Here is a 144,179-nt window from a genome sequence, read left to right on the forward strand (position 1 = left end):
GGAAGGCGATACTTTTTGTCAAAACAATTTTAATTTATCCTTTTTCCATGATATCCCATAATCATGGTATTTAAACATCTCAGAAAAGTGTTTAAGGAGATGATCTAGTGGAGTTTTTGGTTTTGAGACAGATTTTCCCATGATAAAGTGACCTTATACTATACACCACTAGAATTCCTAATCTCTTTTTAAGTTTTTTTCTCTCTTTGTTTTTTAAACCTTAAGCCACAAAAAAGGCAATAACATACAAGACATACAGAACACTGATCACACTTAAGACTTCACAATTACAACATTCAGTAGGACACTAACATTAAAACCAAGCCAGTGGTGTCTTGAAAGGACACCTCAATAGTGACAACTGTGTCTGATTAGACACTAATCAACCAAGCCAAATGGTACCCTAACAAGGACACCCCAATAGTGACAACCACGTCTGATTAGACACTAATCAAGAATCAAGCAATGGCATCTCAAGGACACCCCAACAGTGACAACCACGTCTGGTTATTCACACACAAGGCTAAGCCAATGGTGTCTTTAAAAGACACCCAGGGTTATATTCAGGAATACCCGGAGTTGCGCCAACTGGCACGCCAGATATGTCTTAGGAGACACTCAGGTAGTGCCAATTGCCTGCAGTTCAACACTACTTCTCAGAGTTTATTCTGAGAACTCAGGTGTTAGCACAAGCAAGTATATTCTGAAAATCCAGGTGCTAACATAGACAGACAAAAACAAATCAGATTGGACTTGCTCTCTCCTGGCCAAATCGAAAGTGTCCACTGTCGGGTATGGCCGCAGCTGGTGAACTGCTCTCTTCCCGGAGTCTCTGGAGGAATCCAGAGGGCTAGCCTTTTCCAAGAAAAAGAAAACCCAGATCCCCAACTGTCTTCCAGGCCCAAAGTGGAGACTTGAAATGTCTCTAACCCCTAGTTCTGTTCTCAGTTCCTGATATCTCGCTGGGGAAGCTCCAAAATGTAATGCCAAAGAAACTGAGGCAGAATAGAGGTTAGAGAGTAATTTAATTATTAATTTATTGGAGAGTAAATCAATTGGCTGGATAGGACTCTTGTCTCAAAGTATCCAGCCCTGAGTATTGTTACATGAAGACCTTTTATAGAATAACAAGATCAATGATATAATGGGAGGAGGTACCTGAATGGGGATACTCTATTGGGAGAGGTACTTAGAATAACATAATGGAGGGAGGTACTGGAGAGGTTCAAACATTAAAAAGAGTTGTTTATAGGTTAAAGATTCAAGACCTTTATCTCATCAAATATTTAAGAGAGAATGATTATAGCCTGGGGTTTGGGGACAGAACAACTGAGGTAGACCTTTATTTCATTAAACATTTAAGAGGTTTTGGGGCAGAGCAACTGAGGTAGACCTTTGTCTTGTCAAACATTAAGAAGGAATTATTATTAGCCTGGGGTTTGGGAGCAGAGCAGCTGAGGTAGGACAACCTCAAGGAGACTATGGTAGAACATTAACCCCTTCCTCTCCTACTTTCCTGCAGGGTGAGATTTTATTATTTTTTCATGGCACTTTAGGTGTTTTTTTTTTTTTTAATATTTATTTATTTAAAACTAAATATAAATTTAGAAAAGGAAAATAAATAAACTAAAACAAAACATTATCATGTGGCCCACAGAACACCAGGGAAGATTCAAAATAGATAGCAATAAATTTCCCTTTCAAGACAGCATATATAATAATAGAAGACATTATATTAATGACTGTCCATCTTTTCTTTGTTTTTTTGTAAGCTATTCATTTCTTCTCTGTTTTGTATTTTTTACTTTATTCTTTTTCCTGCCCTTTGATCCCTCCATCCCCCTCAAGCCGACTACAGTTAAGAATGGATATATATGTACATAAATAGATATATTTACACTCATCCAGACATACATATAAATATACATACATATAAACATATATATACATATCTATTTTACAGACATATGAACATGTGAACATGCATTGAAAACAATATTAATATGGCTGACATATGATGTAGATTTCTCTCTTGATTGAATCTTTAAGTTTGACTTTGAAATCGATTACTATCTGTAATTTTTTTCATTTCTAATAAATTCTATTCCTGGTTCTTCTTGAAGTGTTTGTGTATCTCTTATTTCCTATTCCTGATAACGCTTATACTTTAATTCTTCTCCTAATGCCTTGCTATTACTTAACTTCCGCCCATCCATGAATCCTTCCATTATCTTCTCCCCACCCCACCCTTTTCTTCCTCTTTATCCCGTTCCCATTAATCTACATACTTTATCAGATTACCATAATGCTACACATTCTTTTATACCGCACCTTATCCTATTGCCTTCCCCCTTATTTCTTAAATTTTGGAAGGTGCTTGCTATACCCTTCATGGGATATATATGTAGTATTCCTTACTTATTTCATTCCAGATGAGAGCAAGTGTTCAGAACTACCAGTCTCCTCCTTCCTCTAATGCTTCTATGTCGGTTCTTCCTCTGCAACCCATTCCTATAACATAATTACTCTTTTTACCTTTTCCTGGACACTTTTGCTTTTTAGAGTCAGATTATACTCAACTCTGTCCCAATCTTTTGAGCCACCCAGTTATTCCTGTCAATCTTAAACATATTATATGTATTTTCATATTAGAAAAAAAAAGTAATTTATCCATTTTGAGTTCCTTGAAATTAATTTTTGATGTTGAGTCTTATATGTTAAATTTTATATCAAGTTTAGATTTGGTTGAGACAGAGTCCTGAAAATCTGTGAGCTCATTGGATATCTACTTTTTTCAGCTATTTTCTGGATATGATATTTTTGGCTGCAGACCAATTTGATGGCCGATATATATTATTCCAAGACCTGTGATCTTTTATTGTAGCTGCTGATAAATCCTATACAATTCTAATTGTAGCTCTAGCATATTTGAATTGGTGGTTTTTTGGTTTGTTATTCTTGCAAAATTTTCTCTTTGATATGGGGGGTTTCAAAATTTGGCAACAATATTCCTATATATTTTCCATATAAGATCTCTTTGAGGGGTAATCAGTGGATTTTTTTTTTTTTCCTATTTTTACTTTTCTCTCTTGTTCTATCACTCTGGGGAAATTTTCTTTGATTATTTCTTGATTATTGTGTTGTTCTTGTTTTTGGTTATAGCTTTCAGGTAGTCCAATTATTCTTACATTTTTTCTTGTTCTTCAGATCTGTCATTTTTCTTATGTTTCACATCCTATTCTATTTTTTCATTCTTTATATTTTGTTTTGTTATTCCTTGATCTCTTATAGCTTCACTAGCTTTCCCTTGCCAAATTCTAATTCTCAAAGAATTGTTTTCTTCTTTAAGACTCTGTATTTTCTTTTCCAGTTGGTTAACTTTTTTTCATAATCTTGTTTTTTCTTATGATTTTTTTTTTTTTTTTTAGTTTTCCCTCAATCTCTCTCATTTGAGTTTTGAAGTCTTTTTTGAGTTTTTCTAAAAATTCTTTCTTGCCATTTAATTATTAGGTACTCTTTACTCTTTGTTGTGGAAGAAGATTTTTTTAACTTTACTTTCTTCCTCTGAAGATGAATAGTAAGTTTCTGTGGTTGGGTTCTTTCTTCTTTGCCTGTTCATTTTTTTTTTTAAATTATTAATGTTAGCACCTCTAATCCTGCAGTAGGGGGACAGTGCTTCCAGCTTTACTTCAGCTTTTTCCTCTGACCTGGAACCCCAAACCAAAAACTCCACCTTCCTGCAAGTGCCCACAACCAATATTATCCTTTTCCCACTGTCTGCATTCACCAAGTGTGCTAGTTCCTTCTCACTCAGGGCCAAGTTTTAGCCACACAACTGAACCTGGTATTCCTTTTCTATTAAGGTTCCCTCAGTCTTCCCAGACTCAGATTCCTGACTCCCCAAGCTGTTCAAGAAGTAAAAGTTCCTGTGATTCAGGCTGAGGGGCCAATGGAACACAGCTAGTTCCAGGGCTTCACATTTACTGTTTCTGAGGAGTTAGTCTGGAGATGTTTACATTTCACATGGATTAAACAAATCCCTGTTTTTCTTGGAGTTTTCTAGGGTTGTCCCAGGTTGTTCTACTCCATGTCTTTGTTTTTCACCAGTTTATGTTCGTTTGTTCTGTTTGTGGAGGAAATCTGGAGAGCTTGAAATTTTCTACTTCACCATCTTCCCAGAATTCTCCCATATGATAGATTTCTATACCCATATTAAATGTGTGTGTTATTTCCTCTTTGAGCCAATTCTAATAAGAGTAAGGTTTACTCACCGCCTCTTCCCTCTCCCTCTTTCCCTCCATTATAGAAGGTTTTTTTTTCTTCTTTAATGGCATATAATTTATATCATTCTACTCTTCCTTTCCCTTTCACCCAGTACATTCCTCTCTCATTCCTTAATTTTATTTTTAAGCTATCCCTTCATATTCAACTTGCCCTCTGTCAATAATAATAAGAAAGCTCTTATGAGTTACAAGTATCCTTCCTTGAAGAAATATAAACAGATAACCTTATTAATTCCTTTGTATTTTTCTTATATATGTTTCTCCTGAATCCTACATATGAAAGTCAGATTTTCTATTCAGCTCTAGTTTGTTCATCATGAATGCTTTAAAGTCCTTTATTTCATTGAATAGATCATACCTTTTCCCCTAAAGGATTATACTCAGTTTTGCTGGGTAGGTGATTCTTGGTTGTAATTAAAGAGAGTACTATCCTATTCTGAGCCCTCACAGGGGTCCTCAAACTTTTTAAATAGGGGGCCAGTTCACTATCCCTCAGACTGTTGGAAGGCAGGACTAGAGTAAAAACAAAAACTTTGTTTTGTGGGCCTTTAAATAAAGAAACTTCATAGCCCTGCATGAGGGGAATAAACATCCTCAGCTGCCACATCTGGCTCTCAGACTGTAGTTTGAGGATCCCTGCATGCTTTACTGTAGAAGCTGCTAAATTTTGTGTTATCCTGACTGTGGCGCCATTATATTTGAATTTTTTTCCTTTCTGGATGCTTCCAATATTTTCACCTTGACCTGGGAGTTTCAGAATTTGATTATAATATCCTTTCAAAAGGTGGTTGGTGGATTCTTTTTATTTCTATTGTACTCTTTGGTTCTAGAATATTAAGATAGTTTTCCTTGATAATTTTTGTAAAATAATCTCTAGGCTCATTTTTTATCATGGCTTTTAGTAGAAAATTAATTTTTAAGTTATGTCTCCTGGATCTAATTTCCAGGTCAATTGTTTTTCCAATGAGATATTTCACATTGTTTTCCATTTTTTTCATTCTTTTGGTTTCATTTTATTGTTTCCTGATTTCCTGTAGAAGTCATTAGCTTCCATTTGCTCAATTCCATTTATTTATTTATTTATTTTTGCTGAGGCAATTGGAGTTAAGACATTCCCAGGTTTTGCACAGCTAGGAAGTGTTAAGTGTCTAAGATCAGATTTGAACTCAGATTCTCCTGATTTCAAGGCTGTTGCTCTAATCACTGCACCACCTAGCTGCCCCTCAAATTTAATTTTAAGGAGTTATTTTCCTTTGTGAACTTTTGTATTTCCTTTCCCATTTGGTCAATTTTGTTTTTTAAGGCATTCTTCTTATTAGCTTTTTATATTTCCTATTGCCTCACTCTCATTTCTCTTCCCAATTTTTTCTCTATCTCTCTTGATTTTCAAAATCTCTTTTGAGCTCTTTCATGGCCAATTCTTATTTTTCTCTGAGTTCTTGGATGTAGAAACTTTGACTTTCTTCTTCTGAGTATGTATTTTGATCTTCCTTGCCACAATAACTTTCTATAATTAGAATATTTTTTCTGTTATTTTCTCATTTTCCCAGCCAATTATTCAACCTTTAACTCTTTGTTAAAGTAGGGTTCTATTTCCACTATGGAGGATACAATGTCCCAAGCTTTAGGGGTTTTTCTATGACTGTTTTCAGAGATCCTTTTAGGGGGACCTGTAAGTTTTCTGTTCATCATTGTAATATGATCCAAGGAGAAGTAGATTTTCCATTCTCCTGGTCTATGCTTTGGCCTGTGAATGATTATAAGTACTCCTTTCCAATCTGGAACTGTGAGAAGGGTTTTTGATACACTCTGGCTGCAAATTCTAGTATGCTAGTGCTCTTCCTTGCCCTGAAACTGTGAACCAGGAGTATATCCTGAATCTGAGCATGGGCAAAGCAACAGAGTTCTGGCCCAGTGCTAGTATAAAGAGACCTCTTTCTGACCAGCTGTTCAACCCCTCTGCTATCTGTGAGTGCAGACCTCTGATAGCTGCTTTAACCACAGCTGCTGTTGCTACTACTGTTGCCACTGCTCTGCAGCCACCTTACTGCTGATTCAAAGGCCTGCTCCTGATTTGTTGGGGCTGTGCTTACTAATTCTAATACTGAGCTGTACTATGCTGGAAAAATGTTTCACTCTGTCCTTTTGTGGGTTTGGACTCTAAAATTTTTAGAGTCATTATTTAAAAGCATTTGGAAGGGATTTGGGGAGAACTTGGGAGAGTTCCTACCTTTTACGCTGCCAACTTGGCTTTGCTTCTTCCATTATGAAATATTTCATTAGAAAAACAATTGGCCAGATAAATAGAACCAAACAAGACAATTTAAAAATTATCGAACTAACTGAAAGCAATGATTCAAAAAAGAACTTAGAAATCATCTTTCAAGAAATTACAAAAGAAATTCGTGCTAATATCTTGGATCCAGAAGGTAACACAGAAATTGAAAGAGTCCACTAAGGAGTTTCTAAAAGGATCCTAATTTTTGGATAAAAATTTGGATAAAAAATTTATATCCAAGGCATACTATACTCCAATTCTAGAGTTATCAGGTTAAGTAAAAAATACAGTAAGCAATCAATAAGAAACTATTCAAATATTATGGAGGCATAGTCAGGATAACACAGGAGTTAGCAATTTTCACATTGAAGGATTGAAAGGCTAGAATATAATATTCTGAAAGGCAAAGGAGCTAGGATTATACCCAAGAATAATTTATTCAGTAGAGTATATACTGAGTATAATCCTGTAGGTAAGAAAATTAATATTTAATGAAATAGACTTCCAAGAATTCCTGATGAAAATACCAAAGTTGAATAGAAAATATGACATTTAAACACAAGATTCAAGAAAAGCATAAAAAGGTAAACATAAAAGAAAAATAATAATGGACTTAATAAAGTTAAAGAATTTACCTTCCTATAAGAAAATGATACATATAACTTAAAAAACTTTTTCATTATTAGGACAGGTAGAATCTATAGAAAGAGAGGGCATAAGTATAAGCCAAGTATGTTGGGATGCTCTCAAAAATTAAATAAATAAAGGGATAAGAAAAAATGCCCTGGGAGAAGGGAGCAGGAAAAAATGGGGAATCTCATAAAAGTGATAAATGAGAACAGATTTTTACAATATAGGGGAACTGGTAGAGAACGATGGGAAAAACTTAAACCCTACAATCATCAGAATTGATTCAAGGAAAGAGAAATACATATAAACAGTCATTTGGCTGTATCTTACCTAAAAGGAAAATAGAGAAAGTGAAGAGCGATGGGGAGGGGGCGCAGATTAAAATAAACTTTTGGTCAGGAAAAAAAAAATTCAAGGAACAAATTTGATTTTTCCCCAAATTTATTTTATGCAAAGAAACAGAATAAGAAAAAAGAAAAACAGAAAAGGAATACAAAACAAAAATGAAACAAAACAAAAGAGAACATTATCATGTACCCCAGCAGAACATCAGGGAGGATTCAAAATATGTAACAACAAATACCTATTCAAGAAAGTATTTATGTTAGAATAAATTTGATGCATGAGTGTCCATCTTTTCTGTACTTCCCTGTGAATTGTTCTTTTGTTTTCTGCTGCACACCATTTTTACTTTATTCTTTTTTTCCCTCCTTTTCTCTCTCCCCCCTCCCAAGTAGGCTATAATTAAGAAAGGATATATTTATAGATACATATGTAGATGTGTACATACACACACATATCTTTCCTATCCCCGTTGACCCTTTGCTTTAATTCTGCTCCTAATTTGCCTTGCTATTACGTAACCTCCTCCCATCCATGAATCCCTCTCTTGTCTTATTTCATTCTTTCCTTCCCTGTCTGCCTATCTCTCTCCCCTGATTTCTTTATAAATTTTGGAGAGTGCTAAATCCTTCATAGTATATATGTAGTGTTGCCTATTTAACCTATTCCTAATATGAGTAGGTTTTCAGAACCATGAGATCTCCCCTCTCTAATTCCTCTGTGTCTATTCTCCCTCTGCACCTCATTTATATGAGATAATTACTATTTTTACCTTAACTATGCCCCAATCTTTCTTTTGAAATGTCATATTGTTGATGTCAATCTTAAATATTTGCTATACATTTCCCATGTGAAAAAACAATCAATTTATCCATGATAAGTTTCTTGAAACTGATCTTTGATATTGGCTTTTATATGTTAAATTTTCTATTATGTTCATGTTTGACTGATAGAAAGTCTTGAAAATCTACAAGTTCACTGAAGGTCCATTTTATCTTGGTTAATATTATAATTTTGCTGGATATGATATTTTTGGCCACAGACCTAGTCCTTTTGATTGCCAGTAGATATGATTCCAGGATTTTCAGTCTTTTATTGTGATTGCTAATAAGTCCTGTACAATTCTTTTTTTTTTTTTTTTTTTATAGCTTTTGATTTACAAGTTATATATATGGGTAATTTTACAGCATTGACAATTGCCAAACCTTTTGTTCCAATTTTTTCCCTCCTTCCCCCACCCCCTCCCCTAGATAGCAGGATGACCAGTATATGTTAAATATATTAAATTATAAATTAGATACACAATAAGTATACTTGACCAAACCATTATTTTTCTGTACAAAAAGAATCAGACTCTGAAATATTGTACAATTAGCCTGTGAAGGAAATCCAAAATGCAGGCTGGTGAAAATATAGGGATTGGGAATTCAATGTAATGGTTCTTAGTCATCTCCCAGAGTTCTTTCACTGGTTCAGTTCATTACTGCACCATTGGAACTGATTTGGTTCATCTCACTGCTGAAGATGGCCAGGTCCATCAGAATTGATCATCATATAGTATTGTGGTTGAAGTATATAATGATCTCCTGGCCCTGCTTGTTTCATTCAGCATCAGTTCATGTAAGTCTCTCCAGGCCTTTCTGAAATTGTCCTGTTTGTCATTTCTTACTGAACAATAATATTCTATAATATTCATATACCACAATTTATTCAACCATTTTCCAATTGATGGGCATCTACTCAGTTTCCAGTTTCTGGACACTACAAAAAGGGCTGCCACAAACATTCGTGCACATACAGATCCCTTTCCCTTCTTTATGATCTTTTTGGGATATATGTGCAGTGGGAACATTGCTGGATCAAAGAATATGCATAGTTTGATAACTTGTTGAGCATAGTTCCAAATTACTCTCCAGAATGGTTGGGTGTATTCACAATTCCACCAAGTCCTGTACAGTTCTAATTGTAGCTCCAGTATATTTGAATTGCTTTATTTTCTCGTTTCTTGCAAAAATATTTTCTTTGATGAGGGATTTTTGAAATTTGGCAATAATGCTCCTATATATTTTCCACAAAGGATCTTATTGAGATGGTGATTGGTGTATTTTTTTTTTTTTTCTATTTGTATTTTTCCCTCATGTTCTATCACTCCAGGACAATTTTCTTGGATCATTTCTTGAATAATTGTGTCAAGATCCTTTTTTGGTCACAACTTTCAGGCAGTCCAATTATTCTTATATTTTCTCTTCTTGATCTGTTCTCCAAATCTGTCATGTTTCTTATGTTTCACATTCTGTTCTATTTTTTTCCTTCTTTATAATTTTTTTTTTTGTTGTTATTTCTTGATCTCTCATAGCTTCACTGGCTTCCATATGTCTAATTCTAATTTTCAAAGAATTATTTTCATCTTTGAGATTCTATATCTCCTTTTCTAGTTGATTAACTTTTTTTTCATAATCTTCTTGTTTTTCTTGTTTTTTTTTTTTTTTTTTTTTAGTTTTTTCTCAGTATCTCTCATTTGATTTTTAAATTCTCTTTTGAGTTTTTCTACAAATTCTCTTTGGGCAGGGAGTCATTTCACATCACTCTTTAGGATAGAAGAAGCTCTTTTTACTTCAGTGTCCTTCTTTGAGGATGAACCTCAGTCTTCCCTGTTTGCATAGTATATTTCTATGGTATAGTTTTTGTCTTCTTTGTTGGTTCTTTTTTTTAATAAGTGCTCTATTCACTGGACCAACTAGCTGCCCACACATATGTTATGTGTGTGTATGCCCATGTGTTTTATTTTTGTTTTTGCAATCACTATTTCAGTCTGAAGTCAAAGAAATCAGTCAAATTCTTTTGCTCTGTACTTACAAAAAAAGCTCAGTTTCCCAGTATATCGCATCTTGTTTTTACTAAGAATCTCTTTTCTCTTTAATAATTGTTTAACTGGCTTCTGACAGCAAGAACTGTTTTTACATTTAAACTTTTGATTGGAGCACTTGTGAATGACAGAAATTACCAAGTTGACTACGAGCTAGCAGAGATCATGAAATAGAAGGCTATTGTGTTTATCTTTTCCATCTATTTATATAAATTATATTTATCTAACATACAAGTAAAAATGTCACTAAAGCAGTGATATTTGGTACTAAGATGGAAAGAACTAGTATTCCAATTCATAAAACAAAATGTTTGTTGTAGGTATTATAATTACTAGACTATAGCCTTCCTGATTAGTGAACTTGGGTTTTTGTACCATTGTCACCCCAACAAAAACACATCTAACTCAATATCTAACATAACAAACGTAAGCAAATATTAACTAACATAGCAAGTATTTTTGAATGAACAGAAAAATGAACTCATCTCCAAGGTGAACCAACTTACAAAAAGTATTAAACACTTTTTTTTTATTGAGAAGGGGAAATGATCTTGATATATACAAAACACTATACAAAGTAGTTATAAAAATATTGAATACAATTAATGTAGAAACCAGAGATATTATATAAAACCACAACTTTCTTCTTCTATCATTGATCTTACTCTTCTTTATTTTACATCTCCCACAGCACCTAGCAAAGCAAACATGTAATGAATGCTTAATAAGGAAGTGAATGCAGTGTTCCTAAATGTCCTGACATGTCACTACTATGTAGCCCAAGTAAAAAAACAGTTTGGATTGAGCTATAAAGCAACATATATTGCAACCCATGGCAATGCTCATTATCACATGTTCACCCTTAACTCTTGAAGAACATCACAAATATGCTTATTTTATTAATTCAAACCAACTCCTAATTTTAAAGTCTGAATCAAACAATCCAAAATTGAAAAGCCTGCCAATACATTAGAAAGATCCCAAAGTAAAATAATGATTAAAATAATAAATTATACCATAGAAAGAGAACTAAATTGGATTCATAATATCTCTGTGATCTGACAATAACTGCCTGTGTGATCTCAGACAAAATGTTTCCCCCTCTGAATACCAATTAGTAGTGATAGTTATAGACAAACTCCTCCTGGAGATATAATTCTATATTGTTGACCTCTATCAAGAACTGGCAATGTTTCACAATTAAAATGGTCAAAAGTGCTTACATTATTATTCTCTCAACAATTAAAAAAGAAAAAAATCCCCAAAAGAAATAAGTTTAAAATATACTGATTTTTAAATGGACAGATTTCACTCAAATGCCAGTCAAGTAGTGGCATCAAATTAACATCTCTGTCTATAAATCTTAACATAATTTTTATTGTGCAATAGTTTAAAAAGTTTGCTCAATGATCTAAAAGCAAGTCCTGAAATAATAAAGGCTATAAATAACTTCAAAAGATGCCCTTACATTATAATTCACTCCACTAAAATTAAATTTCTTAAAATCAAGAGACAAGCAGGTTAAGATTTTAAAGAAACTGCTGATCATTTGTGACATGGATGTAAAGATGTATCCATTTCAAAACCAGATGTAAAGAGATTATCTTCATGCTTTGCTTGCTTTTTCTTCCTCTTCCACCTTTTCCCAAAGTGGTTCTTTGATGTCTTTTGGTAACTATTCTGATCTGGTCTTTGTTACTTCCATGGCAATGACTTCAGGTAAGTTTCATTGGATATATTCCAAATAGACATCTATTGTACTTCCAGTTAAATGTTTATAATTCTAAACATTTGTAATATGTTCTCATTTCATACTGAATTCTGCTTTTTGAAAATATGTACTGATTTGAGAAGAGTAAGAAGTTCTACTTTCCTTGGAAATTAATGTACCTTTTTAATGGAGATATCAAGTTCTTTAGCCTCAAGTACAGCAAAATATTCATAATTATCCAATACAATCCTATCATGGCCTTTTACTAAAACTGACAGGCACTTATATAATATATCTGGTTTATCAGAAATGGAGATCTTAGGTTTGTCTTTACCACTCCTGACATCCCTATGCAAGCTTGAAAACTGTTCCCACTTCAAATGGGGGTTGAAAAGAAAACCACCTCTGTGGTAATGTTTTTAGAATGGCTTAGAGAAAAGATCCTCAGAGTCTATCATAGGCAAAAAAGCCCATACAGCCATCCTTCTCCACAAAAATATATTTTTGTTGTGGCAAAACATTTGAAATTGAGGAGATGCCCATTAATTGGGAAGTGGCTGAACAAGTTGTGATATATAAATTTAATAGAATACTATTGCTCAATAAGAAATGATATACAAATACATCTCAGAAAAGCCGGGAGAGACTTGTACAAACTAATATAAAATGAAGTGAACAGAACCAGAAAACCTCATACACAGTATCAGCAACATGATTGAAGTCAATTACAAAGAACTCATGAGGGAAAATGCTACTCACACCCAGGTAAAAAACTGAGAGACTCTGAATGCAAATTTAAGCATACTGCTTTCAATTACTTCATTTTGTGTGTTTTTTCCTCCCCTTTTGATTTGTTTCTTCTTTCACAACTGTGACTATATGGAAATATGTTTTACATGATTGCTTGCACACATATAACCTATATCAAATTGCTTACTATTTTAGGAAGATGGGAGAGGAGAAAGAAAAGGAGAAAAATTTGGAACTCAAAATTTTATAAAAATGAATACTAAAAATTGCCTTTATATGTAATTGGGGGAAAATAAAATACTTTTTTTTTTTTAAAGGCAGAAGTAGCAATCACAATTGCAGACCAAACAAAAGCAAAAACAGACCTAATTAAAAGAATTAATCAGGAAAATTACAAATACCATAGACAATGAAGCCCTATCAAAAACTTTGACACCAAGTTTCTCTGATAAAGGACTCATTTCATTGGTGGAAAGATTAAGAGCAATCCAAATTAGGAGAAAAAATTAGTTTTGGTGTAGTTCAGAAGGAAATAAGTAGATTTCTGGATCTTTCTATTCATAGACTAGTGGAATGTTGGTTAATTGCATCCACCTGCATTTATGAATAATGGATGGTATTATCATCTGATTTCTCATGAATAATTTACAGAAAAACAACAAGATGGAGGAGAATACATATGGTAGCACAAAGTGTTGATCAGGGTTGGTAAGATAGAATGTGATTGGTTCTTTTGATTCCTCCACCAAACTAATTTCATTTTGTACCTAGTCTTCACTTCATCTCAATTACTTCCTTTTGATTAAAGGTGAAGAATTAGTCTACTCCTTCTTAGTTACCTATCTATATGCCAAAACAATAAGGTTTATCATATCCTCAGAATCAGAATCAGAATTGCACAGCTTGAAAAGACCGCTAGATGTCAATCTCTCCCAAATCTTAATAATTAATCCATGGGCCAAAGAATAAAAATCATACATATAGCAACAAGAGGCCATTTGCTTGTGGTGACAAATTGCCTTGTGACCAAATAAACCAGGAAAAAAGGATTTCATCAAAGATCATTTGGTTCAGGCAATTCCGCTATAACAAATTGAATTTCATGAAAGTTCATTGTTATTTTCCCTGACTAGTTCATATGAGAACAAAATTGATTGTTCATAGCATAGACCCTTGTGATGTTGTAATAAGATTTGGGAGCATTCAGTTTTATAAGGCCAATTGTACTGGGGAATCTACCTCAGTTTGGAGGAAGGAAATAAATTTACGAGGGTTCTGAATAAATTTCCCAATTTCAAGTGATAGATTTCTATAAGTCTGACCAATACTGTCACTCCAATGAATGGAAACAGAGACCATGGAATCTTCATCCTCCTGCCATTTTCATTCATAGAATTACTCACTAATGTTTCTTTTTTTCACTACTATCCACCCAGATTTCTAGTAGTATTTCTTCCCACCAATTCAATGGTATGAATAAAGACTAAGACTGATAAAATTAAATATGCAATCCTACAAGTTCCAAACCAATTTAGGGGAAGAAAGGCATAAGCCTTACCCCTACAGAGGAAAAACTGACCTGGGAACACTAAAGTCTATGTAAAAGTAGTGGGAGTTACCATTTATCTGGCAAACCTCTTTTCAGGTTTAATTCAATCTATGCCATTTCTGGTGAAATTTGCTAAGGAAACATATTTGGACTCATGCGTAGTTGTTTTAAGAGACAAACTCTGGCACAGAAAAAACAAAAATCCCATTGTTATATTAGGGAAGGTAAAGCTATGGATACAATTGATAACTTTGTCAAAGTCAAGGATCCAGGAGCCATAGACTCAGATAATACATAAAGAAAAAGGTGGTAGAAGTATACCAACAGCAACAAAAATGGTTGGGTCGAGGCACAATGTCATATCCCCTGGGAGATACTGATTTTAAGTGAAATATAATTACTTCCAAATAGGGACAGAATCATTGATCTAGGCCCAATTTAATATCCTTCTGTTAGGAGGGTATTGAAGTTATATTAAGCTAAAGCTACAACTGCAAAACTTCCAGTCAAAAGTGGAACATAACAAGATCTTGGTTGTGGAACAGCATCATTCTCTATGACAAGGACTACTTCCCATGAGTTAGGGCTTCCTTGTTGTATGTGATGACATACCTAACACCCATGAAGCCCAATAACTTTCAAATGAAATAAAGTTTGTTCTACTTCACCAGTTTAGTAATAGCTTTGAATCTTTTCCAATCTTCTTGGAAGCTTAAATGGAAGAGGTGAACAAAAAAGGAGAAAATAGTAAATAATAATAGGAAAACTAGACAATTAGAAAAACTAGATTTACACATTAACATAATTATAGTATTTAAGCAAAAATAATTGGCATAGAATAAATAAAAACAATCTAATCTGCTTTTTGCACAGAAAATTCCAGGAAGCAAGGAGGTTACTTTCAAGGTCCTCTATCCTCAAGTCTTCCTGAGAGGAGTTGACTAGAGAGGAAAGAGCAACAAGAAATATCAAAATCAAAATGATACAACAAAAATTACCAATACCATTTATATTAATGTAATTTAAAATGTGAAGCATAGAACAAGTGATAAAACAAAAAGCATCCATCTTCCTGAATTTATCAACTTAATAAATGGGTACTTATCATTTCCTCACTCTCCTAGGAGGAAAGAACAAGTGACAACATTAAAATTTGAAAAATCATAAAATTCATCATGAATCTAAATAAGGAGCAGGTTTTATACTAGAACAATGTATCTAAGAGTTCTTTTCTCCAATCTTGATTATTAGCAGGAATGATAGTGCTGCTGGTTCTGTGTGGAAATTTTTTTTAATTTAGTAGTATTTACAAGCCATTCTCCAATTGATAAATGGTCAAAGGATATGAACAGACAATTTTCAGAGGATGAAATAGAAACTATTACCACCCATATGAAAGAGTGTTCCAAATCATTATTGATCAGAGAAATGCAAATTAAGACAACTCTGAGATACCACTACATACCTGTCAGATTGGCTAAGATGACAGGAAAAAATAATGATGAATGTTGGAGGGGATGCGGGAAAACTGGGACACTAATGCATTGTTGGTGGAGTTGTGAACGAATCCAACCATTCTGGAGAACAATCTGGAATTATGCCCAAAAAATTATCAAATTGTGCATACCCTTTGATCCAGCAGTGTTTCTATTGGGCTTATATCCCAAAGCAATACTAAAGAAGGGAAAGGGACCTGTATGTGCCAAAATGTTTGTGGCAGCCCTATTTGTAGTGGCTAGAAACTGGAAAATGAATGGATGCCCATCAATTGGAGAATGGCTGGGTAAATTGTGGTATATGAATGTTATGGAATATTATTGTTCTGTAAGAAATGACCAGCAGGATGAATACAGAAAGGATTGGCCAGACTTACATGAACTGATGCTAAGTGAAATGAGCAGAACCAGGAGATCATTATACACTTCGACAATGATATTGTATGAGGACATATTTTGATGGAAGTGGATTTCTTTGACAAACAGACCTAACTAAGTTTCAATTGATAAATGACGGACAAAAGCAGCTACACCCAAAGAAAGAACACTGGGAAACGAATGTGAACTATCTGCATTTTTGTTTTTCTTCCCGGGTTATTTATACCTTCTGAATCCAATTCTCCCTATGCAACAAGAGAACTGTTCGGTTCTGTAAACATATATTGTATCTAGGAAATACTGCAACATATCCAACATATAAAGGACTGCTTGCCATCTAGGGGAGGGGATGGAGGGAGGGGGAAAAAAATCGGAAAAGAAACGAGTGCAAGGGATAATGTTGTCAATATAAAGTAATCATTAAATAAAAATTAAAAAAAAATTAGTAGTATTTAAAATTTTCAATTGCATGTAAAAATAATTTTTCAACAGTCATTTCTTATAAGATTTTGAGTTCCAAATTTTTTTTCTCTCTCTCCCTTCCCTCCCCTCTCTCCAAGACAGGAAGCAATCTGATATAGGTTGGACATGTACAATCATTCTAAATATATTTCCATATTTGTCATTTTGTGAAAGAAAAATCAGAACCCACATTCTTGGGGGCAGAGCCAAGATGGCAGAGAAGGCACACATGACTTTCTAAGCTCCTTTCATTCTCCTCATAACCAACTATTAAATTCAGCCTCAAAAATAGCTCTTCACTGTTTAAATTCATGAACATTAGAAGCACACAACTTACCAACAGAAAATAATCTGGAAGATTACCAGGAAAGTTTTGTCCTGAGGGGCCAGGAACAGATCAGCTCAGGCAGCAAGAGGCTAGCATCCTGAGCAGACCAAGGGCGGGGGTGATCTCTGTAGTTAGAGAAGTTATAGAAACGACTCTGCTATAGGCTAATTGCTCTGCCTTGATTACAAAGCAGTAAATTGGCAGAGAAATTAAAGCCTACAACAAGAGGGTATGCTAACAAATGCCAGAACCCAACAAGATCTGGGTGTAACCACTCAAATCCAGAAGTGATCCAGGCAGACCCTTAACACAGCCCTGCAGCCACATCCTGCAGTTTGGGGCTTTTGCATGTGGGGGGAGAGGGGAGAGGGGAGGGGAGAAAGAGGAGGGCAGTTACAAATCTGCATAGCAGGGGGGCACAGCCTGGGCAGCCTCTAATTTGCACAGTGTGGAGCTCGGCCTGGGGCAATAAAACTTCCCCAGCAGACTGTGCTTCCCTGGCAGACATTTCTGGTCCCTGCAGGGCCATTCATTGCTCACTCACTAATACCCACATATACCCAGGGCAGGCTTTGGCTTGGGGTAGTGAAACTCTTACTGCTCAGCGTCTAGCCCCAGGGCAGTCATTATCCCACACAGGGGGGTTCTTTGCAGGGCACTTTCCCAGCTGAGCCCTGCAGGCCTGAGTTACTTCCAGATGGGGAACTCTTTCCCAGAGCACTCCAGTACCTCACTGCTTTTTGTAGCCGGCTGGCAGGAGAGCTATCTATCCATAAACCTATCACTGCTCTGCAGAGAAGCTGGTAACCTCCTGGCTCTGAAGGCAGACCCTACAGGCTTTAACAAAATGAGTAAAAAAATCAAAAGGATGATTGATAGTTTCTATACAGAAAGAGAGCAGCTTTTCAACCTGAGGGGACTAATAGCAATCTCCAGACAATGGTTGGTCCCCAACACAAAAGGCTCTCCTAGAAGAGACTATTAAAAACCTTAAAAGAGAACTAGAAGAAAATGGGGAAAGGAAAGAGAAGCTATGCAAGAGCAACAACTTCCTGAAATGCGAATTGGAAAAGGTAAAAAAAAAACTCTCAAGAAGTGCAGGGAAACAGAAGTGGAAAAAAAAAAAAACTCACCAAAAAAAAAAAAATTAGTGAAATGGAAAAAAATTCCATAGAGCAAAACAACTCATTTAAAAACTCAATTGGACATATACAAAAAGAAGTTAAAAAAAAAAAAAAAAGCTAATGAAGAAAATAACTCACTAAAAATCAGAACTGAACAAATAGAAATGGCTGATTCATTGAGACATCAAGAATCAATCAAGCAAAACCAAAAAAATGAAAGATTGGAAAACAATGTAAAATATTTACTTGGGAAAACAACAGACCTGGAAAATAGATCTAGGAGAGAGAACCTGAGGATCATTGGCCCAAAAATTATGATGAAAAAAAGAGCCTAGATATTATTTTACAGGAAAACATCAAAGAGAACTGCCCAGTAGTAATAGAACCGGAAGGTAAAATAGGCGTTGAAAGAATTCATCGAACATCTTCTGAAAAAGACCCTAAAATAAAGACTCCAAGGAATATTGTAGCCAAATTTCAGAATTTTCAGACTAAAAAAAAAATATTACAAGCAGCCAGGAAAAAACAATTCAAATACCAAGGTGCCACAATAAGGGTCGTGCAAGATCTGGCTGCCTCAACATTAAAGGATCAAAGTGCCTGTGTGATGACTGTGTATTTAAAATCAGCCAGAGTCAGGAATTCAGGTTAAGGGAAATATCTTCAATCTTTATTCTCAGTAGAGATGAAGAAGGATTGCGATAGCAATTCGAGTAGCTGTGTCAAGACACCAGCCAGCAGTCTCTCTTTCCGCTTCCTTCTCCCCTCCCCTGACTCTACCCACCAAAAACGTCATTTCCTATACAACACATGAGGACTTGCACAAAGAGTGGGCAGGGGCCATTCTTTCTCCAAGCATATATATTAATAGAGTATGGTCCAATTACTATTTAGCCTCACATGCTTGGGACCTCAGTGCATCAACTCAAGCCTTAGCCCATTATAGGCCTGGAATCTGATATCCCGAAAGGCAAAAGAACTTGGAATGCAGCCAAGAATAAATTACCCAGGTAAGCTGAGCATTTTTTTCCATGGAAGAAAATGGACATTTAATGAAACAGAGGAATTCCATTTGTTTCTAAGGAAAAAACCAGACTTAAACAAAAAATTTGATCTCCAACAACAGAACTCAAGAGAAGTAGAAAAAGATAAAAGGAACTCTTGAGAACTGTATTTTTGTTGTGGATATACATAAAAGCCATATGTATAATTTGATTTTACTGATATAACATAAAAAAGGGAAGTAGAAATGGAAAGGGGAGAGTCAGAAAAAGGGAAAAGGGGAAATAAAAAGAGGGAAACTACATGCAACAATGAGGCAAAGGAAACCTGTCATATCTGAGGGAACTTAGAGAGGGGAGGAACATTGTGTGACTCCTACTCTCATCAGAGTCAGTGCAAAGAGGAAATAATTGACATATTTGTTTTACAGAGAATCTTCTCTCACCTCATGAAAAAGTGGGAGAGGACAAGGGAAAAGGGTACAAGAAAGGGGAAGGGATTCAAAGGGAGGAGATCAAATCAAGGAGATTCAAAGGGATCCTAAAGAGGGAGAGCTGCATGATGCAAGTGGGACCATTAAGTTTAATATTAGGGAAGGAGGGAAAAGGGGGCAAGAAAAAGAAAAGCATAATCTGGGGATATTAGAAAGGCAGGAAATACAGAATTAGTAATTTTAACAGTAAATGTGAATGGGATGAACCATTAAGACCATTAAGACCATTAACCATATAGACCATTAAGTGGAAGTGGCTAGCAGACTGGATCAAAAGTCAGAACCCTACAATATGTTGTTTACAGGAAACACATTTAAAACAGGGAGATACATACAGTGTAAAGGTAAAAGGCTGGAACAGAATCTATTATGCTTCAGGTGAAGTCAAAAAAGCAGGAATAGCCATCCTTATCTCAGATCAAGCAAAAGGAAAAATTGATCTAATTAAAAGAGATAAGGAAGGAAACTATATATTTGCTAAACGGTACTATAGACAATGAAGAAATATCAATATTAAAATATATGCACCAAGTATAGCATCTAACTTCCTAAAGGAGAAGTTAAGAGAGTTGCGAGAAGAAATAGACAGCAAAACTATAATAGTGGGAGATCTCAATCTTGCACTCTCTGAATTAGGTAAATCAAACCACAAAACAAATAAGAAAGAAATTAAAGAGGTAAATAGAATATTAGAAAAACTAGGTATGATAGATCTCTGGAGAAAACTGAATAGTGACAGAAAGAAGTATACTTTTTTCTCAGCAGTTCATGGAACCTACACAAAAATTGACCATATATTAGCACACAAAGACCTCAAAATTAAATGCAGGAAGGCAGAAATAGTAAATGCTTTATTTTCAGATTACAATGCAATAAAAATTACATTCAACAAAAAGTTAGGGGTAAATAGACTAAAAAGTAATTGGAAACTAAATAATCTCATCTTAAAGAATGATTGGGTGAAACAGCAAATTATAGGCACAATTAATAATTTCACTCAAGATAATGACAATGATGAGACATCATACCAAGATTTGTGGGATGCAGCCAAAGCGGCAATAAGGGGAGATTTTATATCCTTAAAGGCTCACTTGAATAAAACAGAGAAAGAGAAAATCAATGAATTGTGCTTGCAACTTTAAAATCTAGAAAAAGACCAAATTAACCCCCCCCCAATCAATTACTAAATTTGAAATTCTAAAATTAAAAGGAGAAATTAATAATATTGAAAGTAAAAAAAGCTATTGAACTAATAAATAAAACTTAAGAGTTGGTTTTAAGAAAAAAACAATAAAATTGATAAACCTTTGGTAAATCTGATTAGAAAAAGGATATAGGAAAATCAAATTAGTAGTCTTAAAAATGAAAAGGGAGAACTTTCCACCAATGAAGAAGAAATTAAAGAAATAATAAAAGGTAATATAAAGTAATTATTAAATAAAAATTTAAAAAAAAGAAATAATAAAAGGTTACTTTGCCCAACTTTATGCCAATAAATTTGATAACCTAAGTGAAATAGATGACTACCTCCAAAAATATAGGCTTTCCAGATTAACAAAGGAGGAAGTAAATTGCTTAAATAGTCCTATTTCAAAAAAAGAAATAAAACAAGCTATTAATCAACTCCCTAAAAAAAAAAAAAAATCCCCAGGACCAAATGGATTTACATGTGAATTCTACCAAACATTTAAAGAACAATTAGCCTCAATGCTATATAAAGTATTTGAAAAAATAGGGAATGAAGGAGTCTTACCAAATTTCTTTTATGATACAGATATGGTACTAATACCTAAACCAGGTAGGTTAAAAACAGAGAAAGAAAATTATAGACTAATCTCCCTAATGAATATTGATGCTAAAATCTTAAATAAGATATTAGCAAAAAGTCTACAGAAAATCATCCCCAGGATAATATACCACAATCAAGTAGGATTTATACCAGGAATGCAGGGCTGGCTCAATATTAGGAAAACTATCAGTATAATTGGCCATATTAATAACCAAATTAAAAAAACCATATGATCATCTCAATAGATGCAGAAAAAGCATTTGATAAAATCCAAAATCCATTCCTATTAAAAACATTTGAGAGCATAGGAATAAATGGACTTTTCCTTACAACAATCAGTAGTATCTATTTAAAACCATCAGTAAGCATCATATGTAATGGGGAAAAACTGCAACCATTCCCAATAATATCAGGAGTGAAACAAGGTTGACCATTATCACTGTTACTATTCAATAGTATATTAGAAATGCTAGCTTTGGCAATAAGAGTTGAGAAAGAGATTAAAGGAATTAGAGTAGGCAATGAGGAAACCAAATTATCACTCTTTGCTGATGATATGATGGCATACTTAGAGAACCCCAGAGATTCTACTAAAAAGTTATTAGAAATAATCCACACCTTTAGCAAAGTTTCAGGATACAAAATAAACCTGCATAAGTCATCAGCATTCTTATAGATCACTAACAAAATCCAACAGTTAGAGTTACAAAGAGAAATTCCATTTAAAGTAACTACTGATTGTATAAAATATTTAGGAATCTATCTGCCAAGAGAAAATCAGAAACTTTATGAGCAAAACTACAAAACACTTTACACACAAATTAAGTCTGATCTAACCAACTGGAAAAATATTAAATGCTCTTGGATTGGGCAAGCAAATATAATAAAGATGACTATACTACCTAAACTAATCTATTTATTTAGAGCTGTACCAATCAGACTCCCAAAAAAACTATTTTAATGACCTAGAAAAAATAACAACGAAGTTCATATGGAAAAACAAAAGGTCAAGAATTTCAAGGGAATCAATAAAAAAAAAAAAATTAAATGAAGATGAAGGTGACCTAGCTGTACCAGATCTAAAATTATATAACAAATTGGCAACGGTTACCAAAACCATTTGGTATTGACTAAGAAATAGACTAGTTGATCAATGGAATAGGTCAGGTTCAAAGGACAAAACAGCCAATAACTTTAATAATCTAGTGTCTGACAAACCGAAAGACCCCAGTTTTGGGGATAAGAACTCACTATTTGACAAAAATTGCTGGGAAAATTGGAAATTAGTATGGCAGAAACTAGGCATGGACCCACACTTAACACCATACACCAAGACAAGATAAGGTCAAAATGGGTTCATGACCTAGGCATAAAGAATGAGATCACAAATAAATTGAAAGAGCTTAGGATAGTTTACCTCTCAGACCTGTGGAAGAGGAAGGAATTTATGACCAAAGAAGAATTAGACATCACTATTTACTACAAAATAGAAAATTTTGATTATATCAAATTGAAAAGTTTTTGTACAAACAAAACTAATGCAGACAAGATTAGAAGGGAAATAATAAACTGGGAAAACATTTTTACAGTCAAAGGTTCTGAGAAAGGCCTCATTTCCAAAATATATAGAGAACTGACTCTAATTTATAAGAAATCAAGCCATTCTCCAATTGATAAATGATCAAAGGATATGAACAGACAATTCTCAGATGAAGAAATTGAAACTATTTCTAGCCATATGAAAAGATTCTCCAAGTTATTATTAATCAGAGAAATGCAAATTAAGACAACTCTGAGATACCACTACATATCTGTCAGATTGGCTAGAATGACAGAGAAAGATAATGCGGAATGTTGGAGGGGATATGGGAAAACAGGGACACTAATACATTGTTGGTGGAATTGTGAATACATCCAGCCATTCTGGAGAACAATTTGGAACTTTGCTCAAAAAGTTATCAAACTGTGCATACCCTTTGATTCAACAGTGCTACCACTGGGCTTATACCCCAAAGAGACACTAAAGAAGGGAAGAGGAACTGTATGTGCTAAACTGTTTGTGGCAGTCCTGATTGTAGTGGCTAGAAACTGGAAATTGAATGGATGCTTATCAATTGGAGAATGGTTGGGTAAATTGTGGTATATGAATGTTATGGAATATTATTGTTTTGTAAGAAATGACCAGCAGGATGAATACAGAGAGGCTTGGAGAAACTTACATGAACTGATGCTAAGTGAAATGAGCAGAACCAGGAGATCATTATATACTTCAACAACGATACTGTATGAGGATGTATTCTGAAGGAAGTGGATTTCTTTGACAAAGAGATCTAACTCAGTTTCAATTGATCAGTTATGGACAGAAGCAGCTACACCCAAAGAAAGAACACTGGGAAATGAATGTAAACTGTTTGCATTTTTTGTTTTTCTTCCTGGTTTATTTTTACCTTCTGAATCCAATTCTTCCTGTGCAACAAGAGAACTGTTTGGCTCTGCACACATATATTGTGACATATTTAACATGTATAAGACTGCTTGCCATCTGGGGAGGGGGTGGAGAGAGAGAGGGGAAAAATCGGAACAGAAGTGAGTGCAAAATGTAACAAATTACCCAGGCATGGGTTCTGTCAATAAAAAATTATAATTATGAAAAAAAAAAAGATGTGTTTTTTGGTTGTTCTATGTTTTGGTCAAATAACAGATTATTAAACCTCTTCTGAGATATGGATGGGACCATCTGAAGCTTAGATTGATACCACATCCACACCCCTGCATGGATTGAGAGCCTTTGCCCATTTCTCAGCCTGAAGCAGCTAAGATTGAGGCCATCACCCATGCTCCTGATGTAATTTGAACTGATATGGGGCACTTGGGAATGGTTGATGAATGATTGTTAAATCCTGACTTGGTCATTATTATTGTGTGTTTAAGATTTGGGATGGAAATTGTTAAGATTGGTAACTGTTGCTGTTAAGGAAATTATAATATGTTTATAATATCTATGTTCACTTCAGAATATGTAATTGTTTGAGGGATTTTATTTATTTATTTTTTTTAGGAAACTCCTTCTGTACTAGTCTGTTATGTATAGGAACTTTAATTCACTCTTGGGATTTATATGTGGGATGGTTATTTGACTATTTTGTTTTTGGATGATTCCTTTCCATGAGAAAAAAAAAAAAAAAGGAGAAGAAGAGAAAGAGAACTAGGGAAATTGGTGGATTTTTCTCAAAATACCTAAAAGAGTGGGAACCCTTAGTTTTCTGTTCACTTTGCCTTAGGTACTTCTGCCTCACTCCTTATACCACCAATTCAGATTGAATTGGAAGTACTTAAGTAGTCCTTTTTGTTTTTGCTATGCTTTAGCTTTGAAACCCCTTATTCTGTGGAATTGCCCTGGCAGACTCAGTTCTGGGGACTATTCTGTTTTTAAGAAATCTCCAAGATAAGGCCACCTGTTTTGGGACTCAAAGTCTTCAGCCCTGTAACTCCAGTTTCTTAATTAGTATCTCAGCATTTTCAATAACATTACAGTTTTGAGATCAAGCCTCTAAAGTTCAGGGTTTGCCTGTCTTTATGGTCTAACTGTGTATGCTCTGATGGCTCTGCTCAGAAATCTGTATTCTAGTACCAGCCCTGTCTGTCCCTCTGGATTAGGCCAGGTGGAGCTACTCCAAGCCTCACCCTTCTCCCCTGGAGTGAGGTGCCCCTCTGAATGGGCAGCCCTGCTATTCCCTAAATAAGCAGAAATTGAATTAAGTCCACAAATGACTGAAGACCACCTAACACCACAGTGAACTGTCCATCTCAAAGTGGATTCTCTGGCTGAGATGAGAGCCTTTGTACTGCTGATAACTCTGGGGTTGTCAGGAAGAGACTTGCCCTTGCCATAAGTCCTTGAATTTTCTAGTTTCATTTTGATTTATTTGCCTCACATTGGATTGGTCAAAATTATGGTGCTGAGACCTCCCAGGTATCCAGGGGGAGGTAATTCAATAATTCAAATATTCAGAAGGAGAGTGTGTAATGTTGTGCCGCAGTTTCCCTAGATTGTCATCTTTGTTTATTTATGTTTGTATTTTTATGTTTGCCAAATGCCAATCTGTTCTGTGATAACTGTTTCTAAGATAGTTGGTGGAAGCAATTTTTATGGTATAAACTTATTGCAATCAGTGGTATTATCCTGTTGCCACTATGTCTACCCTGTATAATTACATTAGTAACCAGAATAGTTCAACTGTTCCTATCAAAACGCCTGCATACAGAAGATGCTATTAAAATGATGATTCTTAAGAGAAAAGACTGGAAAGTATTAGAGAGGGATGATCTTGATTGTGAACTTGATAAACAATATATAGATATGTTAACTGATTTTGAACAGTGTGTAAGTTCTTCATAGAAATATGATAAAAATCATTTACATATTACAAGGGGGGAATTGTATAGAATAGAGAGAGATAAGGTGAAAAACTTACAGGAATGTATGAATTCTTTTTCTGTATTTTATTTTCATTATTTCTGTGTTTCCCCTATGACCTGTATAATATGTGCAGGCTCATATTTACTTGAGCCTTGGCCAGTTAGAAACATATTTACTTAACCTGAGCTGATGGCATTTATCAGTTTTTGACATTTATCAATATTAGCTGGACCACTGTCTGCTTGATTAAGTCTGAAGCCCTGACTTTGTTTCCTAGAAATCAGGAGATTTTGGGGAAACAGAAACTTTCCATTCCAATCTCTCCAAATAGCAACAACCAATTAGATGCCTCCCCCTCCCCTTCTTAATGCTCTCTTGTGATGTAATTTCTTGTATAAAAGCTATGTATCTTTACTACTTCTTTAGCCCTCCTATCTCGAGTTTTCTCTTTCTTATTTCATGATGGGACAGCTCATCTCTGGAGGTTTTCAGTAAACAACTTTTCTGCCTTCTACTGAATGATCTCTGAGTAGTGATTTTGGGTAAGGGTCTTCCACATCCCTTACAATTTCTTTCAAAATAATAATATTCCATGACAGTCACATACCATAACTTATTCAGCCATTCCCCAACTGATGAGGATCCACTCAGTTTTCAAATCTTTGCCATTACAAAAATAGTTGCTATAATCATTTTTGCACATATGGGTCCTTTTCCCTTTTTTGATGTCTTTGGGATACAGACCCAGTAGAGACACTGCTGGGTCAAAGAGCATTCACAATTTGATAGCCTTTTGGTCATAGCTCCAAATTGCTCTCCAGACATAATTCCATCAATAATGCATTAGTCCCAGTTTTTCCACATTCCCTTTAACATTTATCATTCTCGTTTCCTGTAATCTTAGTCAATGTGAGAGGTATGTAGTGGTACCTCTGCGTTGTCTTAATTTGTATCTCTCTGATCAGTAATGATTTTTTCATATGATTGTAAATAGTTTTAATTCGTCCGAAAATTGTCTGTTCATATCCTTTAACCATTTATCCATTGGAGAATAGTTTGTATTCTTATAAATTTGATCCAGTTCTCATTTTAGAAATGAGATCTTTATCAGAACCCTTGGATGTAAATCCCCAGTTTTTCCCCAGTTTTCTGCTTCCCTTCTAATTTTGTCTCTATTGGCTTTCTTTGTATAAAACATTTAGATTTAATATAATCAAAATTATCCATCTTAAAATTCATGATTTTCTCTAGTTCTTTTTTGGCCATAAAGTCCTTCCTTATCCACAAATCTGAGAGGTAGACTATATCTTGTTCTCCTAATTTGCTTATTCTATGACCCTTTATGTATAAATCATGAACCCATTTTGACTCTGTCTTGGTATAGGGTGTTAGGTGCTGGTCAATGCTTAATTTCTGCCATACTAGTTTCCAATTTTCCCAACATTTTTTGTCAAATAGCGAGTTCTTATCCCAGAAGCTGGGGTCTTTGGGTTTATCAAACACTTGATTACTATAGTCACTGACTATTGTGTCTCGTGACTCTAACCTATTCCCCTGATCAACTACTCTATTTCTTAACCAATACCAAAAGGTTTTGATTACTGCTGCTTTATAATATAGTTTTAGATCTGATACAGCTAAGCCAGCTTCATTTGCATTTCTTTCTCATTAATTCCCTTGAAATTCTTGACCTTTTATTCTTTTCTGTAAAGTAATTTCTTGGCAGTTTGGTTGGTATGGCACTGAATAAGTAGATTAATTCAGATTAGAATTGTCATTTTTATTGTATTAACTCAGCCCACTCATGAGCACTTGATATTCTTCCAGTTATTTAGATCTAATTTTATTTATGTGGAAAGTGTTTTATGATTGTGTTCATATAGTTCCTGACCTTGTCTTGGCAGGTAGACTTTCAAATATTTTATATTATCTGTATTTATTTTAAATGGAATTTCTCTTTGTATCTCTTGCTTCTGACCTTTGTTGACAACATATGGAAATGTTGATTTATGTGGATTTATCTTGTTTCCTGCAACTTTGCTGAAGTTGTTCTAGTTTATTAATTCTCTAAAATTCTGTAAGAATACCATCCTATCATTTACAAAGAGTGATAATTTTGTTTCCCTATTACCTATTGTAAAAGGTAATTCCTTATTTTCTTTTTCTTTTTTTATTGCAGATGACATTTTCCATGCCAAATTTACTAGAATTGTCTTGAATCAATGTATTGCTGAGAAGAGCCAAATCTATCATAGTTGATTATCACATAATCTTGCTGTTACTGTATGCAATATTCTGCTCACTTCACAATGCATCAGTTCATATGAACCTTCCCAGGATTTTCTGAAATCTGTCTATTATTTATTATAGATCAATTACATTCCATTACATTCATATATTATAACTTATTCAGCCACTCCCCAATTGATGGGCATCCTCAGTGAAAATTCTTAATGTAACCTTTATCTTCAAGATGGAAATCATTCAGTGAAAAGTCTAAAAGGTCAGTTTTTATTCCAGTTTCTACAGTTCTCTTAGTTTGTTCTATAGATTCTGTATGTAAGAGGAAACAGAAGTATTGCCTTTTATTAATGATGTAGATACCGAGGGAAAAAATGTTTGCTTTTATAGTAGGATGACTAAATGTCATTTCAAAAGGAGTGACATGTAATTTCCCCTTGGGTTTGCACCTGAGGTAGAACAAAGCAAGGTATTTATCATGTGTTTCAGAGCAGAGCTTTCTAGTCACAGTCTTAAGTTCTTTTTTCATATGTTCAACTTGACCAGAACTTTGGGGGTAATAAAGCATATGAAATTTTGATTTTATCCCAAGATAGGAATAAATTTGAGAGAGGATCAGGGTAGAGAAATGAGATACTCTAAATGAGTCAATGTGAGACAGAAGATCAAACCAAGGCAAAATTTCTTTGACCATAATTCTAGTAACAAAATTAGCAGTAGCTCTTGTACTAGGGAAAGCTTCTGCTTAGTGAGTTAGCTGATCAACCATTACAGTACAAACTGTTATGAATTTTTCATGGGTAGGCAGGGCCAATATAATGAAAATGACAATTTTTACCAACGTATTTATATATTCAACATCATCCCAAAAGATTTCATACAAACAAAATAAGTGTAGCCAAGTTCAAAAAGAAAGCAAAACATCGGGGAGAAATTTTATAGATAGTTTCTCAGATAAAAATCTAAAATATATATCTATATATGTAAATATATGAGATTATATATCATATATATCTATCTAAAATATGTTAAGAACTTTGTCAAATCTATAAGAATATGAGTCATTCCCTGATTGATAAATGGTCAAAGGATATGAACAGACAGTTTTCCAATGAAGAAATTAAAACAATTTATAGTCATGTTGATGAGAGCAGGGTACCAAAGGAGAGGTGTGGCAGGAATGGATGAAAGTTTCCTTGTTCTCCTTGTTCGCAGCTGAAGGAAATTTGCTAACTCAAAGGCTGTGATATTGTTAAAAAGACAGCAAGTTAAAGACTTCTTTGGTGGGCAATATTATTCTCAAGAGAGAAGTTATTTGCAAAGAGACAATTTCTGTAGGCTCATCTTCCTGTCTCCAGAAAATGTGAGAACATTTGAGTTTGTATAACTTTTTGTTGGTGATTTTACATAACTTTACAGGGAGTGTCTCAGGTAGTTCTACTCTCATCATCTCCCTCTTCAAGTAATAAGCACAAATTCTTTTGGGAAAAGGGTCAAAGATCTCAGGTCTTCTGTAGAAGACCTGCTGGAAATGGCTATAGAGCTGATCCTAACGGGGGGTTGTGCTTGGGGGAGAGAAACGAGATCTGAAAACAGCAGCCACAGCAGCCAGTGGATGTGGAGTTTGCACATCAGTTGTCTCTGGATCCCCAGGTTGCAAGAGAAGCTGGAAATTTGCAGCTCGAACTAGAGGAAACAAATCTCATGAGCAATCTGAAAATGCTGGGACCAAATATAAGCAAAAGGATAATAATCAGAAGAGGAGTTAGTATAGGGGCTAGTAGGGACCATATCCAGGAATTTCACCCAGAGGAGTGATGCAGGAAAGATTCCTTTCTAGATTCCCACCCTCTCCTAGTTAATAATGTAAATGGCCCTTTAAGTCACAAATCCTGGTCCCTTTGAATTCCAATAGAAGATCTGACCTGTTCCTAGCCCCACCCGAATATGAGCCAACTTTGGGGCCACACCCGAAAGTCCCTCGAGCTAAGTCTCCTATTATAAAAAGGCCACGCTGGGAACCCCTCTTTGCAGAGATTCCAAACATGGCTACCATGTGAGGACCCTCTGTCCACTGGACCCTCTGTCCAGTGCTCTCCTTATCTCTACCTTTGCCTATACTTTAACTTTGCTTATCTAATAATAAACCTTTTTTTTTTTTTTTTTATCAATCTAGCTCTCTGGGCCAATAAAGGCTTTTATTGGGAACTCGCGCCGATACTAGACCCCCTTGCGCCGAATCTGTACCCCAAACCTGCTACTAGACCTTAACCCTAATTTCATTTAGGTACCCCAAAGCTAGACCACAACAGGAGGACTGGGGAGGGGTGGGAAACTGTTCATGGATGTCTTGCATTCAGGCAGTTTTTTATAAGATTTTCTCAGTGTGAGGTCAACCTTCCTTGAGTTGTTAATGTACATACAGCAAAAGGTGTTGACCAGAGCACACACCTCTTCTAGAGGCAAGAAAATGATCTAAGGCCATGCAATTATCCAGAACCATTATTGGCCAAAAAGTCAAGAAATTACTGGATCTCCCTCAGAGAATGAGCCATTTCGCTTTCATGCTCTAAGTATCCAACCCAGGGAATTAGCTTCCCAGCCTCTTTCTTCAAGTACCAAAGAGCATTTTCCCAAAATCCCCAATTATGTCTCCTCAGAGGGGTGGGGGCTGTGTCTGGAGCACTGGAGTTGTATATAGTGAAAGGAGTAATCAAGTAGCCTAGGGTGCAAGACCTGTAGTGTTTGAAAGAAATCAGGCACCAGGTAGAGAGAATCACAGGTGGGGGAGATTTCCAATCAGAAGCATTTCTCTTAATAAACCCCTTACAGGTATTGGAGGGGGATGGGGAACTTACTTTGCAAAGGAAAGCCTATCCCTTACATGCACAGATGGTACCTGATGTCAGAGTCTGAAGCACTTTCCTGGTTGTTCCTTCCAGTTTAACTGCCGTGGAGTGGTCAGAATGACCCTGTATGGGCCTTTCCACTTTACAAGTAAAGGAAACCTTGGGGTTTCCAGGTTTTCAAATACACTATATCACCTGAATTGTCAAGGCATGGGATTTGGTTTCCAAGGGCCTAGGGAAGAGCTCATTTGCATATTCAGAGAGCGCCTTTTGAAATGCACTGAGCTGAGTAGCAAACTGAGTGACCCCTGCAAGTCGGAATCCAAAAGGATGTCTTTAAGAAAGGCCTCCCATACAAAAGTTCAAAAGGACTTAGTTTAATTATTTCCCGGGGGTGATTCTGATTCTAAGTAGCCCCAATGGGAGATTCTTTATCCAATCCTCTCTAGTCTCCAGGCAGAGTTTAGTAAGGACCCTCTTAAGTGTATGATTCATTTTTTCTACCTTCCCAGAGGCTTGAGGACACCAGGAAGAGTGATAAGAAATGTTAAGTGCCTTGGCTACCCCTTGGATTACCTGAGAAATGAAGGCCAGCCCATTATTGCTCTGTAATTAGCTGGGAGAGCCAAAACATGGTATGATCTCTTTCAGCAAGCACTTAGATACTTCTTGAGCCTTCTCAGTCCTGGAAGGAAAAGCTTCTATACCCAGTCAGTGAATGTGTCAACAAACACCAGAAGCAACTTGAAACCTCTACAGGGTGGCATATGCATGAAGTCTATTTGCCAGTCCTCACCAGGGTACTTGCCTCTCCTCCTGACTGGCTTCAGGAGAGGTGGGAACTTAACAGCTCCCTCAGGATTCACCTGGGCACAAATTGGGCAGTCCTGGCAGACCTGTCTGATTGTTTCTCCCAGCTTGAGGCCAGTGAAAATGTGTTTCACCAGGGAATGGAGAGCATTTCTCCCCAGGTGTGTAGCCTGATGAAGACCAGAGATCAGTTTCCACTGACTTGCCTCTGGAACTAAGAGGAACTGAGGGAGTTTGAAACCAACCAAAGGGTTCAACTGCAAGAGCCTTTTCCTGTGTGCTATCAGAAGAAACAAAAGACTCAGGCAGCTGGGGAATTAAAGGTGCCATAGTCAATGGTGAAAGGGCAGCAGCTTTAGTAGCTAAATCTGCCAGCCTGTTCCCTTTAGCCTGAAGTGAATCTCCGTTCTGGTGTCCTTTACAGAATATGACCAAGACCTCTCTAGATTCACAGACAGCTTGCAACAGATGCAGAATTTCCCCCGCATGTTTAATGGGAGAGGTTTTTTTTTTTTTTTTTTTTTTTTTTTTTTTTTTTTTTTTTTTTTTTTTTTTTGCTGCCAACAAGTCTCTTTCTTTCCAAATAGCTCCGAAAGCATGCAAAATATGAAAAGCATATTTGGAGTCAGTGCAGATATTGACTCTCATCCCCTTCCCCAGTTCTAAAGCTCTGGTTAGGGCTATGAGCTCAGCCTTCTGAGCAGAAGTCCCAGGAGGTAATGGCTTAGCCTCTAGAGTGCTATGAAGAGACACCACTGAATAGCCTGCTTTTCTCTCCCCATTCTCAAGAGTTAGATTCATCTGTGAACCGCTCCCCATCTATGTTCTCAAGGGGGGTATCCCTTAAGTCAGATCTGCTGGAGTAGGCAGAATCTATAACTTCCTCACAATTATGGGCAATCTCTCCCAGTTGAGAGACGTCAGGGAGAAGAGTGCCAGGATTTAAAGTGTGACAGACTTGGAGAGTCAGGTCAGGGGTATTTAGCATGAGAGTCACTAGGTACCTAGTAAGCCTCCCACTCAAGAGTCACTGATGCCCTTTGGCTTCTAGAATGCTTTGTACTCTATGGGGGGTTAAAACCTCTAATAGCCGACCCAAGGTCAGTTTGGAGGCTTCCTCAATTAATAGGACTGTGGCAGCTACTGCTCTGAGACAGGAAGGCCAAACTGGGGAAATTGAGTCCAGCTTCTTTGAAAAACAAGCCACCGGCCTGGTATCAGGTCCTAGAGGCTGAGTAAGGACTCCCTACACCTGCCCATGCCTCTCATCCACATACAGGGTGAAAGGTTTCTGTAAGTCAGGGAGGGCAAGGGCAGGGGCAGAGGTCAGTTTGGCTTTCAGGGTTTTAAAAACCTTGACCTGATCAGGTCCCCATTGAAGAAGAAGGTTATTGGGACCTCAAATAGAATCATAGAGGGGTTTGGCAATAATCCCAAAATCCAGATCCTGCAGAAGCAGCCATGTCTAAAAAAGTAAACAACTGCTTCTTGAAGGTAGGGTCCGGCAAGCTTATGATAACCTGTTTGCTCTTCTCAGTTAGAGAACAAGAAGTGAGGGTGAGATTGTGGCCCAAATATTTGACAGACTGGCAGGCTATGTGGGCCTTTGGTAGGGAGACCCTGTAGCCTCTCGAAGTTAGAAAATTTAGGGTCTTTGTGGCTGCTGTTAGGGACTCCTCTCTGGTGGGGCTGCAGAGCAAAATATCATCCACATATTGGATAAGGCTGCTAGTGGGCAGCTCCAGTTCCCTTAAATCTTTAGCTAATGCTTGCTCGAACAGGTGTGGGCTATCACAGTAGCCTTGAGGCAGAACAGTCCAGGTTAACTGGTGGGGGAGTTCTCCTGGCTTAGCCTATTCAAAAGCAAAAAGGAATCTTGAGTCCTTATACAAAGGTATGCAGAAAAAGACATCTTTAAGGTCTAGGATGGAAAACCATTGCGTATTTCCAGGAATCTGCATGAAAATCCTATATGAATTGGGTACAATGGGATGAATGGGAATGACCACTTCATTAATCTCCCTAAAATCCTGAACTAAGTGGTAATTTCCCTTTGCCTTCCTGATGGAAAGAATTGGAGTATTACAGGAAGAGTGGCAGGGGATGAGGAATTTGAATTTAAGGAACTTGTCAATCAGAGGCTGCAATGCTGTCCTGTCTTCCTGCTTAATTGGATATTGGCATCTATGAGGATCCCACAGCTTAATGAGGGCTGGGGTGGCATGCGTTGCCCTTCTGGGAATGCCCTGGTCCCACATAGAAGAGTCTATTTCCTCCCAGACTTTACAGGGAATGTGTGTGGGGTCTGGAAATGAGCACAAGGAAATTATTTGGAGTTTTGAGCAGAAAGAATTGGGCCCCTAACTTTATCATCAAATCTCTTCCCATTAATGGGGTGGGACAGGAAGGGATAATTAGAAAAGAATGTGGAAACAATAGGTCCCCAAACTGGCAAGGCAGGGAGAGAGTTTCCAAACAGTTTCTATGTCTCCGCTCAATTCCCATCACCTTATGGGAGAGAGGCAAGTGGGACCCAAGTGCTTGAACAGAACACTGAGAGGCTCCCCGTATCAAAGAGAAATGAGATAAGCACACCTGCTATGTCTAAAGTCACCAAAATCATAGATTCAACATCATTGATGGAGAAAGCGAGGCCATAGCCAAACCCAAGCCCTCGTCAGTCCAGGTCTTGAGAGGCCTGAAGGATGAGACTGGGGACTGTGGCCCTCCCCTTCCCTGGGCAGTCACTCTTCCAGTGTCCTTCCCATTTGCATCTAGGGCAAGGGCTTGGAGGCCAACTCTTCAGAGGGCAATTCCTTGCCCAATGGCCTTGCCTGTTGCACCTAAAGCATGAACCCTGGGGCTCCCTGGAAATAGCAGCAGCCAGAATCTGGGCCTGCTCTTTGTTCGTTGCTCTGGCGTTTCGGTTCTCCTCTAGATTCCTATTATTGAATACCCCACAGGTGACTTCCAATAACTGAGTCATGGGAGTCTGGGGCCCTAGAGCCAATTTCTTCAGCTTTCATCTTATATCTGGGGAAGACTGATTGATAAAATGCATGTAGAGGACAGGGATCCCCTATGGAGAAGTGGGGTCCAGATTAGTACATTTCTTAATGGCCTCTACAAGGCAACTCTGAAAGATGGCAAGGTTTTCATCAGCTGCTTGGGTGATCTCTCTAAGCTTATCTTAATTCACCTGCTTTTTAATCTCTTTTTTTATACCCTCAATGAGGCAAGCTAGGAGATGATCCCTCTTCCCTCTGTCCCCGCTCCCTTCCTGACAGTTCCACCCGGGGTCTGGGATGGGCACAACTATGGCCCCTGCTTGATATCTACCGGGGAAGAGGCAGCCATATCATCTCCATACTTCTGGGCCAAGTCCCATGTCTTCTTTTTGAGATAATATTAACATCTTCCCAGGACAGATCATACTGGAGGGCAATAGCTTTGAAGCCCTAAATATATTTAGTGGTATCCTCTGAATATCTGCCCAGTTTCTCCTTAATTTGGGAAAGATCTGACATGGAGAAGGGCATCTGCACTCTAAGAGTCCCGCTCCCCCCACCCTCCCCAAGGTTGGCCACTCTCCTCAAGGGGCAGAGCTTAGAGGAGGTAGCTAAATCAAAGTCCTGAGCTGCAGCTGTGGTGGAATCAGGCTCTGAATGGAGGCTTGAGAGCAGGGTGGCCTGAGAAGGAGGTGGGAGGGAGTGGGAAGAGAAGGAAGCACCCCTTCTCCAATGAGAAGGACTAAGCAGGGGGGTAGACCCAGAGTCTGGCTCTGGGGGGTGGGGAGGGGAGTTGTATAGGGTGGGATCTGAGATCCCCTTCTGATAAGAGGGAGATTCTGGAAGTGATTTGGAAGCGTCCTGCTGAGGGCTGTGGGGAGAGGAGGGGCAGATATTCCTTGCACTCCCAAAGGAATGGAAAAGAGGGGGTCATTCAGGGGAATCAGTGTCTATCGCCAGTTCCCCTATAGCAACAATGTGAAAAATACTCTTAAATCATTATTGATTAGAGAAACACAAATTAAAACAACTCTGAGATATCAGATTGGCGAAAATGACTAGAGGGGAAAGTGAAAACTATTGGAGAGAATGTGACATATGTGGAACATTAATTCATTGTTGGTAGAATTATTAGCTGAACCAATCATTTTAGAGAGAAATCTGGAATTGTGTCCAAAGTGTTACTAAAATTCCTATGCCCTTTGATTTAGCAATATCATTGCTAGATCTGTTTTCAAAATGAACAGGAAAAAAGGAAAAGAGCTTATATATTCTATTTATAAAATTACAGCTCTTTTTGTGGTGGCAAAGAATTGGAAATTGAGGGGATGCCCATCACTAGGGTAATGGCTGAGTAAGTTGTGGTATATGATTGTAGTGAAACACAACTGTGCTGTCATAAATAATGTGCTTCAGTGATCTTGAAGAGGGGACTCCAAAACTTTAAAAATCCTTAAAGGAGAAAATCTCCTTCAACTCTGCCTCAGTGAGGGACCCTGCCCCGAGGGACCGTTTCATCCTTGTTATCTGGGTGGGGTTGGCTCAGTCCTGAAACTCAAGCTGAAACCCATCCATGAATCACCTTCAGCTAAACCTCCCATTATAAAAGAGCCAAACTAAAACCTTCTTTTTTGCAGAGATTCCAAACATTCCATGCTATGCCATGCTATGCCAAGGAGCTTTTGTCTACTGGAATACTCTAGTGGGAGCCATTTGGTTCCCTGAACCCCGAACCTGCCACTAGACCTTATCATTTAACTTCCTGACTACCAGAAACTCTAATCTCATTTTGGTTCCCTAAATCTAAACCTTAACAATCTTGGAAAAACATGGAAAGACTTGCATGAAATAATGAAAAGCAAAATGAGTAAAATCAAGAGAACATTGTGTACAGTAATAGTAACATTATTTTAAGAATGATTTTGGATAAATAAGTTGTTTTGTCTATTATAAATGCTCTTATTAATCTTAAAGCATAGATGAAAAAAGATGCTATCTGAATCCAGAGAAACAACTAATAAACAGAAGTATGAACAAAATAATTTTACATAAATATATTGTATGTGTATGTATAAATATGTGTATGTTTCTCTGTATATACATACATACATACACACCTATTTGTGTCTAATTGTGGCCATCTCTAAGGCATTATTTACACAATGACTTAATTGTATATTTAAAGAAATAAGTTGTATATAGTTGATTTTGTAATTTCATGTATAATTTATTATACAGTTATAGAAATACTTGCCTTTCTCTATAAATTAAAAACAAATTAAAAAAAGACAAACTTTGTATTGATCATATTTAGCATGTTAATGAAATCAACTTGTCAATACTCAAAAGGAATATAATAAGCCCAGCTTCTATTATCAATAAATGTTTGATTTGTATACATATTTTATAAGCCCACATACCCAAAAAATTCGGTGAAAAGGGGTTGAGAATGAAAAAAGTATAAGAAGCCCTGAGCTAAAGACCAGTGGCCAAAAACAATGGTATAGAATGTGTTTTGGTTAAATGTGTGATAAGTGGGAGAAAAAAAATAATACATGTAGAAATAGGAGGAAAATCAGGGATAATCCATGTCTTTTTTATCTAATCTTTTCTCTTAGGTGACAAAATGTCCCTCCCCCTTGTGAATACAAAGACATCTTGTGATAGAAACTCTGAGGGAGTAGTAATTTGCATTCAGCTGTCACCCTAACCCCAAATAATCAGTTTAATATGAGAACACTGTTTCCATTTAGTAACCTTATCGAAAAAGAGAGGTTGGGTCATTTTCATCAGAAGCAGCAATCAGAAATAGAAAGAGAAATACATGTGCAGGGCCATCAAGGGCAACAAGTTTTGCAGCAGTATCAGCATGGTTGTTTCCTCTTGAAACATAGTCAGTTACATTAGTGGCAGGACAATAATAGCCAGAACACTAAAAAGTTGTATAGCAGCTAAAAGTTTCCCAAGTATTTAGCATTAGAAATGACCTTGCCAGAAGAAGTCAAGAAATCTCTCTGTCACCAGATAGCATTAACCTGGGCATAAGAGTTATTGTAGATAGTAACACTTCAGCTTCAGCCACTCCACAAACTTGAGAAAATGCAATTAATCCAGCAGTCCAAGGAGTGAAATTTGATGACAGAAAGGCTGCCCAAATAGTATTAGTCATTAACTAGAGCAGCAACTGTATTACTCACACCATCTCTCAAAAAGAAGAACCATCATTATAGAGAATTAGCTCAAGATTCTGTAATGATATGTTAGGTTCATTGTAGGCTCTCTTGGCAATTTCAAATAGAAAAACAATCATGGAGAATATCCTTCTTGATCCAGGAGATTAAAAAAAGAAAAATGGCTGTGTTAAGAGCAGAAAAATGCTCAACAGTCACATTTTCTTTACCCAATAAAGTTACTTATACCTAGTAAATCTCTGATCAAAAAAGGCTTGTGTGCAATGTATAAAATAAAAGACCCTCAACCTTATGAGTTTAGGGCCCTAGACTATGAATGTCTGCCCCCCCCCCCAAAAAAAAAAAAAAAACAAAACAAATATGTCTTTTCAATTAGAAGGTTAGTGGCATTTACTGCTTATAGCCAAGGGGAAAACCTTGCAGCTAGAGAATCCAGCTGAATGGAATAAGAAGCCATAAAGCAAAAGGAGGGTTCAAAAAATTGAGGAAGGACACCTGAAGTCACCCATTGATGTTGGTGAACAAAAAGAGAAAAGGATTTACTGTAATCTTAAAGTTCTATCACTGAAGGTGACAATATAGTTGTTTTCAGGTTTAAAAGTGCACAAATGTTCAGACCTCTAGATGTAGAGGTTCTGGAACACAGATTCTGGTTAGAAAAAGTAAGAGTTTAGTGATCTCACCAAAAAATGGAATCCACTGATGGCAGCTTCCCACTGCTCCCTAAATAGTCCACAATTATTTCTTGTCTTTTGCATGGATAAGTGTTTCGAGAGCTCTGTTATGTATTTAGGAGAAATAGAACAAGTAGCAGCAAATAAAATGAAACCAAGATACTTCACCCAGGGAAGGCACTATAACACCTTTTTATAGTATAACAGTATGGTCTGTTATTCACTTCCATTTTGTGGGAGAGTTCATCTCATTCACATTCATAGTTATGATTACTAATTGTGTATTTCCCCCCATACTGTTTTTTTCTTGCTTATTCTCCCTTCACTTCTTCTTTCCTGACAAGTGTTTCGCTTCTGATCACCACCTCCCCCAATCTGCCCTCCCCTTTGACAGTCCCCCCTTAATTAGTTCCCTTCTCTTCTACTTTCTTATATGTAAGATTTCTACAACTTACTGTGTCATGTTACTTCCCCTTTGAGCAAATTCCAATAAGAGTAAAGTTAAAGTGTAATGCTGGAGAAATTGAGGCAGGAGAGAGATTAGAGAGTTTTTAATATTTTATTAATGGGAGAGTAAGATTGACTAGACAGGACTCTCGTCTCAAATTATCCAGTGCTGAATGGGAGAATCTCTAACCTTTATATACTTTTTGGAGACAAAGAAGAGGGAAAGAGCGGGAAAGAGTGGGAAAGCCCATATCCAGTTGGAAAAGGCTATAAACCAAAAAAACCCAGAGACAGGATGTCTGAATACCCAGAGATAAAGATGTCAGTGAGATGTCTGAATACCCAGAGATAAAGATGTCAGTGAAATATCTTGAAATATTTTAGAGGGATATAATAAATTCTTGAGGACAGAAGATAATCAGGAGGTCTACTCTCTTGTTTATCTTGCTTGGGCTAACAATTTATAACCTTAGACTAATTGGTCCTCAGCCTTCATGGACCAGAGGGAGATTTACAGCTTAGGGGAGTAATTAGGGAGACTGAGACAAGGGAAACTTGTACAAGGAAACTGAGTCAGGACAATTAAAGAGAACTGTGGCATAACAAAAGCAATAGCCATTGCTTATGCTTCCATCTTCTCCTCCACTATAACAGGTCATTTGTGCCTCTCATGTGACATAATATATCGCCATTCTACCTCTCCCAATTGCTTCCATTGTAATATCCTATCTCATCCCTTAATATCTTTTATGATATTCCCTCAAAACAATCTTATAGTAATATTCCTTCTAAAAGCCCCAATGGTGATATAGTTCTTAAGAATTACCTGTTATCATCTTCCCATTTAGGAATATAAACAATTTAGCCTTATTGAATTCCTATATTTTTTCTTTCTCTTTTTTGAACCTTTTTCTATTTCTTCTCTGTTTTGAAATTGAAAGTTAATTTTTTGTTCAGCTTTGAATTTTTCATCAGGAAAGCTTGAAAGCCTTTTATTTCATTGAATGCCATTTTCATTGGGTAGGTGATAATTAATTATAGTCTCAGCCTTCTAGAATATATTCCATGTCCTTGAATCTTTGGTGTTGAAGCTGATAAATCCTATATAATCTTGACTGTGTCTGTCCAATATTTGAATTATTACTTTCTGGATACTTGTAATGTATTTTCCTTGACTTGGGAGTTCTGAAATTTCGCTATAATTTTCCTGGGAATTTTCATTTTGATATCTCTTTTCAGAAGTGATCAGGGGATACTTTTAATGTCTATTTTACCTTTTGGTTCCAGGATATCAGGAAAGTTTTTTTTTTTTTTTTTTTTTGGACAATTTCTTGAAGTATGATGTCTAGGTCCTTTTTTTGTTCATAACTTTCAGGTAGTCCAGTGATTTTTAAATTATAATCTTCTCTATCTATTTTTCAGGTCACTTGTTTTTTTCCAATGAGGTATTTTACATTTAAATTTGTTTGATTGATTCTTGGTAATTCATGGTGTTTCATGCTCCTCCTTGTCCAATTTTAATTTTTAAAGATTTTTTTTCAGCTAAGCTTTTTTTATTTGCCTCCTCTTTATTTTACTAATTTTACTTTTTAAAGAAGTGATTTTTTCTTTTATTTTTTAAAAACCCTTTTTATTTTCAAAACATATACATAGATAATTTTTAACATTCACAACAGCAAAACTTTGTATTCCACATTTTTTCCTCCCTCCTTACTCCCCCTTCCCCCAGACAGCAAGTAATCTAAAATATGTTAAATATGTGCAATTCTTCTATACATAATTCACAATTATCATACTGCACAAAAAAATCAGATTAAAAATGAAAAACTGAGAAAAAAGACCTCTCTCTGGGTGTAGATGGCTCTCTTTATCACAAGACCATTAGAATTGGCCTGAATCAAATTTCAATGGGTCTCAAACCACGAGGGTTATTCCCTGGAGGAAGCATAGGAGCGTGAAAAGGAAAACAAGCTGTACAGGCTTTTACTATGCAACTAGTTTTCTCTTTTGTTATCCCAAATTGCAAAGGTAAAGATCGAGCAGCCTGATGATATTTAAAATGGGATTCTTGGGCCTCCTGAAATAAAGGAGTTAGAAGGCTATCTGCCTTTGAATTACCATCAAAAATAGGACCTGAAAGTCCACTCTGTGAGTGGACACACAAGACATAAATCTTTCCTGGATGCTTTCTCATTTGCTCTTTAAGTTCCTTAAAGAGCTGATATATATTAGAAGTTGCAATTTTTTTTCAAATCTTTTATTTTTTTCAGATCAAAAGGAATGTATCTTCTCCTTTGCTGACCTGAAGAGTCAAACTCTTCAATAACAGGGTATGCATTTATTAAATCAGATATATCTTGTCCTTCTTTTTTAGCTTTAACTGGTGCCTTTTGTAATCTTATCATAGGCTGCTTCATAGGTGGTGCTGATTGTGTCATTGCCCCTCCCCCTCCTCCTTCTCCCTCCACCCGTGAAAGGTTAATTGAGGGGGAGTAGGTCAGGGGGTGGGGAATGCCCTAATGGCTCCTGCTGTGAAGCACTACATTCCTTAATTTCATCAGAATTGTATTTAATTCCTTTCTTGTCTAATTCTTCATCCTTTTCACCTAGTTTGTCAGTATCCTCTCCCTCCTGCACTTTTTTCTTTTTCCTTATTCTAATACTTTGATTCCTTAAAGCCAACTGAATTAAGTTATATGTATAGAGGGTTTCTTTGGGAATTGAATTGGTACCATTATCATTGTAATATTCACTTAATTGCTCTCCAACTAATTTCCATTCCTTTGGATCTAATTCTTTTCCCTTTGAGAACCAAGGAGATGTGTATTGTACTGTTTCTAAAAGTTCAATGATCTGCTCCCAAGTTACAATTAAACCTTGATTTTTTTTTATCAGTCTAACCATGCTTTCTACACATTTTCCTTGAGGTGGAAAAGGCTTCTTTCTAAACATTTGCCCCATTTCAACTGAAATACTAGTTTAGCCCTTTACAATGTTTACTTCTTGTCTATTTTTGTACTTACCCTAATTTCTGGGTCACACATGTAGGTTCTTAGCCCCACATTTGGATGCCAAAATGTAATGTTCTTTGTTTGGTTTCCTGACAGTCTCTGGGCAGCCTTCATTTCAGTAGAGTAATCATCACAAGAATAGCCAGGTATTAAAGTCCAAATCCTTTATTATCTCCTTTACAGTCTAGTTTCCTTGCCTAAGGCCTGAGTTAGCTTTCTGGAGAACCTTTCAGACTGGTCTTGTGCTATGAGATGAAGTGAATGAATCTGGCTCTGAATCTGAGTCCCAACTTACATGCTCTACACTGAGTATAAACCAATCATTATATCACTAGGAAACCATTATTTGTTGTAAGATTAAATCAACCATACTGAACTTAGAGAACTATTAAACACCATGCTAAATTAGATAACCATTGTCTTTATCCATTTCACTGACTTAACACTTTGTAAGAATTCTTGTTTCAGAGTTCTGGCCCATAACAACCCAGCTTTTGAAATAAGAATTCATTATTTGACAAAAATTGCTGGGAAAACTGGAAATTAGTATGGTGGAAACTAGGCATGGACCCATACTTAACACCATACACAAAGATAAGATCAAAATGGATTCATGATCTAGGCATAAAGAATGAACATTGGATATTTTACCTCTCAAACCTGTGGAGGAGGAAGGAATTTGTGACCAAAGAACTAGAGGTCATTATTGATCACAAAATAGAAAATTTCAATTATATTAAATTAAAAAGCTTTTGTACAAATAAAACTAATGCAGACAGGATTAGAAGGGAAACAATAAACTAGGAAAATATTTTTATAGTCAAAGGTCCTGATAAAGTTTAATCTCCAAAATACATAGAGAATTGAATCTAATTTATAAGAAATCAAGCCATTCTCCAATTGATAAATGGTCAAAGGATATGAACAGAGAATTTTCAGATGAAGAAATTGAAACTATTTCTAGTCATATAAAAAGGTGTTCCAAATCATTGTTGATCAGAGAAATACAAATTAAGACAACTCTGGGATACCACTAAACACCTGTCAAATTAGCTAGAATGACAGGGAAAGATAACGCGGAATGTTGGAGGGGATGTGGGAAAACTGGGACACTGATGCATTGTTAGTGAAGTTGTGAATGGATCCAAACATTCTGGAGAGCAATTTGGAACTATACTCAAAAAGTTATCAAACTGTGCATACCCTTTGATCCAGCAGTGTTACTACTGGGCTTATATCCCAAAGAGATATTAAAGAAAGGAAAGGGACCTGCATGTGCAAAAATGTTTGTGGCAGCCCTTTTTATAGTGGCTAGAAACTGAAAATTGAAGGGATGCTTTCCAATTGGAGAATGGCTGAATAAATTGTGGTATATGAATGTATAGAATATTATTGTTCTATAAGAAATGAACACAGAGAGGCTTGGAGAGACATACATGAACTGATGCTAAGTGAAATGAGCAGGACCTGAAGATCATTATACACTTCAACAATAATACTACATGATGATCAATTTTCTCTTCAACAATGAGAAGATCCAAATCAGTTCCAATTGATCTGTAATGAACAGAACCAGCTACACCCAGAGAAATAACACTGGAAAATGAGTATGGACCACCACATAATATTTCCACTCCTTCTCTTATTGTTTGCTTGCATTTTTGTTTTTTCTTCTTAGGTTACTTTTACCTTCTTTATAAATCTGATCTTTCTTGTGCAACAAGATAACTGTTTAAATATGTATACATATATTGTATTTAATATATACTTTAACATATTTAACAGCCCTCTAGGGAAGAATCCTAAAAGATGTCACTAATGGAATTTGCTACTTGGTGCTTTTTCTATGAAAGAATACAATTTTCCAGCCTCAATTTCTCTAAACTAAATAAGTCCTTCATTGAGAAAAGCTTCAATTTTTCTATGTCTGGCATGGGGTGTTATTTGTGTTCAGTGTGATAATTTGGAAATAATTGGCAATATAAAGCTTAGGCAATCCCTCTAATCCGTCTAATCCTCCATGTACAAATTTATATAAAAAATTAGTCATTCCCCAACTGATAAATGGCCAAAGGATATGAACAGGAAATTTTCAGAAGAAGAAATAAAAGCTATCAATATCTATATGAAATAATGCTCTAAATGACTAATAAAGGAATGCAAATTAAAATAATATGAGGTACCATATCACACCCATCAAATTAACATGATAGATAACAAAATGATAAATGCTGGAGAGGATGTGGAAAGATAGGGACATAAATGCATTATTGATGGAGTTCTGAACTGGTGCAATCATTTTGGAGAACAAGTCCAAAGGGCTACAAAACCGTGCATAGCCCTTGGTGCAGCAAAACTACTATTGGGTTTGTATCCTAGAGATCAAAGTAAAAAAGGAAAGGGTTATGTACAAAATATTTATAGCAGCTCTTTTTGTACTGGCAAAGAATTGGAAATTGAGAACATGCCCATCAATTAGGGAATGGCTTAACAAGTTGTAGTATAAGTTTGTGATGGGATACTTCTTTTTTTTTTTTATTTAAATTTTATTTTATTTAATAATAACTTTATATTGACAGAATCCATGCCAGGGTAATTTTTTACAACATTATCCCTTGCACTCGCTTCTGTTTCGATTTTTCCCCTCTCTCCCTCCACCCCCTCCCCAAGATGGCAAGCAGTCCTATATATGTTAGATATGTTGCAGTATATCCTAGATACAATACATATTTGCAGAACCGAACAGTTCTCCTGTTGCACAGGGAGAATTGGATTCAGAAGGTAAAAATAACTCGGGAAGAAAATCAAAAATGCAAATAGTTCACATTTGTTTCCCAGTGTTCCTTTGGGTGTAGCTGTTTCTGTCCATCATTTATCCATTGAAACTCAGTTAGGTCTCTTTGTCATAGAAATCCACTTCCATCAGAATACATCCTCATACAATATCATTGTCGAAGTGTATAATGATCTCCTGGTTCTGCTCATTTTACTTAGCATCAGTTCATGTAGGTCTCTCCAAGCCTCTCTGTATTCATCCTGCTGGTCATTCCTTACAGAGCAATAATATTCCATAACATTCATATACCACAATTTACCCAGCCATTCTCCAATTGATGGGCATCCATTCATTTTCCAGTTTCTAGCCACTACAAACAGGGCTGCTACAAACATTTTGGCACATACAGGTCCCTTTCCCTTTTTTAGTATCTCTTTGGGGTATAAGCCCAATAGAAACACTGCTGGATCAAAGGGTATGCACATTTTGATAACTTTTTGGGCATAATTCCAGATTGTTCTCCAGAATGGTTGGGTTCGTTCACAACTCCACCAACAATGCATCAGTGTCCCAGTTTTCCCGCATCCCCTCCAACATTCATCATTATTTTTTCCTGTCATCTTAGCCAATCTGACAGGTGTGTAGTGGTATCTCAGAGTTGTCTTAATTTGCATTTCTCTGATCAATAGTGATTTGGAACACTCTTTCATATGAGTGGTAATAGTTTCAATTTCATCATCTGAAAATTGTCTGTTCATATCCTTTGATCATTTATCAATTGGAGAATGGCTTGGTTTCTTATAAATTAGGGTCAGTTCTCTATATATTTTGGAAATGAGGCCTTTATCAGAACCTTTAACTGTAAAGATGTTTTCCCAGTTTGTTGCTTCCCTACTAATCTTGTTTGCATTCGTTCTGTTTGTACAAAGGCTTTTAATTTGATATAATCAAAATTTTCTATTTTGTGATCAGTAATGGTCTCTAGTTCATCTTTGGTCACAAATTTCTTTCTCCTCCACAAGTCTGAGAGATAAACTATCCTATGTTCCTCTAATTTATTTATAATCTCGTTCCTTATGCCTAGGTCATGGACCCATTTTGATCTTATCTTGGTATATAATGTTAAGTGTGGGTCCTTGCCTAATTTCTGCCATACTAATTTCCAGTTATCCATGATGGGATACTTCTGCTGCAAGAAATAGTGAAGAGGACATTTCAGAAAATCCTAGGAAGACTTATATGAACTTAAGCAAAGTGAAACAAGCAGAACTAGAACACTTGTACAATAATAACTAATATTGTAATGGTAATCAACTGAGAAAGATTTCACTATTCTGATGAATAGCAATGATCCATGACAATGTCTCTTGATGAAAATACCATCCACCTCCAGAAAGAAGCAGATGGTGGCATTTTTCCACTTTTATCTTTTCTGCTTTTTTTCTTTCTTTCACAACATATCTAAGATAGAAATATATTTTGCATGAGTTCAGATTGTGTAATGGGTTTTGTGCTTCTTGCCTTTGTATTGGGTAAGGGGAGGGCAGCAGGATAGAGAGAAAAAAAAATTTAAAACTAAAAACAAAACATTCTTTTAAATTTAAAATAAATTTTTAAAATTCAATTTTATATTAAAAAAAGATCCAAGGCTTAATTTAGCTCTTTGAAGTGGGGTAGAGGAAATAAACAATGTGAAGTGAGTAGGTTGAGAAACTGGGAGAGTCAATATATATGTTGATTTCAGGTATAGGGCAGATATTGGTCTTACAGATAGACTAGATATGGGGTCAAAGAACCTGGGTTCAAATCACCTATGGTGACCTTGGGCAAATTATTAATGCATATCTGCAAAATGAGGGATCTGGATTAAACATCTTAAATTCCTTGTTCTAAATCCTATTATATATATTTTAAAGGTCCAGTCTGACTGAGTAAATCAATGATCTCAAATTGATGGGGCTGACCTAGATTGGAGTCAGTCTTCATGGGAAGAGAACCAGGTAAGTAATCTAAAGGTGGAACACAGTCTTCAGTTTAACTCTGTAGGGGAATGGAAGCAGGGAAGTGGGATTGTGTGGTGACATCTTCACTCTGGGAATTATTAAAGGTGCCACTAAGGGCTCTGAGGGCAGTGCTGTTAAAATTTGTACAGTTCTCCAGTAGATTTTTCTCTTCTTTTCTTTTCCTAATCTTCCCTTCACCCTCCTGTGATTATTAGAAATAAACTGGATATCTGAGTCTCTGTGGTTGTATATTGATGGCATCCATCCTGAAATCTTGGTGATTTTGGTATTTGAGGTGATCCAGTACTTAAAACACAAAAGCCACTGGTTGAACCACTTTGACTTTTTGGGAGGGAATCCTTTATCAGATGTTTATGTTGTGTCTTTTTTTTTTTTTTTTTTTTTTTTTTGTCCTGATACTGTTTAACTATCTGAGTGACCTCCTAATATCAGTCTTATTCATTTAGGAGGAACTCAAATTAATGATGAAAACTCATACATGAGTCAGTCAAACAAACTGTTGTCCAAGACTGGGTATTTTTGTTTTAACATTCATACTTCAAAAGTAGAGAAACCCTTTTTCTCTTTCTCAACCTTCTCCATGAATTTATCAGGAAACCTTCGTCTTATGTAAGTGGTTGATTGTGGAATCTGTGAAAATGCCAGAAATCAGACCAGTTGTTCTGGCTCTCACAGAGACCCTTAAAAGTGAGAAAAAAGAAAGACAAACAGACACCGAAATTCTACCAAAGTGAAGTTGTCACAAGAATAAAAAAGAGACCTTTATTAATGACAATAAATACCCTTAAATGCTTTCTAACCACAGTGTTGCTAAGGGGTATGTGGCAAAAATGGGACAGCTCACTTATTGTATTCCTAAAGATTCTCCTTTAATCTGTCTCTTAAAAAACAGAGACAAATTCAGCTTGAAAGATTACCAAAAAGCTCATTTACTTTTGAAATGCTACCTAGCCTTAATATATCTTGGAGAACCAGAAAAAATGGTCTATTAATGACTCAACTAATTATAGCACCATCAAAGAGCTTGACTTGTTTTGCCAGAGAGAAGGCAAATGGATTGAAGTTCCTTATGTCTAAGCCTTCATGGCTTTGTCTCAAGACCTTAAATTAAGATAGCATGCAGAATGTTGCTGGTCAGATTTAATGCAGGTGAACTGGAGGTAGAAACCAACATTTTAGATGACCCCTTCTTTTTCACTGCTTTAGGGGCATGTAATGGGCTGAACTTCGAGTTGATGCACTGAGGTCCCAAGCACGTGAGGCTAAATAGTAATTGGACCATACTCTATTAATATATATGCTTGGAGAAAGAATGGCCCCCGCCCACTCTTTGTGCAAGTCCTGATGTGTTGTATAGGAAATGACGATTTTGGTGGGTGGAGGCAGAGGGGCCGAGAGAGAAGCGGAAAGAGACTGCTGGCTTGTTCCTGTCGCAGCTTCTCACATTGCTAGCACGATCCCCCTTCACCTCTCCTGGCTGGCTTCTTGTCGCAGCTGCTCACATTGTGATCATGATCCTTCTTTACCTCCACAAAGAATAAAGATCAAAGATTTTCCCCTAACCTGAATTCCTTACTCTGGCTGATTTTATATACGTGGTCATCACATTTGGAGCCCAAGCGTGGGAACCAAGGACCTTACTTTCACTGAAGAAGTCTCCAGTGACCAGGAACTTAGGTGAGTATTTACACAAACAGGGAACTTATTTTCTTAAAGACTAAACTAGTAACCTTTTTTGGCTGAAATGGGACAGATGCTAGCTAAAGATTCTCCATCCCCACCTCAGTCCTCACCCTCACCCATGAGTGGTGCTATAGAAAGCATGCTTAAGTGATAGAAGGACAAGGGCTACTTATAACTTGGGAACAGATAGCTAGACTTCTAGGTACATTACAATGCACCTCCCGTTGGTTCTTAGAGGAAGAGCAAATCTCTCCAGATAATTGGACATTAATTGGGCAACAGCTCTCTGCATATTACAATGAAAACGGTCCTCATTCAATTTCCATAGAGGCATTCTATGTATACAATATAATACAGTTGGCCTTAAAAAATCCTATAAGTTATAGAAAAAAGAAAAGTTCTAGGAACAGCCAGATGAGGAAGCCTGAGATACAAGAGGAAGACAATGAACAGATTACTGACCATATCCCCACAGGGCATGGAGACTTAAGTGAGGCTCAAGGGTGTGGTGACTTTCCACCTCAGGAGGTAGCTTCAGCCCCATCTAAGGAGCAGGTAACTGACTCTCCTCTGTCAAGTCCACCCTTCGGGATGGAAGGAAGAGGGGTAATGGGGGGGAGGGGGAAGTGACAGCACCAGCACCTCCCCCCAAACATTCAGCCACTCCTATGAGTAGACTGCAAAAGGGACTAATTAAAGCCAAAGTGGAAGGGAGAGATGTAATGGAATTCCAAGCTCACATTTTTCCTGTGATTCAATAGTTTAACTCTTCATGTCAAGAAAGTAGAAAATATGCTCCTTTTGATATAGAAATCCTCAAAGACCTGAAAAAGACTTTGCACAGCTTATGTTAAGATGTTATTACAGAATTTGACTTTTGAAATCTTGACCCCTAATGACTGGAAATTTATAGCAAGGATATGCCTAGAACCTGGACAAAACTACTTGTGGCTTTCTGAATATAGAGCTCTGTAGAATACAAGCTCAACAAAATAGTCAAAGTGGAGTTCGTGCTGCAATCACCTGTGACCTACTAACAGGGGTAGGTTCCTATGCAGATGTCACAGTACGGATTAATTATTCCATAGCAGCATATGAACAAATTGCTGCTAATGCTATCAAAGCGTGGGCTTCTCTCCACAATAAAGATGACAAGGGTGAGGCCTTCACAAAAATAACACACGGGCCAAATAACCCTTTGCTGACTTTGTGGAACTTTTGCTGACAGCTATCACAAGAACTAATGGTGAAAATGCAGTAACAGACATTTTGATAAGGCAACTTGCTAAGGAAAATGCTAATGAGGTTTGCAGAAGAATTATATTAGGACTGCGCAAGGATGCTCCTTTAGAGGAGCTCATAAGACGCTGTGCCACAGTGGGCACAAATGCCTTTTATAGCCAGGCTATGATGCAGACTTCCCAAGATCCCAACATGGGAAGACAGGGTTCCTTCTGGCAAGAGACTTCCAGAGGGACTTGTAGATGCTTTCAATGTGGTAAAGTAGGGCATCTGAAAGTTCAATGTTGGTATAGAGACAGAATGAGAAAACAGGGTGGGAGAACAAGACCCAATACCCCATGTCCAAAATGCAACAGAGGCTTCCATTGGGCCTCAGAATGTAGACAGACTCAGGGAAACGGGATGAGGGGCCCAGCCCCAGGGCCCAAGGCAAAAAACACTTGGGGTATGATTGCAGCCAGTGGTGCACCCAGAGAGTACCTAGAAGTCCAGTACCCAGACATGACCAATCAGCCAGGAAGCCATATGATGGGAAAAAGGGATTACACAATCAATCAGCCAGGAAACAACCTGATGGAAGAAAGGGATTACAATTGGGGAGTATAGAGTTGTATGCAGCTGGGACAACTGAGATACCCCCTGGAGAAGTGAAATCTGTTCCTCTCCAGCCTATGGATCCCTTGTCTCCAGGCACGGTAGGTTTGACCATTTCACTTCTTGAGAATATGCACAAAACAGTGTCCATCCACACACTGATGTGGGAAACTGGGGAATGTGTAGGTAATATCCCAGTCACTAATACAGGTAGACAATGTGTGACTTATCACCCAGGAGAAATAATAGCATCAGGTTTACTCATACAGAATCCTAATAAGGAACCTGGTGATAGTCGCCCAGATTCTGACTCCAGGCCACAAAATCCAGAAATATACTAGACAGCAGCTGTAACAGCTTACTGACCTATGCTCTCGATCTATATAAATGGCCTACCATTAGAAGGATTGGTAGACACAGGTGCAGATCGTACAGTCATTAGAGATGCCAATTGGCCCAATCACTGGCCAAAAATTAAAGCAGACACCTACATGTCTGGTGTAGGAGGACCAATAGCAGCTGAAGTTAGTGCTGCTCCTATGAGATGGACTTTTGAAGGCAAAACAGAAGTTTTTACTCCTTTTATAGTTGAAAAAATCCCCATCAATCTGTAGGGAAGAGATGTTTTACAGCAATTAGGGTTAAAAATGAATACTTCGGTTTTTTAAGCAGGGCTGCTGTTGAAGGCCTGCCAACACTTTCACCTGTTCCTATCCAATAGAAAACTGATACACCAGTGTGGATAGAACAGTGGCCCTTAGGTAGAGATAAAATTCAGGCCTTATTAGATATAGTACAGGAGCAGCTTGACCAAGGACACTTACAACCTTCTCTAAGTCCTTGGAATTCCCCAGTGTTTGTTGTAAAAAAGAAATCTGGAAAATGGAGGATGTTGATTGATTTAAGAAAGGTGAATGAACAGATGGAAACTATGGGAACTCTTCAGCCTGGACTTCCATCTCCTACTCAATTGCCTAGAGAATGGCTTCTTTGGATCATAGATATTAAGGATTGTTTCTATTCTATCCCTCTGGATAAGGAGGATATGAAGAGATTTACCTTTTCAGTGCCCAGCGTTAACTTAGCTGAGCCTTATAAAAGATATGAATGGACAGTTTTGCCACAGGGAATGAAAAACAGTCCCACTATGTGTCAAATGTATGTTGCTGCTGCTCTTATTCCAGTAAGAAAAGCATTTCCAAAAGTTATGCTATTACATTATATGGATGAAATATTGGGATATCCACCTGAGGAACAAATGTTAGAAGCATGTCTACAAAAGACCATAGGAACACTAAGGAATTACAAATTGTATATAGCTCCAGAAAAAATTCAAAGACATGCTCCTTTTCAATATTTAGGATATGAAGTATACCCTAAGGTGCTTACAGTACAAAAACTGTCCTTACGAACAGAGAAGCTAATCATCTTAAATGATTTTCAGAAATTGATAGGAGATATCCAATGGATGAGACCAGTGTTAGGCCTGACTACCTATCAATTGCAGCCATTATATGATATTTTAAGGGGAGACAGTGCTTTAAATTCACCACGCCAGCTTACAAAAGAAGCTCAAGAAGCTTTGAGGGAGGTTGAACTGGCTTTATCCCATGTGGTTAAAAGAGTCACTCAAAAACCCTTGGAAATATCAGTTTTTGCTACACAAGAGGCACCCACAGCAGTCCTTCATCAAGGAGACAGCGTGATAGAGTGGGTGAACCTCCCAGCACAACCAGAACAAAGCCTCACTCCTTACCCAGTGCTTGTGGCTAGAATTTTATTAAAGGCCATTAAGCGAGTAGTACAATTATCTTGGACTAGACCTGACAAGATATACACCTTTTAAACCAATACACAAATTAATGTCTGCTGTGAGACCATCCCAGAGTGGCAAATTTTATTAGCCATGGCTCCAAATTTTACACATGGGTCTCCATTAAAGATAACCAGACTATTACATAATTGGCAATGGATTCTTGAAGAAAAAGTTTCTAAAATTCCCCTTAAAGGACCAATTATCTTTACAGATTCATCCAAACATAATATTTGTGCTGTATGCTCTCTTAACTATTAAGAGACTTAACTATAAAGAGAGTAGTCAGAACTCCTTTTCAGTCCACTCAGCAGAATGAATTGTATGCGATCATTCTAGTTCTTATTTATTATCCAGGAGACATAAATATAATATCTGATTCAGCCTATTCAATAGGTGTGGTACAAAGAATTGCCACAGCCCAAATAAAATTTGCAGCCTCTAATATATATATCAGCTCTTTAAGAAACTTCAAGAGCAAGTGAGAAAGCATCTAGGTAAGATTTATATTTTGCATGTCCATTCTCATAGCGGACTTCCAGATCCCATTTTTGATGGTAATTCAAAGGCAGATAGCCTTCTAACTATGTTGGTCAATACTCCTTTATTCCAAGAAGCCCAGGAATTTCATTCTAAATATCATCAGGCTGCTCGAGCTTTACATTTACAATTTGGAATAACAAGAGAGGAAGCTAGGAGCATAGTAAAAGCCTGTACGGCTTGCCTTCCTTTCTACACACCTACACTGCCTCCAGGGAAGAATCCTCGTGGTTTGAGATCCAATGAAATCTGGCAAATGGATGTGACCCATTATAAATCTTTTGGTCGTCTGTCTTTTATCCACATTGTGGTAGATACCTATTCAGGATTCACTTTTGCAATACCAGCATCAAAAGAGACAGCCCAAGTGGTCACTGAATTCCTCACACAAGCATTTGCCATTATGGGTGTGCCACAAGCAATAAAAAACAGACAATGGTCCTGCATATACTTCCAAACATTTTGCACACTTTTGTGCACAATATAAGATTTTATACACCACTGGCATACCTTTTAATCCTCAAGGACAGGCAATAGTAGAGAGGAGAAACAGAGACATTAAGATGCTCCTCCAAAAACAAAAAAAAGGTAACCCTAGAGAACTTCTAAATCTAACCCTTTGTACTATTAACTTCTTGATTTTTGACAAAGATTCACTGGCTCCGGCAGACAGATTTTATAACCCACCACAAGGGCAGTGTCTGGTGGGAGCAGCTCCACTATCTTTAGATAATCGTCAGATGATGTGGAAAGACCCAGAAAGTGGTGAATGGAGGGAACCAGATAGGCTAACTGCTTGGGGGAGAATAGTTGCTTGTATCTCTACAGGTGGAGAAGGAATCAGATGGATGCCAATGAGCCTTATTCGCCTTGCCCATTGCGGAGAGATGGAGCAGACCCTTGAAACAAAGGAGAAGACCCAAGAAATATCGGGTGGTTCTGTTGCTGATTGTGTTCACCACTGAAAGAGCGTGGCAGTTATGGCGTCTGACTCATAGACATCGAAAACCCTCAGAAATCATTGGATTCTCTGAGACATGATAAGATTGTTGTAGGACTTCAAAACCCTCAAGAATCACTGGATTCTCTGAGACATAAGACTTGAAAGCCCTCAGGAATCACTGGATTTTCTGAAAAATGATAAGACTGTTACAGGACTTCAAAATCTGCTGGAATCATTGATTCCCTAACACATAAAAAGACTTTTGCAGGACTTCAAAAACTTGGGGGGATCATTGGATTCCCTGATATGTGACGCAATGGACGATAGTTTGGTTTTGGACTATCTCTTGGCTGCCAAAGAAGGTGTGACTGTTGTTTACATACTCTCCTTCTAGGACTTCTGGCAATCTTTTACACCACCATGTTGATTTATATTGTTTGTTATACCACTACTTGCATGTAAAATTCATGTTTGTTACACCACATCGAGCCTGTACTGACTGAGGGGAGGGTTATCACTAATAGCCTCTGTATTATTGCTATGTGCTTGTGTAATACTTCCCATGCTGATGGGTTTGTGCATAATAAGACCCTTGAGCCCAGAAACCTGCTAGCAACCCCCACTTCCCTTTGGTGCTTTTCATCTCCCTTCCTGAGATGTCCGGTAGGGCGTGATCATCTCCTTTTTAGTGCTTTCACTTCCTTTACTGAAAAGTCAGGGGGGTCATGATCACCTCCTTTTTGGTGCTTTCACCTCCTTTCCTGAGAAGTCAGGGAGGGTGTGATCACCTCCTGGGTGATCCCCCTTGGGGGCTCTGACCTCCCTGAGGAGTCAGGGATGGCATGACCACCTGTGTTCTAAAACAAAAGAAAGTGGGAGATGTAATGGGCTGAAGCTTGAGTTGATGCACTGAGGTCCCAAGCACGTGAGGCTAAATAGTAATTGGACCATACTCTATTAATATATATGCTTGGAGAAAGAATGGCCCCCGCCCACTCTTTGTGCAAGTCCTGATGTGTTGTATAGGAAATGACGATTTTGGTGGGTGGAGGCAGAGGGGCAGAGAGAGAGGCAGAAAGAAACTGCTGGCTCATTCCTGTCACAGCTTCTCACATTGCTAGCGTGATCCCCCTTCACCTCTGCTGGCTGGCTTCTTGTCGCAGCTGCTCACATTGCGATCATGATCCTTCTTTACCTCCACAAAGAATAAAGATCAAAGATTTTCCCCTAACCTGAATTCCTGATTCCGGCTGATTTTAAATACATGGTCATCACAGGGGCACAAGAAGCTTCTGCTCCCCATTGTAGTCCTTATCAGGAGGCCTGCAAATCCCCTACAAAACCACCCTCTTATCAAAAACAGAACCTGGGGTCCCACAATATTCAATTCCTCTTTCTTCCCAAGCTAGATTCTGAGGCCACCCAGCCCTCACACCTAAGTCCTTCTCATATAGCGTGGAATTCCCCTTTCTCCTTCCCAATAGCCTGATTCTGCCACAGCTTCCACTCAAAACCCTAATTCAGTTACCCCTTCTAAACTGTGCCCCTTGAGGAAAGTTGCTGATCCTCGGGGAGGAACTCTATGCCCTTTTCAATGTCATATCTTTCCTAAATAAAGGGGAAACTGGGCCAATACTCTGAGAATCCCACCAAGTATATTGAGGGATTTAAAGCCATTACCCTCCAATACAATCTTTCCTGGGGAGAATTATTTCCTCTTGTTGTATCCTAGAGGAGAAAAAGAGAATCTGGGATCTGGCACAAAAGTTTGGCGATGACATGGCTGACTCCTCCTCTTTTGGTAGATACTCCCCAGAAGCAATAGCCATGCCGATCTCAGACTCCAGATGGGACTACCAAGAGGGGAGTAGAGATAGAGAAGGGACCACCTTTTAACCTGTCTCATTAAAGGCATGAAGAGGGGAACTAAGAAGGAGGTTACTTATGACAAACTTGCGGAGATCACCCAAGCAGCTAAAGAAAATCCTGCCCTCTTTCAGAACTGTCTCGTAGAGGCCCTAAAGACATACCCTAATCTGGATCCCACTTTTCCAGAGGGGACCACTGTCCTTGGCATGCATTTTATTAACCAATCTGCCCCAGATATATGGAGGAAACTGCAGAAGTTAGCTTTGCGGCCCCAAACTCTCATGACCCTGTTATTAGAAGTGGTTTTTGGAGTTTTTAGTAGGGACTGAGCTGCAGCAGAGGAGGAAGACAGCAGGGCCAGAGCGAGAAAGAGAAGGCTCAACTTTTGGCTTTTAGTGTAATGGGCAGGGACACTGGGCACACAACTTCCCTCGGAACCTCTCCCCACCCTTGTCCTAAATGCAACAAGGAAGGAAAAGAACTGACCAGAGAGGGGTAGAGCTGCTGCCTCAAGCCTCTCCCTCCAGTCTTCTGGAAGGAATGATGGGGATTGGGGTTTAGCCAGCCCCACTCTTACTCCATTACCACCCCCAAACCTAGGATTACTTTGGATGCAGCAGGTAAGGCCATTGAATTTCTTTTTGACGTGGGGGCCTCTCTTTAGGTTTTGCTCTGGCATTCTGGTCCCACTTGACCTCCTCCCATAAGGTAATGGGAATTGAAGGGAAACTCCAGAACTGTTTGGAGACTTTCCCTCTGCCTTGCCAGCTTGAGACCTATTGTTTGCACATTCCTTTCTAATAATCCCATCCTGTCCTGCCCTCTTATTAGGGCGGGGATTTAACAGTGAAATTGGGGACTCAATTCTCTCTTCTTAGACCTCTGAGTGATCTTTTTGTACTTCTTTCAAGACCCTCGCATTTTCCCTATGAAATCTGGAAGAAATAAATTCTTCTGTGTGGAGGTCAGAGAATTCCCAGGAAGATAATACATGCTACCCCAAGCTTAATTAAGCTGCAAGATCCTATTGTATTTCCTCATAAATGTCAATACAATACAAAGGGAGGATTGCAACCTTTGATTGAGAAATTTAAGTTTAAATTTTTGGTTCCCTGTGAATCTCCCTGCAATACTCCAATTATTTCTGTTACAAAACCCAATAGGGAGTTTCACATGGTACAGGATTGTCAGGGCAATTAATGAAGCAGACATTCTGATTCATCCCATTGTTTCTAATCCTTATATAATCCTCTCTCAGATTCCAGGAGACACAAAGTGGTTCTCCACCCTAACTTTAAAGATGCCTTTTGTATACCTTTGCATAAAGACTAACAGTTTCTCTTTGGTTTTGAATTAGGGAAGCCAGGGGAACTTCCCCACTAACTAACTTGGATGGTTCAGAGAGAAGTCCCTAAATGCAGCCACGAAAACCCTAAATTTTCTTTTTTTCCTTTTTCTTTTTTTAATTAAAGCTTTTTATTTACAAAGCATATGCATGGGCAATTTTCCCAACAAATTTTTTGCAAATTTTCCCCTTCTTCCTACTCACTTCCCTATCTGGCAGGTAGTCCAAATACATGTTAAATATGTTGAAATATATGTTAGATCCAATATGTGTATAAATATGTATATATTTATAGTTATCTTATTGCACAAGAAAAATCAGATCAAGAAGGAAGAAAAAGAAAAATTGAGAAAAAAATGCAAGTAAAACAACAGAGAGTGAGAATGCTATGTAGTATTCCACACTGTTCCCATGGTTCTCTCTCTGGGTGTAGATGGTTCTCTTCATCACTGCACAAGTGGAACTGGTTTGAATCATCTCAGTTTTGAAGAGAGCCACTTCCATCAGTATTGCTCGTCATATAGTCTTGTTGTTGCCATGTATAACGATCTCCTGGTTCTGCTCATTTCACTTTGTATCAGTTCATATAGGTCTCTCCAATACTCTCGGAAATCATACTGCTGGTCGTCTCTTATAGAACAATAGTATTCCATAGCATTCATATACCATAATATATTCAGCCATTCTCCAATTGATGGGCATCCACTCAGTTTCCAATTTCTTGCCACTGCAAAGAGGGCTGCCACAAACTTTTTGCCCATGTGGGTCCCTTTCCCTCCTTTAAGATCTCTTTGGGATATAATCCCAGTAGAAAAACTGCTAGATCAAAGGTAATGCACAATTTGATAACTTTTTGAGCATAGTTCCAAACTGCACTCCAAAATGGTTAGATCCATTCACAGTTCCATCAACAATGAATCAGTGTCCCAGTTTTCCCACATCCCCTCCAATATTCATCATTATTTTTTCCTGTCAACTTAGCTAATCTGACAGGTATGTAGTGTAATGGTAGCTCAGAGTTGTCTTAATTTGCATTTCTCTGATCAATAGTGATTTGGAGTACCTTTTCATGTAGCTACAAATAGTTTCAATTTCTTCATCTGAAAATTGTCTGTTCATATCCTTTGACCATTTATCAATTGGAGAATGGCTTGAATCATTATAAATTTGAGTCAATTCTCTATATATTTTAGAAATGAGGCCTTTGTCAGATTCTTTGGATGTAAAAATGGAAAACCCTAAATTTTCTAGCCTCAGGTGGCTACAGGGTCTCACCCAAAGTCCACATTGCCTGCCAGTCCATCAAATATTTGGGCCACAATCTCACTCCTACTTCTTGCTCTCTAACTGAGGAGAGACCCTGCTCAAAGAAACAACTGTGTACTTTCCTGGGCATGGCTGGCTCCTACAGGATCTGGATTCCCAGTTTGGGGATTATTGCCAAGCCTCTCTTATGATTCTATTCAAGGCCCCAAAAATCTTCCTTTTGAATGGGGATCTGATCAGGCCAAGGCTTTTAAAACCTTGAAAGCCAAACTGAGCTCCACCTCTGGCCTGGCCCTGCCTAACTTAGAGAAGCCTTTCACTCTCTATGTGGATGAAAGGCTTGGACAGGTTTTGGGGATTTTAACTCAAACTCTGGGATCTGACCCTATAATGCCGGAGAAAGTGAAGCATGATAGAGATTAGAGAGAATTTAATATTTTATTTGAAAGGGAGAGATTTAATGGGACCAAATGGATCCATGGTTTGGTCCCAGGACTAAATGAAACTATTGTCTCCATGAATCCAGCAAACAATGTGAGTTCTCAATGACTTATACACACATGGCTCAGACACAGGGGGTAGAGTCAGGATGCTGAGAGTGGGAATGGGACTCTGACAGGGTGGGGTGAGCCACTGGAGATGAGGATGACATAATGGAGAGAGGCACCCCAGAGATGGGGAGAGGCATCTTGATTAGATGGTATTTCATATTCTGATAGCTGGGATGGGGAGAGGCATTCTGATATTCTAAAATATAAGATCTTTTATCCTTATAAATATTAAGATGATTAAGAGGGAGGGGTGGTTTTGCAGGATTGAGCAGAACAATTATAAACTGAAGCAGAACAATTAGGGAAACTGAGGCAGGGCAATTTAGGGAAACTGAGTCAGGATAATAAAAGAGAACTGTGGTATAACAACCCAGACTCGTTGCTTATTTCTCAAAGAAACTGGACTCAGTTTCCCTAAGATGGCCTCCTGCCTCAAAGCAGTGTCTGTCACAGCCCTTTTAATTGCAGAGACCTTGGGACAGCCATTAGAGTTTTAACTCCCCACCACGTCTGTCCGTAGCATTTTAGAAGTCAAAGGGCACCAGTGGCTTGTCAGTGGGAGGCTTACTAGATATCAGGTTCTCCTGCTAGATACTCCCGACCTGACTCTCTGAGTATGCTACACCCTGAATCCTGCCACCCAGCTCCCTGACACCTCCCAAATGGAAGAAATTATCCATAATTGTGAAGAATCTCTAGATTCTGTCTACTCCAGCAGATCTGACTTAAGGAAATTCCCCTTGAGAACCCAGATGGGGAGTAATTTACAGATGGGCTGAAATTTCTTGAAAATGGGGAAAGAAAGGCAGGTTATTGTGATGACTCTTAATAGCACCCTGGAAGCTAAGGCACTGCCTCCTAGGACTTCTGCCCAGAAGACTGAAGTCATTGCCCTAACCAGAGCTTTGGACCTGGGGAAGGGAATGAGAGTGAACATCTATACTGACTCCAAATATGCTTTTCATATTTTGCATGCTCACCGGGCTATATGTAGAGAGAAGGTTCTGTTGACATCCTAGAATCCTCCATTAAACATGCAGGAGAAATTTTACAGCTATCATAAGTTGTCCATGAACCCACGGAGGTTTCAGTCATATTTTGTAAAAGACACCAGAAAGGAGATTCACTTCGGGCTAAGGGAAATAGGTTTGCAGATTCAGCTGCTAAAGCTGCTGCTCGTTTATCACTGACCATGGCACCTTTAATCCCTCAGCTGCCTGATTCCTATAGTTCACAGGGAAAAACACTTGCAAAAGAAAGGGAGTACATCCTTCCTCCCTCTAGATGGTTTCAGACCCCTCAGAAAACCTCTTAATCCCAGAGACAAGTCAGTGGACACTAATCTTTGGTTTTCATCAGGCCACCTGGGAAGAAATGCTCTCCAAACCCTGGTGAAAAGTATTTTCACTGATCACAAGTTGGGAGAAAGAATCAAACAGGTTTGTCAGGCCTGCCCAATTTGTGCCCAAATGAATCCTGAGAGAGCTGTTAAACTTCCTCCTCTCCTGAAACCAGTTCAGAGAAGGGGCACATATTCATGTGAGGATTGGCAAATAGACTACATATGTGCTCCTTGTAGAGGTTTCAAATTGCTTCTAGTCTTTGTTGATACATTTACTAACTGGATAGAAGCTTTTCCTTCCAGGATTGAGAAGACTCAGGAGATATCAAAATGCTTACTGAAAGTAAGTACCACGTTTTGGCCTTCCTAGTGAAATGGAAGCTAACCCTAACCTGCTTGTGCACTCCTGAGACCATGGGAACATTATTTCAGTTTCAGCTCTATCTGCAGTCAGAACTTTGTTGTCAGCTTTTCACTCCCTAATGCAGGTGGTATTTTCTGTTTCTAATTGCGGGTACACACAGCCTCCAGATGTGCCACCTTAAGACCTTGACAACTTGACAAATATAAAACTTAAAGAAATATCGTCTCCTTGTTAACCTTTACCGCCTGTCTGGGAATGGAATTTTTAGTGTGATAATCTTTGCTGCCTGTCTGGGGATGGAAGTTTAGTGTGATAAATGTTTTGGAGCATTTTTGGTGTGTTTTTCCCTTTAAATATGTGTCTCCGAAACTGCTCCAGGCTGATTCCCTTTTCTGATGGGGTTCAGTCGCAGAACAACAATTGGCCAGCCTTTACTTCTCAGGTAATGGAAGCTGTAGCCAAAGTATTCAAAATCACTTACACTTCCACTCTGCTTGGCTCCCTCCTCACTAAACTGTGCTTAGAAACTCAAGAGGATTGGATAAAGAACCTCCCATTAGGACTTCTTAGAGTCAGAATTGCCCCCTGGGAAACCATTAAGCTGAGCCCTTTTGAATTTCTGTATGTATAGAGAGCTGAAACTGAATCAGACAAGAGAGCAATTAAGGCTACCTATTCAATGTGAGACAATGACTCTATTGGCATATATTTGGATGATGGCTTTCCTCACCATTGCTGCTTGTTGAATGTTTGATAGTAAGATAATCGTAGGCAAGGATTGGAGGGTGGAGGGAGAGAAGTGAGAGGCACTTGGCAGCAGGACAAGGAGGAGAGAGGCTAGAGACTCTGGACTCCAGAATCCAGGATACATCTCTCCTTCACTTCTCCCTCTAAAGACCAAGGACTTTGATTTATCCTGACTCTGGCTAACCCTGAGGCCTTCCAGAGAGCTAGCCCATACTTCACATGTATGGAATGCCTTTCTTAACCACTGACATTCTTGTAGATCCAGAACAGCACCTGGTCACTCAATTTGCTACTCAGCTTGGTGCAGTTCAGAAAGCCCTTTCTGAATATGCAAACGAGTATCTCCCTAAACCTACAGATGCTTATGCTCATATTGCCTCCTCTCTAACTCCTGGGGACATGTTGATTTGAAAACCTGGAAGCCTCAAGGGTCTGACCCTCTAGGTGTAAAATGGAAAGGCCCATATAAAGTCATTTTGACTACTCCAACATCAGTTAAACTGGAAGGGTGCCCCAGCTGGACTCATATTTTTAGGATTAAAAATGCTGCTTCTATTACCTCTCCTTCAGATACCTCAGGATATTCCTGTGAGCCTACAGAGGACCTGAAGTTTCTCTTCCACAAGAACCCTGAAAAAACTCTGGAGAAAGAAAGGTGAAATTATCTATAATCTCCTTCCCTCCTCCTCATAAGGACTATACTCCTGATACTTTCTCTCCAGCTTTCCTGGTCTTGCTCTGTGGGCCCTCACCAGTGGGGTAACTTCTTATTCAGATTAGGGAACTCTGAGGGCAATGGGGGTGTCCAGGATTGTTGGGTGTGCCATCAACACTCCCACGGTCCACAGATGCAATCTAATGTATTTTTTGCAAAGGTCCCATTCCCACATGTCACCATCTCCTCCCTGGACGCCACCCTATTTGTACTAGCCATGTTTACATCCCTGATGTGGGGATGCTGACTTGTACCACCAATACTGTTAATGCAAATGAGTGTGACCTCTCTCATGCCTGCTGCAATTTCACCTCAGCAACTTGCACTAGCTGCATAGGTGAGTCACAGGCTAAATTTACTTATGACTATAGACTTCCCCAAAAAATAACTGATGGGTATCCATTTTGGGATTATCCTGGCAAACTCACTCAATAGTTCTACAGCACTTTCCTTGAAGTTTCTTCATAACCTCCTGAAAACTAACATTCTGATTGATAGAATGTTATATAACTACAATCATCCTTAGGGACAAGTAACCAGGAGACTGCTACAAAATCTGACCTCAGGTGCAGATAGGTTAACTGCTTGGGGAAGAGGGTTTGCTTGTATTTCTACATATGGAGAAGGAATCAGATGGATGCCAACGAGCTGTATTCGCCTTGTCCATCAGAGAGAAATAGAAAAAGAGAAAAACCTTAAAACAAAGGAGAAGATTTAAGAAACATCTGACACTGAAAAAGCATGGCTGACAATGTGTTACAAGAACTTTAAAATCTTCAGGAATCATTGGATTCCCTAACACAAGATGAACAAAAACTAGTAGGCATCATTGGATTTCTTGAGATGAAAAATTGTTGATGAGACTATTGCAGTACTTCAGAGCTTACAGGAACTATTGGATTCCTGGCACATGAACTAATGGACAATGGACTCCTTTTGGACTATTTCTAGGACTTATGCACATGTATAAATTTTCATGTTGATTCATGTTATTTGTTACGTTACTACTAGCCTGTGTTATATTGCTATGTGCTTATGTAATTATGTATAATATGTGATGGGCTGAGGCTTGAGTTGATGCACTGAGGTCCCAAGCACACGAAGCTAAGTAGTAATTGGACCATATGCTTGGAGAAAGAATGGCCCCTGCCCACTCTTTGTGCAAGTCCTGATGTGTTGTATAGGAAATGACATTTTTGGTGGTTGGAGGCAAGGGAGTGGAAAGGGAAACGGAAGGAGAGACTACGCTGACATCTTGACATAGTTGCTCGCATTGCTATCACAACGGCCCTTCATCTCCAATCCCCCTCTGCTAGCTGGCTTCCTGTCCCAGCTGCCCATATTGCTATTGCAATCCTTTTTGGCCATGTTGCTATCGCAATCCTTTTTCACCTCTTCACTTCAATAAAGATTGAAGATTTTTCCCTTAACCTGAATTCCTGACTCTGGCTGATTTTAAATACGTGTTTATCACAGTAATGCCTTCCATAATGATGGATTTATGTACACCTTGTTTCATACCTGTTTCAAGTGAGCCCCTTTAGAAACCCTCTAATCTGATTTGACTTCCTATTTCTTTTGGTGTTTTCATCTCCCTTCCTGAGATGTCAGGGAGGGCATGACCACCTTCTTTTTATGGTGTTTTCACTTCTTTTTTGAGCAGTCAGGGAAGATCACCTTCTTTCTGGGGTTCTCACCTTCTTGAGAAGTCAGGGAGGTCATGACCACTTTATGTTCTAAAACAAAAGAAAGAGGGAGATGTTAGAATCCTAGTGTTAACTCAATGGAATTGATATAATGCTATATCACTAACAAAACCCAACAGTTAGAGTTACAAAAAGAAATTCCATTTAAAGTAACTACTGATTGTATAAAATATTTAGGAATCCATCTGCCAAGGGAAAATCAGAAATTTATGAGCAAAACTACAAAACACTTTCCACACAAATTAAATCTGATCTAACCAACTGGAAAAATATTAAATGCTCTTGGATTGGGTGAGCAAATATAATAAAGATGACAATACTACCTAAACTAATCTATTTATTTAGTGCTATACCAATCAGACTCCCAAAAAACTACTTTATGACCTAGAAAAAATAACAACAAAGTTCATATGGAAAAACAAAAGGTCAAGAATTTCAAGGGAATTAATGAAAAAAAAAATCAAATGAAGATGGCCTAGCTGTACAAGATCTAAAATTATATTATAAAGCAGTAGCTACTAAAACCATCTGGTATTGGCTAAGAAATAGACTAGTTGATCAATGGAATAGGTTAGGTTCAAAGGACAAAACAGCCAATAACTTTAATAATATAGTGTTTGACAAACCCAAAGACCCCAGTTTTTGGGATAAGAATGCATTATTTGACAAAAATTGCTGGGGAAATTGGAAATTAGTATGGCAGAAACTAGGCATGGACCCACACTTAACACCGTACACCAAGATAAGGTCAAATTGGGTTCATGACCTAGGCATAAAGAATGAGATTATAAATAAATTGGAAGAACATAGGATAATTTACCTCTCAGACCTGTGGAAGAGGGAGGAATTTATGACCAAAGAAGAACTAGAGATCACTATTGACCACAAAATAGAAAATTTTGATTATATTAAATTGAAAAGTTTTTGTACAAACAAAACAAATGCAGACAAATTAGAAGGGAAACAATAAACTGGGAAAACATTTTTACAGTCAAAGGTTCTGATAAAGGACTCTAATTTATAAGAAATCAAACCGTTCTCCAGTTGATAAATGGTCAAAGGATATGAGCAGACAATTCTCAGACGAAGAAATTGAAACTATTTACAGACATATGAAAATATGCTCCAAATCATTATTAATCAGAGAAATGCAAATTAAGACAACTCTGAGATACCACTACACACCTGTCAGATTGGCTAGAATGACAGGGAAAGATAATGCGGAATGTTGGAGGGGATGTAGGAAAACAGGGACACTGATACATTGTTGGTGGAATTGTGAACACATCCAGCCATTCTGGAGAGTAATTTGGAACTATGCTCAAAAAGTTATCAAACTCTGCATACCCTTTGATCCAGCAGTGTTTCTACTGGGTTTATACCCCAAAGAGATACTAAAGAAGGGAAAGGGACCTGTATGTGCCAAAATGTTTGTGGCAGCCCTGTTTGTAGTGGCTAGAAGCTGGAAAATGAATGGATGCCCATCAATTGGAGAATGGTTGAGTAAATTGTGGTATATGAACGTTATGGAATATTATTGTTCTGTAAGGAATGACCAGCAGGATGAATACAGAGAGGACTGGCAAGACTTACTTGAACGAAATGAGCAGAACCAGGAGATCATTATATACCTCAGCAATGATACTGTTTGAGGATGTATTCTGATGGAAGTGGATCTCTTCCATAAAGAGAGCTAATTCAGTTTCAATTGATCAAGGATGGACAGAAGCAGCCACACCCAAAGAAAGAACCCTGGGAAATGAATATAAACTGCTTGCATGTTTGTTTTTTCTTCCCGGGTTATTTATACCTTCTGAATCCAATTCTCCCTGTGCAACAAGAAAACAGTTCGGTTCTGCACACATATATTGTATCTAGATATACTGTAACCTATTCAACATGTAAAGGACTGCTTGCCATCTGGGGGAGGGGGTGGAGAAAGGGAGGGGAAAAATCGGAACAGAAGTGAGTGCAAGGAATAATGCTGTAAAAAATTACCCTGGCATGGGTTCTATCAATAAAAAGTTATTAAAAAAAAAAAAAGGAATTGATACAATGCTTGTGTTCACACCTTTAGAGAGCTCATATAAGCAAGAAGTATTTAAGTACTCATTGAAGTTCACAAGTATGGGAGATTCACAAAGTTAACTTTGTAACTTTGTGAATTCACATCTCCCTTGAAGCTCTTAGGAGCAGAGAGCACTCTGGAAGGAAACCCATAATCCTACTCTCAGATCCCATAATCCCACACTCTCAGAGAAGGAGCATAAATAGAGCTTCAGTCAAGTTAGTTCAGCTGAAAAATTGAGAGGGGGGTGTCAAGTCAGTTCAGAGCCAGAAGCCCTCTCTTGGAGGCAAGAGAGATTCCATTCCAACTTTCACCTTGGTGCTGGCTGGAGACATTCAGAGTTGAGCTAGAGGAGTGCTGGCTGGAGGGTGAAGAAAGCAGAGGCAAAGGACAAAGCTGCAAGAGCTCTTAGAACCAAGGAGAGAGAGAAGCCTCTAAGAAAGCTAACTGGGCTTGGAAAGAGATAAAACATAAACGTTTGCATTTTATCAGCATTTGGGGTGATTATTGATTTTAGCTGAAACTAAGGCCTCCTCCAGAAAACCTCTCTGAGAAACCTGCTCTCTCCCCCAGAGAACCATTATATTTTAAAGAAAAAGAACACCACATTTTGTTTGAGTGACCCTTCGATATGTAAAAGAAGGAAAATCTGAAATAAAACATTACTTTTAGGGGCAACCCAATTCAGGCCTGTATTCTACTAGTGTAGGGTCAACATTAGAAGTAAAAAAAGCACTCATAGGTCATTCAATAGTTAAATGGATATTTGCTTAGTCATAAAATAGAAAAGACACTCAACAAAAATATCCAAGTACTTAGCTTGAGTGGAGGAAAATATCCAAGTACATAGCTTGAGTAGAGGAAATTTTCTTCATCTCCACATAGAAAAAATCTGGTTAGCATGGCAGAGAATAGTAACAGCAATCTTAATGATGAGGTGTGGGAAGGGAGAGAGATCCCATCTACTCAGAGATACAGGTCCAAATGTGAAAGAATTAATGAACCCCAAAATCAGTGGCAAAAAGGAAAATTTATTTTTCACTAAGAAGCTTTCTTAGCAGACAAATCCCTCAATGAGGAAATTTGCAAAGAATGTGTTAAAAGAAACCTATTTTATGAGCAGATCTTGGTGGGCTGGTCACAGTTTGAGCTGATTATCAGACCAAGATCTCCCAAATGAATGAAATCACTTTGAAGGCTTTTTCCCCCCAGAATTTGTAATTTCCTGAGTGGGGATCCAGCTACCCAAGAAATCAATGGGGAGGTGATTTGCCTTAGAAACTCAATAAGGTATTTAAAATTCCCATCTCATAATCTAGCACTTTACTATGGGGTATTCTGGTTGAAATGTTTAACAATCTCTAGGAAAAAAATGCAGGGAGGGCAATATTTTCATTTTAATCTGCATTATTAATACATTTCTCTCCATTTTTTTTTTTTTTTTACATCCGGAACAATCGCCAAAACAATAAATCAAGTCCTAAGTGCCCATTCAAACACTAGGTCTAAATTCTCACATTGAAAATTTAACAACTGGCTCTCCCTAGCAAGGGGGACACACTACTGAATCAGGGAGGGTTTTCCATTTTATATATTAAAGAGTGCCACGGAGGTACTGTCTGGCAGTAAGCCTTCACGGGTTAATTTTGAAGTCAAGAATGAGAGAAAATGACAAACATCAGGGAGCTAGCGTGGCCCGGAAGTGCCTGTGGTTCCCTCGCTTCAGCTCCGCTGAGCCTGCTCCGGGAGTTCCGCTTGGGAGTTTCTCGGTTCTTGACCGCGAGTGCTTCCAGCAGTCGTTTCTTCCTTCATCTTTCAAGGTTGCTGGGGCCTGCCTGAGGCGCCTTAGGTGAGCGAGGCGGGGAGGGAAATACACTCGGGGAATTCCGGGCTAGCTCTGGGCGGCTTCCCTAAGTCACAGCCAGCTCCAGGCAGTGCGTGGAAATTGGCCGGCGGACCTAGCAGACATCGGAAGAGGGAAGAAGAAAGAAAAGCCGCAGATTCTGGGGGTAGGAAGAAATTCTGTCGTCACACGGAGGCGTTTGGTGGGAGGGGTCACTCCCGCCTCCTGCGAGCTCCAGCGCCTTGTTGCAGTAGCACCTCCCCACGCCTTGGGTTCAGCTTCGAACCTAGGCCACTTTCCATGGGGTGGTGACTTCGAATTTGTTGGATGGAGACCTGCTTGAAAGGAATCGATCTTCCCGCATCAGTGGAGGCGCCGAAGGAAACTTGGGGGGCTTGACTGGGGCCCTGTGTCCCGAAGCAGGTGCACCTTTTTTGCCTGCAGGAGCCACTTGCCGTGGGGCCTCAGAGCCTTGTAGCCAGAAAAACGAGAACTGTTTGCCCGTTAATGTTTCTGTTAGCTTTTCACTTAATTTAATCAAATGTTTCTCCCTTATTTTTCTTCATTCGTTTTCCTGGGGTTGCGTTATAATAGAAACTGGTCAATGAGATACAGAGCCTTTTGTCAAATCACTTTTTAGTTCTAAACTCTTCATAAAAAGTTCTTACTGGCGTGTGTTTATTCATCTTGTATTAGGGAAAATGATTTAAATTACTACTCATAACTTAGGTGTATATAAAACACAAGAATTACCTTAAAGCAGTATGTCCAGTTTAGTTATATACATTTCAAAGCCTTAAGCATATAACTATATGCTCTTCGTTATGCTATTCGTGCTTTCTGGTTCACAATTCCTATATGTTGACTTCCTCCTCTATCCTTATTCCAATTAAAAAAAAAACAACTTTAAGATTCACAGCAGACATCACATAGATAATTGGTGCATTACAATAGCCTAATCTTTGTCTGAATCCAGCTTTACTCTGCTCTGTTCTTATCTACATAACCATAACAAAGGTGCCATCATAAGTGATTCCTCCTCCAGTCTGTATCAAATTCCCTGTTATCCTTTTCAACTGTAACACAACTTTCAGGAATTCCTTATTGCTGACCAGCCCTCTAATAACAGGTATATAAAGTAGCTTTTAGCTGACTTTTTCATGATTCTATAATAATTTCTCATCCTTCAGGAATTTCCTGAAAAATCAAAAACCCCAGCTGGAGTGAGCCCCCTAATGAACTATTCCAGTTCAGAATGGCAACATCATGGGGTGCTGCAACCTTGAACAATCAAACTCCTAAAAAACAGTTGGAGTTTCTGGCAGTGAAGATAGAAGAAGAGGAGGAACACAATTATATTTGGAAACCTAATCTGCACAGAAGCAATTCCTCTAACTGGGAGATGTCTAGGCATCGATTCAGGAATTTTTGCTACCAAGATACTCCTGGGCCGCGGGAGGCCCTGAGTCAGCTCAGGGAGCTTTGCTGTCTGTGGCTGAGGCCAGAAAGTTGTACAAAAGAACAGATCCTGGAAATGCTAGTGCTGGAACAATTCCTGAGTATCCTACCTGAGGAGCTCCAGTCTTGGGTCCTGAACCATCATCCAGAGACTGGAGAGGAGGCAGTCAGCCTGTTGGAAGATTTGGAAAAAGAGTTTGATGAATCAGGACAGCAGGTAAAAAAGAAGAATTACTCTACTGGTTTATACTAATCTAATTATATTAACCTTCTGGGAGAGTAAGTCAGGTTAAAGGAGTAAAGCCTTTCAGGCTTGGATATTACTTTAATGATTGAGAAAAACTTATCCTCTATTTATTTTTGTATTAAAGTTATAATGAATTGTGTACTTGAGGCTCTCTCCTTCTGTTTCATTTTATGTCAGTGCTGTTTTTTCTGAGGTGTTATTTCTAGGTCTCACAGTGGTTCTCTCAGAAGCAAAAATGTACCTAATTGCTTGCCTCCAGGTCCCAGCCAGTATACAGGGAAAGGAAAGGCTCTGGAACAAGATGACTCCTCTGAGCTCAGCCCAGGAATCTCAGTGGAGTATACAGCTCCAGCCTGTGGAGACCAAATTTAAGTGTGAATCTCAGGAACTCCACTCCCTCCAAGAGAGAGGTGAGTGTTAGGGTTCTCGGAGATCTTCCAAAAACTGAAAAGAAGTGCCCTTTTGATTGAAATATTCTTAGGAAGAGTAATAGAGACAACAATCACAAATACTTTTTAAACTCCTTGTCAATTACTTTGAGTGTCTTTCAGAGATGTACTACTGAGACTGTAGTAGTATTTTTAAAAAGTATTTTTATAAGTCTCAAAAATAGTACTAAAAACAGATTTTCTTTTAATTCTAAGTGTGCAATCTAACCATGAATTTAATCTAACTCTCCTGTTATGCTCAGTGTAGAAATCATTGGATGTCTTTTCCATGTAGTAGTAGAAACACTCTTTTCTCCTCCCATAGTTGAAGAGACTTCCTGAAAAAATGAACATTCTAGGATATCTCCTTCCTAAGGCATTGATGGTGTGATCTTATTATTGCATGTAATCATTATTATCTGCTATTGCATGTCTGTGATTATGTGGCAGCTGCTTGGAAGCATCTTCCTTTTTTCCCATTTTCTTCCACACTATTCTTAAGGCCACTTCTAGAAAGCACCTGTGGTGCCATACATTAGGGATATAATGTGAATAAAGCAAATGAAATTCTATGTATTTGTTTTAGCCTTAAGAATGACAAGAACTTTGGACTTTGGGGAATATATTCTACAATTTGAACATATCATATGGATGTAGATATTTAATATATAAATTAAAGATTCCTATTTCCAGAATGAGAGGAGGCCACATGGCAGACCTGTTCTCAATCAAGACTCCTTTTTTTTTCATAGCCCTCCAAGTTTCTGCCTGCTTCCCGAAAGAGAGCTATAAAGACCCAGAAACAGCCGTTGTGCTTCCTACTCCAAGGGTTCAGGTGAGCTACAACCCCACAAGTCTTCACAGAGCCCCCATAGCTACTGCTTAATTATGAGCTTGTCTTCTCCCTTTATTCTAGAACCTGTTCAATAAACTTCTTTGATCCTGATACAAGACCTATTCATATTTAATCTATAGATGACCAAATTTCTTAATCATCATATTTCTTAAACTTTAAATCAAATGCTGCTGCCTACATTGGTACCTTTTTTTTTTCATTTAGTTTATATCTATACTAGCTTTAGGCAATTAGGTCATAGAGAGCCAGACCAGGAGTCAGAAAGAGGTATATCTTTCCAAGTTCAAGTGTGGTCTCAGATACTTACTAGCTGTGTGAACCCTGAGTAAGTCACCTAACCCTATTTTATCTCAGTTTTAACATAAAATGATCTGGAAAAGGAAATGGCAAACTCCTCTAATATCTTCCCGAAGAAAACTCCAAATAGAGTCATGAAAAGTCAGATACGATTGAAAATGATTAAATGACAAGACTAATCTTTAAAATATTCAGTTGATATTTATCTTTTATATATTCTTTAAATTCCGCGTTGCAGAAGAGATTATTTTCCCTTTTGTCCATATCTCCACCCTTATCTTTATAATTAATCTTTTCCATCTTCCCTCGACTGTTATTAATTCTATGACATTTTGTCTGTTAAATTCTTTACTTAGATCTGTTTTTTTTTTTTAAATCTAGTTTTATTTGCCCTAGTTGATATCTCTAGTTTTTATGAGCACAGTACTTTGTTTTCTAAGTTGTCTGCAACATATCTCATTGTTTAGATAGAATTGCTTGTTCTAGATATTTATGGTTTGTGATGTGATTATATCATACTTCTTCCCTTCTTTTAAGAGCTGTTGATTTTGTTTTCTTTATAAAGATTATTATCCTGCTCTTTGATAAAATGCTTGTACCGTTATTTCTAAGTTCTTTTTCCTTTATAGCATTCTCAATAGATCTCAGCAATGAAATAATAGAAATTGAGGGAAGATTTCCTTAATGTTTCAGGGGTTGCTGAAGATGGAGGATAAAGTTTTGTCTCTAAGCTCGGATGAATGGGGGCATCTGGAGCCAACTGAAATGACCCTCTACAGAAGTAACAGTCAGGAGAATTATGGGGACATGATTTCCTTGGGTAAGAATTTATGAAGAATTAGTCTTTATTTAAACTTTTGTTTCTTGGCTTGCATTGTCATTAGAAGCTATGGGACCTTTTATCAAATAAATTATGAATCTAAATTGTAGGGACTGCCCCAGAAGGAGAGCTTTGAGATGATTTAGAGCATAAAATTTTGGACCTATAAAAATCTTAAAAATAATTTAAATGCGTAAAGGCTGAATGCTTTACTCATACTCATTTACCTACTTAATGGCAGAGCTATAATTAGAATCCAAGTCTCCTGAATCTAGTCCAGAATTCTTTTTGCCACTGTTTCATTTTTGTAGAAACTGACAGGTTCCTTATGTTAATAAGGACTTTTACAAAGTTAGAAAATCACAGTTTTCTTATATGTGTGAATTCCATCATTGCGGTTCTTTTTTATTATTATTATAGCTTTTTATTTACAAGATATATGCATGGGTAATTTTTTAGCATTGACCCTGCAAAACCTTCTGTCTAACTTTTCCCCTCCTTCTCTCTACTCCCTCCCTCAGATGGCAAGTAGACCAATACATGTTAAATATTTTAAAGTATATGTTAAATACAATATATATATATGTATATTTCCATGTAGTAGTAGAAACACTCTTTTCTCCTCCCATAGTTGAAGAGACTTCACACACACACACACACACACACACACACACACACACAGTTATTTTGCTGCACAAGAAGAATTGGACTTTGAAATAATGTAAAATTAACCTAAGAAGGAAATAAAAAATGCAAGCAGACAGAAAATAGAGGGATTGGCAATGCTATGTAGTGGTTCACATTCATTTCCCAGAATTCTTTCACTGGGTGTAGCTGGTTCTATTCATTATTGAACAAATGGAACTGATTTGGTTTATCTCATTGTTGAAGAGAGCTATGTCCATCAGAATTGATCATCACATAGTGTTATTGTTGAAGTATATAATGATCTCCTGGTCCTGCTTATTTCACTCAGCATCAGTTCATGTAAATCTTTCCAGGCCTTTCTGAAATCCTCCTGCTGGTCATTTCTTATAGAAAAATAATATTCTATAACACTCATATAATACAATTTATTCAGCAATTCTCCCATTGATGGGCATCTACTCAATTTCTACTTTCTAGCCAGTACAAAGAGGGCGGCCACAAACATTTTTGCACATACAGGTCCCATTTCCTTCTTTAAGATCTCTTTGGGATATAGTAGTAATACTGCTGGATCAAGGAGTATGCACAGTTTGATAACTTTTTGAGCATAGTTTCAAATTGCTTTCCAGAATGGCCTGGATGTATTCCCAATTCCACCAACAATGTATCAGTGTCCCAGTTTTCCCACATTCCCTCCAACATTCAGCATTATCTTTTCCTGTCACCCTAGCCAATCTGAGAGGTGTGTAGAGGTATCTCAGAGTTGTCTTAATTTGCATTTCTCTAATCAATAATGACTTGGAACATCTTTTCATATGGCTAGAAATAGTTTCAATTTCTTCATCTGAAAATTGTCTGTTCATATCTTTTGACCATTTATCAATTGGCTTGATTTCTCATAAATTAGAGTCAATTCTTTATATATTTTGGAAATGAGTCCTTTATCAGAACCTTTGACTATAAAAATGTTTTGCCAGTTTATTGTTTTCCTTCTAATCTTGTCTGTATTAGCTTTATTTGTACAAAAGCTTTTCAATTTGATATATTTTCAATTTGATATATTTTCTATCTTGTGATCAATAATGATCTCTAGTTCTTCTTTGGTCACAAATTCTTTCCTCCTCTACAGATCTGAGAGGTAAACTATCCTATGTTCTTCTGATTTATTTATAATTTCATTCTTTATGACTAGATTATGAATCCATTTTGACCTTATCTTAGTGTACTATGTTAAGTGTGGTTCAGTGCCTAGTTTCTGCCATACTAATTTCCAGCAGTTTTTGTCAAATAGTGAATTCTTATCCCAAATGGGGTCTTTGGGTTTGTCAAACACTAGATTATTAAAGTTATTGATTATTTTGTCTTGTGAACCTAACCTATTCCATTGATCAAGTAGTCTATTTCTTAGCCAATACCAAATGGTTTTGGTGACCTCTGTTTTATAATCTAGTTTTAGATCAGGTACAGCGAAGTCACCTTCATTGATTTTTTTTCATTGGTTCCCTTGAAAGTCTTGACTTTTGTTTTTTCCGGATGAACTTTGTTGTTATTTTTTCTAAGTCATTAAAATATTTTTTTGGAGTCTGATTGGTATAGCACTAAATAAATAGATTAGTTTAGGTGGTATTGTCATCTTTATTATATTAGCTCGACCTATCTAAGAGCACTTAATATTTTTCCAGTTGGTTAGATCTGACTTTATTTGTGAGGAAAGTATTTTGTAGTTTTGCTCATATAGTTCCTGACTTTCCCTTGGCAAATAGATGCCCAAATATCTTATACTATCGGCACTTACCTTAAATGGAATTTCTCTTTGTAACTCTATAACTGTTGGATGTTGTTAGTAATATGTAATAATGCTGATGCTTTATGTGGGTTTATTTTGTATCGTGCAACTTTACTAAAGTTGTGGATTATTTCTAATAGCTTTTTAGTAGAATCATTGGAGTTCTCTAAGTATACTATCATATCATCTGCAAAGAGTGATAATTTGGTTATCTCATTACCTACTCTAATTCCTTTAATCTCTTTCTCAATTCTTATTGCCAAGCTAGCTTTTTCTAATACAATATTGAATAGTAATGGTGATAGTGGGTGATAGTGATTTCACTCCTGATCTTACTGGGAATGGTTCCTGTTTATCCCCATTACATATGATGCTTACTGATGGTTTTAAATAGATGCTACTGATTATTTTAAGGAAAAGTCCATTTATTCCTATACTTTCTAATGTTTTTAGTAGGAATGGATGTTGGATTTTATCAAATGCTTTTTTTGCATCTATTGAGATGATCATATGGTTTTTGTTAATTTGGTTATTGATACAATCAGTTATGCTAATAGTTTTCCTAATATTGAACCAGCCCTGCATTCCTGGTATAATTCCTTCTTGATCATGGTGTATTATCCTGGGGATGATTTCCTGTAATCTTTTTGCTGATATTTTATTTAAGATTTTTGCATCGATATTCATTAGGGAGATTGGTCTATAATTTTCTTTCTCTGTTTTCAACCTGCCTGGTTTAGTTATCAGTACCATGTCTGTGTCATAAAAAGAATTTGGTAGGACACTTTCAATTCCTATTTTTTCAAATAGTTTATATAGCATTGGAGTTAATTGTTCTTCAGATGTTTCATAGAATTCACATGTAAAGCCATCTGGTCCTAGGGATTTTTTCTTAGGGAGTTGATTAATAACTTGTTCTATTTATTTTTCTAAAATGGGAGTATTTAACCAATTTACTTCTTCCTCTGTTAATCTGGGCAAGTTATGTTTTTGAAAATATTCATTCATTTCATTTAAGTTATCAAATTTATTGTCATAAAGTTGGGCAAAGTAACTCCTAATTATTGCTCTAATTTCCTATTCGTTAGTGGAAAATTCTCCCTTTTCATTTTTAAGACTAACAATTTGATTTTCCTTTTTCCTTTTTCTAATCACATTTACCAAGGGTTTATTTTGTTGGTTTTTCCATAGAACCAATTCTTACTTTTTTCAATAGTTTTTTTACTTTCAATTTTATTAATCTCTCCTTTTATTTTTAGAATTTCAAGTTTGGCGTTTGACTAGGGGTTTTTAAATCGTTCATTTTCTAGCTTTTTTAGTTGCAAGCCCAATTCATTGATCTTCTCTTTCTCAATTTTATACAAGTAGGCCTCTAGAGATATAAAATTTCCCCTAATTACCACTTTGGCTGCATCCCACAAATTTTAGTATGATGTCTCATTATTGTCATTTTATTGGGTGAAATTATTGTGTCTATGGTTTGCTGTTTCACCCAATCATTCTTTAGGATGAGATTATTTAGTTTCCAATTATTTTTTAATCTATTTTCCCCTGGCTTTTTATTGAATGTAATTTTCAATGCATTGTGATCTGAAAAGGATGCATTTACTACTTCTGCCTTTCTGCATTTGAATTTGAAGTTTTTATGTCCTAATATATGGTCAATTTTTGTATAGATTCCATAAACTGCTGAGAAGAAAGTATACTTCTTTCTATCTACATTCATTTTTCTCCAAAGAGATATCACATCTAACTTTTCTAGTATTCTATTTACCTCTTTGACTTCTTTCTTATTTATTTTGTGGTTTGATTTATCTAATTCTGAGAGTGCAAGGTTGAGATTTCCCACAATTATAATTTTGCTGTCTATTTCTTCTCGCAGCTCTCTTAACTTCTTTAAAAATTTAGATGCTACAGCACTTGGTGCATATATGTTTAATATTGATATTGTTTCATTATGTATACTACCCTTTAGCAAGATACAGTGCCGTTCCTTACCTCTTTTAATTAGATCAATTTTTGTTTTTGCTTAATCTGAGATCAGCATGGCTACCCTTGCTTTTTTGACTTCACCTGAAGCATAGTAGATTCTGCTCCAGCCTTTTACCGTTACTCTGTATGTATCACCTTGCTTTACTCATTTTGACAAAAAAGAAAACAAAACAACAACAACAACAAAAACAAATATGGTCTGCTTTTTGGGCAGTATGGTATTACCAAGCTTCTTCTACAGACAATAGGAAGTAACAATGAAGCAGCAGTGGAACAGCATTGGCACAGTGGTTGTGCTCTGAGAGCTTGCTGAGTCATTCCAGGTGCTGGGTGGGTGTCACCAGATCCCAAGAGACTCCAGCTTTTGGGGTTATAGCCTTTACCCCCTGCGTTTATAGCTTCTCTGCTGATCTGCCAGGTTTGCTGCCAGGGCAAAATAGTTCACAGTGTGGTAGAGTTCTCCCCACAAATTTTCTACTGGCTGAGACTGCACCTCCCCCCTCCCCTCCCTTCCGATTTGTTCAGCATTAGCTACCTTTGTGTTCTCAATGACTGCCTGAGGTCTGTGCCTAGTCTAATCATCCCTGTCCATGAGCAAAAACAGAGCTTTTCTGGCGAGTTTCAAGGATATCTTCTGTTGGTAATGTGATATACTCCCAATATTTGTGGGGTTTTTCAGTCAAACACTAATTCCGAGGCTGTTCATGAAAGAAAAATGGGCAAGGAAGAGTTTAGATAGATGCATGTGTCCTCTCCACCATCTTCGCTCCATCCCTGTACCTAAGTTTCTTATTTAGTATTCTGTCTAATTTTCATATCATCAGCCTCCAGATGCAATGATATAGATATAGAAAGATAAGTGTGTATTCTTAGTAAACATTAAAGATCTTTATTCTTCAATTTCCCACAGATTTTTAAAAATTATTTTAAAGTAGATCATATTTATTTATTTATTTTTGTCTCTAGAGAAAACCCCCAAGGCGGGGAATGTGATTTGTTTTACATCTCAGCACCATAGATTATACTTACAAAACGTCTTTGTCACAAGTCTCTGAGGTATAAGGATTGGGTAGTATACATTTTATTATCCTCATTTTACATGTGAAGGAGCTTGAGGCTTAGGAAGGGGAAAACAGAAATCAAGTGCAAAGATGTTATGCAAACTAAATTAAAAATCAAGACTCTTACCACTAAAGGACATTGCCTTTGGCATATCACATTAACATTTAATGACGTATTTATTGTTTCAGATGGTGAACTAAGTATGGATATCAGAAAATCAGTTAAAAAAAAAGAACTTCTTGAAGAATTGCACCCACTTTGCCACCTTAGTGGAGAAGTTCCCAAGGGTCTAGTGGGTGGAGAGTCTGGTGAACAAGAAAGCAGGTTAGAAAAAAAGCAGAGAAACTCTACTGGAAGAAGACAGTATAAATGTGATGAATGTGGGAAGTGTTTTGCTCAAAGTTCAGGTTTGAGTAAGCACAGAAGAATTCACACTGGAGAAAAACCTTATGAGTGTGATTCATGTGGAAAAGCCTTCATAGGGAGTTCAGCCCTTGTTATACACCAGAGAATCCACACTGGAGAAAAACCTTATGAGTGTGAAGAATGTGGAAAAGCCTTCAGTCACAGCTCAGATCTAATTAAACATCAGAGAATCCACACAGGGGAGAAACCCTATGAATGTGATAACTGTGGGAAAACTTTCAGTCAGAGCTGCAGCCTTCTTGAACATCACCGAATCCATACCGGGGAGAAACCGTATCAATGTAGTAAATGTGGAAAAGCTTTCAGGAGGAGTTCACATCTTCTCAGACATCAGAGAATCCACATTGATAATAGATTTTTTCATGGTCCTGAGCATAGGGAAGCCTGTGAAGGTAAGGAAGAGGTAGAAACAGAGTGGGGAAATATTGAAGGACAAGAACTATATAAATGTGTGGCATGTGAGAAAAATTTTACTGGAACCACAAGTTTTGTGGAACATCAGAGAATCCATGCAGGAGAAAAACCTTAGTGTAATGAGTGTGGAAGAGCTTTTAATCAGAATTTCTACCTTATTACATAACATCAAAGAAACCACAATAAACAAAGCTTTATTAGTGTAACTAGTTAATAAATACTAAAGTTAAAAGTATTTTGAAATGCCACCTCAGAGTATAATTATAGTATCAGAATTCAAAGGACCTCAGAGACCACATACTTGAACAAGAATCTCTTTTGTAAAATACCTGGCCAGTGGCCATCCAGATTTTGCTTAAAGATTTCAACCAACTACCTCCTGAGTCCACTTTTGGATAGCTCTGATTATCAGAAAATTTTCCATTTCACTAAAGCTAATATCCACTTCTTTGCACTTCGACTCATGGCTATACTTGTGGACCAAATAGAACAAGTCTTATCCCTTTTCCATGAAAAAATTTCAAATACTTAGAAAGATATATCTTCTCAGGGCTAAACCCCTAGTTCCTTCAAATAACCCTCATGAAATCATCTTCATCTTGGTTGTTCTCCTCCTGACACTCTAGCTTATCAGTGTCTTTCCCACATGGTGCCCATGACTGACCACAATATGTCAGATGTGATATAACTAAGGCTGTAGGATCACTTACTCCACTCTTATGTCTTTCTACATTTAGCCTAAGGTTATGTTAGCTTTTATTACATTGTCTTGTTGAACTTGAAACTTGTCATATCTTCCATATTTTTTTATGTGAACTAGCAATGCTTTCCCCATCTTATACTTGTGAAAGTGATTTTTGAACCCAAGTGTAAGACTTTACATTTACTCCACCTGTGCTTTATCTGATTAGAATTGGCCAAATATAAAATCTTTCAGAATGTGTTAGGATCCTAATTTTTCCATCAATGTCTTAGCAATGCCTCCCATCTTTGTTTTGTCTGTTAATCTGATTAAATCTAGAAGAGAAATTAGAGGCCATTTAGTTGAACCCTCTTTTTATAAATGAAAAAATTGACTCAGAGATGTTAAGGTTCTAAATTACACACTAATTAGCAAAACTACTATTTGAGCAGAACTTGATTCTTCTTACTAAAAATCCAGCACACTTTCTTCAAGTCACTGATACACATATTAAACAACACAGAACCAAACTCCGATTGCTGGGGCTCACCATCAGAAACTTCTTTAAGTCAATTCTTAACTTGAGGTCTTTTAAGTTGATTATTTCAGCATAATTGATTTCTTTTGTAATCCTATATATTTTATTTATACATTTAAAAAAATAGACTTCACCAGACTGCACAGGGATCTATGATACAAAAGATTAAAAAGATCTAGCTTTCTTTTCTCCATTTGTCCCAAAGAATATTGAGAATCATATGTTTTACTGTTATACAGTATTTCTCTGCTCTAGTGACTTTGTTTCCCCTTCCCCCAAAAGAAAATAAGTTCAGTCTTTTATAGTTCAGTTTTAAAAAAATAAACTTTTGTTGATAATCTTTTGTTTTTATATTGAATTGATTTCAACCATTCCCTCCCAGAAAGCCATATCTTATAATAAAGACTTTTTTTTTTTTTTAAAGAGAAGAGAAGTTTAGCCAATATGACATTGAAAAAGTCTTGTGTTTCTCATATCTCTTCTTTGGGACCAACTTTTATCATTTTCAGTTGTTTTCTTGTATTGTTGTAGTCATTATGATTGTTTTCCTGGTTTTGTTTCACTTTTCATCAGTTCTCATAAGTTTTGCCATGCTTCTCAGTATCTGTCACATTCGTCATTATTATAACTTAGAAATATTCAATTACACTCATGTATCTAACTCCTTTAGCTATTCCCAAAACAAAGGACATCTATTATGTTACCAGTTATTTATCACCATAAAAGGTGCTGCTATAAGTATTTTGGTATATGTTGGGCCTTTCTTTTTATTATTGACCTTGGCCAATATAAAACTTTACAGTAGAGTCTCTGAGTCAAAAGCTGTAAACATAGTAGCTTTTTTCACATGATTCTTAATTGCTTTCCAGAATACTTAAAAAAGTATATTCAGCTCCACCAAAAAAACTCTTTAAGGTTTTCCATATCCTCTAATCTCCATCACTGACTATTCTTATCTTTTATCATCTTTGTCATTTTCCTGGGTATGAGAGAAAGAGACTTCAGGGTTATTTTGATTTGCTTTTCGCTTACCATTAGACATTTGAGGCCATTCTTTCACATGATTGTTAATAATTTGTTGTTTTTCTCTTCTTCATATCTTTGGACCTCCAATATATTGGAGAGTGGCTCTCTGTTATATATTTGCACTAATTTGATATATATTTTTGTTATATCCATAGCCAAAATATTTGATTCAATTGTTTTCTCAGTTAACTGCTTCCCTTCTTATCCTGGTTACATTTACTTTATTTGTGAAAAAATTTCAAATGTATGCAATTTGAATCTTAAGAAAGATATATGATTTACTTCTCTTCTGATTTTTTAAAAGTAGATCTTTCATATTCAAGTCACCTAAGTATTTTTATCTTTTTGTGGTATATGATGTATTTTATTGGTGTAAACCCAATATCTGCCACTACTTCTAGTTTTTCCAGTAATTATTATCAAATAGGAAATTCTTTCCTAAGTAATTTATGTTTTCAAGTTTTATGAACACTACATTATTGAGTTCAATTATTTCTGATTCTTCCATGTATCATCTATTTCATTGATCTAATTTTCTTAACAGTACAAAATACTTTTGATAAATTCTCCTTTGTGACATAGATTGCTGTTTGAAAGTGCTATTCTTCCCTTATTTCAAATATATCTCTTCATTTCCCTTAATGTTCTAGATCTTTGATTCCTCTAAATGATTTTATTGTTGTTATTATTTTGTCTAGCTCTATAAAGTATCCGGGTGCTAGACTGATTTACTGTGAGCACTGAGTCCGTAAATTACTACTATAGCATTGTCTTGAGTACTTCAATGTTCTTCTAATTAATTTGAGTTCTGTATTTCTTTAAGTAGCATTTTACACTTGTATCTTTGGAGATACTACATTACTTTATACATTATAGATTCACTTCATGACGTTTTGTAGTTATTTTAAATGGTACTTTGCCTTTCTGTTATTACTTCCTAGTTTTTATTATTGTAATATGGAAATACCATTGGTTTTTGTAGGTTTATATTGCAACCTGCATTTTAACTGAAGGGGTCCATTGTCTTTTCTTTGCTGATTCCTTATGGCATCAAAAAATAGGGATAGTTACATCTTTTCGTTGCCTGTGTTTATTTCTTTAATTTCTTTCTCTTGTGTTATTACTACTAGCATTTTTGGAATTCTGTCAAATAGCAAAAAGAAAAGATATCCTTCCTTTACTCCTGTATTTTTAGAAAAGCTTCTAGTGTTTCTCATTGCATATAAAATGCATTTTAGGTTTCAGATAGTTTTAAAATACATTTAAAATCCTATGTGTGGTGTTCTTCTTTTTTCTAATATATGATGGTTCTCTCTGGGTGCAGGTTTCTCAGGGGAGGTTTTCTGGAGGCAGCCTTAGTTTCAGTTCAGGTCAAAGTAATAATCACTTCAAATGCAGTCAGCTGATAAAATCCAAACGTTTATTTTCTCCTTCCAAGTCTTATCTCTTTCCCTGGACCTGGTTAACTTTCTTAGAGGCCTCTCTCCCTCCTTGGTTCCAAGAACTCTTGCAGCTTGTCTTTTGTTGCCTCCAGCTCCCTCTGAATCTTGGTTCTCAATCTCCAACTGACGCTCCCCTCTCAATCTTTTCAATTTACTGACTGACTGAAGCTCTTCTTATATATGATCTCTTAAAGGTGTGAACCAAAGGTTGACTCATCCTCTGAGAGAGTGGGATTGTGGGTTTCTGACTTGTGAATATCCAGAACTTGTGAGCTAATATGTGAACTCTCACAGATGTTAACTTAAACATTGTTTCTATCAACTCTAATGACTTAACACTTTGTAAGGATTTGCTCTAATGTGTGAACCAATGAGCATTGTTTCTGTCAATTCCATTGTGTTAACACTAGGATTCTAACACCTATGCATGTTCTTTGTAGGATTTTTAGCACAAATGATTGTTGAACTTTGTAAAAAGCTTTTTCTGTCTTTATTGATATAAACATGGTTTGTTTTAATGAAGACATACCGACTCTTTGTAATCACTACTTCCTTTTCTAAATGTTCATTTGCAATTTAGTAATGTGGCCTATTCTTAACAAAAAGTCAGGTTCACTGATGTATAGGTTATATTCTCTTTACTTTTTTTGAAAATCAGAATATTTCCCCTTCTTTAGTTTTGTGGTACCTCTTCCATTTTGCCTGGTTTTTTATACTTCACTGACAATAGTACAGTAGTCACAGCTGCTACTTTAAATATCTCAGGATATAGTTCATCTGGTCTGGTGACTGTAATACATTCCTGCTTGTCTTGGGTATTAATTTTCTATTAACCATTTTTGTATCATCTAGTCCAAATATTATTCTACATGATAGGGAAAATAAATACATTCTACATGATAGAGAATTAAGTGCAGAATAAGAATTGAATAACTATGGTAATAATCTTTGGTAAGAAGACACTTCATTCCTATATAAACTCAATGCTTAATTTGCTAAACTTTATACCAGCAAACATTTCAATTCTTGCAAGAAAACTTTTCAAAACTTCCTCATAATTAAAGTCTCATATCCCCATTTATTGTCATATGTTTAATATTTGATCTCATACAAATTCAATGGTCTTTTTTGTTTTTAATTTCCAAATTCTCTCCCTTCCTCCATTCTCTACCCTAACAATTAAAAAAAAATCCAGAAAGTACAATACCTCTTATATATATGAACTCATGCAAAACATTAGCTATATTTGTAGGATAAGGGTGCATGCAAAGTCAATAAAAAGAAAGAAAGGAAAATATATATATATATACTTCATCTAGAGCTCTGAGTCCATCAGTTCTGTACCTTAAGGTGGTGAGCTTTTTCATCATGAGTTTTTAGAATTCTGGGTGGTTATGTTCATCAGAATTACTGAGTCTTTCATAGTTTATTATATTTACAATATTGTTATTTTTATGTAGATTTTTCTGGTTCTGCTCACTTCACTTTGTATCAGTTCATATATATCTTCCCAGATTTCCATATACTGTTTCTTACGACAGAAAACTTCATTTTTAAAAAGTATTGATTGGGCTAGATATTACTGGTAAGCACTGTTACACTGTCTGTAATAGTTCATAACTTAATTTTCTTCTGCTTGCTTTTATCACTGCTTCTTGCATTACATACAGGGAAATATTAATTCTATTCCCATAAAGGGCTCTTCATTTGAGATTATAGCTGCCAGAAAGTAAGATGCATCAACAGATCAACAATCATTTAATACAAACATTACAAATAGTTATAGCCTTTTGCATGGCTGTACTCTTTGGGCCTTCCATTTAGGTCTGATCCCAAATCCTTTATGGTATAACAACATCTCTTTTTGTAACAATAGCAAAAAATTTATCAATAAGTGATCTTCTTATTTTTTCTTTATGATTATTAGTTTTTATAGCTCTTGTTTTGTTTACTCCAAAGGTGAATTCTTATTTTTAGTCAAATATAAATATGTGTGTGTGTGTATGTGTGTGTGTGTGTGTGTGTGTGTGTGTGTGTGTATGGGACCTGCTTAATGCAAAATCATGTAGTAGACATTGAACAAAAGAAATCAAAACTACATTGCCTACCTTTAATGAATTGCCCTTAATGAGCTTATTAGATTTTTATGCATGAAACTTTCTTAAGGAAACAAAAATGAATATGTTTTGATACAATATGAGCTAATTATATAATAGCAATGCTATTTGATAGCACTTGGCCCACATTAATAGTAATAATATAACTCACCTATCTAGTAGATTCTTTATGAGTTTACAAACACTTTTCTCCCAACAGCTCTGTGTCATAAGTAAAATTCTAAAAAAGTAGACTGAAGCACAATCTCTCCAAGCAAGATAATAGTTTGTGAGCAGGGTCATGAACTCTGTAGTAAATTAGGTCAGTGCCTGCCTCAGTTAAGTCAAAGACCGCAGGGAGAATGACACTTCCCTTCTATAGTTTTGAGGGACTATGGAACAAAAAATGGAATTTCTTAGGTAGGAAACAACTTGTAATTGCTTACAAGAGTTCAGCATTATGAATGGTGAAGTCAATATAATTGGTTACAGAGTTGAAACATAGGAAACATTGTGATTGGTTGTAAATTGTGAATGAGTGACTCACAATAACCCTCTTCCTTACTTTCTGTGCCTAAGAAATGTTCATTCTTTGAGTTCACTTTAAACATCAGAGATAGTGGGCAGTCTTCTTTGGAGAGCAAACCAGACATCTGTGAAGGTTAGAATGGGGGTATAAAGGTACCAGACCAGAGTCCCTAGTGTCTACTTACATTCCTCCAGTGTAGCAGATTTCCTTGAAGCAAAAATAGAACAGTTTTTAATCTAGTGATACCTAGATTTCAGGCCAGCTGAATTCCTGAAGTAAGTCCAGAGATAAAGAATTGTGACTTAGGCAGTTGTTCTTTAACTGCCTATTAATTGTAAATAGCATCAATAAAAATGATATAGAATAAATTTAATTTTCTCACTTATAAGGTAGTGCAAATATTATTAATCCCATTTTACAAATGAGGATGAGACAAGTGAGTATTGGAATCGGACTTCAAATCTAAATAATCTGATATTGATTCAGTTCAGTATACAGTTAAAATGTACTTAATGTGTGTGATGCATTATGCCCAACACTAGTATCTTTTATTCTTCTGGTTAAAATAAACTATGTGCAATGAATAATAAATAGTCCTCCTGATTGTTGTAAACAATAGAGGCATCATAATATTATATTTTCACATCTAATGATATGAATGGTTTTAAATTATACCTTTGGCTCCCAGTGGAGGACTTTTGAATGTTTTTTTAAGAATATTATCCACAGAGGCAGTACCATTTAACATCAATTTAGTTTAGAATTCCTAACTTTGAATTTCCACTGTATTGTTTACTGACCATGTGATATTAGGCTGGTCACTTTAAACCTTTATAGTCCTCATTTTTCTTATCTGTTAAATGAAAGAGGCTAGAATAGATGCTCTCTAAAGTTTGCAAGCTCTGAAGCTATAACCTTGTTTTGATGAAATCAGAGCAAAGTATTAAAAGAAGCATTCAGGAGCTTTTTGCTGGTGTTATGGCAGAGAATAGCTAACTCAGCTTTGTTTATTTGAGTTCACAAATTAGATTATTAACTCAGCTTTGTTTATTAGAGTTCACAAGTTTAATTAGGTTTTTTCTATTGACTGAAGCAGGTTTTGAAAACTTGGGCCTCTAGGTATCAGTAAAAGACATACTTTCCTTCCTCCCTCCCTTTGTTCCTTCCTTTCTTCCTTCCTTTCTCCTTTCCTTCCTCCCTCCCTCTCCTTTTTATCCCTCTTTAATTCCTTTCCCTTCTTTCTTCCTTTTTTAAATCCTCTTCCAAAGGATAATGCTTAGTTATAAAAATTTTCTTAAATTGAAGGTTATCTTCTCTAACCCTTTCATAAATAAACTTTCTAAATATTTCTTGGGGGAGTTAGGTGATGCAATGAATACAGGAAGACTCATCTTCCTGAGTTCAAATCTGGCCTCAAATACTTACTAGCTGTACGATACTGGGCAAGTAATGTAACTCTGTTTTGGTTTTCTCATCTGTAAAAAGAGCTGGAGAAACTAATGGAAAACAACCCACTTTCTTCACCAAGAAAACCCCAAGTGGAGTCACAGAGTCAGACATGCCTGAAATGACTAAATCACAATAAATATACATTGAATAAAACTTCAGGATCTTTCATGGGATAAAGGAAATAATAAGTGTTAGCATCTAGATTCAAACTAGTATTATGACATATTGCTTTATAACTTTGAGTATATTATTCTTTTGAGGTGAGAATTAAAAAATATTTCAGCTATATTTTCATCCAGTTAATCTGATAATTCTTACCATGTCATCTGCCACATATATTGTACTTTGCATTCATTCCTTGCATTCATTTTATTTTACTATTTCTTGTGCAAGTGCTTTGTCTCTATCATCATATAAATTCCTTGTGGTTATAAATCATGTCTTTTCTGTTCTCCATTTGTACTATCTAGCACAATGTTAAGAGATAGTAGCTGCTTGATAAATTTTTGTTAAAACTCATTTGGAAAGTTCAAGCTGGATGTGATCACTCAGTAAACATTTATTAAACTCCTACCATATGCCACCTATTAGGAAAGCTGAGTCTAGTAAGTCATTTGAGCTCTAAGTTCTGAAATAACATTGTGCTAAGCCAATTAGATTCTCTCTTTAAGTTTGGTATGGGAATACTCTGAAGTGGCAGATCACGGCAGATCAGCCCAAGTTAAAGTTCCCATAATAATCAGTAATGGCATCAAGTCCATGAATATTCATTATATTTTCATCCTGAGTGAGGTAGGAAGAGCCAGCTTTGAACAAAACAAAAACAAAGAGCAACAAAATTCAAACTAAACCAAAATAAAAAAGTATAAGAAAAGAAGAGTTTATTATGCAGGTAAAAACAGTATACATTAAGATGGCTTTAAATTCCCAGATTTCTTAATATAAGGATTACACATACAGTCTCTAGACATAAGAACACAATACTCTTCTAGTAGCACTTATGAATTATTTTCTCCTGGAGAAAAAATTTGAATTGTATCTCAAGTTTATTGTCAGAAATTATGTTTTTGATAATGGGACAGTGGTCTCTTGAGATCTAAGTTGTCAGAGAAAAAGACTTCATTCTTTGAACTCATTGCTCTTTGATGGACAAATGTCTACCAGCAGTCTCCTTTATAATGGTACTTCTTATACCCTTTTTTTAAGGGGGGAAAAAGGATGGAAATGAGTGACATGTAACTTAAAAAGAAGCCCAAAATAAAAATTATAATTGTTGAAACCTGTTCATTTCTTTGACACTGACTCCTAGTTCTACTTTTTTTGTTCTTTATCACTAAATCTATGATCCCAAGACCCTTTGTTCATGCTATTCCCTTTTCCTGGGATGTCCTTCTACTGTATTCCACCTCTATTTAGGGCTTCCTGTCCAATAGTCATCCTCAAGTCACAAATTCAAGCTGCTCCCTTTTATAAAATCACCTCTGATTTCCCTAGGTGAAGATACTTCCACACTGGTATAATATTTTGAAAATATACCTAATTGTTTCACCCTGTCTTTTCTACCTTAGTCTTTAAGTCAGGATAATGTTTTACATTATCCTCCAGAAAGCCTAATGCAGTAGATAATACATAATAGATTTGAAGACTTTTGTTGGGAGTAAAAAAAGACTTCCAAATCTTTACTCATTGAAATCCTGGAGCTCTTTTGTGAAGCTATAAACTATCTCACTAGCCTTGAATTTCTTATGGTCTTATTTAACTTTTCTCTTACTTAATTTTATTCATGGCTTAACTATTTTGCTAAGCTGTAAAATCCTTGATATTATCTGTGGCTTTTTTCTTTTTTAAGACCTGCTGCTTTGTTGAGTGCCTTGAACATAAAGAGGCTTAATAAATATTCCTTAAATTGAAGATAAGATCAGTGAGGAGCAAATGAAGCCATTCAGACCAAAAGAAGCTAAAATCTGTTTTTAATAGCTTTTAAAATGCCAACTCAAGCAGTTTAGAATTTAGCTCTCCAATGAGTCCTTTCTTGGTCCTAGGAAAATAGCATCTTTCCCTAGTGCAAATTTTTCTTATATTATTGAATCGCACTGCCAGTCAAACCCATGTATGTGTAGCTATGTAATTTATACATTCCCATTAAGTGGTAGCTATTATAAGTAGAATTTTTTTTTTTTTGTGACACAAAAAATTGGTGACTGGGGATTTCCCTAATAAAAGAGTTGAAGTTAAAAAATTCCCCATGTTATAACATGAATTGAAAACCTTCAACAAGTGATAGGAATTGGATAATGACTGCCTCAAAAGATATTTGAAATATTGTTTTCATAGAAGTGGTCCCAGTATTAATAAGTGTAAGTGTAAATGTGGCCTCTCAGATTAAAGAGAAGATGAAGTGTCAGTTCCTTCAATAAGCCACACGTACCACCAATTCCAATAGCCTTTATACTTTGTGGTGTTTTACAAACTCTTTGCAACTTTTAATTCTATTGACCATACCCTTCTTCCAGTTATATCTTTCTCTAGTAGCTATCACTTTCTTGGCTTTGCTACTTCTACCACTGCTACTCCACTAGTTCCTGACTCTCTCCAGCTTCTTTATTATTTTGGATGGAGTGGGGGGCAATTGGGATTAAGTGACTTGCCCAAGGTCACACATAAACATTTATCACTAAATTTATGATCCCCAAATCCTTTGTTCACACTGTTCCCTTTCCTTAGGATGCCCTTCTTCTGTATCTCACGTCTATTTAGGGCTTCCTGTCCAATAATCATTCTCAAGCCCAGAGCCACAGATTCAAGCTGCTCCCTTTTATAAAACCACCTCTGATTTCCCTAGGTGAAAATACCTCCATACTTGTATAATATTTTGAAAATATCCCTAATTGTTTCACCCTGTCTTTTCTACTTTAGGTAGTAGGAAGCTAGAAAGTCATGCTTTCCCTCCCTTTATTCCTTTCTTACTCCTTCCCTTCCTTCCTCTCTCCTTTCCTTCCTTCCTCCCTACTTCTCCCTCCTTTTATCCCTCTTTCATTCTTTTCCATCCCCCCCTTTCTTCCTAGGAAGCTAAGAAGTATTAAGTGTTTGAGGCTGAATTTGAACTCATATCCTTCTGACAGCAGGGTCAATGTTCCAAACAGTGACACCTCCCCAGCTTCTTAATGTGGATGTTTCCTATTGATCTGTTCTTAGTTTTTCTCTCTCTCAATACTATTTCCATTGTCAATATCTTTCTCTTCCAGTTTTAACTACCACCTCTCTGCAAATGACTCCTGAATCTCTTATTATAAATCCCTTTTGAGCGCCACATGTCTTAACAACAGGATATTTTCCACTTGTATGGTCCTTCATCTCAAACTCTATATGCCCCAAACAACTCATTATCTTTCACTATAACTTTCCTTCACTATTTTCACATGTTGCTGAATAAATCTGGGGGGAAAAATATCAAAACCATGCTAATTGAGATGTAATCTAACAAGATTGCAAAGTAAAGGTAGCAACTCACATAAGCAATTCTCCTAAAAACTTTAATACTTCAAAATGAATTCTATTGCATTAGAACCAACAAAAGGACAGAGTGAAACAATTTTCCAACCCAAGATCACCTAGAAAGTTGACAGGAAACATCTGTGATCTGACAAAGTACAGTCCAGCACAGCCCATTATTGAGCAAGCCAGTCCATCTTACTCTTCAGGGAAGTAGCAGAGATTGGGGACAAGAGAAGGTGAAGACTGAAAGAAGATAAAATGGAATGGGGGAGGTGATGGTCAGAAGAAAAAAATTAGGATGGATGGGAAAATGCAGTTAGTAATCTTAACAGTGAAAGTTAATGATATGAACTCATCCATAAAACAGAAGTGGATAGCAAAGTGGATTAAAAAATCAAAATCCTACAATATGTTTACCCAAAAATAAATAAATAAATAAATGAATGGATAAACAAACAAACGAATAGATAAATAAATAAAAAACTAACACGCATGTGAAGCAAAGCAAACTACAAATTAAAGCCCTAGAGAATTTAATATGCTTTAGCTAAAGCAAAAAAGAGTTGCAATCATAATCTCAGACAAAAGAAAAATTAAAAGTTGAGAAAACTACATCTTGCTAAAAAGTACCTCAGACAACTAAGTATCAATACTAAATATATATGCATCAAATAAATGGTATAGTGTTGGAGTTCAAATGTTGGAGTTCTTGTTCTTCTCAAAATACAGCCGGTTTAGCTTAGAGCCCTCCAAATATCTCCAAATCCAAAGGTTCTGTCCTTTAGCTTCTGCCTCTGCTTTCTTCAGCCTCCAACCAGCACAGAGATGGAATGAATCTCTTGTCTCCTTCACTTGGGGCTCGGCTAGCTTTCTGGTGAGTCTTTCAGACCAGCTGGGTCTCAGTGGGGGAAGTGCAGGAGCCCAGCCACCAACTACAGTGGTGTGAGATGAAGATGAATCTGGTTGTCCACTGAACTCTCGACTCGTAGCTTTATCCTCTGAAAACTCTTCTTCTGCCACCAGCCAGCCAAGTGGAATATATTCTCCCTTGCCTCAGAGAGAGGGCTTCTGCAGTAATTCCACTGAAATCTCCCAAAGTGCTCTGTGTCTGCACCAGAGTGCTCCTCTCCAACCAGCTGAACTCTCTTCCTCGACCAGCCAGCCAAGTGGAATATATTCTTGAATAGATCTCTCATCACTGGCCTTATATCTGACTCTTCTGAGAAAATGGGATTATGGGTTTTCTCCCATAGTGTTCTCTGGCCCTAAGAGCTTTAAAGGAGGTGTGAATTCACCAAGTTACAAAGTTTACTTTGTGAATCTGGCATACTTGTGAACTCCAATGAGTTAAGGTGTAAACACAAGCATTGTACTAATTAGTTCTACTTAGTACCTTGTTTCAGGTTCTGGCCCAAAACATCTTCTTGTAAGATCAGATCAAGTCTAATTAGTTAGCAGTTTGTAAAGATTCCAACAGTATAGCATCCAAATTTGTAAAGAAAAAATTAAATGAGTTGTAGAAAGAAATATATGGTAGTAGGGGACTTAGAACTATACAAATTTTTGTATTTAGAATTTTTCACTTAGAACTATACAAATCTAACCCCCCAAAACAAGAAAAAAGTTAAGGATATCAATCTTTGCAGGTGACATTATGATTGACTTAAAGAACCCTAGAGAACCAATTAAAATTTAATTAAGGTAATTGACAAGTTTAGCAAAGTTTCAGAGTAGAAAATAAACCCACATAAATCATTAGCATTTTTATATATTACCAACAAAGTTCAGCAGCAAGAGATAGAAATAAAAATTTCATTTAAAATAACTCTCAACACCACAAAATACTTAGGAATCTACCTGTCAAGACAAATCCAGGAATTAAATAAACATAATTATAAAATATTTTGCACACAAATGAAATCATATCTAAACAATTGGAAAAATATTAATTATTCCTGGATAGACCAAGTCAATATAATAAAAATGACAATTCCACCTAATTATTCCATGCAATATAAATCAAATAACCAAAAATTATTTTATGGAGCTAGAAAAATAAGAATAGATTTCATCTGGAGGAACAAAAGATCAAGAATATCAAGGAAATTAATGAAAAAATAATTTGAAGTAAGGTGGTCTAAAAAATCAAGAATATCAAGGGAATTAGTTGAAAAGTGATGATGAAAATATAACATCAGGTGTCAAACTATACGTGCAAAGTGATAATCATAATAATTCAGTACTCGGTGAAAAATAGAATAGTTGATCAGTAGAATAGATTGGGTATGCAATGCACAGAAGTAAATGGCCATAATAATCTAGTGTTTGATAAGCCAAAAGAGCCAAGATTTTAGAGCAAGACTCAATATTTGACAAACAATCCTGGGAAAACTTGAAAGCATTGTGGAAAAACTTCACACCATATACCAGGTTTGATGAGGTCAATATGGATTCATGATTTAGACATAAAGAGTGATACAAGCAAATTAGAGGAATGTGGGGGGAAAATTACCTATCAGATTAATGGATAAGGGGAAGATATACAACCAAGTAGGAAATAGGGAGAATCATGGAAAATAAAATGGATAATTTTGATTACATTAAAAAGATTTTATCCAAATAATACCAATTCAGGTTAAGTGGAAGAAGAGAAAAAAGTAGGAAAAAATTTATAACATTTTTTGATAAAGTTCTCATTTCTCAAATATATAGAGATCTGAGACAAAGTTATGAAAATAGAGTTATCTCTAATTGATGTTCAAAGAATTTGAACAAGCAGTTTTTTAAAGAAATAAAAGCTACGCATAGTTATATGGAAAAAATACTCTAAATCAATAATTAGAAAAAAGCAAATTAAAATACTTGTGAGGTAATATATTTGATCCACAAGATTGAATAATGTTGTAGAAAAAGGAAATGAGAAATGTTTGAGGGGATATCGAAAAATAGGTGCTTTAATGCATTGTTGGTGGAATTTTGAACTGATCCAAAAGGATCAGTTCTCTTATAGCCAAAAGGCTACAAAACTGCTCAAAGAGCTATAAAACTATGTGATACCCTTTGACTAAACAATACCAATACTAGATCAGGAGATCAAAGAAAAAAACTATATATGCAAAAAATATTTGTATCAAATCTTTTTGTGGTAGCAAAGACTTAGAATTTGAGGGAATGATTGGATAAATTGTGTATGAGATTGTGATGGAATATTATCATGCTATTGAGAAATAAGGAAGGGAAACCTGGAAAGACTTACATGAATGAATGCATGGTAAAGTAAAAAACAAAACAAAACAAAAACAGAACATTGTACATAGTAACAGGAAAATTGTTTTGTGAAGAATAGTAAATGACTTTGCTATTCTCAGCAATATTGAAGATTGAAGATAATTCCAAAGCACTATGAAAAATGCTATCTGCCTCTAGAGAAAGAACTGATGTTGTGTGACTTTGTTTTGAAGCATTCTATTCTTTAAAAAAAGATTTTTTTCTTTTGCTTGAGTCTTTTTACATAAAATAGCAAATATGGAAAAAGTTTTACATAAATGCATATGTATAACTTATATCTGATTGCTCACCTCATGGAGGATCACCATATCATGGAGGAAAGGGAGGGATAGAACTTGGAATTCAAAATTTTAAATAACTGTGTTAAAAAAAATAGAAAAAAACAAACATGCATGCCAAAAAGAGCATTTTCATATATACAATAGAACATAAAGATTATTGTAAATCTCTATTTGATAACCACTGACTTTTTAAAAAGCATATAATAAATTCTAATACATTAAACATTTTTACTTTTCTATGATTCCTTCTGAAATTTTTTCTGTTCTCTTCTGTGCAAAAAAAACCCTATTTTTTGTATTATGATTAATAATCTCTTTTCTCCTTCTATCTTTTCCTCCCAAAATAAAAATAGAAAGAAAGGATTTTTAAAAACAAACACTATGCTAAATAAACTCCAAAAATGTATTTTTCTGTATTACTTTATCAGAAAGTGTGTAACATGTTTCATCATAGGTTCCATGAAGACATGGCTGGCTATTCCAGTAATCAAAGTTCTTAAGTCTTTCAAAATTATTTTCCTTTATAATGTGTTGTCCTGATATGATTTATTTTTCTAGTTCTGAATAAGTGAATCTATCAATTGATTAATAAACATTTATTAAATACCTTCTTTCTGCCAGAAACTGTGCTAAGGACTAGGAATAAAAGAGTCAAAAGAAAAAGTAATAAAGTATTTATAGAGAGGAAATTTTTAAAATTAATATCATACCTAAAGATATGCCTGTTTCAGTGATATGACCAAAATGTCAGTATCATTGATTAAAATATTTTAGTAGTATAGATTTAAATATCTTCCCTATCTTCATTGGCAGGTACAAAGAGGTTTACCCAGGTCTTAGGAAATTTGCATGCTTCCATTTTCACATAATAAACCAAGTGTAATTAGATGACCTGCAATATTAAAATCAGTAATGCTTTAAGTGTGATATTGTTATTTTTGCACTATTTTTTAATAGTTGGACTAAACTAACTTGAAAAACAGACTTCAGAAACAACTTTACTTATTCATGCATTCTTATTTGAATACCAAAGAACTGAAAGCAATTGATAGTCATAGTCTCTCAGAGCACTAGGATTTCCAGACCAGTAAAACAATATGGATTTTAATTCAAAATGCTCTTTTCAATTACTTCTCAATAAATGTATTAGGGGAGCTTTAGAGATTTTAAAATCAGTTTTTTTTTTCTTAGAAATTCTAGGAAGACTTTTTTTTCCCAGAATAAACTGGTTTCATGAACATTTAATAATTATTGAACAGTATATTCAATTATTTTCTTCAAAACAATAGTTGCCATATTCTCATCTACCTTGGCTACTTCTCTGGTGATTTTAACATTATGCATTTAAGTTTTGACTTTTCAAGTAATCAAACCAACACTTATAGTAAAAGTTACTTCATTATTCACTTCATTTGTTTTCTTTCACCATCTTAAATACACTTGAAACTTTTTTCTGAGTGATTGCTCTAAAAGAAATTCAATCCATATAGCTAAAAGATGCTCTGTTTCTATCCCTATAATCATCACAGTTGTTTTCAAACCACAAAAATCTGATATAACTTTGCCTTTTGTTTTTATTTCAGCTATGTTTTATAGTATTTCATGGTACAGATTCAAACATTCCAACATCTCATCTTATTCTAGAAACTTAATTTATTCTAATTTGTAAAAACTTTTATTCTAATGTAATAAATAGCCTATTTTTGTGGAGGGTGTTGGTGTTGGCAATTTTTCCGTCTGAGTTATTATCCCTTTTATCTTTAAAATTCTTCCAGAATTAATTCATTTATTTATTTATTTTGGTTTTTATATTACTGGGATTTTTTCCACTATTCCCCTGCTGCCATCCCAGAAAACCATCACATATAACAAGCAATATTTTTATATCAAAGAAGAGGCAAATAATTAGCAAAACCAATCAGTTTGTCAAAAATGTCTGAAAACATGTACAGTATTCCATGTCTGTCAAGTTTTCATTTTTTCAAAAGAAGTATCTTTTCACATTTTTTCATTAAGGCTATGTCTGTTATTTTTTATTTTGTTAGTTTTGTTACATCAACTTTCGATTGTTCAGTGGTTGTTGCTCTTTTCATTTATATTGTTTTAATCATTGCTTATATTTTTGGTACTTCTTGTTTTAACAAATTTCTTCATATTCATATTCATATCATAAGAATTTATATTTATTTTCAATGGAATTTCCCTATTATTATTTCTTACATTTTGTTTTTTATTATATAAAAATACTGTTGATTTTTTGTAAGGGTTTTTATAACTTTCATCTTTGCTAACGCTATTAATTATCTCCATTACCATCTTTTTAACTTAATAAAATCTAAATTTTCTATTTTGTGACCAATAATGATGTCTAGTTCTTCTTTGGACACAAATTCCTTCCTTCTCCACAAGTCTGAGAGGTAAATGATCCTATGTTCTTCTAATTATTTATAATCTCATTCTTTATGCCTAGATCATGAAACCATTCTAATCTTATCTTGGTGTACAGTGTTAAGTGTGGATCAGTGCCTAATTTCTGCCATACTAATTTACAATTTTCCCAGCAATTTTTGTCAAATAATGAATTCTTATCCTAAAAGATAATGGGTTTGTCAAACACTAGATTGCTATAGTTATTGACTGTTTTATCCTATAAAATTTTTTTCCCTTCCCTCCCTTTAGTCCCTCCCCTGGATGGCAAGCAGTTTTATAAGTGTTAAATATGTTACAGTATATCCTAGATACAATATATGTATACAGAACCGAACAGTTCTCTTGTTGCACAGGAAGAATTGGATTCAGAAGGTAAAAATAACCTGGGAAGAAAAACATAAATACAAACAGTTTACACTCATTTCCCAGTGTTCCTTCTCTGGGTATAGCTGCTTCTGTCCATCATAGATCAATTGGAACTGAGATCTTCTCTTTGTTGAAGATATCCACTTCCATCAGATTACATCCCCATACAGTATCGTTGTTGGAGTATATAATGATCTGGTTCTGCTCATTTTACTTAGCATCAGTTCATGTAAGTCTCTCCAAACCTCTCTGTATTCATCCTGCTGGTCATTTCTTACAGAACAATAATATTCCATAACATTCACATACCACAATTTACTCAACCATTCTCCAACTGATGGGCATCCATTCATTTTCCAGTTTCTAGCCACAAATGTTTTGGCACATACAGGTCCCTTTCCCTTCTTTATTATTTCTTTGGGATATAAGCCCAGTAGTAGCACTGCTAGATCAAAGGGTATGCACAGTTTGATAATTTTTTGGGCATAATTCCAGATCGATCTCCAGAATGGTTAGATTCATTCACAACTCCACCAACAATGCATCAGTGTCCCAGTTTTCCCACATCCCCTCCAATATTCATCATCATTTTTTCCTGTCATCTTAGCCAATCTGCTAGGTGTGTAGTGGTATCTCAGAGTTGTCTTAATTTGCATTTCTCTGATCAATAGTGATTTGGAACACTCATATGAGTGGAAATAGTTTCAATTTCATCATCTGAAAATTGTCTGTTTATATCCTTTGACCACTTATCAAATGGAGAATGGCTTGATTTCTTATAAATTAGAGTCAATTCTCTATATATTTTGGAAATGAGGCCTTTATTAGAACCTTAAACTATAAAAATGTTTTCCCAGTTTGTTACTTCCCTTCTAATTTTTTGGATTCATTTTGTTTGTACAAAGGCTTTTTAATTTGATGTAATCAAAATTTTCTATTTTGTGATCAATAATGACCTCCAGTTCTTTTTTGGTCACAACTTCCTTCCTCCTCCACATGTCTGAGAGGTAAACTATCCTATGTTCCTCTAATTTATGATCTCATTCTTTATGCCTAGATCATGAACCCATCTTGGTATACAGTATTAAGTGTGGATCACTGCCTAGTTTCTGCCATGCTAATTTCCAATTTTCCCAGCAGTTTTTCTCAAATAGTGAATTCTTATCCCAAAAGTTGGGGTCTTTGGGTTTGTCAAACACTAGATTATTAAAGTTATTGACTATTTTGTCCTGTGAACCTAACCTATTCCACTGATCAAGTAGTCTATTTCTTAGCCAATATCAAATGGTTTTGGTGACCTCTGCTTTATAATATAGTTTTAGATCAGGTACAGCTAGGCCACCTTCATTTGATTTTTTTTTTTTTTATTAGTTCCCTTGAAATTCTTGACTCTTTGTTCTTCCAGATGAATTTTGTTGTTATTTTTCCTAGATCATTAAAATAGTTTCTTGAGAGTCTGATTGGTACAACACCAAATAAACAGATTACTTTAGGTAGTATTGTCATCCTTATTATATTCGCTTGGCCTATCCAAGAGCACTTAATATTTTTCCAATTATTTAGATTTGACTTTATTTGTGTGGAAAGTGTTTTGTAGTTTGCTCATATGGTTCCTGACTTTCCTTTGGCAGATAGATTCCCAAATATTTTATACTTTCAATAGTTATTTTAAATGGAATTTCTCTTTGTATCTTTTGCTGTTAGATTTTGTTAGTGATGTATAAAAATGCTAAGGATTTATGTGGATTTATTTTGTATCCTGCAACTTTGCTAAAGTTGTGGATTATTTCTAATAGCTTTTTAATAGAATCTCTGGGATTTTCTAAGTATACCATCATATTGTCTGCAAAGAGCGATAATTTGGTTTCCTCATTACCTCCTCTAATTCCTGTAATTTCTTTTTCATCTCTTATTGCAGAAGCTAGCATTTCTAATACAATATTGAATAGTAATGGTGAAAGAGGGCAACCTTGTTTCACTCCTGATTTTATTGGGAATGGTTCCAGTTTATCACCATTACATATGATGTTTACTGAACATTTTAAATAGATGCTACTGACTATTTTAAGGAAAAGTCCATTTATTCCTATACTCTCTAGTGTTTTTTAATAGGAATAGGTGTTGGATTTTATCAAATGCTTTTTCTGCATCTATTGAGATGATCATATGGTTTTTATTAATTTGATTATTGATATAGTCAATTATGCTAATAGTTTTCCTAATATTGAACCAGCCCTGCATTCCTAGTTTAAGTCTAATTTGGTCATGGTGTATTATCCTGGAGATGATTTTCTGTAATCTTTTTGCTAAGATTTTATTTAAGATTTTTGCATTGATGTTCATTAGGGTGATTGGTCTATAATTTTCTTTCTCTGTTCTTTCTTTTCTTACAGAACAGTAATATTCCATAACATTCATATATCACAATTTACCCAGCCATTCTCCAATTGAGGGGCATCCACTCAGTTTCCAGTTTTTGGCCACTACAAAGAGGGCTGCCACAAACATTTTTGCACATAGAGGTCCCTTTCCCTTCTTTAAGATCTCTTTGGGATATAAGCCCAGTAGTAGCACTGCTGGATCAAGGGGTATGCACAGTTGGATAACTTTTTGAGCGTAGTTCCAAACTGCTCTCCAAAATGTTTGGATCCATTTACAATTCCACCAACAAAGCATCAGTGTCCCAGTTTTCCCACATCCCCTCCACATTCCACATAATCTTTCCCTGTCATTCTAGCCAACCTGACAGGTTTGTAGTGGTATCTCAGAGTTGTCTTAATTTGCCTTTCTCTGATTAATAATGACTTGAAGCACATTTTCATATGGCTAGAAATAGTTTCAATTTCTTCATATGAGAATTTTCTGTTCATATCCTTTAACCATTTATCAATTGAAGAATGGCTTGATTTCTTATAAATTAGAGTCAATTCTCTATATATTTTGGAAATGAAGTCTTTATCAGAACCTTTAACTGTAAAAATGTTTTCCCAGTTTATTGCTTCCCTTCTAATCTTGTCTGCATTAGTTTTATTTGTACAAAAACTTTTCAATTTGATATGATCATAATTTTCTATTTTGTGATCAATAATGATCTCTAGTTCTTCTTTGGTCATAAATTCCTTCCTCTTCCACAGGCCTCAGAGGTAAACTATCCTATGTTCTTCTAATTTATTTATGATCTCATTCTTTATGCCTAAGTCATGAGCCCATTTTGACCTTAAGTTGATGTAAGGTGTTAAGTATGGATCAATGTCTAATTTCTACCATACTAATTTCCAATTTTCCCAGCCGTTTTTGTCAAACAGTGAGTTTTTATCCCAAAAGCTGGGGTCTTTGGGTTTGTCAAACACTAGATTATTAAAGTTAATGATTGTTTTGTTACCCCTCCCACTTTTCAATGAAGTGGGAGAAGTTTCTATGTAAACCAAATATGTCTAATATTTTCTCTTTGAGCCAAATCTAATGAGAGTAAGATTCACACCATATTCATCCCCCTTCCTTCATTCCCTCAGATATAATAGGTTTCCTTTGCCTGTTCGTGAGATGTAGTTTCCCTCTTTTTACCTCCACTTTTTGCTTTTTTTGGGTATAATTTCCTTTCCTCATCTAGTTTCTTTTTTATATATATTATAATGGTAAAATCAAATTATATATGTACTATTTATATATAGCCATAACAGAAACACAGTTCCCAAGAGTTCTGTTTACCTTTTTATGCTTCTCTTGAGTCCTATATTTGAAAGTCAAACCTTTTATTTAGCTCTGATTTTTTTGTCAGAAATAAATGGAATTCACCTATTTCAGTGAATATACATCCCCCTTCCTTCATTCCCTCAGAATATTTTTAACTCAGATATATCTTGCCCTTAATTTTTAGCTTTAATTAATGCCTTTTGTAATAGTTTCATAAGGTGGACAAAGCTGCTACATGAAAAGTGCTGATTGAGAAGCACCACACTCCTTAATTTCATCAGCATTGTACTTAACTCCTTTATTTTCCAATTCTTTATGTTTTTCAGCTGCTTTCCTGGAAGAAAATGCTCAGTTTAGCAGGGTAAGTTATTCTTGGATGCACACACATTGCTTTTCAGAATATCAGATTCCAGGCCCTTCAATGTTTTAATGTGTATGCTGTGAGATCCGAGTGATCCTTATTGTGGCTCCTTGGTATTTGAATTGTTTTTTTCCTGGCTTTTATAGTATTTTCCCCTTGGTCTGATTTCTGGAATTTAGCCACAATGTTTCTTGAAGTTTTGATTTTGGGATCTCTTTCAGTAGGTGATCAATGAATTCTTTCAATGTCTATTTTACTTTCTGTTTCTATAACATCTGGACAATTCTCTTTGATGACTTCCTGAAAAATAGTGTCTAGGCGCTTTTATCCATCATGATTTTCAGGAAGTCCAGTAGTGCTTAGATTATCTCTCCTAGATCTGTTTTCCAGGTCTGTTGTTTTCCCAAGTAGGTATTTAACTTTATTTTTGTATTTTTTCTTTCTTTCTTTTTTTTTTTTTTTTTGGTTTTGCTTGACTGATTCTTGGTGTCTCCTTGAGTCATTCATTTCCATTTGCTCCAGTCTGATTTTTAATGAATTATTTTCTTCATTTATTTTTTGAAAATTTCTTTTTGCATTTGTCCAATTGAGTTTTTAAATGAGTTGTTTTGGTCTATGGATTTTTTTTTCCATTTCACTATTTTTTTAAAAAGAATTATTTTCTTTTTCCAATTCACACATTCAGTTTTCCTTGGAATTGTTTACCTTTTCCAATTCACAAATTCTGTTTCCCTGAGAGTTGCTTATCTTTTCCAATTCGCAAATTCTATTTTTCAGGGAGTTGATTTCTTTATACACTCTACCTTTTGATGAGTAACATGACTTATCCTGACCATCTTGCAAAGCTTTCCTTTCCTTTCCCCATTTTTTTTCTAGCTCTCTTTTAAGATCCTTTTTAATTTCTTCTATGAGAGCTTTGTGTGATGGGGATCAGATTATAACTACCTTTGGATCTAGAGACAAACTGTTTTTAGTCTTCTAAAAGTTTGAAGTTTGCTCTCTTTCTGTATAGCAGCTATCTATAGTTAGAGCCTGCTTTGCTTTTTTGCTCATTTTGGGGAAAAACAAAACAAAACAAAACTATGGTCTGCTTATTGAGGACAGTGGGGTATTTTCAAGCTGCCTCTACAGACAACAGGAAGTGGCAGTGAAGGGGCAGTGGGACAGCACCCACTGGCTGTGCTGGCATTAGCAGTTGTGCTGAAATCAGCAGCGGCAGAAAGGCCGCTACTAGGGTTGTGCTGGGACCAGTAACTGCAGCTATGCTTGAATCACGCTGAGTCACTCTAGGTGTTGGGTGGGTGTGGCCAGGTCCTGAGAGTCTAATGTTTTGGAATTATAATCTTTACCCCTTGTGTTTTTCATTTCCCTGAATCAATCTACAGAAGCATAGCTTCTGTGCTGATCTACTGGTTTCCTGCCAGGGCAGAGTAGCTCACACTGGGGTAGAGTTCTCCCAGCAGATTTTCTGCCAGCAGAGACCACATCTCATCCCCCTCCAGTCTGCTCAGGGTGAGCTGTTTCCCAGGCTCTCACTGACAATTTGCCTGACTTTGCTCCTGGCCTCGCCATCCCTGCCCACAAGCAAAAACAGACTTTTCTGATGAATTCGAGATTATCTTTGTTTGGTAATGTGTTGTACTTCCTATATTCATGGGTTCTGACAGTCTGGCACTAATTCCAAGGCTGAATTTTGTTAGAATAGATTGAGGGAAAAGGAGAGTTGTCTTGGCTTGGCCCCTCATGAATTCTCTTTCATGTTTACTCTTTTGATGCTTCTCTTGAATCTTCTATTTGAATATCAAGTTTTCTCTCCATCCCTGGTCATATTTTCTTTTCTTTTTCTTTTTTTTTTTAAACTTTGTGTCATTGTTTCTTGATATCTCATAGAATCATTAGCTTCTATTTTGCCCAATTCTGATTTTTCAGGTATTATTTTCTTTAGAGAAATCTTGTAGCTCTTTTTTTTCCCCCCAATTTAGCCAATTTTGCTTTTTAAGGAGTTCCTTTTTTCTTTTCTTTTCTTTTCTTTTTTTTTTTTTTTTGCAGTTAAGTGGTGTAGTGGATAGAATCCTGGACCTGTGTAGAGGGCAGGAATTCTGGAAAAGTATACTTGAAACAAAGATACTTATAGCAGGGTGTTTACTCAGTGTGATTGATGAGATAATGGTTCTCTAATTCACATATACTTACTACATAGTATCGTGATGTAATGGTTCTCTAGTTCATACATATTTAGTGTTCTGTAATGATGTAATCATACTAAAGTATTTAAGGGCTGAGAGGACTGAAAAGAGAGACATTCCATTTTTGACCATCCTCTTGGTGGCTCTCCTGCCTCCTGCTCTCCTCCACTAAGATCAAGACCAAAGTCAGACTGGCAGACTGGCAGACTACTGGAGGAGACTGGGACAGACTGTCAGACTGGGTCAGATGAAGGAGACAATTTGGACTCTTTGAACTCTATTCCTGTCCATCTTCGTGGTGACTATCCTGCTAAGATTAAGGCAAAATCCTCCAGAAAGGTAGCCCGAACATTGCATTTTGGTGCCCAAACATGGACATAAGGACCTACATTCAGTAATTCGACTGATGCAATCATAAGAGGGACTTCTCTGACCTTGAAATGGGGTGAGTAAACTAGTCACTTTCATTTTTTAACTAAAATGGAGCAAATACTAAGAAAAGAGCCTTCCTCCCACCCCAGGGGAAGTGTGTAGCAAGCATAGTTAGGTTAATGAAGGAGCAAGGTTTGTTGGTAACTTGGGAACAGATCATTGAACACTCAGAATATACGTCTCTTTGGTTCTTTAAGGAAGAAAAATTAGAGCCAGATAAGTGGAAACTAGTGAGAGAGCAACTAATTGAACATTACAATCAATACTAAGTTCCCGATTCACTTCCTGAGGAAACAATATATGCGGCATAATACAATTGGCTATAAGGAATTACATAAGTTCTAAAATAAGGAAAAAGGAGAAAGAGTAGGAGCAGGGTAGTATTGACAAAGCAGCTGAAAAACATAAAGAATTGGAAAATAAGGGAGTTAAGTACAATGCTGATGAAATTAAGGAGTGTGGTGCTTCTCAATCAGCACTTTTCATGTAGCAGCTTTGTCCACCTTATGACACTATTACAAAAGGCATTAATTAAAGCTAAAAATGAAGGGCAAGATATATCTGAGTTAAAAACAAAAGCATACCCTGTGATTGAAGAGATTGACTCTTCAGGTCAAGAAAAAAGAAAATACACTCCATTTAACCTAGAATTATCAAAGATCTGAAAAAGGCTTGTACTCTATGGGTCTACATCATCTTATGTTAAGATGTTATTAGAGAATTTGGCTTTTGGAAATCTATAGCAAGGACATGTTTAGAAGCTGGACAAAACTTGTTGTGGCTCTCTGAGTATAGTGAACTCTGTAAAATACAAGCTCAACAAAATAGGCAACCGGGAGTTAATATACCAGTCACCTTTGATCAACCAGCAGGTTTTGGTCTTTATGCAGACACTTTAGCACAGATTAATTACCCTGTAGCAGCATATGATCAAATTGCTGCTGCTGCTCTCAAACCATGGGGCACCCTTCTAGGAAGACAAAATAAAGGGGAAGCCTTCACAAAAATAGTGCAAAGTCCAAATGAACTCTTTGCTGATTTTGTGGGACATCTGCAGACAGCTGCCATATGAACTATTGGTGAAAATGTAGCAACAGAAATTATGATAAGACAACTTGCTAAAGAAAATGCTAATGAGATTTGTAAAAGAATTATACTAAGACTACACAAGGATTCTCCTTTAGATGAAATCATAAGATACTGTGCCACAGTAAGCACGAATACCTTTTATACCCAGGTTGTAATGCACACTTTTCAAGATCTGAACATGGGAAGACAGGGTCCTTTTTGGCAAGGGACTTCCAGAGAGACTTGTCAATGTTTTCAGTGTGGTAAAGTAGGGCATATAAAAAGCTCAATGATGACAGAGAAGACAGGGTGGGAGAACAAGATCCAAAACCCTATGTCCAAAATGAAACAGAGGCTTCCATTGGGCATCAGAATGTAGATTGATTCAGGGAAATGAGAAGCAGGGCTTGGCTCCAGGACCCCAGACAAAAACACACTTGAAGCATGATGTAGCCAATGTTACACCCAGAGAGTCTTTAGAAGTTCAGTACTCTGACATGATCAATCAGTCAAGGAACAACCTGATGGGAAAAAGGGATTACATAATCAATCAGCCAGGAAGCAACCTGATGGGAGAAAAGGATTACAATTGGGGCCAATAGGGTTGTATGCTGCTGGGACTACTGAAATATCCCCTGGAGATGTGAAATCTGTCCCTGTCAGGACTATGGATCCTTACCTCTAGGCACTGTAGACTTGACCATTTCACCTCCTGAGAGTGCTTACAAAATAGTGTCTATCCATACACTAATTTGGGAAACTGGGGAATGTGTAGCTAATATCCCAGTCACCAATACAGGTAAACAATGTGTGACTTATCAAGCAGGAGAAGTAGAAGCATCAGGTTTACTGATATATATTCCTAATAGGCAATTTGGTGGTATTTATCCAGATTTATCCAGATCCCAGCAACAGAATCCAGGAATATTCTGAACTGCTGCTGTTACAACTGACCTTCCTATGCTCACTATCTGTGTAAATGGCATACCATTGAAAGGGTTGGTAGACAGTGCAGATAGTACAGTCATTAGAGGTGCCAACTGGCCTAGTCATTGGCCAAAGATTAAGACAGACACCTATATGTCTGGTATAGGAGGATCAATAGCAGCTGAAGTTAGTGCTACCCCTTTGAGATGATATTTGAAGGTGAAACAGGAGTTTTTACTCCTTTTGTAGTAGAAAAATCATCATCAATCTATGGGGAAGAGACATCTTAAAACAGTGGATTACAATTGAGTAGTTCGGCTTTTTAGGTAGGGCTGCTGTTGAAGACCTGCCTGCACTCTCACCTGTTGAGTTTCAATGGAAAACTGATACACCCATGTGGGTAGAATAATAGCCCTTAGCAAGTGAAAAAATTCAGGCCTTATTAGATATAATACAAGAGCAACTCGACCAAGAACACTTACAACCTTGGAATTCCCCTGTATTTGTTGTAAAAAAGAAATCTGTGGAGGATGTTGACTGATATAAGAAAAGTAAATGAACAGATGGAATTTATGGGAACTCTTCAGCCTGGACTTCCATCTCCTACTCAGTTGCCTAGAGAATAGCCTTTTTGGGTTACAGATATTAAGGATTGTTTCTATTCTATCCCTTTGGATAAGGGGGATATAAAAAGATTTGCCTTTTCAGTACCCAGTGTTAACTTAGCTGAGCCTTATAAAAGATATGAATGGACAGTTTTGGCACAGGGAATGAAAAACAGCCCTACTATGTGTCAAATATATATTGCTGCTGTTTTTACTCCAGTAAGAAAAGCATTTCCAAAAGTTATGTTATTACATTGCATGGATGATGTCTTGGGATGTACATTTGAGGAGCAAATTTTAGAAGCATGTTTACAAAATTCCATAAAAACCCTTAGGAACTACAAATTGTATATAGCTTCAGAAAAAATTCAAAGGCATGCTCCTTTTCAATATTTAGGATAGGTAGTATATCCTAAGGTGCTTTCTTTAAGAACAGAGAATTTGAACACCTTAAATGACTTTAAAAAATTGATAGGAGATATCCAATGGACTCACTATGCCAGCTTACAAATCAAGCTCAAGAAGCTTTGAGAGAAGTTGAACTGGCTTTATTCAATGTGGTTGAAAGAGTTACTCAAAAACCCTTGGAAATATCAGTTTTTGCTACACAAGAAGCATCCACAGCAGTCCTTCATAAAGGAGACAGCGTGATAGAGTGGGTAAACTTCCCAGCACAACCAGAACAAAGCCTTACTCCTTATCCAGTGTTTGTGGCTAGAATTTTACTAAAGGCAATTAAGCGAGTAGTACAATTATCTGGAATAAGACCTGACAAGATATACATCCTTTATACCAATGCACAATTAATGTATGTTCTGAAACCATCCCAGAGTAGCAAATTTTATTGACCACAGCTCCAAATTACATATTTGGCTATTACATAATTGGCCATGGATTTTTGAAGAAAAGGTTTCTAAGGTTCCTCTTAAAGGACCAACTATCTTTACAGATGCATCCAAACATAACATTTGTGCTGTATACTCTCATGACTTAACTATAAAAAGAGTAGTCAGAACTCTTTTTCAGTCCACTCAGCAGAATGAATTGTATGCAATCATGCTAGCTCTTAATTATTATTCAGGAGTATCAGATTTTACACACCACTGGCATATCTTTTAATCCTCAAGGACAGGCAATTGTAGAGGGCTGAAACTATTGAATTCAATGCACTGAGGTCAGGACGGCCAAGCACTTGAAGCTAACTACTGATTGGACAATACTCTATGGTCATATGCTTGGAAAATTGTCCTTTCCACTATCCGTACTGGCTCAATGATTGGTGTATAGAGGATTGTAGGAAGGACTGGGTGAAGTAAGACAAGCAAGAGTCACACTCTTGGCAGTAGACAAGGGAGAAGGTGGTCGCGGAGATTCTGCTTCCATCCTGTTGAATCCTGCATCTAAAGACTGAGAATAAAGATTAAGAACTTTTGCTTATCCTGATTCCGGCTGATTCTGGGGTATCCTGGGTGCTAGCGCGGTCATCACAAGCAGTAGTATAGAGGAGAAACAGAGACATCAAGATGCTCCTCCAAAAACAAAAGAAAGGGCAAGCCACAGATAACCCTAGAGAATTTCTAAATTTAGCCCTTTGCACTATTAATTTGTTTATTTTTGATAAAGATGCACTGGCTCCAGCAGACAGATTTTTATAACCCCCGGAAGGGCAGTGTTCATTGTGAGTAGTTCCACTATCTTTAAATAATTGTCAGGTGATGTAGAGAGATCCAGAAAGTGGTGAATGGAAAGGACCCGATAGGTTAACTGCTTGGAGGAGAAGGTTTGCTTGTATCTCTGCAGATGGAGAAAGAGTCAGATGGGTGCAAAAGAGCCATATTCACCTTGTCCATCAGAGATAGAAGGAAAAAGAAGAACAAAGGAAAAGACCCAAGAAACATCAGATGGTTCCATCTCTGACTACATGTGCCACTGAAAAAGCATAGCTGTTAACCAAATGTGTATGACAACTGACTCATGAACATCAAAAATTGTAGATAAGACTGATGTAGGACTTTAAAATCTGCAGGAATCATTGGATTCCCTGACACATGATGAGACTGTTGCAGGACTTCAAAACCTGCAGGAATCATTGAGTTCCCTGACACATGAAGTAATGGAGAATTGATTTTGAAATATCTCTTGGCTGCTGAAGGAGGTGTATCTGTGATTGTTATTTATGTACCCTCCTTCTAGGACTTATGGACTCATCTTGATTCATGTTGTTTGTTACATCACTACTAGCCTGTGCTATATTATTATGTGTTTGTGTAATACCCCCCATGTTGATGGATTTTTGTATATCTGTTTCAATTAAGACCCTTCAGCCCAGAGGAAATTTGCTAACAATACCTGGTTTGGCTCCCCATTTTCCCTTGGTGCTCAACTCCCTTCCTGAGAAGTCAGGGAGGGCATGATCACTTGTGTTCTAAAACAAAAGAAAGTGGGAGATGTAGTGGGCCGGAACTCTGGAAAAGTATATTTGAAACAAGGATACTTACAACAGAGTGTTTACTCAGTGTGATTGATAAGATAATGGTTCTCTAGTTCACATATACTTAGTACTTAGTATGGTGATGTAATGATTTTCTGGTTCACACATATTTTGTGTGCTGTAATGATGTAATCATACTAAATTAGTTAAGGGCTGAGAGGACTGGAAATAGAGACATTCCATTTTTGACCATTCTCCTGGTGGCTCTCCTACCTCCTGCACTCCTCCACTAAGATCAAGACCAAAGTCAGACTGGCAGACTGGCAGACTGGCAGACTTCTGGAGGACACTGGGCCAGACAAAGGAGACTAAGACTTTGGACTCCATTCCTGTCCATCCTCGTGGTGACTGTCCTGTTAAGATCAAGGCTGCTCCCAAGATTCTCCAGAAAGCTAGCATGAACATTACAAAGCTGGAATCAAGAGAACTCATTATTCTGAGTTCAAATATGATGTGTGAGACATTTACTAGCTGTGTAACACAGGGCAAGTCACAACTTAATTTACCTCTGGCTCCTCATTTTTAAAATGAGCTGGAGAAGAAAATGCAAAACCACTTCAGTATCCTCGCCAAGAAAACTCCAAATAGGATCTCAAAGACTCAGACATGACTGAAAACCACTGAAGAACTTTCTTCAGTGGGATTTTGAGCCTCATCTGGTCAATTCTGTTTTTAAAGTGTTGTTTTCTTTGGTGTTTTTGGTGCCTCTTTTACCAAGATGTTAACTCTCTTTTCATAGTTTTCCTGAGTAACTTTCTGTTGGTGTTCTTGTTCTTCTTTAATATAATATAAAATGATGGTTCTCTCTGGGAAAAGGTAGGTTTCTCAGGGAAGTTTTCTTGGAGGCAGCCTTAGTATCAGTTCATATCAATAATTACCCCAAATGCAGCCAGTTGGTAAAAATACAAACGTTTATTTCTCCTTCCAATGGGTGCCAAAATGTGATGATTTTCTTCTTTTAAAATATATAAAATAAGATAATGGTTCTCTCTGGGTGAGAATGCAGGTTTCTCGGGGGAAGTTTTCTTGGAGGCAGCCTTAGTATCAGTTCAGATCAATAATTACCCCAAATGCAGCCAGCTCGTAAAAATACAAACGTTTATTTCTCCTTCCAAATCTTGTCTCTTTCCTTGGGCCAGGATAGCTAGATTCTTAGAGGCCTATCTCTCTGTTTGGTTCCAAGAGCTCCCTCCGAATGTCTCCAAATCCAAAGGTTTTGTCCTTCAGCTTCTGCCTCTGCTTTCTTCAGCCTCCAGCCAGCTCCACTCTTCATGTAATTCCGGTGAAATCTGTCCGAGAGCCTCTGTCTGTTTCTTTTATACGAGAGAGAGGACTTGTAGGATACGAGAGAGAGGGATTTTTCTTTGGTGTGCTCTCTCCCATAGTGCTCTCTGGCCCTAAGAGCTTCAAGGGAGGTGTGAATTCACAAAGTTACAAAGTTTACTTTGTGAAGCTGGCATACTTGTGAACTCCATTGAGTAAAGGTGTAAACACAAGCATTGTATCAATTAGTTCTACTTAGTACCTTGTTTCAGGTTCTGGCCCAAAACATCTTCTTGTAAGAGCAGATCAATAATCTATCAACTCTAATGAGTTAGCAGTTTGTAAAGATTCCAACAACTCTCATTTCTTTTCTCTCTTCCACTTATATTTGATTTTTAAAATCTGTTTTTTTGTACTTTTTAAAATCTCTTTCACTCCTCCAGGAATTCTTATTTGACTTGTATTCAATCTGTAATTTTCCTTGAAGAATTATTTTCATGTCATTATCTTCTGAGTTTGTGTCTTGAGCTTCCCTGTCATCATAGTAATTTTTTATGGTTAGGTTCTTTTTGTGTTGTTTGATCATTTTTCCAGTCTATTTCTTGACTTTAAATTTTATATTAGAGTTGAGCTCTGCTTACTTGAAGTAGGGAGAAAAGGCAGTGGTGGGTGAAGTCCAAGCAATGGCCTTTTTCACACTATTGATTTCACAATTAGTTCTAGAGGTCTGCAAGTTTTTATGCTTTCAAGTGGGTGTGATGTGGAGATAGGTATCATCTAGGCTCTAGTAACTAGATGAGCATGCTAGTTTTTCTTTTTAAAAAATATGTATTTTTCTGTCCAAATACATGTTAAAAAATTTTTAAACTTTTTAAAAAGGTTTTAAGCCCTAAACTCTATCCCTTTCCCCTTCCTGAGATGGCAAGCGATCAGATATAATTTATACTTGTGCAATCATTTGAAACATTTCCATATTAGTCACTTTTTGCAAAATTCAAATAAAAGAAAGATAATAAAGTGGGAGAAAAACATGTTTTAGTCTGTAATCAAATAATGAGTTCTTTCTCTGAAGGCAAATAGTATGTTTCATTATTAGTTCTTTGGGATTGCCTTGGATCTTGAATTGCTGAAAATAGCTTAGTCATTCACAATTCTTATTGAATACTATTGCTATTGTTGTGCATAATGTTCTATTAATTCTATTCATTTCACTTTGCATCAATTCATGTAAGTCTTTCCAGAATTTCTGACACTATTCTCTGCCCTGGAACTATAACCTGGAAAGAGCCTATGCTTTCTCTCAGCCCTGAAACAGCAACCAAGGTCCCTGCTCCCTTGCAACTACAAATTCTCCTCTCCAATAGTGATCTGAAATAAAAACAAATGGAGTTGATAAGCAGTACCTTGTCCTGCACCCAAGAGGTTCTTTATAATTTCTTTCTGACCAGTTAGCCAATACTGATACTATCTCTGAGTGTATTTCTCTCTCTGCTACTCTGGCTGCCACCTGTATACAAGACCTAAAACTGGTGTTGCCATTGTGCTACACTTCTGATCATTCCCCTCTGCAGTGTCATAGACCTTTCCTTTCAATCTTCCATATTAAAATGTTCCATTATGCCTCTCCAGAATTTGATTTTATGTGTTATTTTATATGTTATTTATGTGTGATATATATTATGTGTTTGGAGGGGATGTCAATTGAATTCTCCCTCTACTTAACCATCCTGGATTTGTTCCCTTTTGAAACTATCTGACTTCATATTTATTATCCTTTGTTTAATCATTTCCTGGATTAAGGATTAGGAGTATATTTGTCTCATAATCGCTCTTTCTAAGCACCAAATTCATAAAGATTATACCCATTTTCTTAAGTCTCCCTCTCCCTCTTCCTGACTCCCTCCTTCCCTCCCTTCTTCTTTTCTCTCTCTCTCTCTCTCTCTCTTTTTCTCTCTCTCTCAAAATCTCCCTCCCTCCCTCCCTTCACTCTTGCTCCTCCCTCTCTCTCCCCCACCTCTGTGTGTCTCTTTTTCTCTCATAATACTTGTAAGTAAAACCTTTTCCCATCACTGAATCAAGATTCCTCCTTAACTTTCACAATATTTCAATACTTACCTTTGTCACCCCACCATTTTTCCTTATAGCCAATCTATATTTCCTGAGAAGTCTCAGGAGTTTCCTAAGAGACTGCAGAAATTATTTTCCCTTCATTGAATGATTTAATTTTAGACAACATTACACATTGCCCTCTATCTTCATTTTTTCCTTTTCTTCTTTTATACATTCTCCTATTCTGCAGTTCAGTCCTATTAAACAAAGTCCCATCTATGAATGAGTCCATGGTGTTGTAGACTTGTTCTCCATCACCCCTTTTATGTAAGTTCTTTTTTAATTTCTTGTGTCCTTTTAGAAAGAAATCTTTTAATAACTCCTCTAGAATCATTTTGTTGTTGCTTTTGCTTTGAACAACTCAGGTGTTGTTCAAACTCTTCCTGGTTTATTTATCTTTTCTTTGTTTTTAAAAAATATTTATTTAAAACTAATATGAAATAAAGAAAAAAACAAAATAGAATAAGAATAACAGAAAAGAAAAACAAAACAAAACAAAACATTGTCATGTGCCCAGCAGAACATCAGAAAGGATTCAAAATATATAACAATAAATTTCCCTCCCAAAAACCCATAATAATAAAATAGATTATATTCATGACTCCATCTTTTCTTTGCTTCCTTGTAGCTTCCTTGTATTCTTTTGTTCTCTGCTGCACATTTTTAACTTTATTCTCTTTTCCCCTTTTAATCCTCCCCTCCTTTCCCCAAGCATGCTACAGTTAAACACAGATATGTGTGTGTGTGTGTGTGTGTGTGTGTATTCACACACACATACATATATATATATATATATATATATATATATATACACACAAACATATATATGCAGATGCATTCACAATATGTAAACAAACATCTAAGACAATATTAATATTACTGATTTGTAACATAAATTTCTCTCTTGATTGAATCTTTAAGTTTGACTTTGTCTGAGGTTCCCTATCCAAGACAGTGTCTCTACAGCACAACTGGACTTGGCACTCCTAATAAGTTACAGTTCTTTCTGTCTTCAAGAATTCAGAACCTGGACTTCCTGACTCCCTGACTCCCTACTCTCCAGAGGTGAAAGTTGGTTGGAGCTCAGGCTTTGCCCTGAGGCACAAATTTGTTCTGTTTGTGGGAGAAATCTGGAGAGCTTGAAATTATCTGACCTATTCTGCCATCTTTTCAGAATCCTCCCCCTCTGGCTTATTTATTTATTTATTTATTTTTAATTTAATTTTTTTGCTGAGGCAATTGGGGTTAAGTAACTTGCCCAGAGTCACACAGCTAGGAAGTGTTAAGTGAGGTCAAATTTGAACTTGGGTCCTCCTGACTTTAGGTACTCTATCCACTGCATCACCTAGCTGCCCCTCTCTGATTTATTTTTAACTTTTTTTCCTCAAGTAATTTACTTCACTACTTATGCTTTACTTGATTGCTATATTTATTCATTTTTTTTGTGTGTGTTTTTGTTGTCTGATATATCTGCAAAGCAAAAATCTATTCATCTGGAGTGGGTTTTTTTTTTTTTTTTGGTAGTTTTGTTGTTTTTATAATGCATTTTATTGTGCCCTTAATAGTCATAAATAAATACAAATACTTCACTGTATAATGATGAGAAACTAAATTATTATGTAGAGGTTTATTTGGGGGGTTTTATGTTGTTATTGAATCATTTCATTTCTGACAACTCTTGATTACATTTGGCATTTTCTTGGCAAAGACACTGAAGTAGTTTGTCATTTCCTTCCCCAGCTCATTTTACAAATGAGGAATTGAGGCAAACAGGGTTAAGTGATCTGCCAACTCTCACACAACTAATGTCTGAGGCCAGCTTTGAACTCAGGAAGATGAGGATTCCTGATTTCAGGTTTACTACTCTTATCCATTGCACCACCTAACTGTCCCACTATCACTATTATTATACTTGTTACCTTTGGTCTTCTTTGAGAATGGAGATGAACAACAATCTCCTGTGGGCAGCTAGCTGCCATGGAGTCAGAAAGACTTGAATTTAAATTTGGCCTCCAACACTTACTAGCTGTGTGACTCAGCCTTTAACTTTGTTTGCTTCGGTTGCTCATCTGTAAAATGAGCTGGAGAAGGAAATGGCAAACCATTCCAATATCTTTGCCAAGAAAACCCAAATGGGGTCACAAACAACTGAACAACAAAAATATATCTTTTAACATTTTAACATTTGTGTGTGCAATTTTAAATTGTTTTATGGAAGTGGGGATTATATTTACTACCTATTAATTTACTGCCCCCTTGAATAGAAGATTCTAACATGTTTGACATATTTCACTTTGTGTTTTGGGGACATTACCTTTCTATTAAAAGCTACAAGATGTCTCATGGCCCCTTGTGCACAAGAAAAAAGCAGTATTTTTGTTGTGCAAAGAACTAGAAACAAAAATAAGTACCCATCAGCTGGGAAATGCAGGACAAATTGCAAAGTATGAATATAGTGGGATATTATTATGTCTTAGAAATGACAAATATGATGAATTCAGAGAAACATGAGTAGAAGATGGACAGAATTGGGGTATAACTTGTGGCCTGGCTGCCACAAATCTCTATTTCTCAGGGAAACAAAGAGAAGCTGAAAGACAGCAATCTGTCTTTCAGATATGAGATTGGACATTAGCACTGGATAAGTAAATCTGAGAATCAACAGCATTGAGATAATAATTGAAACCACAGGAGCCTATTTGATCACCAAGTGAAATAGTATTTAAGATTTTGCCCAGCTTTCTTCTCCTCAATAATGAACTTCTATCAGCTGGACTAAAACCAATCCCTAAACTGTGGAGCTGAACAAAGATTAGAGACAGGAGAAGGAAGAAGTTTAATTTCAAAATGAGAAAAATGCTTGCAAGTAGAAATCCATCTTCCTGAGGAGAGCTTATAGCTTGTGACAGGGATAGGGCTTTTTAACACGAAAACCACAGTTATTCTTAGGTCATGAATAAACAGTTTCTATGGTTGACACTTCTTAGGACAGTTCAGATGTTTTTCGGTCCTGTGGGAATAGTCCCTAAGTTATTAGGATCATTGAGCCTTGTAATTTTCTCAAGTCATAAGACTTGTTGAGCCTTGTGATCATTCAGCAGGGTACAGAACCAGAGTTAAATATGGTGGGTATAGAAGTGAAGCAATTTGTTCAGTTCACTTAGCATGTTAGGAGAGTTGATTGATCACTTTCTGCTGCAGCATATTAGCTGTAGTACCAGTTCCCCTGGATTCCCATAGGAAATAAGATCAAAATAATAAAAAATATGATTTTCTCAAAAGGTGAAATCATCCAGAGGGTAAGCATAAAGTATTGCTATTATGCCAAACTCAGGACACAGTTTGCTTGCTGGGCCTTAGCTCTGGAAAAGAACGCATCTCCTAATATCTGGACACCCTCAAAGTTTTCTCATTTCCTCCCTATTAGTGAGATTATGAAATAGAATTTATAACACTTGAAGAATCTACTTCACAAGGTTTTTGTAAAGAGAGCACTTTGTAAATCTTAAAAAGCTGTGTCATTGTGGGTTATTACTGAAGATTTATAGTCTATAATATTATATATAGGCACAAAGATAAAATTAATTTAGCAAAAGTAAATGGAATATGTGTTTGTTTTGTCTCCTCAAAGCATAACGTGAAAAATCTTATTCTTTATGTTATACTTAATTACCCAATTCTCTAAGAGCTTAACAGAGTATCGCAAGAAGAATGAATCATGCTTTCCTAATGGAGGGGTAGGGCTCAAGGTCGGTCTGGTCTCATTCATGGTCCTTTTTTCTCCAGCATCAAGATTTTCATTTTCCAAAACTGCTATTATCTCCCAGCTGAAGGAAGTGAAAGAACCACTGTCTCTGGATCCACAAGGTACTGAAAAAAAAAAAAAAAAAAAAGAGATCCTAAGAGGCATCTGTACAGGTGAGTTAAAAAAAAAAAAAAAACAAAAAACAAAAAAACAGTCAGATGTAGAAAAAGGAGTCATGTGTATTGGGAAAAGGAATGGGTAACATCAAAATAAAATGCCACATTATTCCATACATTTTCATCTTGTGTAGCAACATGGGAAGATTTCTCCTAGACTTGTTCTACATTGAAAAAGTTCAAAGGCAAAAAATTAAAGTGCCTTGTGACCAGAAGAGTAGCTTTTCTCCATTATTTTATTTCTGTTTGGCCTTCTACATTCCTTACTATTATATACACACAGAGAAGGTAACATTTATATGGTTTATTTATTGTTTCAGATGGTGTGACCAACACTGAGAATTTGGAGATAGTACTAAAGGAGTAATATACTAAGGCAATGGAACCACACAGGGAGGTATCTGATAGATTAAATTTGAATGCTCACCATGGCCCCAAGTTTGTGGACATGAGAGCAGGATGGCAAGGCTTTGGGAAAATCCTATAGAGGAAGGACTGCATAAATGTGATAAATGTGGGAAACACTTTATTCAAAGTTCAGGCCTTATTAGACATCAAAGAATTCATACTGGAGAGAGACCTTATGAATATAACAAATGTGGTAAAGCCTTTAGTAGAAGTTCAGATCTTTTTAATCTACAGAGAATCCACAATATACAAAAATGGTATCAGTGTATGGAATGTGGAAGAGCCTTTAGTCAGAGTGCAAGGACTTATTCAGCATCAGAGAATCCACAAAGGAGAAAAACCTTATGAATGTAGCCAATGCAATAAAAATTATAGTCGGTGCATCTTTCTTATTGAACATCAGTAAAGTCACATTGGAGAATAAACCCCTAGATGTAATGAATGTGGGAAAAGATTCAATCCTAATTACAACCTTATCTGTCATCAAAAAATTCATAGTTACTGAATTAAGCTAACTCTCCATGCTATGAACAGTTTTTTTTCAGATATTAGATCTGGAAAAGGTTACATCAACAAAATGGCATCATTCATTCCAGCTATCTGCTTTGGAACATACAATTCACCTGCAACACCTAGAGGAATTATATGGTTTTTATAAAACATTGCTCTCTCCTACTCCTTTTCATCTTTATGTTCTATTCTCCTTTCTTATACTTATGCTTTTGAAGTTACCACTCCCTTCTATCCACCACAGGCAATCATCCTGGTGTAAGATATGGCCTTTTGAAAAATCAGTATTTGTATTTAATCTCGAAAAATTATAGGTTCTGCTTAAACTCAGTGGCATCGCTCAATTGTCTCTCCTGAGATTCATCTTGAATGACACAATTGTCTTCACAGGACTATAGTTTCTTTATTAATAAAAGTGACTTCTAATGTTTCTTCTTGCTGTGACAATTTAGAGCTTGTGTGTGTGTGTGTAAGTAGTCTAAATACATTGTTAATATCAAAAGTGAAAAAAATGCCTTAGCTCTGGCAACCACATGTTAGTAACTTCCCTAAATATTTTCTTTTGTTCTGATAACTTCATCAATTCTATTGTAATATAACAATATTTCCCCAGAATAATATAAAACTTCAGAAATATTTAGTCTGATTTTAACAATCCCTAGCTAGAAGGATCCTCAGATATTATTTAGTTTAAAATTTTTTTTAATTTTGCAAATATAATATATCCTCATCTAAATACTTATGGGCTGTGTTAGAACTTTAGATAACATCAAAATATTTACATGATGAAATAAATAGATGAGAATATCAAGGAATGTTGGAGAAAAGATGGAGAATTTACTATATCTGATGTTTGTATATTCTGTACATCCATTATCTTTAAGACTCTTTTGTACTAAACAAAAAGTACATTACAGAATAATAGATCAGTAAAAGAGAAGAAGAACCCCCAAAACAGAACCAAATAACATAAAATAATGGTATTTTATAAGCTAATAAATAATAAATATGCTGAATAAGAAATTTGAAATTCTTATGTAAAACTTAAGTAAGTTCATTCCAGCCTGTATGAGAACATGACCGTTCCCTGACCCTAGCCCATGAGTGTGCGATGTTCTAATGAACTTAGTTCTTAAAACATACCATCTGTGCTTTGGTCACTTTCCTAAGAGTTCAAGGAACTAGCCACTCCTTGGAGCACGTGCAGCTCAGTGAGGGTTGGCTCCCCTCCTGATGTCAGTTATTGGTAATCTTAAAGCCTTCTCCCACTATAAAGTTCAGCCACTCCTGAGCCTCTTCAGAATCTCACCCATGGAGATGACAATCTGCCTGGGACCTTCCCATTCGAGACTCAGAGGCTGCTGAACTGGGATTCCCCAGCTGAGACAATTTAGAGTGGATAGCTCCTACAAATTGGTGATATTTCTTTATCTTTCTCTGCTGCTTTAATTCTTATCCTTATTATTCTCTGTTTGCTTTGTATTATTTGCTTATTGGATGTTATTGTAAGCAATCTATCTCATGTATTGTATAATTAAAATTTTACTGTCGTTTTGATTGAATCTGAGAGTGTCATTTATAGGAGTGAATCTGAACTTTTCCCTAAAATCACAAAACATATGCCTTAAAGATTAATTTAATTTTTTGCTATATAGCAATATGTAAAGGGTTGAAACTCTTGAGGTGATGCACTGAGGTCATACAACCGAGCACTTAAGGCTAATTACTGATTGGACAATACTCTAATAGCATATGCTTGGAAAATGGCCCTTCCCACTATTTTGTGCTGGCTTGATAATTGGTGTATACAAAGAATTGTAGGAGGGACTAGGGGGTGGAATAAGACTAGCCAGAGTCATGTTTGGGTGGAAGACAAAGAGGAGAGGTCGTGGAAATCCTGCATCCAACCAATTCACTTCTACCCCTAAAGACCAAGAATAAAGACCAAGGACTTTTGCTTATCCTGCCTCTGGCTGATTCTAAGATAACCAGGGTGCTAACTCAGTCTTCACAGCAATATAGTAAAAAATAAAAATAATTCATTGTATTTTAAGCTAGAAAGGAACTCACTGGTTCCAAACCTCTTAATTTTACAGATAAGAAAAATGAGCTAACAAAATAATGTAATTTGTCCAAAGTCACTAAGTGACAAAGCCAGGAATAGAATCAAAGTTTTCTGACTTCCTATCCACTTTTTCCATTCTCCTGTTTAGAATCTTACTCCAAAAAAACAACTCAAACTTTTTTATTGGATCAAAGATGAACAATAATCTTATTGCCTATTTTTGTGTAAGATCACTGTGTGGTCATTGAGACATAAAGAGAGGATGAAAAATTGTTTCTTTCCTCAAAGAAATCTCCATACATTTTTCTAGTTCTATTCTGTTTAAAGCATAAATTCCTTCTAAAATACATTATTCTTAAAACTTTCCAGTGATGCTGTAATCAATATAACCCAAGGCAGCTCTAATTTTTGGAATACTTGCTTATATTGAATCAAGATCTACCTGCATCTTCCACATATTTGTTCTAATTCTGCATTTTGGTTCCAAGGACAGTAAGTCTAATTCCCGTATGACAGCTCTATAGATATTTGAAATCAGCAAGTCCCTTAAGTCTTATCTACTCCAAACCAAACAGTTCAAATAATTTCAACTGATCCTTGTAGAGGGCTGAAACTATTGAGTCAATGCACTGAGGTTAGGACTGCTGAACACTTGAGGCTAACTACCGATTGGACGATATTCTATGGGCATATGCTTGGAAAATGGTTCTTCCCACTATCCTGTGCTGGCTCAATGATTTTTTATTTTTTTTTTTTTAGCATCCAGTATTATTCACTTTATTGAGAAGTAAACATTTTTCCTTTTCTACCTTACACAATCTCAATATACAATAAAGAGAAAAACCCAGAGGTTTTTTCAGTCTGTTGGAAGGTTAAGGCTAGATCTTATTTGTATTAATTTTTTTTCTCCTCCATTTGAACTCTTGCCATAGCACTTCTTGATAAACTTGCTTAAGGAATATCATCCTGGCCACAGTGTCTTGTTCAAAGGTAATAAAGCTTGCTTGGCTGGTGTGTTGAGATTTTCAGAATGCATTAGTTACCAAAGTATGTTGAAATATCCATGGTTGGTTAAAGAAGGCTTCACTGAATCTTCAGCATAGTCAGTTTCCCAGAAATGGATGAACTGAGATTTAAAATATTGACAGGTGAAAAATGAGAATCTGAGAACTTTTCAGAACTAGCTTTTGCTGGGGAAGTTAAATGACATTTCAAAATGTGACTTTAAGACACAAATTAGTTGAAATATGTCTAATCACCATGATTATTGATTAGTGGTCCCTTTCTATAGCCAATATTTATCATGATGTGATACTTCTTTCTTTGAAAAATATATGATGCATTCTGAATTTATGGCTTTTGTATTTAAGTGAGGTTTAATTATGGTGATAAAATCTAGTTAGGATGTAGTCTTAGTAAAACCCAGGCCTTTTCTCTATACAGCTGGCTTAGCTTATGGTCTAGGGCAAATTACTATACTTCTTTATGGGACTCAGCTTCTTACCATGTAAAGCTAAGGAAGTACTTAATATAGATTTCTGTTTGCTAAATGATCAGACACAGTTAGGCAAGGGCTTTATAAAAAGATATGTATTTACTACCTGGTCAGTAAATATTTGTTGAGTGCTTTCCTTCTGTAAATCATTATAGATCATTATGTTTTGCATGATGAAGGGGATGGCATTGGATTGAGAAGCAAGAATCCTTGATTCAGCTTGGCTTTGCCAATTGTACAAACTTGGCAAATTCCTTCATGTCTCTAGATTTTATTTTCTTCATATGTAAAGTGAGAGTATTGGATTAGGTGATTCTTAAGATCCCTTCCTAAGCTAAAATTTTTAACTGCTTCTTTCTAAATATTAAAAATGTTAGTAATCATTAAAATATAAGTTATTTTTTTTTAAAGTGGACATTATTGCCTTAGAATGCCATTTTGAATATCCAGATAGCGACCAGCTAAAATTAATGAATTTTTGAAAAATCCCTAAATCTAGGGGACTTCTTTGGACATTTTTTCATCCACTTGAACAAATAAACAATTTTGCTGAAGTCATAGTTGGGGGGAAAATTAATTTAGATGAAATTATTAATTATGTCTATAATTTGCTGTTTCACCCAACCAGTATGAGATTATTTAGTTTCCAATTATTTTTTGGTCTACTTTCCCGTGGCTTTTTATTGAATGTAATTTTCAATGCATCGTGGTCTGAAAAGGATGCATTTACTATTTCTGCTTTACTGCATTTGAGTTTGAGGTTTTTATGTCTTAGTATATGGTCAATTTTTGTATAGGTTCCATGAACTGCTGAAAAGAAAGTATACTCCTTTCTGTCCCCATTACATTTTCTCCAGAGATCTATCATATCTAATTTTTCTAGTATTCTATTTATCTCTTTGACTTCTTTCTTATTTATTTTGTGGCTTGATTTATCTAATTCTGAGAGTGCAAGGTTGAGATCTCCCACTATTATAGTTTTGCTGTCTATTTCTTCTTGCAGTTCTCTTAATTTCTCTTTTAAGAATTTAGATGCTATACCATTTGGTGCATATATGTTTAATATAGATAGTTTTTCATTATTCATTCTACCCTTTAGCAAGATATAGTGCCCTTCCTTATCTCTTTTGATTAGATCAATTTTTGCTTTAGCTTGATCTGAGATCAGGATGGCTACCCCTGCTTTTTTGACTTCACCTGAAGCATAGTAGATTTTGCTCCAGCCTTTTACCTTTAACCTGCATGTATCTCCCCGCTTCAGGTGTGTTTCCTGTAAACAACATATTGTAGGATTCTGGCTTTTAATCCATTCTGCTAACCACTTCCTCTTTATGGAGGAGTTTATCCTGTTCACATTTATGGTTAAAATGACCAATTCTGTATTACTTGCCATCTTGTTAACCCCGGTTTATGCTTTTCTCCCTTCTTACCCCCTCACCCCCCTTCCCAGTATTAAGCTTGTGAGCACCACTTGCTTCTCCCAGCCCTCCCTTTTTTAGTATCCCTCCCCCCTTAGAGTTCCTCCCCCTATCTTTCCCCTTTCCCTCCCAGTTACCGTATTCCCTTCCACTTAGCTTATTCCTTCCCTTTTCACTTTTCCCTTCTCACTTTTCAATGAGGTGGGAGAAGTTTCACCATAGATTGAATATGTCTAAAATTTTTCTCTTAAAGCCAATTCTGAAAGCAGTAAAATACTCACTATATTCATCCCTCTCCATTCTTTCTCTCAGATATAATAGGTTTCCTATGCCTCTTCATGAGATGTACTACCCCCACTTTCCCCTTTTTCTGGTACAATGTCCTTTCCACATCTAGTTTCTAGAACAAGGTATATCTGTATTCTTTATACATCTTTATAGCCGAAATATAGTTCCCAAGATTAATCTTTACTTTTTTAGATTTCTCTTGAGTTCTATATTTGTAGATCAAACTTTTTGTTAAGTTCTGGCTTTTTCATCAAAAATAGGTGAAATTCGCTTACTTTGTTGAATGTCCATCTTCTTCCCTGGAAAAAGATGCTCATTCTCGCTGGGTAAGTTATTTTTGGTTGCATACCAAGTTCCTTAGCCTTTCGGAATATCATATTCCAGGCCCTTCGATCCTTTAATGTGGATGCTGCCAGATCTTGGGTGATCCTTATTGTGGCTCCTCGATACTTGAATTGGGTTTTTCTAGCTGCTTGCAGTATTTTTTCCTTCGTCTGAGGGTTCTGGCATTTGGCCACTATATTTCTTGGTGTTTTGATTTTAGGATCCCTTTCAGTAGGGGATCGATGAATTCTTTCAATGTCTATTTTACCCTCTGTTTCTATGACTTCTGGGCAGTTCTCTTTGATAATTTCCTGGAAAATAGTGTCCAGGCTCTTTTTTCATCATACTTTTCTGGGAGTCCGATGATTCTCAGGTTGTCTCTCCTGGATCTGTTTTCCAGGTCTGTTATCTTCCCCACAAGGTATTTCACATTCTTTTCCATTGTTTGATTTTTTTGGATTTGCTTGGCTGATTCTTCTTGTCTCCTCAAGTCATTCATTTCCATTTGTTCGACCCTGATTTTCAGTGAAGTATTTTCTTCACTCACTTTTTAAAAATCTTTTTCTAATTGTCCAATTGAGTTCTTTTGTTCTATGGAATTTTTTTCCATTTTGCCAATTTTGTTTTTTAGAGAGCTGTTTTCTGTTTCCAGTTCACCAATCCTATTTTTCAAGGATTTTATTTCTTTATCCACTTGCTCTTTAACTGAGTGGGATGACTTCTTCAGGCTCTTTTGCCAAGCCTCCTTCTCCTTTTCCCATTTTTCTTCTAGCTCCCTTGTGAGAGCCTTTTTAATTTCCTCCATGAGATTCATCTGTGCTGAGGAACAGATGATCTCCTCCTTTGGGGATTCACCTGGAGACTGTTTGTTTTTAGTCTCCTCAGGATTTGGAATCTGGTCTTTATCTGTATAGAAGCTGTCAAGGGTTAAAGTCTTTTTCAGTTTCTTGCTCATTCTGTCTAATAATCAAAGACAAAACTATCAAAGAAACAGAAGAAAAAACCCTTGAATGGAGGCTGCTTTCTTTGGGCGAGGGGCTGGTTGGTGTTACCGAGCTTCCTCTTGGCTCAATGATTAGTGTATACAGAAGATTGTAGGAGGGACTAGGGGGTGGAGTAAGACTGGCCAGGGTCACACTTTGGCGGTAGAGGAGGGAGAAGGCGGTTGTGGAGATTCTGCTTCCATTCTGTTCAATCCTGCATCTAAAGACCTAGAATAAAGATTAAGGACTTTTGCTTCTCCTGACTTCTGCTGATTCTGGGGTGTCCTGGGTGTTAGCGAGGTTGTCACAGATCCTTATTTGACTATGATAGCATATGACTCTAATGCTGTACATACAAAATTTTTTCATGTGTATCTGGACTATAAGACCCTGTCAAAATAGGATATTTTAAACTACTTCTACTCTATCCAAGTCTACTAGTTGCAATGATGTTCTCTTTAGATCTAAAGAAAAGAGATGAATCCTATAGCTCTTAAACATGATTCCCTTCAGCAAAACTAGCAAGTTCAATCTTCTGCTATCTGTGCAGCTGGTTTCCACTTTTTGATAGCTATGTAAAGAAATTTTTCTTTATTTAAAGCCTAGATCTGTTCCTTTCCATTCTCTTCTCTGGGTCCAGCAGAATTCTCCTTAATATAACAGCCCTTCAAAAATTTAAAGACACTTTTTGTGGACATGTCTTTTCTCCAAAATCAATTCCTGTCCCCCTTTCTGAGTTCCTGAAAGGGCATATTCTCTTAAGTCTTTTATAAAATATATTATTCAAAACTGCATAGAATATACTAAATGCATATACAAACACATATAAAAATGTAAGCTCCTTGAGGAATAAAGTATTTGATTTTTGTCTTTATATCCATAGAGCTTCGAATAGTTCATTTGAGTACACAGCATAAATCCTGTTGATTGATATAACCTGTATAGGGCAGAGTATAATGAAATCACTATTTCGCTCATTTTACACACTATTTCTCCTAATATGATATAGAATATGATATAGAATTAGCTTTTTTAAGCAGCCATGTTACACTGTTAATTCAAAGTAAACTTGGTAACTACTAAAACCTCTAGATTTCTTTATCAGAAAATTTTGTTCAGCCATGTCTTCCCTATCTTATTGTTTTGAAACTCAAACACAGACCTGTATATTTATTTTTATTAAATTTCATCTTATTAGTCTCATTCTTTTCACCTTTCTAGATATTTTTGGATCCAGATACTCAATTCAGTTAGTTGTCATTCTGATTTTGTGTCACCTGTAGATCTATTAAGTATGTATAGTGTCATTTCTTTATCAAAGTTATCTCTAAAAATGTTAACTTGCACAGAGAGGTACTTGGTGAAGTGAATAAAATGCTGAATTTAGATTAAGAAGAAGGAATTGAACTCAGATTTCTATTTCTCCTATTACCAGTTTAGCCATAGAAAAATGATTTAACCTTTTTGAGCCTCATTTTCCTCATATGCAAAATGGTAGAAAGAGCTTGGAGGGAGGAAGTGTCACTTAAACTTCAGTTTTATCTGAAATGGACAAAGTAGAATGGAACACACATATATATACACTTAACATAGAAATAATAAGCAACTGAGACAACAGAAGGTCAGAAATAAGAGGTGGGGGGAATATTGAGTGTGGGATTAGTGATAGGCAAAACAAAAATCTAGCCATGGAGGGTAAATAGCAAAATTGGTTTAAAAATAAAGAAAAGATTAAAAAAAAAAAAACCTGGGTGAAGAAAAGATAAGCAAAATAATAGTATCAGATTGCATCAAATATAGATCACTAGTACTTAGCACACTTTTCTCTCACAAACTTCTTTTTTTTTTTTTTTAATATGATGAGCATAGAGAATGTAAAATATAAGAGGATAGGATTGAGGGAAATCATTTAAAATCACAACTGAATGGAATTAACTCACTCATAACAAGACTAGAAAGCAGAATCCAATAATATGTTGTTTTCAAGAAATACAATTGAAAGTTAAAAGTTCAAGTTTGATGTTGGGAAAAATGAGGCATTCTTTAGTGATTTCCTTTGCCCTAATATATAGAATACAAGAGACTTATATTCTTATATTTGGTGAATATGGCCTTCCTCACTTCCTCATGGAAATATGTCTAATCAACAAGTCTATAGAATATGATGATTTAGGTGGTCTTTGGCATCTACCAAAGTCAAAGAGGCTTCAGGCCAGCATGACTTTGGCATTTTATTGTCTTTGGGACAAAAACCTTCATCGGAGGACTGGGACCAATCAAGTTTCCAGGGGAGGGGAAGAAGCAATGGGTGAGGGGAGGAATCTTTAAAAATCTTACAAAGAAAAACACTGGAAAAGCTGAAGCCAAAGGAAGTTGTCTATGAGGGTTGTATGTGGGGAGAAAGCTGTGCTAGGATTAGGGAAACTGTATTGGGAAATTGATTTCCTGACAAAGGGGGAAGAACAAGCTTATTATACATTAGGTGAACTCAAAAAAGCACTGATAGCAGTTATGACCTTAGACAAGAAAACAATAATAACCTTAATTAAAAGATATATTATGTTTAAACATGTCATAGAAAATTAAGTTAATATCTATCTATCAACTACCAAATAGATAGGATCTATATATTTGATACTTTAATACTTAAAGGAAAAATTAAATAACTTTTAAGGGAAAATAGGCAGTAAAACTTTATTAATTAAGAAATTAAATGTAACCCTTTCAGATCTAGACAAATCTAGAAAAAAGACAAACAAAAAAATTAATGATCTAAAAATAGAAGTTTTGAGAAGTTAAGTATGACACCTCTCTGGTGAATGCTGAATGGAAACAGAAAGCAGTGCATTTACTTCTCAGTTCATGATATGTTTATATAAACTATATTAGAACATAGAAATGTCACAAAAATGAAAACAAGTAGTAATATGAAAAATCCTTTATTGACCATAAGAAAAATTATATAAAGTAATCTGAAGAATAAAAATAAATTGGAGATAAAATAATTTAATCCTAAAGAGCAAGTATAGAAACAAGTAATTGCATTAAAGAAATGAACAATAATGAAAAAATATACCAAAACTTCTTAGGATTCAGTTATCAAGGGGAAATTTAATTCTATATATTTCTATCAATAAAAAAGTGAATAAATCAATGAATTACCCACAAAAGCAACAAATGAAAAACAACTAAATACTGAAATAAAACTTGTCAATTAAAAACAAAAAAAGATTTAACAAAAACTAGGAGCTCTTTAAAAAAAAATCCATAAAAGTAATTATTGAATTAAAAATAGAAAGAAAAAGTGAATTTCCAGCATCAATAAAGAAAAAGGATGATTCACAACAAATGAATAAATGAAAAAAAAAATTTTGCTAGGGTTTTTTTGCCCAATTATTAATCAACAAAGCTGAAAATTTAAATGAAATGAATAGGTTTGAAACTATAGAACAAAATAGTCAAATCTTAGAAAAAGAAATTAAGCAAGTCATAAATTAATTATGTAAAGAAGAAAAAAATTAATTTCTAGTGTTAGATCAATTCTGTCAAACATACAAAGAAAAAATCATTCCAGTAATTATTTAAATTGTTTGTAAAAATGGAAAAAAGAAGATATCTTTCCAATATCATCTATAATAAACATATGGTCTTCATACCAAATCAGTCGAAGAAAATAAAATATAGTCCGGTGTTCTTAATGAATAGCAATATAAAATTTTAAAATAAACTATGTACAAAGTAATAACTCAAAAATAATTATACATTTTAAGACATGATTACATTTGTGCTTGGAATGCAGAATACTGAGAAAACTATAAACATAATAGGCCTTGTACATAAAAAAAATCATATAATCATATAAGTGGAAAAATTATTTTCTGTTAAAATAATTTAAAATATATAAGAATAAATAGACTTTTCCTTAAGATGGCAACTAGTGTCGCCATATCAAGAGCCAATTTCATATGTAATTGAAAACAATAAAAGTCACTCCACTTAAATCAGCCAGGTTGTCCACTTATCAACATTATTATTTGCCAAATTGCTCACTATAATAACATCAAGATAAAAATTAACTGAAAGATATATTGGAGACAGCTAGGTGGCACAGTGGATAGAACACCATCCTTAAAGTCAGGAGGACCTGAATTCAAATCTAATCTCAGACACTTAACACTTTATAGCTGTGTGACCTTGGGCAACTCACTTAACCCAAATTGTCTCAGAAAAAAAAGATAAATATAGGCAACTTACCACTTTGTAGAGATGAATGTCTATAGAGAGAATACTTTCTTTCTTTCTTTTTTAAAATATATTTTATTTTATTTTATAATAACTTTATATTGACAGAATCCATGCCAGGGTAATTTTTTTTTTACAACATTATCCCTTGCACTTGCTTCTGTTCCGATTTTTCCCCTCCCTCCCTCCCCCCCCTCCCCTAGATGGCAAGCAGTTCTATATATGTTAGATATGTTACATTATATCCTAGATACAATATATGTTTGCAGAACCGAACAGTTCTCTTGTTGCACAGGGAGAATTGGATTCAGAAGGTAAAAATAACCCGGGAAGAAAAACAAAGATGCAAATAGTTCACATTCATTTCCCAGTGTTCTTTCTTTGGATGTAGCTGCTTCTGTCCATCATTTATCAATTGAAACTGAATTAGGTCTCTTTGTCAAAGAAATCCACTTCCATCAGAATACATTCTCATACAATATCGTTGTTGATCTCCTCGTTCTGCTCGTTTTACTTAGCATCAGTTCATGTAAGTGAGAGAATACTTTCAAAGGTCAAAATTAATTGAAACAATGACTTCAGTAAAGTATCAGGATAAAAATAAACTCAAATAAATTATAAGCCCTTCTTTTTATTGCCAACAAAAGCCAGCTGGAAGAAATAGACATTCCATTCAAAATAACTATAAAATGTGGGAAATATTTGGGAGCCTAATTACCCACCAAGGTATATGAATATGAATACATCTACAAAACATTCTTTTCAAAAATAAAGATTACCCTGAAAATTGGAGAGATATAAATTTCTCATAATTTTATTTCCTTAACAGTACTTTTACAATCTAATCATCCATGAAATATAATATGGAACTGAAAAAAAATTACAATTATATGGGAGAACAAATGGTCAAGAATCTAAAGAAAAATAATTTGATAAAGTAGAAATAATGTTGTTCTATCAGTGCCAGATCTCAAATTATACTACTAACTGTAATCATCAAACTATTTGGTATAAAATAAAAAATAAAAAATTCTTCTATTAAAAAAGAAGCAAAGTAACATTATAACTTGTTATTCTATAATCCTAAAGACTCCTAACATTTAGAGGAAGGATTCACAATTTAACAAAAACTATTGGGAAAATCAGAAAATAGTATATCAGAAAATGGGTTTAGAAAAACATCTCACCCCATATAGCAAGATAAATTCCAAATGGATATGTGGCTTTGATATAAATTATATATATATATATATATATATATATATATATATATATATATATATATATATATATATATATATAATATAAATGATATATATTATATATATAAAATTGATAAAAATGACTGATATAAAACAAACAAATTTGAGAAACAAAGAAAAGAAATGCTCATTGAAATGGAAGATTTCATGACCAAAGGGGACAGAAGATAAAATGGACAATTTTGATTACACAAAAATGAAAAGGTTTTACACAAACTAAATCAGTTGTTAAAATTAAGAGGGAAATATTAACTGGGTTCTAGTTTCTTATAATCCATTCTACTATTTTTTTCCATTTTATAAGTACTTTTCAGTCGTTTTCAGTCATGCCCAACCCTTTGTGGCCTCATTTTCTTGATAGATACTGGAATAATTTGTCATTTCCTTCTCCAGCTCATTTTACAGATGTAGAAATTGAGTCACATAGGGTTAAGTGATTTGTCCAGAATCACACAGCTAGCAAGTAACATTTGAAATCAGGAAGATGAGTCTTCCTGATTCAGATCCAACACTCTATCCACTGTGCTTCCTAGTTACACTTTTATGGATGAGTTCATCCTATTTACATTTGCAATTATGATTGCTAACTGTGTATTTGTACCCCATCTCTTTTGTTACTTTGTCATCTCCTCAAAAAGTCTGTTTTGCTTCCAACTGTTGCCTCCTTTAATCTATCTTTTATTATTTTCCCCCTTTTCTCTTATGCTCTTCCTCTTCTAATTCCCTATTGTATTAAATGAATTTCTATACTCGTATGTATGTGTGTACATGTGTGTGTATATGAACAAGTTCAAATGAAAGTAAGATTCAAGCATTGTTTGCTCCACCTCCCCTCCCCCATTTTCTTTTCCTGTAAAAACTCTTCCTTATGAGCTTATTTTATGTGAGATAATTTCCTCTATTCTTCCTCTCTCTTCCCTCTTCTCCCATCTCACCCTTCCATTTTTCTTTTAACATCATTGCAGTGATTTTAATAATAATAGATTCCCACCAACACCTTTTTGTCTAAGTAGACTCCTTCCTAATGATGATAAAGTTTTTAGGTATTACATGTACCATCTTCCCACATAGGAATATAAACAGTTTAATCTTGTTAAGTTCCTTATGGTTTCTCTTTCATGTTTACTTTTTTCAGCTTCTCTGGAATTTTCTATTCAGCTTTAATCTTTTCATTAGGAGTGTTTGGAAGTTCTCTATTTTATTAAATATCCATTCCTCCCCACCTCCCTTTTCCTGAACCCATAGAATTCTAGTTTTGCCGGCAAGGTTATGCTTAGTTATAATTCTAAATGTTTTGCCTCCCAAAATATATTGCGAGTCCTCTGCTTCTTTATAATGATAGATGCTACATTGTGTATGATCCTCATTGTGGCTCCATAGTATTTGAATTATCTCTTCATGGCTACTTTAATTTGCATTTTTCTAATTAATAAGAGATTTAGATCTTTTTTATATGACTTTTTGTTTTGATTTTTTCTCTTAAAATTGTCTATTCAGTTTGGGATGGAAAATGCCATCTTCACCCAGAGAGAAAACTATAGAGATTGAATATAGTGAGTCAAGGTCTAGATTTTCACCTTTTTTTGTTTGTTTGTTTGTTTGTTTATTTACTTTTCCTTTCCCATAGTTTTTTTTTCCCCCTTTTGGAAAAAAAGACCCTTTTGGTCTTATTTTTCTTGTACAACATGACAAATATGGAATGATTGTATCTCTTTAACCTATATCAGGTATATATGCTTGCTGTTTTAGGGAGGGGGAGGAAAAAGAGGGAAGCAGAAAAATTTAGAACACAAAATCTTACAAAAATGAATTTTGGAAACTATATGTCATATTTGGAAAAATAAAATACTATTGAGGAAAAAACCTATCAATTGGGAAATAAGAAGGTTTTTATAAGAGAACCTTGCTGTAAACAAAACAAATGCAGACAAGATTAGAAGGGAAACAATAAATTGGGAAAACATTTTTACAATCAAAGGTTCTGATAAAGTCCTCATTTCCAAAATATATAGAGAATTGACTCTAATTCATAAGAAATCAAACCATTTTCCAATTGATAAATGATCAAAGGATATGAACAGAAAATTCTCAGATGAAGAAATTGAAACTATATATAGACATATGAAAATATGCTCCAAATCATTATTAATCAGAGAAATGCAAATTAAGACAACTCTGAGATACCACTACACACCAGTCAGATTGGCTAGAGTGACAGGGAAAGATAATGCGGAATGTTGGAGGGGATGTGGGAAAACAGGGACACTGATGCATTGTTGGTGGAATTGTGAACACATCCAGCCATTCTGGAGAGCAATTTGGAACTGTGCTCAAAAAGTTATCAAACTGTGCATGCATACCCTTTGATCCAGCAGTGGATCAAAGCTTAAACCCCAAAAAGATACTAAAGAAGGGAAAGGGACCTGTATGTGCCATAATGTTTGTGGCAGCCCTGTTTGTAGTGGCTAGAAGCTGGAAAATGAATGGATGCCCATCAATTGGAGAATGGTTGAGTAAATTGTGGTATATGAGCATTATGGAATATTATTGTTCTGAAAGGAATGACCAGCACGATGAATACAGAGAGGACTGGCGAGACTTACATGAACTGATGCTAAGTGAAATGAGCAGAACCAAGAGATCATTAAATACCTCAACAATGATACTGTTTGAGGATGTATTCTGATGGAAGTGGATCTCTTCCATAAAGAGAGCTAATTCAGTTTCAATTGATCAAAGATGGGCAGAAGCAGCTACACCCAAAGAAAGAACACTGGGAAATGAATATAAACTGCTTGCATTTTTGTTTTTCTTCCCGGATTATTTATACCTTCTGAATTCAATTCTCCTTGTGCAACAAGAAAACTGTTCGGTTCTGCACACATATGTTGTATCTAGGATATACTGTAACCTATTCAACATGTAAAGGACTGCTTGCCATCTGGGGGAGGGGGTGGAGGGAGGGAGGGGAAAAATCGGAACAGAAGTAAATGCAAGGGATAATGCTGTAAAAAATTACCCTGGCATGAGTTCTATCAATAAAAATTTATTAAAAAAAAAAAAAAAGAGAGAGAGAGAACCTTGCTGTAAAAAACGTTTCCCCAAGTGTAATGTTCTTTTTTGGTTTTCTGAAGGTCTTGGGAGCAGCCTTCTTTTCAGCAGACTAATCACCACAAGAACAGCCATGTGTTAAAGTCCAAATGTCTTTATTGTCTCCTTTGCCTGGTGCTCAGCTAACTTTCTCATGGCCTTCAGAGGGGACTTAGTTTCAGTGGAGAAAATGCAGGAGGAGAGATAGGCCACCACGGTGGTGTGAGATAAAGTGAGACTGAGTCCAAAGATTTGTGCTTTAGCCTCCAGCTACCACAAAGGTGGACGATGGAATGAATCTGTCTCTGCCTCCCTTAGCTGAGTTTGTCTCAGTTTATATGCTCCTCACTGAGTATAAACCAATTATTATATCACTAGGAAACCATTACTTCTTGTAAGATGAAATCAATCATACTGAACTTAAAGAAGTATTAAGCACTATGCTAAACTAGATAACCATTTTATCTCCACTGACTTAACAGCTTGTAAGAATCCTTGTTTCAGAGTTCAGGCCCATAACACCCAAGTTTTCTGCTTCTTTTCTTCTACTTTAACTGAATTTGTTTTGTTTGTGCAAAAACTTTAATTTCATGTAATTAAAATTATCCATTTTATTTTCTATGATCCTCTCTCTCTTATTTGGTTATAAATTGTTCTCTTATTGATAGATCTGACATAAAATTTTACATGCTTCCCTACTTTGCTTATGATAGATATCACTATGTCAAATTATGTACCCATTTTGATCTTATGTTGGTGTACAGTGGGTTATGTTGGTCTATACCTAGTTTTTGTCAACCTATTATTCAGTCTTTCCAGTGATTTTTGTCAACAAATGATTTCTTTTCCTCAAAGCTTAAATCTAGCATCAAACTCTGGATTACCATTGTTATTTATAATGTATATTGTATACCTCATCCATTTCAATGATTCATCATTCTATTTCTTATCCAGTACCAGATTGTTTTAATGATTACTGCTCTGTAATATAGTTTGAAATCTAGTACTTCTAGAAATCCAATTATTCATAAATTATCTCTCTATTTTCCAGGTCAGTTGTTTTTCCAAGGAGATAGTTCATATTCACTTCACATAAATCAATTTTTGATTTTGTTTTATTGTTTCTTGAGCGCACTTTACCAAATTTGATTTCTATAAAGTTTATTTTTACCATGAGTTTCGTGCCTCTTTTACCATTTGACCAGTTTGGGTTTTTAAGGAGTTATTGTGTTCACTAGGACCTTTTTTTTTTTTTTTGCTACCATTTGCTCATTTTTTTCCAGCCTACTTCTTGACTTTATTTAGATTTTGCCTCTATTTATCTCTGGGATTAAGGTTGCCACTTTTAGAAAAAATTAACAGTTCCTCATGGACTACTCCTATATGCCCTGCAATTGCAACCCAGAAGTGGATAATGAGTTAATATGGTGCCTCTTTGGCCCCTAGGATCTCTTTCCAAACTAGAAAGAGTTTTTCCTTTACAATTCCCTGGTTGCTGGATACTTCCCATGCTTCCACAGCTGCTGTGATTACCTCCAAGGCCCATAGCCACTATAATTTCCATCATGCCACACATTCCAGGCCACCCCCTATCCCAGTGTCTGTACACCTTTTTATCTGATCATTTAAGCTTCCCTGGTCTGAAAAAAAAAAAAATGACTCCTGTAAGTGTTATCTCACTCAGAATTCAATTTGACGTATTTTTTTAAAGTTCTCTGGAAGTTAGAGTGTAATGGGAGAGGAGCTCAGCAAAAATGTCAACCTCACTTTTGTCTTTGCCTTGGGAATTATTAGTTTTTCTAACACTGATATCAAAGATATGTATAAAACAGATTCTAGTATAGAAAAAATCTCAACAATTTTCAGTAGATAAATGGTAAAATGATATGAATGGGTATCTCTCAACAGAAGACAGCCAGACTATAAAGAAATATAAAAAGTACTCCAGATCATTAATAATTGGAGAAATGCAAATTCAAACATAACCATGGCAAACCAAAACAAAAATGGCAATTATTGGAGGTGTGTAAGAGAATATACACACTGATTTCTGTTAGTGTACTTAAATTTTTCTAGCCATTCTGAAAAGCAGAACTAAAGCCAAAGAGTAGCTAGTATGTATATCCTTTTATCCAGTGATACCACTATTTGCCCTATATCCAAATGAAATCAAAGAAAAAGGGGGAAAAAAAACAGTATAAAAAGATTTATAGAAGCCATTTTATTGTGGTAAAGAAATAGAAAATAAGGGGGTGCCATTTTTTGTGAAAACTCCTGGTTAAATTTTGCTATATGAATATAATGGAACATAAGTGCTCAACATAAAATAATGAAAAGTTTCTCAGAAAACCTAGGTAGATGTGTATGAATCAATTAAGAGTGCAGTTAGCAAAAATCCTGAAAACAACTTGTACAATAGCAACTACATATTTTTTAAAAAGCATCTAAGATGTGGAGGAGAAAGAAATTTGTGACCAAAGATGAACTAGAGACCATTACTGATCACAAAATAGAAAATTTTGATTATATCAAATTAAAAAGCCTTTGTACAAACAGAACGAATGCAAACAAGATTAGAAGGGAAGCAACAAACTGGGAAAACATCTTTACAGTTAAAGGTTTTGATAAAGACCTCATTTCCAAAATATACAGAGAACTGACCCTAATTTATAAGAAATCAAGCCATTCTCTAATTGATAAATGGTCAAAGGATATGAACAGAATTTTCAGATGATGAAATTGAAACTATTACCACTCATATGAAAGAGTGTTCCAAATCACTATTGATCAGAGAAATGCAAATTAAGACAACTCTGAGATACCACTACACACCTGTCAGATTGGCTAAGATGACAGGAAAAAATAATGATGAATGTTGGAAGGGATGCGGGAAAACTGGGACACTAATGCATTATTGGTGGAGTTGTGAACGAATCCAACCATTCTGGAGAGCAATCTGGAATTATGCCCAAAAAGTTATCAAAATGTGCATACCCTTTGATCCAGCAGTGCTACTACTGGGCTTATACCCCAAATTGATACTAAAGAAGGGAAAGGGACCTGTATGTGCCAAAATGTTTGTGGCAGCTCTGTTTGTAGTGGCTAGAAACTGGAAAATGAATGGATGCCCATCAATTGGAGAATGGCTGGGTAAATTGTGGTATATGAATGTTATGGAATGTTATTGTTCTGTAAGGAATGACCAGCAGGATGAATACAGAGAGGCTTGGAGAGATCTACATGAACTGATGCTAAGTGAAATGAGCAGAACCAAGAGATCATTATACACTTCAACAACAATATTGTATGAGGATGTATTCTGATGGAAGTGGATTTCTTTGACAAAGAGACCTAATTGAGTTTCAATGGATAAATGATGGACAGAAGCAGCTACACCCAAAGAAAGAACTCTGGGAAAGGAATATGAACTATTTGCATTTTTTATTTTCTTCCCGAGTTATATTTACCTTCTGAATCCAATTCTTCCTGTGTAACAAGAGAACTGTTCGGTTCTGCAAACATATATTGTACCTAGGATATACTGCAACATATCTAACATATATAGGACTTCTTGCCATCTAGGGGAGGGGATGGAGGGAGGGAGGGGGAAAATCGAAACAGAAGCGAGTGCAAGGGATAATGTTGTAAAAAATTACCCTGGCATGGATTCTGTCAATATAAAGTTATTATTAAATAAAATTAAATTTAAAAAAAAGCATCTAAGAAAGACTTAAGAACTCTGATTAATAAAATAATCACCCAGAATTTCAGAGGATCTGAAATGAAATATGTTACTCATCTCACAACAAAGAGGTGTTGAACTTAAGGTTCAAAATGAAACACAAATTTTTGGACATGGCCAATGTGAAGATTTGTTTTCCTTCACAATGCATATATGATAAAAGTGTGGTTTTTAAATTTAATTATGGGGGGATTTGAATGGAAGGGGAAGAGAAGACCTAATAATAAAGCAATGAAAATAAAGGAAAAAGTTAGAAATGAGCGTCACTGATTTTAAACTTTCACAGAAAAGACTAGAAAGAAAAGTCAGTAAGGATTACACATAGAATAGTTTTCAAAATAACTTGTTGAATTTATTTTATACTTGATAAGAAAAGCAAGCTTTCTGAAACACATGCTTTATTTACAATTTTTTCTACTCTATTTTGCAAAACTAAATGTTCATCTTGTGTAGTGATTACTAAGTTCAATTTTAAAAAAACTTTTTAAAAAAACTTAGCTTCAATGCTCGATATGAGATATTCTCAAAACAAAGTATACAAATACCTTTAAGCTAATTTCTTGTAGTACTTTTGTGTAATTATGGTATTTCTCATTTAATACATCTGCACATATAGAGTAAGGACTCCAAACATGAGCAATATCATTAGCACTTCCCTTAAGGCTGCTCTCTTATTTTGATTTTAAAATATCCTTGAGGGGAAATATTGGGTCCAATGGAAATTCTCCCTAGATTATTCTAATAAACCTAGCCCACAATCTATGCAAACCTATATTTTCCCTTATTTTTTCAATGTAATACCTATTGAAAACTTACAATGGCTTAAGCGTCTTTGTAGGGGAAACAAATTAATGTATACAATACAAATCCAATTCATCAAGTGCTTACATTATATTAGAGGAGCCAAGAGAAATCTGTGTGAAACAGATAACCAAAGTATAGATTGTTCCTCAACAATTAGCTTTACTTTCTTTTATCTTGACCTCTAAAATACCATGATCTTATACCACATGATTTATCACTTAGTATTAGAAAAGGACTGTTTAGGAACCATCTAGCCTGACTTCCTCATTTTACAGATGAGGAAATTGATACTTTACAGATGAAGTGATTTCCCTAAAACCAGGCAGCTAATAAGTTGCAGAATCAAGTCTAGGTTCTCTGAATCCAATTTCAGAGCTCTTTCTCTTATAGGACATTATTTCATTAACAATAATGATAATTCACATGTATATGTCAATTTAAGTTTGCTTCACAAACTGTGAAATGTAAACACTGAAAGAGTCTGGGATCTATCATCTTTTTAGTACTAGTATTTAATAAACAAGAAGGGTGAAGGGGAAAATTAATCAATTTCAGGACCTATTCTGCAGTTACCCTTAGCAGTTTTCACTGATCTTTTAAGATTCTCACTAGAGGGGGCAGAGCCAAGATGACACATGCTTCTCTCTGACCTCCTCTACAATCCTTACACTAATTACAAAATCCAGCCTATGAATTAGCTCTGGACTGACAGAATCCATACTTATTGGGAGTGCAACATATTATCAGCAGAAGATAATTTCAAAGATCCCCAGAAAAGGTCTGTTTCAATTGAAAATGGGAGGGAGGCAGCCAGCACAAACAGCTGAGTACAAACGCCAGCATAGACAGTGCAGAGTTCCAGGGTGGTGAAGTCTCCAAAGGCGGTGCGGACTTCTCATGGTGGAGAATCTATGGGGAGGAATCTATAGGAACCTACAACAGTGTTGGCCACTCTGCCCTGGTTACAAACCAGTAGATAAGCAGAGAAGTTATAAAACATTCAACAAAAATACAAAAGATTAATAGTGAACCCTGAAATGCCAGAATCTCATGGGACTTGGCCATGCACTGGGATTGAAGCGGAGGCTTGGAAAACCTTTCCTACCCTAAAGGCAGACCTTAACTTTAAAAAAAAAAATGAGTAAAAAAGTAAAGAAGACTCTGACAATGCTTTTATGGCAAAAGAGAAGAACAGATTTCAAATCCTGAGGAGACAATGCAGATTGTCTCCAGATGAAGCCCGAAAAGGTGATATAACCTGATCCCCATCACATAAGGCTCTCCTAGAAGAAATTAAAAAGGATCTTAAAAGAGAGGTAGAAGAAAAATAGGGAAAGGAAATGAAAATTTTGCAAGAGGATTTGGAAAAGGCAACACAAAAATTATCTGAAGAAAATTAACTTAAAAATAGACTTAGTGAAATGGAAAAAGCATATAATACAAAGCAACTTCCAGAAAAACAGAATTTGTGAAACAGAAACAGAAAATAACTCTTTAAAAAACAGAATTTGTGAAATGGGAAAAAATTTCATAGAACAAAACAACTCATTTAGAAATTCAATTGGACAAATACAAAAAGAAGTAAAAAAAAAAGGTAAATAAAAAAATCAATTAACCAAAATTCAGAATTGAACAAATGGAAATGAACAATTCAATGAGGCAACAAGAATCAGTCAAGCAAAACCAAAAAAATGAAAAAATATATTTTACCCAACTTTATGCCAATAAATTTGACAATCTAAGTGAAATGGAGGAATACCTACAAAAATAGATTGCCCAGATTAACAGAAGAAGAAATAAATTACTTAAACAGTCCCATTTTAGAAAAAGAAATAGAATAAGCCATTAATCAACTCCCTAAGAAAAAATCCCCCAAACCAGATGGATTTACATGTGAATTCTACCAAATATTAAAAGAACAATTCCAATATTATATAAATCATTTGAAAAATTAGGGAATGAAGGACTCCTATCAAATTCCTTTTATGACACAGACATGGTACTGATAACTAAACCAGGTAGGATGAAAAAAGAAAGAAAACTATAGACCAATCTCCCTAATGAATATTGTTGCAAAAATCTTAAGTAAAAGATTAGCAAAGAGATTACAAATAATGATCCCCAGGATAATACACTATGACTAAGTAGGATTTACACCAGGAATGCAGGGCTAGTTCAATATTAGGAAAACTATTAGCATAGTTGACTATATCAATAACCAAATTAACAAAAAACATATAATTATTTCAATAGATGCAGAAAAGCATTTGATAAAATCCAACACCCATTCTTTATTAAAAACCCTAGGGAGTATAGGAATAAATGGACTTTTCCCCCTAAAATAGTCAGTAACATCTATTTAAAACCATCAGCAAGCATCATATGTAATGGGGATAAACTAGAATCATTCCCAATAAGATCAGGGGTGCAACTTCTCTGCTTATCTACTGGTTTGTAACCAGGCAGAGTGGCCAACACTGTTGTAGGTTCCTATAGATTCCTCCCCATAGATTCTCCACCATGAGAAGTCCCCACCACCTTTGGAGACTTCACCACCCTGGAACTCTGCACTGTCTATGTTGGCATTTGTACTCAGCTGTTTGTGCTGGCTGCCTCCCTCCCATTTTCAATTGAAACAGGCCCACTATCATCATTGCTATTCAAGATTGTATTAAAAATGCTAGTCGTGGCTGTAAGAGAAGAAAAAGAGATTAAAGGAATTAGAGCAGGTAATGAGGAAACCAAATTATCACTTTTTGTAGATGATATGATGGTATACTTAGAGAACCCCAGAGAATCAACTAAAAAGCTATTAGAAATAATCCACAACTTTAGCAAAGTTGCAGGATACAAAATAAATCCACGTAAATCATCAGCATTCTTATATATCACTAACAAAATCCAACAGTTAGAGAGTTACAAAGAAAATTCCTTTTAAAATAACTGTTAATAACATAAAATATTTGGGAATCTATCTGACAAGGGTAAGTTAGAAACTATATAAGCAAAACTACAAAACATTTTCCACATAAATAAAGTCAGATCTAATCAATTGGAAAAATATCAAGTGCTCATGGATAGGTTGAGCAAATATAATAAAGATGACAATACTAACTAAACTAATCTATTTTTTTTTAGTGCTATATCAATCAAACTCCCAAGAAACTATTTTCCTGAAGTAGAAAAAATAACAAAATTCATCTAGAAGAATAAAAGGTCAAAAATTTCAAAGGAATTAATGAAGAGAAAAGCAAATGAAAGTGGCCTAGTTGTAGCAGATCTAAAACTATATTATAAAGCAGCAGTCATGAAAACCATTTGGTATTGGCTAAGAAATAGAAAAGTTGATCAGTGAAATAGGTTAGGTTCACAGAACAAAATAGCCAATGACTATAACAATCTAGTATTTGACAAACCCAAAGGCCTCACCTTTAGTGAGATAAGAATTCACTATTTGACAAAAACTGCTGGGAAAATTGGAAACTAATATGGCAGAAAGTAGGCATAGTCCCATACCTAACACTGTATACCAAGAGAAGGTCAAAATGGGTCCATGATCTAGATATAAAAAATGATACTATAAACAAATTAGAAGAAAATGAATACTTTACCTCTTAGATTTGTAGAGGAAGAGGGGATTTGTGACCAAAGAAAAACTAGAAATCATTATTGATCATAAAATAGATAATTTTGATTATATTAAATTAAAAAGGTTTTTGTACAAACAAAACTAATGCAGACAAGATTAGAAGGGAAGCTATAAACTGGGAAAACATTTTTACATCCAAAGGATCTGATAAAGGCCTATTGATCAGAGAAATGCAAATTAAGACAACTCTGAGCTACCATTACACTACACACCTGTCAGATTAGCTAAGTTGACAGGAAAAGATAATTATGATATTGGAGGGGATGTGGGAAAACTGGGACACTGTTCATTGTTGGTGGAACTGTGAATGGATCTAACAATTTTGGAGTGCAGTTTGGAACTATGCTCAAAAAGTTATCAAATTGTGCATTACCTTTGATCTAGCAATTTTTCTACTGGGATTATATCCCAAAGAGATCTTAAAGGAGGGAAAGGGACCCACATGGGCAAAAATGTTTGTGGCAGCCCTCTTCGTAGTGGCAAGAAATTGGAAACTGAATGGATGTGATCAATTGGAGTATGCTCAATAAATTATGGTTATGGAATTATACTATGGAATACTATTGTTCTGTAAGAAACGACCATGATAATTTCAGAAAAGCTTGGAGAGACCTACATGAACTGATTCTAAGTGAAATGAGTAGAACCAGGAGATCATTATACATACCACAACAAGATTATCCAATGATTGATTCTGAGGGATGTGGCTCTCTTCAACATTGAGATGATTCAAACCAGTTCCACTTGTGCAGTGATGAAGAGAGCCATCTACATCCAGAGAAAGAACCATGGGAATAGAAGGTGGAACACAGCATAGCATCCTCACTCTATTATTATTTGCTTGCATTTTGTTTTCTTTTTCAGTTTTTCTTTTTCTTCCTTCTTGATCTGATTTTTCTTGTGCAAGAAGATAACTGTATAAATATGTATACATATATTGGATTTAACATGTATTTCTAGGGGAGGGGAATGGTGAAAGAAGGGGAAAATTTGGAACAAAAGGTTATTCAAGGGTCAATGTTGGAAAAATTACCCGTGCATATGCTTTGTAAAAAAAAAAAAGGTTTACTAATAATAATAAAAAAAGATTCTCACTACATAAGGAAGAACAGGGATTAAAAACAAGCATTCATTAGAACCCATGTCTCAATACTTCTCTCTTTGAAAATTTGTATATTTCATCATTTTTTAAGTTCCTGACACGAAGAAAAAAGAATTTTGTAAAATAATATGTGATGTTTATATCTACCATTTTGTTATCTTATAAATTTTCATGTTGAGCTAGAGTACATATGAATCAAAGGTGGTGGTTGTTTCTCCTTTGTGTTTTGGTGGGGGTTTTTTTGAATGCAGAAAAGATTTATTTTACATTCTTGAAAGAATGGGTGCCTAGGTTAGTAGACACACTTTGGGAAGCATAAAGGTAGCATTATTTTATTTCCTGTCCTGATGCATATGTCCCTATCCTGATTCTTTATTAATTGGATGTTACAGAAGTTACACAAGGTGAATGAATCTCCACCTCTTATTACTTAGCCAATTTCTGTTCCCAAGGACCTTACATTTTTAATGTATACGCATTTATATATATATATATATATACATACACACATACATACATACATATATATGTGCATATATATGTATATATTTATATATGTATATATTTAATATTGGGCTTTTTATTATACATGTACATTCAATTAAAAAAAACACATTTCTTTATGAATCAGATTTGGAGGGAAAATCAGAATAAAAGGGAAAAACCATCAGAGGAAAAAGAAAAAGAAAAAAAAAAGTGAATGTAGCAATGTTGATTTACATTCAGTCTCCATAGTTCTCTCTTTGGATGCAGATGCATTTTCCATCCAAAGTTTATTGGGATTGCCTTGGATCACTGAACTGCTGAGAAGAACCAAATCTTTCATAGTTGTTCATTGCCCACTCTTGCTGTTACTTGCTGATTCTGCTTGTCTGCACTTAGTATCAGTTCATGTAAATTTTTTCCAGGCTTTTCTAAAATCAGTTTTTTTTAATAGAAAAATAATATTCCATTGCTTTTTATAGAACAATAATATTACCATTACTTTCAAATACCATAACTTATTCAGCTATTCCCCAGTTGATGAGTATCTACTCATTTTCCAATTATTTCCTACTACAAAAAGAAATGCTACATTTTTGCACATGGAAAAATGTGCAAATGTTTTCCTTTCCCCTCTTTTACAATTTCCTTGGGATACAGACCCAATATTGGCACTGTTGGATCTAAGAATATGCACAGTTTGATAGCCCTTTGGGCATAGTTCCAAAATACTTTCCAAAATAGCTCATCATTTCAAAAGTCCACCAATAATGCAATAGTGTCCCAGTTTTCTGTTATCTCTTCCAATATTTATTGTTATCTTTTCCTGTCATAGCTAATCTGAGAAGTATATAGTACTATCTCAGAGCTGGCATAATTTGCACTTCTCTAATCAGTAGTGATTTGGAGCATTTTTTTTCATATGATTGTAGATGGCGTTAATTTCATCATCTGAAAATTGGTAATTTCTTTTGAACATTTGTCAATTGGGAAATAACTTGTATTTTTATAAATTTGACACAGTTGTTTATATTATTTTAGAAATGAGGCCTTTAAAATTGAGTGGATGCCCATCAATTGGAGAATGGCTCAATAAATTATGGTATATGAATGCTATGGAATATTATTGTTCTGTAAGAAATGACCAGCAGGATGATTTCAGAGAGGCTGGGAGAGACCTACACAAATTGATGCTAAGTGAAATGAGCAGAACCAGGAGAGCATTGTACACAGCAACAATAAGGCTATACTACCGATCAATTCTGTTGGACATGACTCTCTTCCACAATGAGATGATTCAAATCAGTTCTATTTGTTCAGTGCTGCAGAGAGCCATTTACACCCAGAGATAGAACCGTGGGAACAGAATGTGGAACACAACATAGCATTCTCATTCTCTATGTGGCTATTTGCTTGCATTTTGTTTTCTTTCTATTTTTGTTTTTCTTCCTTCTTTATCTGATTTTTCTTGTGCAGCAAGATAACTGTATAAATATGTATACATATATTGGATTTAATGTGTATTTTACCATATTTAACATGTATTGGACTACTTGCCAGCTAGAAGAGGGAGTGGGAGGAAGGAGGGGAAAATCTGGAACAAAAGATTTTGCAAAGGTCAGTGTTGGAAAAATTACCCATGCATATGTTTTGTAAATAAAAAGCTTTAATTAAAAATTTTTTTTAAATGAGGCCTTTATCAGAAACATTAATTACAACTTTTCCCCCAGTTTTGTGCTTGCCTTTTAATCTTGCTTGTGTTGGTTGTGCAAAAAAAAAAAAAAATTAAATTAATATAATCAAAGTTGTCCATTTTGCATTTCATACTGTTCTCTGGTCCTTATGCACAAATTATTTATCCATTTTTACTTACTTTAGTATGGGGTGTGAGATGTAGTTTCTCACTAAAACTGAGTTTCTGACATATAATTTTCCAGTTTTCCCACAATTTTTGTGAAATAATGAGTTCTTATCTCAAAAGCTGAAGTTTGGGGTTTATCAAATACTATATTACTATAGTCATTGATTATTGGGTCATGATATAAACTATTCCATTGATCCACCACTCTCTCTCTTAAAGTACCATATGTTTTTGAGAACTGCTGTATTATAATACAGTTTCAAGTCTGATACTGCTAGGCCAATGTCCTTTGTATTTTTTTTTCCATTAATTCCCTTGATATTCCTAATCTTTTATTCCTCCAGAAGAATTTTGTTATTAGTTTTTCTCATTCTTTAAAATAATTTTTTGGCAGTTTTATTGGTATGGCACTGAACAAATAGACCAATTTACATCTATTTATATTATATTTAGCCTACCCATAAGCAATTGATATTTTTCCAATTGTTTTGATTTAATTTTATGGTGTGAGAAGTGTTTTGTATTTGTGTTCTTGGGTTTGTCTTGAAAGGTAGACACAAAATAGTTTATTTTAAATTGAATTTCTCTATCTCTCACTGTTGGACTTTGCTAGTAGTATATAGAAATGCTGATGATTTGTGTAGGTTTATTTTATATCCTGCAAACTCTCCTTTGAATTTCAGAGTTTCTAATTTGGTATTTAATTGGGGGGTTTTAATTTGTTCTTTTTCGAGTTTTTTACTTTCATGCTCCTCTTTATTTTATTCATATAGTTATTTAGAAATATATAATTTTCCCTAAGAACTATAGATTTGGTATGTTGTCTCATTATTGTCATTTTCTTGAATGAAATTATTGGTTGTTCCTGTGATTTGTTGTTTGATCCATTCATTATTTAGAATTAAATTATTTAATTTCCAATTGGTTTTTAGTCTATCTTTCCCTGACCCTTTATTGAATATAATTTTTTATTGCATCATGGTCTGAAAAGGAAGCATTTACTATTTCTGCCTATCTGCATTTTGTGCCTTTAATAAATTTTGTGTAAGTACCATATGTTACTGAGAAAAAGGTATTATTTCTTTCTGTCCTTATTCAATTTTCTCCAGAGTCTTATCATATCTAAGTTTTTAAAGACTCTATTAATTTCTCTAGTTTCTCTCTTTATTTTGTGGTTAGATTTATCTAATTCTGAGAGTGGGTGGTTGAGCTCTCCCACTAATACAGTTTGCTATTTGTTTTATTTTTTATTTTTATTTTTTAAAAATATTTTATTTTATTTTATTTAATAATAACTTTATATTGACAGAATCCATGCCAGGGTAATTTTTTTTTACAACATTATCCCTTGCACTCATCTCTGTTCCGATTTTTCCCCTCTCTCCCTCCACCCCCTCCCCTAGATGGCAAGCAGTCCTATATATGTTAGATATGTTGCAGTATATCCTAGATACAATATATGTTTGCAGAACTGAACTTAGCCAATCTGACAGGTGTACAGTTTGCTATTCGGATGCTGTACCACTTGGTGTATATATGCTTAGTATTGATACTACTTCATTGTTTATACTCCCTTTAACAATATGTAGTTTCCTTCCTTATCTCTTTTAATTAGAACTATTTTTACTTTTGCTTTACCTGAGATCAGAATTGTTACCTCTGATTTTTTTTTTTGCTTCAGCTGAAATATTTGACACATACAAAGGATGTGAACAGACAATTTTCAGACGATGAAATTGAAACTATTTCTACTCATATGAAAGAGTGTTCCAAATCAC

At 35.9% G+C, this 144,179-nt stretch overlaps 1 protein-coding gene and 1 pseudogene across 2 annotated transcripts; one reads left to right on the forward strand and one right to left on the reverse strand.

Annotated features, from left to right (window-relative positions):
• Positions 1 to 12,005: 12,005 nt before the first annotated feature.
• Positions 12,006 to 59,972, reverse strand: LOC127561398 (28S ribosomal protein S10, mitochondrial-like; annotated as a pseudogene).
• A 6,765-nt stretch (positions 59,973 to 66,737) lies between these two features.
• On the forward strand, positions 66,738 to 117,133 carry LOC127560749 (zinc finger protein with KRAB and SCAN domains 4-like). 2 transcript variants are annotated; one of them, XM_051995584.1, is made up of 8 exons: positions 66,738 to 67,569; positions 68,754 to 69,238; positions 69,528 to 69,678; positions 70,449 to 70,531; positions 71,543 to 71,669; positions 77,346 to 77,975; positions 99,639 to 99,673; positions 114,541 to 114,669. In XM_051995584.1, exons 2-8 carry the CDS (start codon positions 68,819 to 68,821, stop codon positions 114,583 to 114,585), a joined length of 1,491 nt encoding a protein of 496 aa, XP_051851544.1. In that variant the 5' UTR covers positions 66,738 to 67,569; positions 68,754 to 68,818; the 3' UTR covers positions 114,586 to 114,669. The 2 variants fall into 2 exon arrangements, with proteins under 2 accessions (XP_051851544.1, XP_051851545.1); XM_051995585.1 differs by lacking the exons at positions 77,346 to 77,975; positions 99,639 to 99,673 and adding an exon at positions 115,618 to 117,133 and having other exon boundaries at positions 114,541 to 114,672.
• The last annotated feature ends 27,046 nt before the right edge of the window (positions 117,134 to 144,179 follow it).

The sequence above is a fragment of the Antechinus flavipes genome, chromosome 4 (genome assembly GCF_016432865.1).
Source record: "Antechinus flavipes isolate AdamAnt ecotype Samford, QLD, Australia chromosome 4, AdamAnt_v2, whole genome shotgun sequence".
In the NCBI taxonomy this organism is placed as follows: Eukaryota; Metazoa; Chordata; class Mammalia; order Dasyuromorphia; family Dasyuridae; genus Antechinus; species Antechinus flavipes.

Excerpts from the sequence above, each read along its gene's own strand:
- LOC127560749 (XM_051995584.1), top strand. The coding sequence starts at position 68,819 with ATGGCAACATCATGGGGTGCTGCAACCTTGAACAATCAAACTCCTAAA. Across the intron at positions 69,679-70,448 it reads CCACTCCCTCCAAGAGAGAG|CCCTCCAAGTTTCTGCCTGC; the intron begins GTGAGTGTTAGG and ends TTTTTTTCATAG. Across the intron at positions 99,674-114,540 it reads AAAATGCTCAGTTTAGCAGG|CATCAAGATTTTCATTTTCC; the intron begins GTAAGTTATTCT and ends TTTTTTCTCCAG.